The 144,179-nt window shown below is 40.9% G+C and overlaps 1 protein-coding gene and 1 pseudogene across 1 annotated transcript; both read left to right on the forward strand.

Moving 5' to 3' along the window:
• Positions 1 to 7,316: 7,316 nt before the first annotated feature.
• Positions 7,317 to 11,227, forward strand: LOC118902791 (annotated as a pseudogene).
• A 1,549-nt stretch (positions 11,228 to 12,776) lies between these two features.
• TPH2 (tryptophan hydroxylase 2) lies at positions 12,777 to 100,990 on the forward strand. Its single transcript, XM_036866423.1, has 11 exons — positions 12,777 to 12,961; positions 15,324 to 15,476; positions 18,058 to 18,241; positions 18,351 to 18,451; positions 23,227 to 23,294; positions 42,662 to 42,858; positions 48,382 to 48,517; positions 63,994 to 64,120; positions 90,882 to 90,977; positions 99,983 to 100,116; positions 100,246 to 100,990. The coding sequence occupies exons 1-11, from the start codon at positions 12,857 to 12,859 to the stop codon at positions 100,418 to 100,420; spliced, it is 1,476 nt and encodes a 491-aa protein (XP_036722318.1). The 5' UTR covers positions 12,777 to 12,856; the 3' UTR covers positions 100,421 to 100,990.
• The last annotated feature ends 43,189 nt before the right edge of the window (positions 100,991 to 144,179 follow it).

Below are 144,179 nucleotides of genomic sequence, written 5' to 3' on the forward strand. Positions count from 1 at the left end.
CTTATACTTTCCCACTTTCTGACTCTTGGGCTCTGTAACTGCTTGGTCCAAGCCAATTCTGTAGGCTCTTATGACTGTTGGCTGCCTGGTTATCGTGGACTCTAAGGACAGTCACTTCATCAAAACCTAGGTATATGTATCTCCTTAATTTCTGCTAAAGATTCCAAACCATTCCCCTATTTATATCACTCTGGCTTCAGAATCAGTGAAGGATAGGGAGATAACTAACACTTTGAGCATTTAGTATCTGCCAGACACTGTGATAAGCACTTTATACACATCCAATTTAATCGGCATAATAGCCCTATAAGATGTAGGTATTAAGACTTCCCTGGTGGCACGGTGGTTGAGAATCTGCCTGCCAATGCAGGAGACATGGGTTCGAGCCCTGGTCCGGGAAGATCCTACATGCCGCAGAGCAACTAAGCCCGTGCGCCACAACTACTGAACGTGCGCTCTAGAGCCCACGAGCCACAACTACTGAAGCCTGCGTGCCTAGAGCCCGAGCTCTGCAACAAGAGAAGCCACCGCAATGGGAAGCCCACGCACCGCAATGAAGAGTAGCCCCTGCTCGCTGCAACTGAAGAAAGCCCGCACGCAGCAATGAAGACCCAATGCAGCCAAAATAAATAAATAAAATAAATAAATTTATAAGGAAAAAAATGTAGGTATTATCGCCCTGTATTACAGAAATGAAGGCTGAGAAATGTGACATAACATGTCCTCAAACACAGCTAGGTAAGTGGCAGAGCTAAGATTTAAACTCAGGTTTATCAAAACCAATGCCCTATTTCTCTGCAGTATAGTTTATTTTTAAAAGTTTTAATTTTGTCATCAACATCACACATGCACATGGTTTCCACAAGATTTGTTGTTACGAGAATTTTTTTTCCTTCTCCCTACCCTCCAGTTCCTCCTCCCAGTGGCAAGACTTTCAACTTACAGCTGATTCTTTTGGTGTTTATTTCCATATCTCTCAATGCTGTGATATGCTTGTATTGCTCCTACTTTAATTTCCAGTTTGAAGAATTATCTATTGACTCCCTGTCTTCAAAGATGGAGACTTAACTTTCTTCCCCCTCCCCTCAGTTCCCACAATATACCCTTCTTTATTGTTCCATCTTCCAATATAGTTGATATCATATTGGTTAGGGCAATGCAGTTCTTAGCTGAGACATGTCTTTCTTTGGCCCTTTCATTTTTCTTTGGGGGTTAATTCTTATTAAGGTTTTTTGTTTTTGTTTTTTTGGGTTTTTTTTTTCTTGCTGATTTTATATATAATTGTCACTAATCCAATCTACCAAATGTTTAAATTGGGGCTTGTCAACTACGGGGGCTTTATCATAGGGTAATCTAATTGTTCCATTTTGTTCAGAGCTCTTAATGTATTTTTAGGTTTTTCCTTTTTTCCTGGTCAGAGTCTCCAAGCTTTTCCCATTACCTCTCAGAGTGATACTATTCTCAACCACGTCTAGTGCCCTTCAAACCGGAGGCCCTCTGTTTTACCGTGCCCAGAGAATAAGCTCCATTCATCTACCTGGGAGCAGGAGGGGAAGTGGCTTGGCTATGTAGACTAGAAGGGAATATGGGGTTTTAACTGCCTTTAAAAAAAATAACAGTTTCATTAGGATATAATTTATGTGCCATAAAATTCACTCTTTTAAAGTGTGCAGTTCACTGGTTTTTAATATATTCACAGAGTTGTGCACCTATTCCAATATCTAATTTTAGAATATTTTCATCACCGTCAGAAGAAACTCTGTACGCGGTAGTAGTCATTCCCACCTTCCGACTCCCTCCAGCCCCTGGCAACCACTAATCTACTTTCTGTCTGTCTGTCTGTCTCTCCTCTCCCCCATCTCTTTTCTTGTTTCTTTTTGCCTCTTCTAGACATTTTATATAAATGGAATCATACAATATGTGGTCTTTTGTGACTGGCTTCTTTCACTTAGTATGATGTTTTCAAGGTTCATTTATGTCCTAACACATTTCAGTACTTCCTTCCTTTATATTACCATTTATGGACATACCATGTTTTGTTTTGTCTTCTCAGTAGTTGATATTTGAATTATTAGGAATTTTGTTTTTTTGGTTATTATGAATAATGTTGCTATGAACATTCACGTACAAGTTTTTGTGTGAACATATGTTTTCATTTTAGGTGTATACCTAAGAGTAAAATTGCTGAGTCATGGTAACTCTAGGGTTAACTTTTTGAGGAAATGCCAAACATTTTTCCAAAGTGACCACACTGTTGTAACATACATCTAGGAGTAAGATTGCTGGGTCATGTGGTAACCTGATAGTTAACATTTTGAAGGACTACCAAACAAAGTGGCTGTATCATTTTTCAATCCTGCCAACAATGTATGAAGCTTGCAGTTTTTCCACTTCCTTCCAGTACTTGTCTGTCTGTTTTATCTTAGCCATCCTAGTGGTTTATAAAGTGGTATCTCTTTTTGTGTTTGATTTGCATTTTTCTAATGACTAATGATGTTGAACATCTTTCCATGTGCTTATTGTCTATCTAGTCTTTGGAGAAATGTCTGTTCAAATGCTTCGTCGATTTAAAAATTGGTTTACTTGCTTTTTCATTGTTGAGTTGGTAGAGTTCCTTATATATTCTGGATACTGTCTCCTTTGAGATACATGATTTATAAATATTTTCCCCAGTACTGTGGGTTGTCTTTTAATTTTCTTTATGATGTCCTTTGAGGCACAAAGTTTTTAATTTTGATGAAATCAGACTTATCTTTACATTTGGTTGCTTATGCTTTTATCATATCTAAGAAAAAATTGCCTAATCCAAGGTCATGAAGATACTCCTATGTTTTCTTACGAGTGTTAACAGTTTTAACTCTTAAATTGAGGTCAGTGATCCATTTTGAGTTAATTTTTGTGTATGAAGTAAGGTAGCTTAACCGAAAGTGGGGCCCAGCTGCTTGCTGACTGCTCGCTGCTCAAAAGCCAATAAAGAGGCGATCTTCAGTAAGTGGTGCTGGGAAAACTGGACAGCTACGTGTATAAGAAGGAAATTAGAACACTCCCTAACACCATACACAAAAGTAAACTCAAAATGGATTAAAGACCTAAATGTAAGGCCAGACACTATAAAACTCTTAGAGGAAAACATAGGAAGAACACTCTATGACATAAATCACAGCAAGATCCTTTTTGACCCACCTCCTAGAAAAATGGAAATAAAAACAAAAATAAACAAATGGGACCTAATGAGACTTAAAAGCTTTTGCACAGCAAAGGAAACCATAAACAAGACGAAAAGACAACCCTCAGAATGGGAGAAAATATTTGCAAATGAAGCAGCTGACAAAGGATTAATCTCCAAAATACGCAAGCAGCTCATGCAGCTGAATATCAAAAAAACAAACAACCCAATCCAAAAATGGGCAGAAGACCTAAAGAGACGTTTCTCCAAAGAAGATACACAGATTGCCAACAGACAAATGAAAGGGTGCTCAACATCTCTAATCATTAGAGAAATGCAAATCAAAGCTACAGTGAGGTATCACCTCACACCAGTCAGAATGGCTGTCATCAAAAAATCTACAAACAATAAATGCTGGAGAGGGTGTGGAGAAAAGGGAACCCTCTTGCACTGTTGGTGGGAATGTAAATTGATACAGCCACTATGGAGAACAGTATGGAGGTTCCTTAAAAAACTAAAAATAGAAGTACCGTATGACCCAGCAATCCCACTACTGGGCATATACCCTGAGAAAACCATAATTCAAAAAGAGTCATGTACCCCAATGTTCATTGCAGCACTATTTACAATAGCCAGGACATGGAAGCAACGTAAGTGTCCATCAACAGATGAATGGATAAAGAAGATGTGGCACATATACACAATGGAATATTACTCAGCCATAAAAAGAAAGGAAATTGAGTTATTTTTAGTGAGGTGGATGGACCTAGAGTCTGTCATAGAGAGTGAAGTAAGTCAGAAAGAGAAAAACAAATACTGTATGCAAACACATATATATGGACTCTAAAAACAAAAGGTTCTGAAGAACCTAGGGGCAGGACAGGAATAAAGATGCAGACATAGAGAATGGACTTGAGGACACGGGGAGGGGAAGGGTAAGCTGGGACGAAGTGAGAGAGTGGCATGGACATATACACACTACCACATGTAAAACAGATAGCTAGTGGGAAGCAGCTGCATAGCACAGGGAGATCAGCTCAGTGCTTTGTGTCCGCCTAGAGGGGTGGGATAGGGAGGGTGGGAGGGGGACGCAAGAGGGAGGGGATATGGGGATGTATGTATATGTATAGCTGATTCACTTTGTTATACAGCAGAAATTAACACACCATTGTGAAGCAATTATACTCCAATAAAGATGTTAAAAAAAAAAAAGACAGTAAAAAAATTTAAAAATAAAAGAGGCAAGGTCAGTGGAAAGGAAACTGCTTTATTTTGGATGCTGGCAACTGGTGGGTGGGGGTGGGGTGTGGGACGGACGTCTGTCCACAGGCCGACTCCCCCCCCACTGACAGTCAGTGGGCAAGAGCTGTTATAGACAGAGGGAGGGGCTACATGCAGAAACAGCACAGTCGGCTCTGACTGTCATCTTGAAATTGGTCATTGGTGGTCTGACCAGCGTCATCTTGATTTAAGTACAGTTAATCTTCAGTTCTAGGATCAGTTTGTTTCCATTTCTTTGAAGCCAGTTCTCGGAATTGTGGCAGCTCATGTCATGGCTGCAGCCTGGTCATCATGTAGTTGACTTCTTCCACCTGCTGGGGGTTTCAGTATCTTTAAGACAGCCCTCAGGATATGGCTCAGAATATTATCTACAGCCCTTGAGGAGGAACTAAAGATCCTTGACTGTGCTTAATGACTGAACTATTATTATTTGGTCTCCTTTGACTGTTTTCCTTTGTTTCTGCATTTTCTCACTTCTCTGATTAAACTTATACTTTGGCTAAAGTTTTTCCACAGATAAAAGGCAGCCTGAAGACATGGGGGGCAAGGACCATAGGGTCCTGCTCCGCTTCAGTAGGAGTCTGACTTCATTGTTTTTCATGGGGATATCCAAAGTTATTCTTTCGCTATTGAACTGCCTTAGCACTTTTGTTGAAAATCAATTGACCATAAATGTAAGAGTTTATTTCCGAACTCTAAATTCTATTCCATTTACCTGTATTTCTGTCGTCTTGTAGTACCACACTGTTTTGATTAGTCTAACTATTGTTAAGTCTTGAAATTGTTTCACAGCTTCTTAAACAGTCTTTGAGCCATTCTTTTTCCGTCTCCATTTACCTCCACTTCTAGAGGTATTTGAGCCTTTAGGGGATTCGACAGTGTTAACTGAGTTGCTTCTCAGTCTTCTTCACTGATAGCTTAGGGTTCAGCTTTCTCATGTCTGCAAAGTCTTTGATCATTTGTTCATCTCCTTTTAAGCTTTCAATTTTTTGTTGCTGTTGTTTCTCCAATTTATGCTACTCTTCTGTGCCTTAAAAAGGAAAGGAAATCTTTTACTGTTGCTTTAGTAGGATTTCTGGAGGGAGCAAAAATAGTGAAATCTACACTCAATTAGAAAGAGTCCTTTAAAATCTCATACAAATGATCTAGACCTATTGCCTACACTTCAGCACCCACACCCTTTAACTCCTGTAATCTGGGTTTTATTTCCTCTCTCTTGTTAAAACTGCACTCTTTAAGGTCACCAGTGACAGTTTCATCACCAAATCTAGTGGTCTTTCTGTAGTTCTCATTCTTTTCCTCTTCTCTGTTCTAGTTGAAACCGTTGACCACAAGTTTTATCTTATCTCCTTTCTATGTTTCACCTCCTTTAATCATCTTTTTACTTTGACGACTTCTCTTTTTCATTCTGCCTTTAATTGTGAGCATCTTTCGTGGTTTAGTTCCTGGGTTCTCTATATATTTATTATTTTAAAAGCTTTAGATTGTGGTAAAATGCACATAACATAAAATTTACCTTCTTAACCAATTTTAAGTGCATGGTTCAGTGGTGTTAAGTACATTCATGCTGTTGTGCAACCAACCTCCAGAACTTTTTATCTTGTAAAACAAACTCTGTACCCCATTTTCCACTCCCCCCAGCCCCTGGCAAGCTCCATTTTGCTTGTGAGTTCAACTACTCTAGATACTTCGTATAAAAGGAATCATACAGTATTTGTCTTTTTGTGACTGACTTATTTCACTTAGCATAATGTCCTCAAGGTTCATCCATGTTACAACATTTGTCAGAATGTCCTTCCTTTTTATGGCTGAATAACATTCCATTGTATGTATATACCATGTTTTGTTTATCCCTTCATTCACTGATAGACACTTGTGCTGCTTCAGCCTTTTAGCTCTTGTGAATAGCAATGCTATTAACATGGGTGCAGAAATATCTCTTTGAGTCCCTGCTTTCAATTCTTTCAGAAGTGGGATTGCTAAATTGTACGGTAATTCTGCTTTTACTTTTTTTTTTTAATAGATTTATTTTATTTATTTATTGGCTGCATTGGGTCTTCGTTGCTGTGTGCAGGCTTTCTCTAGTTGTGGTGAACGGGGGCTACTCTTCATTGCCGTGCGAGGGCTTCTCATTGTGGTGGCTTCTCGTTGCAGAGCACAGGCTCTAGGCACACAGGCTTCAGTAGTTGTGGCTGGCAGGGCTCTAGAGTGCAGGCTCAGTAGTTGTAGCACACGGGCATAGTTGCTCTGCGACATGTGGGATCTTCCCAGACCACGGCTTGAACCCGTGTCCCCTGCATTGGCAGGTGGATTCTTAACCACTGTGCCACCAGGGAAGCCCCATGCTTTTACTTTTTTGAGGAGGCACTTTACTGTTTTCCACAGTGGCTATACCATTTTATGTGTCCCTCAATAGTGCAAAAGGGTTCCAATCTCTCTAGAGAGGGTTTTTCTCTCTATGTATTCTTTTATTTGGAGAGTTCATGTCCAACATCAGCTAACATCACTGAATTACTCTCAAATTTCTGTTCCCAGCTCTAATCTATTTCCCAAATTCCAGTCTCACATTTATAATTGCATGCTATTTAAAGTCACTTGATAGTACTGCAGTCAACTCAAATTCACTGTCCCTAAAACTCCTGTTTTTTTCCCAAAACATTCCTTCTTCAGAAATAGTGGAAATACTACTATTTACAACATGAAAGCTTGATAATTTAGTCTTTTTCTTATATTGGAATTCACCTATTTCCGAAGTAATAGGTCCTCGCCCCGCCCCCTCAGGCTCCTCCTCCTCCTCCCCCTCCGCCTCCCGCTCCCCCACCCCCACCCCCGCCTCCTCTGCCTTTGCCCTGCGCTCCCGGGCGGCAAAATGGTGGCGCAGCCACAGGACCGAGAGGGTAGTGTGTTGCTGGCCAGGCTGGGGCCCCTGGCGGAGGCCGAGCCCCTGGGCTGCTTCCAGTGTCCCGTGTGGCTAGAAGCCAGTTCAGGTGCCCCATGGACACGTCCTTTGCTCTGCATGCCTGCAGGAATGTCTGAAACCAAAGAAGTGTGGAGTGTGTCGCAGCACTCTAGCACCTGGCTTCGGAGCCCTGGAGCTCCAGCGACAGATTGACAGCACAAGCACAGAGACTTCTTGCCATGACTGCCCTAAAAACTTCTTCCCATCCAAGATCTGGGCGCACGTGGCTACATGTTCCAAATACCAGAATTACATCATGGAAGGTGTGAAGACCGCCACCAAGGATGCATCCCTTCAGCCAAGGAATGTCCCAAACCGTTATACTTCTCCTTGTCCTTACTGCCCCGAGAAGAATTTTGATCAAAAAGGACTTGTGGAACACTGCAAGTTATCCCATAGCACAGACACCAAATCTGTGGTTTGTCCAATATGTGCCTCGATGCCCTGGGGAGACCCTTTTGTTCCACTACCTTCGGCCATTTTTTTCAGGCAACTTCATAATTCCGTTTCCCCAAAACTTTTTATCTTTTTGAGCAAAGAACTGTTCCAGGTGCCATGTAGTCTTCCAGGGAATTGAACATTTTTCCATTAAGGTAATTTTGTAAAGACCGAAATGAAATCTGAAGGTGCAATGTCTGGTGAATACGGCGGATGAATCAGAACTTCCCAGCCAAGCTGTAACAGTTTTTGCCTGGTCATCAAGGAAACATGCAGTCTTGCGTTATCCTGACAGAAGATTATGTGTTTTCTGTTGACTAATTCTGGATGCTTTTCGTCGAGTACTGCTTTCAGTTGGTCTAACTGGGAGCAGTACTCGTTGAAATTAATTGTTTGGTTCTCCGGAAGGAGCTCATAATACAGGACTCCCTTCCAATCCCACCATATACACAACATCACCTTCTTTGGATGAAGACCGGCCTTTGGTGTGTTTGGTGGTGGTTCATTTCGCTTGCCCCACGATCTCTTCCATTCCATATTATTGTACAGTACCCACTTTTCATCGCCCGTCACAATTTGTTTTAAAAACAGAATGTTTTCATTACATTTATTCGTTTTGGTTTTTTAAAATTTATTTATTTTATTTATTTTTGGCTGCATTGGGTCTTTGTTGCTGTGCACAGGCTTTCTCTAGTTGCAGTGAGCGGGGGCTTCTCATTGCAGTGGCTTCTCGTTGCGGAGCACGGGCTCTAGGCACGCGGGCTTCAGTAATTGTGGCATGCAGGCTCAGTAGTTGTGGCTCGTGGGCTCTAGAGCGCAAGCTCAGTAGCTGTGGCGCACGGGCTTAGTTGCTCCGCGTCATGTGGGCTCTTCCCGGACCAGGGCTTGAACCCGTGTCCCCTGCATTGGCAGGTGGATTCTTAACCACTGTGCCAGCAGGGAAGCCCTCATTACATTTAAGTAGAGAATCACATGCGGAAATAGCGTCAAGGAGGGTTTTTTTTGCTTAACTTATGTGGAACCCAAACATCAAGGCGATTAAAATACCCAAACTGGTGCAAATGATTTTCAGTGCTTGATTTGGATATTTTGAGTATTTTGCAGGCTATCTCCTGCATGGTATAATGTTGATTGTTCTCAGTTAATGTCTCAATTTGATCACTATCAACTTCAGCTGGTCTACCTGACCGTGGAGCATCGTCCAGTGAGAAATCTCCAGCACAAAACTTCGCAAAGCACTTTTGACACATTCAGTCAGTCACAGCACCTTCTCCATACAATGCACAAATCTTTTTTTGCATTTTGGTTGTGTTTTTACCTTTCTTGAAATAATAAAGCATAATATGCCGAATATGTTGCTTTTTTTCTTCCATCTTTAATGTTAAAATGGCTACACAAAAATTCACCAATTTTGATGTCTTTTTTAAAATACATGCTGATATGACAGCTGTCACATACAATCTAACAAAATTGTTTTGAATGAAGTTAAAGACAACTAAGTGCTACTACAGCCACCTTATAGAAAAAATCCGAATGAAACTTTTGGCTAACTCAGTACCTTAGGGGAGTTGAAAGAGGCTTCTAGGAGGTGTTGCCCGAGCTGAATATTTAAAAATAAGTTTGTATTTGTTAACTGGAATGGAATGGGAGATAGTAAGGAGGTGATTCCAGGTAGAGAGAATTAATATAAGACAATATATAGAGAACTGTTGTTGCTCAACAATGATGGAGTGTGGGTTTGGGGCAAGGGTGCCAGTGAAAGATAAGACTGAAGAGGAAAGTGGGATCCCAATCCTGATAAACCTTGAATGGCATTCAGTGGGTTTTTCAGTTTATCACCTTATCCTGTAGGGGAAAGAGATCAATTGGAAGGGCTTTGTGCAAAGCAATAGCATAACCATACTGGTATTTTAGAAAAGTAGCAGCTCAGAGGAGGACTTTAAGACTGAAGGCATAAACCACTTAGGAGTTGAAATATAGCCAGGAGATTTTGACCTGGATTAAGGCAATAGCATTAAACATGCAGTGAGAAGAAAAAGAGATGTTAAGATGTAAAATCCATAGGACAACATGTCTACTTGGATGGGGGAGCAGATAAAAAGGTGCCAGAATAACTCCCAAGTTTCTGACTTAGGGGACTGGGTAAATTATTGTGTCATCCAATGAACCAGACCACACATAAATAATAGCAATTTAAGGAAAAAAACTCTTCAGAGTTAGATCTTATACATATTGCATGTGAATGGCCAAGTGAAGCTGTCCAATAAGCATTTGAATATATGGGTTTAAAACTTGATATGAGACCTAAGCTGGTTATAGAGATTTAGGTATTGTCAAATAACTGAATCTATGTGATATAGCTTCACCCACAATATATTGTTTGAGAAGAGAGTCAAGAATAAAACCCTGGGAAACACCAAATTTAAGAAGCAATTTAAAAGAAAAAGAAAAAACAAAAAAAAGAAAAAAAAATTTCAGAGAGGTAGAAAAAGGAACACCAAGGGAAGATAAGTTTTTGGAAGACAAATATTAAACTTAAAAGACAGATTGAAGGACTGATTATTTGGAAATTTGAATGCCAGGATAAAAAATTTATATTTAAAAAGGAAGCATTTATTATTTTTGTATTGGGACTATAGCCTAATGAAAATGATGCCTTAGTAGGATGTAGTCTAGGCAGGAAAGTCTGTTAGAGGGAAGAAAATTGATAAAAGGCTTCAACTAGAGTGGTGGCAGTTATGACTATAAAAAGGAATGTCAAAATAAGAATCAACAAGGAGTTGGTGACTCACTGAATATTACTTCTTTTTTTGGATAAATCATGAAATGTATTTATAAAATTTTTCCTTTTAAAAGCCAGAATATAACAAATATCACTTTCTGGAAACTCATCTTATTAGAAATATCAATAACATTGAGCACTCTGTCCTCTGTGCTTCTAACGTCTTCTGTAGAGAATTCAATGTATTTTATTTCACTTATTTATTTGCACGTATATTTCTTTCAGCTAGTCTGTGATTTGCTTGAGGGTAGGTACTGTATCTCATTTATCTTTGCATCCCCAGGACGTAGTTTCACTGGCTAACAGAGTGAGTGCTTAGCAAATCTTTACAGCTTCCCAAAATTACACAGCTTCCCAAGTCCTGTTCTAGCTGAAGTAATCCATGTATGGTTTTTTGAGCCTACCTTGAGTGACCTTGTTACCTACTTTCTTGAAAGTACTTTCTTGAAAGTTACCTACTTTCTTGAGTTACCTTGTTTGGAATACTCAAGGGGCTGTGTAATGTAACAGTTGAGAGCATGGATTTTGGAGCCAGACTGCCTGAACTTAAATCCTGCCTCAGCCACTTTTTAATTGTGTAAACCTTTGGCAGGTTACCTAAATTCGTTGTGCCCCAGTTTCTCCGTATATAAAATAGAAATAATAGTTACTGCATTGTAAGTGTTGTTGCGATGATGAATCACATTTTTATCTAAAAAAGTGTTTAGAATAGGAATTGGCAAATACTAAGCACTCAGTAATATTAACTATTATTATTACTTCAATGTATTTATTGATTTAGTATTTATTTATTTTTGGCTGCGTCAGGTTTTCTTAGTTGAGGCATGCGGGATCTTCACTGAGGCGTGCGGGATGTTTCGTTGCAGCGTGAGCTCTTTGTTGTGGTGCGCGGGCTTCTCTCTAGTTGTGGCGTGCCTCTTCTCTAGTTGTGGTGTGCGGGTTCCAGAGCGCGTGGGCTCAGTAGTTGTGGCACGTGGGCTTAGTTGCCCTGTGGCATGTGGGATTTTAGTTCCCTGACCAGGGATCGAACCCACATCCCCTTCATTGTAAGGTGGATTCTTTACCACTGGACCACCAGGGAAGTCCCAATCAACGTATTTAAACTTCACTTTCCTATTAGGTTATCAGAGCTGATTTTTAGAGGAAATTCAAGCCAAATATTTAATATTTCGAAGATTAGATCAAGTAATAATTATGTCCCCTCCAGACTCCAGAAACAATTAAAATCCAGTTAATTTTTGCTCATCCATTCCTGTTTTGAAAAGTTTTCATCCTGTTTTCTATGTAGACAAGTAGTGCCAGTCCTAGGTTTTGTTTAGTTTTACAGTCAAACAAGTCCATTTGGTCAAGAGTCTTCCATCCTTCCGGAGGCTGGTAATATTTTCCATGGTTATTTTATGACTTACTAAAGTTTGAATAGTAAGTACATCAACTGATCTGTGCATTTCAAATTGTTGGACTTGTTCTAGTTTCAAGTCATCAAAGGAATGACTATATGGGCATTTCATTTCCTTTTCCTTCCCACTTAGGAAGATTCTAGGGTTAGTGTCTCAACTATATCTATATGTGGCTAAATCACAGCCTCACATTTCCTTTACAATACAGTTGCCTGAACATCATTGCATAGTGGCATCACATGATTGGAAAGCAGTGCATTTTATGAACGCCATCACACACACAGTCATAACACATCAGATCAGAAAAAGCTTATTAACATAAAGTAAAATGGCTTAGGGATTCTGCAGTGCTGATCTTTCTTGAATGATTTTCCTTGGAAAACTTTGAATTCATAGTTACCTAAAGGCTGAGGTTAACTTGCCAGTAGCAGGTTTGAGAGATGAGAGCTAATGTCAGGGGATAGATGTTTTCTTTTACAAATAACACCGTTAGATATTGTTCTCCACCACCCACGCCCAAACCGCTACTCGACCTATGAAACAAATAGCACCACAAACACAGATAACCCCAGGCTTCAGGTCTGTAATCTGACTGTGGCCATCGGCAGCCAGAAATGAGTTTCTTTCTAATCAGCCTTCCATCAGTCCCCAGTCACTCATATAAAGGAGCCTGGGAAGGGGAAGATTCACATTGCTTTTTCTTCAGCACCAGGGTTCTGGGCAGCGCCCTGAGAGGTCCACTGCTCGCACGCCTCTTCTCTCAATCTCCACCAGCGCTGCCACTGCCCCTCTAGTCCCCCCTGCTGCAGAGAGAGAAAATTACATCGGAATCCATGCAGCCGGCAATGATGATGTTTTCTAGTAAATACTGGGCAAGAAGAGGGCTTTCTCTGGATTCAGCAGTGCCCGAAGAGCATCTGCTGCTTGGCAGCTCAACAGTGAGTACTAAGTAGCTGGCACTCTCTAGAGGAGTGTTTTCTAGGGTAGCGATAGTTATCCTTGCCATTTGGACACCTGCTGTAAACACCTCAATTCTTTCCTCTATCATCTGTCTAACCTGCCTCCACTCTTCCTTCTCTCTCCATAAAGTAAAGCGGGTGTCCTGATGGCTACGTGCTAAACTTCCTTTCCTCAAAGTTTATAAGTTGAAAGTAAAGAAGTTCCCGAACATTATGAATGAGAGGTTGTATAAACCAGTGTCTTATATCAAAACCAAAAAAAAGGGTGCAGAATTTTGAAAGGCCATTTATTATGAGTTGGAACAGGGCGAAGAAATTAAATAGATTTCTATGGTTCCTGCAAGATTATTGTGTCTTCTGTACCCCCTTCCATCTACAAAACCTGGTCTTTAAACACAAAGTAATATTTTCTGTTTTTGTCTGTAGGTGCCGGTTATTGGAATAAGAGAAAGATCAGATTCCTCTCAAAAGTTTTCCTGTGTTCCTTATTACTCCATTATTTTTCGGTTTAACTGATGGAGTAATGAAAGCAATACACCACTTATTTCAATGTTTAAGGCAGTTTCTGTGTTTAAATAATAACAGAATAAAAAAGTAATATTTTGCAGGATTTTAGATCCTGATATGGGGTAATAGTCATAGGATTTAATAAAAAAGATAGTGAAAGAAAAATGTATTCAGATTTCTAGTTACTAAAAATATTAAATGATATTTCATTACTGTCTACCAGAGTTTATCAACCAATTGCAATTTAGTCTGTATCATAGAAGAATCTGTTTTAGTATTGTAGCTCCAAATATGTGCCAGAGGGTTGTATTGTACTGGTATATTATTACACCTAAAAATGTTGAAAAGTAATCAGGGCAAGTTTTGGAGAGCTGTTTAAATCAATTTGCAAAAATGAGTCTAAAAACATACATAGGTTTTCTAACATTTAAATATCATGTATATTTGAATGCGATATTACAATGAGGAATTCTGAAGCCATAATGAACTGCTAGAAGGAAAACAAGGAAAACTCAGAGTTATGGTTAATGTATAATAATCCTTTCATATAAAAAATGCTACTTAAATATATAAGATCTGTGGCAGATGTTGAGAGTACTACAACATTTGAGCTTTTAATGACTAAACATACTGTCAAATGCGAATGCCTATATAAACTTCTCTCCCTCAAGTCATAAATTATAAAATATTTATTTCTATGACATATAAATCTAGTGAGTGAGGCAATAGTAACTGCGTGAAAATAAAGCCAGTAGAGAAATCAGAGGAAGAAAATAGCAAAGCACTATTCACTGGGTTCCATATCAAATGTACATTTTTCAGTTTCATGAGGAAGTAATAGATTGGAATGACTGCATTATATTACTCTCTGCCAGGGAGAAAGTTCTGTTTGCCCAGTTCTTCATTTGCATATGAAGAACACGAAAAAGTACACTCTAATTTGATTTGTCTGTTAAGTAAAAGTTTCCAGCTTTTTAATTGTGTATTTCTGGCAATGTGATCTGAGTTTCTGGAATCTGCCATTTTTGTCTTTAGCCAATAGGACTAACAGTCATTACTTAGTCATGTATTATAGTATTTGACTGGCCAATGAAGTGGTAATCTTTTCCAGTTTCTCAGATTCTCCTCTTGGCTCCTGAGGATGAGCTAGTTTTTCTTTCTTTCTTTTCTTTTCTTTTTTCTTGTGGCTGAATTTTAATAACCACTTTTCAGAGATCATCTGCTGACACAGATGGCCTTAATTGAATACACTCTTTGTGGCGAACTTCTGCAGATAGATTCACATTGACGATGTGGATCTAATTACAGAATGTAAGGTGACCAATTTTAGTGCCTGTCCTGACATATTTCAGAACAAAACGATTATTTTGTTTTTAAGATTTAATCAAAACAAAAATTATTGTGAAAAATATATGTTTAGTCTTAATTTTGTTACGTTTAGTAATTAACATAGCTTCTATATGATTCAGCTAGGCTAACAGATCAAATTTCATGCTGTAAAATAAACCTAGAAAGAAAGACAGGAATTATTCATACATGATACTTTATACTTTATGATGATCAGATTTTTGTTGCTATTAAAGTGAAGTAAGTATGATTCCCCTTTCATTTCAACCACCGGTGATATCTTTGAGCATTGGAAAATAGTGTCCCTGAGTAAATTAGACTTGTACTTCCGACTGAAAGTTATGAGTGACTTGGCAACTTCTCCTCGAGCTTGTGTGATTGCTGGGGCTTCCAGCATATGAATGGAATGTCTGAAAAAGAATCTAGTTATAGAGAACTCTGGAATCCTAACTAATACTTTTATGTGTGTGTTTCTACCTTCTTGAAGCTAAATAAAACTAACGCTGGCAAAAATGATGATAAAAAAGGCAACAAGGGAAGCAGCAAAAGTGACACTGCTACCGAGAGCGGCAAGATGGCAGTTGTCTTCTCCTTGAAAAATGAAGTTGGTGGATTGGTCAAAGCACTGAAACTCTTTCAGGTGAATGTAAAATATCATTATCTAACTTTAAAAGCGTCTGTGTGCCGGGTTACAAACTTGTCATCTGTTACGAAATATTACTGAATCCATTTCTGGATAATGTGTTGAAAGTTTCAAAGAAACCAAGCTTCATGAGGCTTTACAAGAGTTGGTCTGTCAAACAATGAAATAAGCAGATTCGTGGAAACCGTGTTTTATTAATTCAGCGTCAGCCTATTAGTAATTCTGCAGACTGTTGCCAGGTGAGGAAGTCAGTAATTAAAAAGTGTGAGCCTCACACCTGGAAATGCAAACACAAAAGCGGTCAAAGAGGATATCTTTAAACATCAAGAGCCTGCTGCCTGATTTGATTTGTTCATATTTGAATCGTGCACATGTCCTAGAGCACATTTATTGCATAAAATGAGATATATTAGTATAGGTACTCGGTATTCCCCGAAGCTTCATTGTTTCAAGAACTTAATGTGTCTTTTGTAAAGATGAGTCATTCTCCTTATATATGAGCTAGGGCTAGCTCTCTTTTTATCTTGTAGAAACGTAGTAGCCTTTTCCTAAGCCCAGGTGGGTGGTTTGTAACCTCAAGAAAGAGCCCCGTTAAGGGAGAGGTTATAAAAGGCCAGGAAAACTGTTGCCTTTTTGCCAGGGCACACCTGATGGCTCCCCTACCCTTCAGCAAGCGCCTCCTTTGCCAGTGCATTTTGTTTGGGGGCATGGGCTGTGATTAGAGCTGTAGGATAGGGAGCTTAGCTCTGCATGGTGCCTTGGGCTGCTGGTGCAGTGGAAAGAGGGTTGGAATTGCAGTCAGAGGATTCAGACCTGTGTTCTCCTGGCTTGGCTAATCACTAGCTGCTTCCTAGGTTCAATTGCTTCATTTGTAAAATAGCAATAATAATTCCCACCTAACAGGGTTGTTGTGATGAAATAATATGAGTGGAAGTGCTTTGTAAAGCGTACAGATATGAGGCATTATTGTGATGCCTCTTTGAGGACCATAGAGGGGGAATTAGCAGCCTGTTTTTGCAGATATTTCCTTGTTCTCTTTTGACCTTGAAGAAAGGATCAGGCACCATAAAGAGTGGTAATGGAAATCTGGGGAAATATTTTACGCATAATTATATCATCCAGCACTATCTCCATACAGTTCCCAAAGGCAGGGCAATTCAATTAGACAGCTGGGTGCAGTGGAAAAATCCCTGGAGAACGAGTGAGCAGCCATGAGTTTCCACTCGGCCATCAGCTAGTCATGGGGTCTTAGTTACCCCATCTGGTTAGTTAACCCATCTGGACCTCAGTTTCCTTGTCTAAAAATATCCACTTTGCTTCAACCAAAGGACATTAAAAGCCCAAAGTGACACAGTGTGTGAGAAGACTCTTGAACTTTGAACCTAATGTTAGTCTTACCTTTATTATCTGCCGATTTAGAAAATATGGCATTATTGCAAAAGTTATTAAAAACAGAAATAGAGCATTTAGTGTCCTGGTCAAAAGACTAGTTTCTTTATACAGAGAAGGATGTCATCAGATTTTATCTTAGTCTGGTACCGGAAGCTACCTATCTGCTGCTGTGCTGAAAATTCTGAGGTCATCCAGGATTGTATTTGGAATTGTGCTGATAATCAGAGTGTACCATGGAGTGATGGGGAGGGATCTGCTTATTTGGGGGTGGGTTAGGGTGGAGAGGAGAACTTAGTCTTCAGTTAACTCAGGACAAAGGAAGACTATATCACTGGGAAAATTTAAACCTGAGATTTAAGTATTAAATTGCTGCCCTCCTACGAACACCTTATTGTAAGGAGATTTTACCCGTGAAACCCATCATGATAGTTGCAGCAACACATCCTTGGATGAAGGTAGCCTGGAGGTAGCTGAAAGAGACCAGTTACTAAGTGGTTCCATTAGGGATTCTTCTTCTTCTTTTTCTTCTTCTTTTTTTGCCTGCAGAGATCCTTTCTTCGCTACTTTTCTTGCTTCCTTTTTTTTTTTTTCCCCTACAATGGGGCCACACTTTGGCCAGTGTTTCCCAAACTTCAGTCATTTTCATATCACCTTCCCGGTTTCTGCCTCATTTGCCTGCTATTCATACTATTAATTATTTTTTCAAAGATTTTAAGCTTTATTTCAAAAAGAGATGTTATACTACCAGAAAATCAGGAGTTTGAGTTTTAGGGTTTTTTTTGGAAAATATATAAAAATAAATAAATAAATCTGGGGATTATATGACAATAAACTAATTTCCTCCCAAACAATCATGCATACCACCAGTGGGATGTGGACTGATCTGGGAAATGATAAAGTTCATAATTATCACACATTTTATAGGGCCCTTTATATATCTGAATGTCCCCCCCCCCTTGTTAAAAATGAGACAGGAAATCCTACACACAGTTACTATTCTTATTAATAGAGACAATGGTTGGAAAACATTTCCATGTTTTAGTCAAGCAAACGGTGAGAAGGTCGTCTTTTCCTCTTTTGTGGGCACTTGGTACCTTTTTGCTTACGAGTTGAACAAGAGCAGCCCATGGCATCCCTTTTATTGTGCCCTGAAGGTGATTAAGAGATGTTGCTTGTATTTCCACAGGAAAAACATGTCAACATGGTTCATATCGAGTCCAGGAAATCCCGGCGAAGAAGTTCGGAAGTTGAAATCTTTGTGGACTGTGAGTGTGGCAAAACGGAATTCAATGAGCTCATTCAGTCACTGAAATTTCAAACCACGATCGTGACGCTGAATCCGCCAGAGAACATTTGGACAGAGGAAGAAGGCAAGGCCAGTTTTTGCTTGTCGGGTGATTTTGCAATCTGACAAATGTTGCAAAGGGGAAAATACAATCTGTGAGCTAATATTTTGAACCTGCACTGTGTTTCCAGCAGAGCTAGAGGATGTGCCCTGGTTTCCCCGGAAGATCTCTGAGTTAGACAAATGTTCTCACAGAGTTCTCATGTATGGTTCTGAGCTGGATGCCGATCACCCAGTAAGTGTGCAGTCAAATCCATTCCACGTGTGCTCTTCCAGCTCCGCCCGTCTGCCAGGCAGTGTGCCATATTCTGTGCTGTAATGCTGTATTATAGAGCAATTTATTATTTATTCCCCATAACTGAGAGCAGACTTTTAAATGATAGTTTCCCTGTACATATGCGTTGGCTGGAAGCAGGTTAGAAGGATGGCATTTCCACCTAGCATTTATTTTTAAAAGGGTTGGAGAGAGGAGGAGGGTATAAACCTTGGAGAATATTTCCGTAGAATTAGACAGCCTGAAATATACTTGCAGATGGTGACCCTTGGAAAAACAGTGAACTGAAATTGATCACCTCGTTGGGAAACTGGGGAGGACTAGGCATTATGGGGCTCAGTGAGAAAGTAAAATTCTCCTTGTTCTTTTCCTTGATTGGAGGTAGTAAGGGGTAGAGTAATGTGGTGGACTTTAGTCTCAGTGGAAAGGCAGAGGGTGATAGAATAAGACCATAATGGAAAATGCCTCTCTTTCCCCATCTACACTGAATCTATTTATCGCCATCTCTCCTCTACTCCAATAAAAATGACCACCTTTAAAGAAATATGATATGTAGTAAGCATTTCCCATTATTCCCTCTCTCCCCCTTTACATCAGTTTTTATTTAATACAAGAGGCCTGGAGCCTCTTTATGGTCGGAATGAAGTACAGTTAATAGTCTGGGAGAAGCAATCAATATACTCATTTGTTACAAGCAACTTTTTCCCCCGGTGCCCCTTCTCTAAAAATGAGCATATTAAAGGGTGAAACCCAAGCAGATTGGTCATGCTTATAGGAGACTTTGTGGTCTGAGGGTAATGGTTTTCAGATATTCATTTTATTTAAATGGAGGATATCTGGAAATCTGATAGTGAGACTGTATGCAGTGGTTCTCTAAGTGTGGTCCTGGGACCAGCCACATCAGTATCACCTGGGAGCTGGTTTTGATAAGCCCACACTTCAGTTTGAGAACCATTGCTTTAAAGGAAACTATGACAACTTCAGCAAGAGGGAATTTTTCAGTCAAACCAGTCTTCTGGCATAAAATACAAATTCAAACCAATTCATAGCATACCATTCAAACGAATGGTCAAAAAAACCTAATTCAATTCCATGATTTTCAAAAAGCTGAATTTGCTCAAAGGCACTGTGTGTTATATTTGCCAGCATAATTCCCAGCAGTTCACATGTAAGGCTCCTGAACTTTAGAAAAATACTCAAAAGTGTCTTTAATAATCATCCATTTGTTTATCTTCCCCTTCCCCACTTCAGAGGAGTCAGAATTAGCACAGAAGCCTGATTTAAGAGCTTAGCAGTAACAGGACTGCCCAGACACCAGCTGTTAATTTGCAGGATGACCTTGGGCAAGTTCCTTTACTTCTGCAACTCAAATTCTTTATGCAAAAAGTGGAAATAAAATGCTTATTGAGCTCAAAGGGGGTGTTCGAAAAGCCTAGTTAATAAAACAACTGGAAAGCATTTTGGCAAGAGTGAATGCTTAATTCCAGGAAAGGAAATGCTGTATTAAATCATCCTGATCAATGCCTGGACAGTAAAGGATTTTTTGCTAACCTCTTATTTCCAAATGCTCCCCTTAGTCTAGTTTGGAAATTACTCAACCTGGAGAAGGGGGTCAAAACAACCACAGGAACCACTGACCTTGCTGTGAAAAAATTTATTCTAATACCCAGCATACATTTTCCTGGGCTTAATTTTGTTCCATTACTCCTAATTACACCCACCTTATGATACCTTCTCTTATTTTCTGTGCAGCCATTTGAAATAATTGCAAGTACTTAGCAATCTCCTACCTCACTCATCATTTTTTTTTTACACCGTATTTCTTTTATAAGCACATCAAATATTCATTATGCAAAATTTGATATTGGTAAGTTGGTGGTTTTTTATAAGTTATTATTTGATGAAGATAGAAAAAAGTTTCTAAGGAATTTTTGTGCTTGGGAATAATTCCAGTCCTAAGGCAGGGATTATTACGTTAGGATGGCACTCTTGTGCGGAGATGGCTCAGAAGGGGCTTGGAATGTGTCAGGCTGCTGTGGCTCCCTAGAAAGGGTTAAATATGTAGGTCCGTCCATCTTAAACTTTAATGGACAAACAGATCATGTGAAGGATCTTTGCAAAATGCAGATGGGTGCACCTGAGATTCTGCATTTCTAGTGAGCTCCCAGTTGAGGCTTACAGTGGAGGTCTGCGGACCACACTTTGAGTAGCAAGGCTCTACACTGAGAGGGTCTTTCAAAGTGTGATTCAACGTCCCCGCACAAGGTGCTTATTAAAAATGCAATATGTTGAGGCTCATCTGAAGCCTACTGAATCAGAACTTCCAGGGACGGACCCTGGAATCTGCATTTAAACAGATTTGCCGGAGATTCTGATGAACTCTAAAGTTTGAGAACTAATGTCCTAACTCAGTGATTCTCGGCCCTAGCTTTCCATTCAAATAATCTCTGGGGAACTAAAAAATTTCCTATGCCAGGGTGTCACCTCAGAGTGCTTAAATCAGAACCTCTGGGAATGTGTCCAGGTTTGGAGTGTTATTTAAAGCTCCGCAAATGATTCCAGTATTCCCCCAGGTTGACTTTTTGGGAGAGCCAACGTACATTCAGCTGAGCACTTTTGGGTACCAGCTGGGTCTTGATTTAAATCAAGTTCCTCTTGATTTAAATTGAGAGAGGAAGGGTGGTGTGCAGCAGATACTCTCTGAGTGCTAGTGTTGCCAGATTTAGCAAATAAAACTATAGGATGCCTAGTTAAATTTGCATTTCACATAAACAACAAATTTTTTTTAGTATAAGTATGCCCCAAATATTGCATGGGTCTTCTCTATTTTATCTGGTAACCTTATCCCTGGCATCAATTTAGAATGGCTGGCCAAGGAATGCTGTGTCTCTGTAATCGCTAGCGTAGGCTAGCATTGTTTTGCCAGTCCACGGTTCAATGCTGGAAGCTCTGGTTCACCCATAACACTTGTGTAATCACCGCCACACTAGGCTGATGAGGCATGATGAGTAAATCACTCTCTTTCATGCCTGGAAAAAGTGCAGGTGTTTGCCGAGGAGAGCTACTCGAGATTCTTTGGGAAGCCCAGCAGATTACGGTGCTGTTACCATGGTGTCCGGTTTGGCAGGAACCAGGGAACGGATGCTGAGCTTTTCACATAACTCTTTTCCTTTTGTCACGGGCTGCTTTCTTTTTCAGTAATCAAGGTGCTTGGAATTCTTGTTTACCACCACCAGGTTGCTTGGTGTGACTAGTGAGTGTTGAAATTCATACTTTCTAGCGACCATGTCTACCCTCTATGGCATAAGACCTTTTCTTAGCTCACATACCCATTTGTAAAGGTGGTCACACATTTTGTAACTATGGTCACAGATTTTGCATATACACATTTGAAGGCTCCACAAGCCTGCCTATGAACTCCAGTTTAAAAACTCCCAATTTGTAGCAGAAGAAAGAAAGTTCTAGCTTTAAGGGCAGGGGTACTTCACTTCTGCAGGGCCTTTGGGTGACCTCAGGGCACTCGCTCTCTGCCTCTGTTAGTGACCTTTTGTCATTCCTGAGAGAAAGGCTGTTGGCAATGGACGTTCTTTGTTTCTGTTCAGCATACAGTCCTGTGACGATTTCTGACCTCAAGGCCAGTTCTCCTTCAGCTGGAAGAGAGAACAGAACGAGCTTCTCTGAGTTGAGGTTCCTCTTGAGCAGCCCCCTTGCGTAAGGGTCTGAGTGGACACTGGGTGAGCAGAGGTAGTCCAGGCCTTTGTGGGCCTGTCCCAGTTCTCCTCCCAGAGCCCACGACCCCTGCGGCCTGTCTCCTTGCCTGGCCTCCCTTCTCAGACTGGTCAGCATGTCCTGGTTTCCCTTCGGGTTTTCAGGGGTTGCGCAGGTAAGAAGTTAAATTGAAACAACTCCTGCTGGGCTTCCAGCTGTCTGAAGAAACAACCCTGGAAAGAACTGATTGTCTGAAAGTACCTGAAGGAAAGGAAAATGGAAAGTCTGTTGACAAGAGGAGATTCTTGAGTAAACCAGGAAGTCCTCTCAGGAGGATTCCACTTGATGGGAGAATGGCAGACAGGAAGTTTAATTTCCCAAGTGCATGATGATGGGTAAAATCTTGAACTTGGCTGAAGACTAGTCAGAGCCATAGGAACTCAGAGGGGAATGGAGCTAGCCTGCTATCTCGCGTGGATCCCTTGTAATCGATTTTGCATTGTGTGGCTGCGCTCATAACATACAGCAAAACCTCTTTATTCATCCTAATTTGGGGTGTTGATGATTATTCTGAATGATAGAATTTTAATACATGTACACTTATTGGTAATTTACGCAAAGCAATTAAATTTAGGTTCTTAGTGAAAAATCCGTGTTAAAGGGACCTATTTTAATGAACAGATAAGATTAATTTGTAATTAAGATCAATTACATGTAAATGATACTTGAAAACCAAAGGATATTTTTCACAATATCAATTTGCTTAACTAAGCCGTTCTGCCTACTTCATGGAAAGGTTAACTTTAGTCTGAATTCCCACACATCCCAAATTAAGACAGCCCAAATTTAATGAGGTTTTACTGTAAGTACAATTCGCTTCTGCCTGTGTCATCAAGGTGGTTATCCAAGGGAAAAAATTTACATTTGAATTGGACACTCAATAAACATCACAATGATTTTTTTTTAGGTCTTCTGCAGCTAATTTTTTTGGCAGTCCGTTAAATAACTTAATCTCTTTTCTGTTGAAGGGATTTAAAGACAATGTCTATCGACAGAGAAGGAAGTATTTTGTGGATGTAGCCATGGGTTATAAATAGTAAGTACCTGTGTAACTCTTTTCCTGTGACTTGTTGCTGGCGAGTTAGGAAAAACACATGCTGTGTTAAACAGACCCGTCTTCTACTTCACTTTAACTTTTGCAGAAAGTAGACATGAAGCATTTTAAACACTCACCAGCTCTGTAGGCTTTAAATGCCAGCACGGACACTTGACATCCGGGATATAATTGTCAAATAATGAGAGCTGCGGGCCACCTACCAAGTGCTACGTTTTCACCGTTGTACTCATAGCTCAGCTAAGGCAAGGAGCCATTTTTGTACACTCTGCAGGGCCTGGAAAATGTGTTTTAATTTTACTTTTGACTTGACTTTTTAGCAACCCCCTTCCATGTCTGGCTTCCCCAGTGAAAGTAGAGGATTCAGCAAGAATGGTGAAAAGACTCATGTAAGCAGCCATCATAGAAATGTGTTTGCTTTACAGGAAAAGGGAAGCTTCCTATAAGCTGGAGGGTTTATGGAAGAGTTTCATATCCAGTCTGGGATCAGTGTTGGGATGGAACTGGAGAGCCTCAGGACCGGGCTGAGGATGTGCAGAGTGCGTGGTGCTAAGTGGCAGTGACAGGTTTGTGATCGGCAACAATGCAGTGGTCGTGACCGCAGGCCACATCTAGAAAGCTGGAATGGATGTTAGGCCTCTGTTTATTCTGCTCACACTAATAAAACTTACAGACCATTGTAGCTCAGTCGCTGTCTTTCCTTTGGTATGTGATCAGCTACATGAATCTTCTGATCAGAACAAAATGTAAATCCATACCTGGTAGGGAAGTGTCTTTCTTATCCTAGTTGAGACTAGTGAGAATCTTGACTGTCCTGTAGGGCAAGTTTGTCTTTGGTGAGAATTTAGGACATTACGTGTGTTACAGCGGGTACCAGTGTTTGCTTTTTTTTTTTTTTTTTTTAAAGGAATCTGACATATAGGTGCTTAAAGCAAAGTGAGAGGATTCCCAGCCACACCTTTGACTGACAGTCATTTGCTCATTTCTAACCTCCTTTGTTGCTTTGTTGCTCTTCTCTTCCTCCTCCCAAGCCCCAGGCATCCTTCATTCTTTCTCCACCATGCTTATTAGCATGAAAACCAAGATTCTTTGGCACACGCTTTTCCACGTGTGTCTACTCCAGTCCTGTCTCCTCTGTTCCAAGCAGGTTCTCGACCCTCTTTAGACAACTGTGACTTTTTTTTTTTTTTTTTTTTAAATTTTTTTTTAATTTTTATTTTATTATTTATTTATTTATTTATGGCTGTGTTGGGTCTTCGTTTCTGTGCCAGGGCCTTCTCCAGTTGCGGCAAGCGGGGGCCACTCTTCATCGCGGTGCGCGGGCCTCTCACTATCGCGGCCTCTCTTGTTGCGGAGCACAGGCTCCAGACGCGCAGGCTCAGTAATTGTGGCTCACGGGCCCAGTTGCTCCGCGGCATGTGGGATCTTCCCAGACCAGGGCTCGAACCCGTGTCCCCTGCATTGGCAGGCAGATTCTCAACCACTGCGCCACCAGGGAAGCCCGACAACTGTGACTTTCTGCCCCCTCACAGCGTCAGCATGCTCACGGCTTGTCCTGGCCCGAGCCCAGCCTCATGCCCCCTTTTTACCCTCAGCGCCATCACTCACTAGCTCCATCTCCCAGTGTTTCCCAGGCAGATGCCAAGAGAGGACTCTGATAGGCCACATTCACTTTTTCACATCAGGCCCTGATAAATGGTTGTGAGCTTTAATACTGGTACCCCTTGGTTCACAGATCCTCCCTGTGGAATCAGGTCATATCTGCATAGATGGGTGTAGGCAGGACAGGCCTTTGGGGCGTGACCTGCCTAGGACTTGGTAAAAGCTCAGTTCTTGGCAGAGACTTTCTCTTTAGATAAAACAGATAGATAAAAATGTATTTTGTACATAGATGCTGTATGTGATGTATTATATATATAAGAACAAAATACGTATGTATGTACATAAAAGATTTTGTTAGCATGGTGATCAAGGGACTACCTCAAATATTAGTTATTTCTTCTTACTAGAGCCAAGAAACTGGACAAAGGCAAGCTGATAATGTGGTGGCACTAATAAAACTGGTATGTATGAGTCAACCAGTTTCAAGGAACATTGATAATGGGGGGGTCTTATGGTTTTAAAGAAAACATATTTATGTGGAGAGGAGAGGAAAAGAGCATATAGTTAAAACGATGGAGGGTGAAGCCCTCAAAGTGTTAACAAGAGTTTGCATTTGACATTTTTCCCTTAGCTAAAGAGTGAAATTGAGGTGTGGTGTCTATGGAAGGCCAAAGTAAAAACTGGAGGTTGGACGTGGTGGAGGTTTTCTACGAAGGAGGGCTGCATGCAGGTAGAGCATTCCAGGATCTGGTCCCGGTTTGGAGGGGCCTGACTCTTAGTTCAGGAGGCTGAGGTAGGCAGGGCACCACCAATTCACCATTACACAGGGAGAAACCACTCTCACAGGACTCACAAAACTCCCCCTGTCATGACGCCGGAGAGGCCAAATTACGCTATTCGGTGGATACAGAGTCAAAGCAAAGGGCGTTTAGCTGAGAGAGTCTGGAATCCAGGGACATTAACCCTCTCCCCTGGGCAATGCTGACTACGTAGAATAACAAAGTGATTAAAACCTAGGGTTTTGGAGTCAGACAACGTGGGGTTCGAGTTGTAGCTCCACTACTTCCTAGCTGGGTGAGCCCCCTCACTCTGCCTCTCAGGTCCTCCGTCTGGGACGTATGTCAGGATTACGAAAGAGAATGCATGTGCTGAGTTGAGCACGGAGATGGCACATGATTTGTGATCATAAGTGCCTGTTACTGCTATTACATCCTCCCTCTCCCTTTCCTCAGGCTGTCTTCAGTTTCCCATTGATCTGCTGGTTTATTCTTTAGCTATGTTAACGCCATTGTTTATGCTCCAGCTTAGCAAATACTATAGCTCAAACGTCCCTAGAAGTAATCCTTGAAAGGAAACTCCTCCAGTTTCTCACTTAAAGGCTGTTCATGTACTGATACTTTTCGTGCTGACCAACCTCGCTCTTTATGGAGAGATTTCATAGAAAGCGATCGTATTCCCATTTGGGTGTGCGGGAAGCTGCCAAGATACTGAGAACAGATCGCCAGTTGCCTTAGGTGCTTCTTGTACGTGGGCAGTGTGAGGAAAGTGCCTGCCAGGAGTGGTTAACCCTGGAAAACCCAAACCTAAGACTTGAGGAGAGTAGAGAGAAAAGGATCGCTCCTTAATGCCCCTCATGCCATCATTGCTGTGGCTTCTCTGAGTATGACCTTGAGAATGGATAAGGGCTAGCCATTGTGTGTATGTGTGTGTGTGTGTGTGTGTGTCCACATGCGTGTGCAAGCTCATGCAATAGTGCTGGTGGGGTGGGGCACAGGTGCTCACAAATCCCAAGTGGGTCTGAGCCACGGTCTCCATTGTGCCATGCAGTAAGGAAGGTTTCCTTTTGGTTTAAAAGAAAATAAAGATGCAATTTCTAATTGCAATACGTATTTTTCTAGTGCTGATGGCTTTCCAAGTGAGCAAAGGAAAAAGACGTCAATACAATAATTACTTAAAATAAGCTCATTTGTGTGGCTTCTGGCAGCCTGCTGCGATCTGATTTTCCAAACCAAAGCTTGGAACCACTGGCTTGAAGAGAAGATTATCTGAAATTGGGGTGGTCCTGAAAAATCCAGCATGTGCCATCTCTGCAAATATAGTTTGGTAATACTAAAATTAGGGACTATTTGGACATGGGGAGAATAACTCAATTCCCTGTTGGTAATTCGTTCAGGTTTATGGGCACTGAGAAGAAGTCAAATATATGGTGGTGTGTTTGGTGGTGGTGTTGTAGCAATTGGCAGGATGGAGTCTGAGGTGTCAAAAGATAAAGAGAAGGAAAAGAAGAGAAATACAGAATAATGTATATTGAAACCACAGCCAAGAAGTCCTCTGGGGAATTTGTGTTGAATACTGTATTTTCTCTGATAGTCTTGAAAGGATAAAGCAGGGGGAAAGAATCAACACAAGCAGAGAAAAATGAAAAAAAATTCCACTCGATGATGGAAAAACAGCAGGCTCAAAGTCTGTGTTACCATGAAACCTAAAGGGGAGAGGGAGTGGGGACGTTCAGCATGCTGGGAACTGTCAATAGGTGCCACTCAGGGGAGTTTCTGATTGACAGCGCTGCCAAGAAACAGGGTTGACGACCCAGAGGCCCGCAGACAGACCTGAGCAGCGGGGCCACGAGGGTCTGGAAGGCCCAACTGCCTGACCAGTAACAGCAGAGGAAACATTCATTAATGCAAATATCATTCTCCATAGCAGACCTGAGAAGGAAGGCTGCGGATGGGGAGGGCACTGTTTCTAAAATAATCGGTGAGGCAACGGGCAGATCACACCCCGTCCTCCTCCACCCAAATAAAAGAAATCCTAGTATAAACAGAAAAAGAAGCCCGTGATTAGACAATGTGAAGGGCCTATAGACGTGCAGTTCAGATGAAATGGAAGTGCTTGGGGGAGGGGGGCAGATGGCATGAGGAGGAAGAGAAAATTATGACTGTGATGGTGTAGCTGTTAGGTTTGTCTGAAACTCTCCAGTTCTCTGCCATTGGCACCTTCATATTTTAAGCCTGGCGTTAGCTTTGCTACGTTTCTGTAGGTTTCACAATTGCTGTATTGTTGGGGAAGAAAACTCAGTAATATATATTTTTTCAACTGACTAGAAATAAACACCTTTTTCTTTGGGAGCTATTGTAATGATTATTCCTCAACAATGGGCATGCATATTTAATTTAATTATATCTTTGGTTGGGGTAGCCGTAGTTATTTCAATCCATCTTACTGTCTTGGAAAGAGGCCCCGAGCTCTGACTTTAATTTTGCCACTCTTGTTTGCTTAAATTGGATATTACTGTGATTGTGTTTTGTTTTGAATGTGTTTTCTTCTGGTTGAAATTGAGGTGGTATATGAATCTCACGTTCTTTTCATGGGGCTGCTTCCTCTTTGATTTATTATTTTGTTAGTCCATGGAATCTGAAATGTAAACAGGTAAATGCAAATATCAATGAGTAAGGTAAACAAGGGCGTTCCAACATATCAGAATTTGCTTGAAGTTGAAAAATTCCCTAATTTGCCAAGAAAACTCATTTGATTTCACATTGAGGGATCCAAGTGATTCCTTAACATCGCTCAGCCTCAGTAAAATAGAGATAATAGTATCTCCTCTGTAAAATGGAGATAATAGTATCTCTTCTGCCTCTCTCCTGGGAGTGTTTTAAGGGTTAAATGAAATCAATGGAACATTGCTCTATGGTGTACTTTATTATTACCTTTATCAAAACAATAGTGAAGGACTCTAGACCAAAAGCTTGGGGTTTACTCAGACCCCTGACCCACTTGGAGGGCTTTTGTTGCTTTCTCCAGTTTCTCTTTTGATCTGAGAGACAGTGTGTGGAGGGGTTAAGAGTACAGAAATTGGAGCTGGACTGCCTGGGGTGAATTCCAGCTTCACCACTTACCAGCTGAGTGACGCCTGCAAATTATTTGTCTTCTGTGCCTCAGTTTCCTTGTCTGTAAAGTGGGGATAACTCTACCACTGCTTTATAGGATTGTTGTAAGGATTAAATGAGCTAATATATCAACAGCGCTTTGAACACTGCTCAGGAACTGCTGTATAAGTATTTGCTACTACTGTTATAATATTTTTCTCACTTCAACCCATCTCTCCTTTTTGTCTACCCTCATGCACCAGATCTTTTTATTACCCTTTGGTGAATACCCTTCTTCACTCCCCTTGGCCAAGGCTTTCTTTAGGCCCTGACTTCCGTCTGATTTTTGTACTGTGTCATTCATTGCTGTGTAACAAATGACCCCCAAATTGGGCAGCTTAAAACAACAAAGTTATTATCTCACAAAGTTTCTGAGGGTCAGGAATTAAAGAGCAGCTTGGCTGGGTGGTTCTGCATCAGGGTTTCTCATGAGGCTGTAGTCAAAGTGTTGACCAGGGAAGCAGTCATCTGAAGGCTGGATGGGGGCTGGAAGATCTGCTTCCAGTATGGTTATTCACATGGCTGTTGGCAGGAGGTCACAGTTTCTTGCCTTAAGATATGGCAGCTGGCTTCCTCCAAATCAAGTGGTCCAAAAGAGAACAGGGCAGAATCTACCATGCGTTTTATAACCTAGCCTCAGAAGTGACTTACCATCACTCCTGATATACTCTGTTGGTTTCATAGCCCAACTCTGATACACTGTGGGAGGGGACTACACACAGGCATTGATACCAGGGGGTAGGGTTCATTGGGGACTGTCTTGGAGGCTGGCTACCAAATACCTTTAACTTGTGTTTAATTTTATTTCTTTAAGACCCTCCCTAACTGCTCTACCACAGTGGGAACTAATGCATTTTCTGCAGAACTAATTCTCATGAAAGCAGAGGGAGCATGGTGTAGTGGAACATGTGGCAGAATGTATAGGCTTTGGAGCTAAACAGAACTGGGTTTGAATTCCTGCTGCATCACTTACAAGCTCTGTGGCTATGAGCACTGACCTAGTCTCTGAGTCTCAGTGCCCTCATCTTAGAATAGGCACAATATCTACCTTGTATGGTTGGGAGGATTATCAGTGATTACAGGGCTGATTGGTAGAAACTGGTGTTGAATCTGTGATAGATATGATTATTATTATCAAGTGTTCAGTAGCTGAAGGTTCCTCGATTCCGTGTCATCATCTGTTAAGCTCACCTAAAATGAGCAAAGTACCTGAAGGAGTGAACGAATTAGGGAATTTCAGGCTCCATGATGGACTGGGTTAAAGGAGCTTTTAAAAAAATATGTGGGGTGTGTGTGTGTGTGTGTGTGTGTGTGTACACTACAGTTTCAGGTAACTCATGCATGCACACAGCTTGCTTCTTCAGTCTGAAAAATTGACTCTCTCCAATGCCTTCGCAGGCCAGTGAGTCTCAGCTAAGGTTAGAGGGAGCGGATGGTGGCTGGGCTGTGTTGGACTCATTTCTGAGTGGCTGATGGTGGTAGAAATGTTCACCAAAGCTGGACTTCTCTGCCGTCAGGCTCAGGTAGTTTTAGCTTCCTTTTGTTAAATTCCTGCCATGTGCTGGACATCGTGTTAAACACGTTGCTTATGGTCTCTCCTTAGCCTCACAATAAGCCTTTGAGATAGGTGCCATTACTGCTCTCATTTTGAAGATAAGGAAACTGAGGTTCAGAGACGTTAAGAAACTTACTAAAGGTGACACAGCAGATTGTGTCACCTGCATAAACACCAGTTGTTGATGCTTTAATTTCTCTGAAATTGAGTAGTAAATTGAAGAGTAGAATGAAAGTAAATATTTTGTAGTTCTAGGTTTATTTCCCAGTGACCAGAACAGTTTCTGAATAAGATCACTTTCACGGGTACCTCTCTTATAGAATCTAAATGTCTTTCTTTGCTCAAGAAGGCACATTTTTTCTTTCCTTCTTCTCCTTTTTGGTCTGGAAGTGGCTGTAGCACTTCCCTTTGACATAGGTGGCATCATACACAGGTTGAATATAACAGTGACAGAACTCAGGGACTTGGCATTTTAAAAAGTCATTCTTCTCTTTACAGAATTCAGCATATTTGAAATGCACATTTCTTGTGTGTACTTAAGACACTTCAGACTCTGTGGAGCCAGGGCTCAAACCAGCCCTGTCTGACTTCAAGGCTGTGCTGTCTCTCCGAGGCGCCCAGGACAGGCGCCCAGGACATCTGCCTGGCCCTGGCACGGCAGGGCCACGTCCTCGCCCTGCACAGCGACTTTGCTCTGCTCTCTCAGGCCCTGTGCTCCTTTCCTCCCGCCCGAAGCCTGACCCTCGTGGGATATATATCGGCTGGAAATAAACACAGCTGGCCTGAGGCTTGAAAAACAATTGCCAGGGATTTGTCCCTCTCTGGCTTTTTCTATGTTGCTAGCCTATTTATTTCTTGATTTTTTGATTTACAAAATTGCACCCTTTGTGATTCATTTGCTTGGAGTATAAGTACACAGCTAAACAGAGACTCTAAAACAAAATAGCCCCAAATGGGGACTAGCATATTTGAAAAGTGCAATCACCCAGCCCAGCAGGCTCATTCAATTTGGGTGAGCTTGTGAATTTTCTACTCAGCGCCATCGGGGAGAGAGAGAGAAAATTCTCTCATTCAACATGGTATAGTGATGATTCTAACCTCCTCTCCCCATCAAAGCAGAGAGGGGCATTTTCTTACCACCTTCCTTCCTCCCACCCACAGCCCCAAATACCCACGTGTAGTCAGATGACACCTTCTGGGGCTAAGATTCAATAATATGCGGTGCATTCTAAGATGTTGAATAGATACATAATTGTGGAATGGATTTGCCTTGGAATAAACATATTGGGCTTCCAAGCCAGCACCTCACTTCTCAGGAGGTCTCCTCAGTTTTCCCTTCACTAGGTGACTCAGCAGGAGTCAGCCATAGGTTTGTACAGAAAAGGAAGGAGATGGATGATCAGAGACAAAGGCTCCGGACAGATATGGGGTAGAGCTGTTTGCTGCCCCTCCTCTTACCTCCGGATGCCCAATGCTTTGCATACTGGGGTTTCCCTGCTCCTAGGTAGCTGTGATGATTTAGCTTACGTGTGAGCTGGAGGATTACTGATGCTGAGTTTTTCCTAGGAGGCATTTGCAATTATTGCAAATTGCAGAAAAATAACTGGGGTGGCTCCACCTCTCCACCTTTCCAGAAATTTCAGTTGACCGTAGCATTTCTCATTTCATGCAAGAAGAGGCATGATTTATGGATCCTGCTTGGTTTTAGAATGTAGCTTAGAGGAATACATTACTAACAGGGCTCGTGAGTGCCACATTACCGATTTTTAGATAGACAAATCTTAATTGGAAACATAAATAGAAGGTAGAGGAAGAATGAAAGGGAAAAGTTATGCTTTCTTAGTGGGAAAAAAACGGGGGTTGCAAGTTTTATCCTTAATAACATTTTCCTTATCAGTTTCATTGGCAGATGGTCACCTTGATGAATTGTAGTCTTTATTGTGATGAGGGTCCAAGTTTTAATTTTTTCCCTTCTCTGCCCTTTTGAGAAGAGGCACCTGAGAAGGCAAATATGTTTTCTTCCCGACTGAGCTAATTTTATCCCGTTCCATTATCCTCCATTGATTTGCTTTCTCAGCTTTTGAATGAAGCTGAGATGTATGCGGCTGTTGAGGTACTTTGTGAGTCCTGCATAAGCACCAGTTGTTGATGCTTTAATTTCTTTGAAATGGAGCAGTAAATTGCAAAGCAGAACAAACCCAAATATTCGTCCTGCTGGGGTCATTTCCCAGATGACTTGAATAGTTTCTGAGGAAGGTCACATGAGGGATTTCAGGAGTCCCTCTCTTGCAGAATCTAAATATTTTTTCTGCCCAAGAGGCAACACTTTTTTCTTTTGGTTTTCTTTAAAAAAAATCTGCATAGCTACTTCCATTTGACATAGGTGGTATTATACACAAGTTGAAAACAAGAGCAACAGAATTAAATGACATGGGTTTCTAGAAAGTTATTCTCTGTATAGAATTCTCTGCATATTTGAAATGCACAGTTCTTGTAAGTATTTAAAAGACGTCAGGCTTTATGGGAGAATCATTTTCATGCCAAATGTTTCTCTCTACCTGGAGTTCAACTCAATGGCTGAAAAGGAAGGGAGCCTGAGAGTCGCAAAGAAAGACAAAAGGGAAAATTGATTTGGAAAAGGTTTCGCCGTTCCATTTTCGGGGCTTGGTGGGTTTTTTAGATGTGCGTCAATGCCTCAGTAGGATGTTGTCTGATTATAGCACGGGTCCCACAGCTGTGGAAAACGTTAACACAATACGGCATACTGACAAGGACAGAAGTTGCACCAAATTGTAATGTCTTTCACGGAGAATGAGGTATGAGTACTTTTACTTTGAAATGATTTCTGCAAACATGAAGGATTAAAATTACTTTCACAAGTAATGTCTGAGAGGTGAATGGATCTATACGGAAGAATGTGGTTTTTTATCTCCAGACCTATTTCCGACCCTGCAGGGAAGTGATGAAATGTTTTTTTTTGGTTTCTATACACCAGGAGGAAGTGAACCAACTATATCGAGTACCTGTTAGGTACTAGGCATTGGCCCTGGCACTTTGCAGATGATGCCTCATCTGATACTCTGTGTTGTGTGGTTGTCTTACTTCCCTCAGTTTCAAATGAGGAAACAGAGGCCAAACTCACTGCTAGGTACTCAAGACCTTGCTCTGAGGTGTGTTGGTTTAGAGTGGGGTCTCTAGGGCTAGGCTTCCTGAATCCAAGTACCTGCTATGCCACTTACTAGCTGTTTGATCTTGGATAGATGACTATGTCTGTAAGCCTTAGTCTCAACCATAAACAGTCATTTAATCGCTGTATAAGGTGAGCATTATATGACAAAATTCATGTCATGTGCTACTATGTTATTGTTATTGCTACAGTTAGATGGATGGATGAATGGATGCTATTATTAGGCCTATGAACTGTAGGATAACTGCATTCCCTCATCTACTACCGAAAGAGGGAGGTCAGGGCCCAGTGGTCAGCAACATTTGGTCCCTGTTGATCAAGATGCAAGATATATGGCATTGAACTTGGAGTTCTTGGAGAGCCTAGCCTGTGTGTCTTCATCCTAGTGGCCTGAGATTGTTGGCTGCTCTTAACTTTTAGTTCTCTTCTGGATTGCATTCTCCGAGTTCCCCTTGTATATGTTGAGCCTGCACATGTTGGTGGATGTTAGACCCACTGTTGCTGCTGTTGATATTTAATTTCATGGTAGTTTTGGCAGAAGAAAATCACTCCTCTAGAATGTGACAAGGGCTTTCTGCAAGGTGAGCAAATGGTGAGAAGCCCTATCCTGGGGTGCACAGGACAAATAAAAACAAATAATTTCCAGGAGTTAAATCTTCCCTCTTCCTAAGGCTCCCTAGGTGCAGTAGTTTATTTTCATTATGTCTCTTGTAAAGGCAGCACCAATATTAACAATGTGAACAAAACAAACTAACGTTTCTGTTTGCTACCATCTGAAAGTTCCTTAGGGCCCATAGACTCATTTACGAAAATTCATGTGCGCGAAACTCATTTGCAAAAGCAAATAAAATATGTGATCACAAATGCTCTTTACCTGACTAGCCTAGGGGACTTGCTGAAAATGAGTTTGTGCCGTTACAGTTATCTTTCTGGTGTAATTTACCTGTCCTAGTCTGCCCAATCTCCTCATCAAATGAACCCCTTATCGAGCCACTTAATGTCCGATGACTTGAATGGTTTCAAATCTTGGTATAACTCAAGATTTGGTTTGTGAGTTTCCTTTTTGAAAAATAGCATTTAATCATCGTGCCTGTGGCTTTGAGAGTTCATTCATTAAGATATCTAGCCAAGGAAACATCTCTGTGTTTATTTATGTCCCTTTGGGTTTGCATAGGCCACTTTCTTTCCAGGTGAAAATTTTGGCTACAAGTGTGACGGGTGACAATGCCTAGAAAACCTGAGTGAGAAAATTAGAAAAGAGAAACCCCTACCTGTAAAGTAAGCAGGACATAAGGTTAATCGGAAGTTACCAGAAAACTTCTTAAAATCTCAGTCTTAGAGTTGCTTTTTCCATAGCAATTAAAATACATGAGGTAGGGATGAGGTAAGACAAACGCCTATCTGGCAGACTTCCTGATAAACAACTGTACTTTTTTCTCAAACTTTAAGTGCGTGGCTTGTTTTGGTCTGATTGGTTGATTTACATATTCAACGAATATTATTTATTGAACACCTATCTGTTCTAGGCTTAATTCTGCGGGGCAGGGATATAAAAATGAACAAAGCAAACAAAAATCCCTGTCTTCAAGGAGTGTACATGGTAATAGGGGGATAGATTTAGCAGAATACTAATTTTGGATATTTTACTTGTTTTTTTCCCCTGAGTATTACTGATAGTATTTTATCATAAAGTTATTGAGTGTCCTCTATGGTCTGAATTCTGAAGTGTAATTTTATCAGATTCGAGAGCCTTAGACTTTTCTCACTGACTCTTAAAAATCAGTAGATGAAAATGGCATTTGCTTTCTGGTTAAACTTTAACGGAATTCATCCACTTTACTGAGGATTTTTTTCTTCTGGCTTGTAGCAACATTTTTTTTCTGGTCTCAAAGGCATAAGCCATCATCTTGTGGAACACTTATTGACTATATGGCTCTACTCTGGCGACACCTGGCTGCAGGTGATACTATTTATGAAGGGGGTACCAGCCAGCATAGTACTAGGTGACATTACGTCACTGGCTATGGGTGAGAGTCAGTACTCAGTACTGATTGAAATTTCTACACATTGGTGTGTCACCTCAGTTGTTAGAAGTATAACAAATGCTGGGTAATAATTAATAATTAAGTTTTGTGAATGATGACTGTTTCCTTTTTAAAATTACATTAGATCAAAATCAAGATTATTCTTAGAATAATGTTGGAATAATGTCAGTCTCACTTTTCCGTATTCTTGTGTGGTTTCTTGAATGAGGAGAGAGGGTGAATTATAGATAGCTCCCTGGAAATGATGCAGAATTCAGGGTATGCCCATTGAGGAGTGCCGCACACACATCTCATAACTCGAGGAAGAACAGAGACCTCCTGCCTTCATGCTCCAATAATCGTTCTCCAAAGGCTTTGTCCAAACCCTTAGAGGAGCCGCTAATTGCTAATGAGTTGCAAAGATGGTGGATTTTTACATATTTCCTGTTCTCATTTCCCTTCGGCACCCCCCAGGTAGAAGTGTCAATCACAAGAGAAATGCCTAAGGTGGGGAAGGAGAGAAGAGATGAGGCGGAGATGAAAGGGACGGTTTATTCCAGGCAGATAAACAGGTCTTGAATAAGTGAGGCATCTCCAGCCGGGAGGAACCTGTAATAAAATAAAATAGAAAATGAGTTCATTCCTAACTGTTTCTATGAGATTCACTGGTCCCCCCTCAACCAATTCTCCGTTTCCCTTCTGCTCTGTTTCGTCCTTGCCACTGAGGAAATCCAACTGTTTCCAAAGAACACAGTCTGCACTGTGATTCAGTCAGTCTCGCCATCTTGATGTAAATACTATCAACTTCAGCCTGTCTCTGTCTTCCTCCACTGAATAGGGGAATTGCTTCCCCGCACTGGAGTTCCTCTAAAGATAACACAAGCAGAGAAACTGCATCTCACGTTAGGAATTCTAGCAGCAAGGACTCCAGGAGGTAGGCAGGCTGTACCAACATAATCAAATGTTTTCCAATTCCCCAAATTAAAAAAATATGTATAAGAAAAGGAGCTTGCTGTTGGACCTGCTGGAGGAGAAGATCAAACAAATAATTAAAACAAAAGCATTATTGCTTATTCATCTGGCTGGAGAGAGAACTCCCATAATTTCAGCCCCAGTGGGGTTTATGTCCCTGGATTTCAGTGTAAAAATGTGTTTGTTAAACAGCATTGTTCTAACAAGCTCAGGACTTAACATAGAGTAACTCTATCGGTACCTGCCCCCAATTAGGTTTGTCTATGCACTTTCTACTTTCTCCTCCCTGCAGGGAATGCGCAGGTTTTTCAGAATCATCGCCCTGCCTCTAGGAAGAGTGGGATTTAACCTTACAGGCAGAAAGATGCCTCCCACAGTCTTCAGTATTTCCAGAGAAAGTTCTTAGTCATCTCTTAGTCACGTATTGCACCAGGAAGCTTTTCCTATTGTCAAGCTAAACCCTGACAGTGAAGGTTTCAGCCCTTTTCCTTGTACTGTCTTCACTGAGCAATGGTTCCCTGTCGTGTTTGTAAAGTCTTAGTTTGCCATTCTTTGGCAAGAGGGCAGAATCTGCACTGAGTGGAAACTGCTGAAAGTCACATCTGTTTTTCTCCAGTAAATTAGGAATCTGTGAATAATAATTTTGGTGGGTGTTAAGGATTCTGGAAGCCCAACTAATTCCATATAAGTGGAAGAGATTCCCTAGAGATCTAAAGATAATATTCACTTGTAATTAGTTTCTTGAGGAGTCTCATCTTGTTGGGGTTTATACCAACGTAAAATGGTTTTATTTTCCCTACTCACTGCTTTCTACTGTATTGTGTTGAATCCTACTTTCCTGCTGGGAAGCAAGTTCCTTAGCAACAACTGATTTCCTTTCATTTTCAATTATTAGTAGAGTCTCATTGGGGTATTTAAGACCTAGTCCCATTCATTTAAAAAAAGATTAATCCTAAATTTGATTCAAAGTGTGTTATCCTCCTCCTCAGTTCTTTGGAGTGTGTGTGTGTGTGTGTGTGTGTGTGTGTGTGTGTGTTTGTGTGTGTGTACGGTTCTGAGATACCTTTCCTTCTCTCTTCTACGACCTAGTTCCTCTGGAGTTGGGAGCTGAGAGGAGGGAGAGAGGAGGCTGAGGGCTTTTTGCAGGATCGTTAGAATGTCAGGGGTGGGCAGGCCTCTAGCCGCTCTCCGCCTGGTTCGGACAGGTTCTTTCTGAGGCGGTGGTCTCTGTTGAAGTGTTCTCTGCACAGTGCTGTGTGTAGTCTTCCTGGGGTTGGACCATTTCCTCCACTTCCACCCCTGCAGATAAGCTTCCTGTCCTCCCTTGGCCTTTCGGTGCTCACAACATCATCCTTTTCTCCAGGTTGGCCACGTCGTAACTTGGGTACCCCTCATGCACCTGGCCTTTAGTGCTTCCTCGTCAGGGATGAGGGGAGCCCCCGGAGCATTCTTCTGTCTCCTGAGAACTGAGCAGACCTGGATGGGGTGGGGCTTCCCCATCTTCCTACCGGGCACACCACATTGGGTCCCATGGGAATCTCTAGATGTCCCTGGGCATCAGGCTCCACGTTCACACAAACCTCAAGTTTCAGAGGACACCTGTCAAGGGTCCCCTCGTCTCCCCCATAGCACGCCATCGTCCTGGGCTTCCAGACACTCTCCCAGGGCCCATCTCCATTGCTCCAGTCTGGTGGCAGCACCGGGGGAGCAGGGCATCCTGCGGCTCAGCAAGTGTCCAGATGGGAAAGCAGAGACCAGAGCCTGCTTCTTCAGGGCGCCTGCAGTCCTTGCAGGTGATTCCTGCGGCACAGCCTGCCCTCCTCCCCTAGGGAAGGAGAAGGAATGGGGCCTTTCCTTCTAACACCAGCCTTCCCCACAATCCTGCATGTCTGATTCCCTGTTAGACCGGTAGGTGAAGTTTGGGGGTGGGGTGGAAAGGGTGGTATGGGGGGGGGTTTGTTGGTGGTAGAGCCATTTCTGCTGCCTCTTCACAAGCCCTGCAGGGAGATGGTTGGCTCCAACTGCTGGGAGCTTTCTCTAGAATGTGGAGTACTTAAGTGACTTTAGTTGTAGGCCAGAGCAGAGTTTTAGGACACTGGGATATGATGCTCATTACATACATGTTATGACATGTACTCAGAGATAGATGCATAATGATATGGGGGTATATGTCCTAGGCCCTAGAAAGATCAGGACACCCCTCTGTCATTCTTCTCATGTATAATTCACAAAAAGCCTACTAACCCATAACAAGTACCGAGAAGTACAACACATTTTGATTTTTTTTTTTTAATTTTTATTTTATTTATTTATGGCTGTGTTGGGTCTTCGTTTCTGTGCGAGGGCTTTCTCTAGTTGTGGCAAGCGGGGGCCACTCTTCATCGCGGTGCGCGGGCCTCTCACTATCGCGGCCTCTCTTCTTGCGGAGCACAGGCTCCAGATGCGCAGGCTCAGTAATTGTGGCTCACGGGCCCAGTTGCTCCGCGGCATGTGGGATCTTCCCAGACCAGGGCTCGAACCCGTGTCCCCTGCATTGGCAGGCAGATTCTCAACCACTGCGCCACCAGGGAAGCCCCACATTTTGATTTTTCTTATGACAATTTTTATTTTTCCAAATGTCAAATTACAAAGTTTTACAAAAATAGGTGTCCCTGCATTCCTGGTGCCCCAAGCACTACCTACCGGTCTTACTGAGAAGGTTAAATGAGTGAATAAATATGAAAGTATTTTATGTGATCTATACAAATACATGCGAGTATCATGATTACATGATTGTATATGAGATTTTCTATATATAAGTACATATACCTATAAGCCTTATTTTAATTTGGTATGTGAAAATAAGCTGGTGCCTGGGATAAATTTTTTATTTCATTGGTGTACACTAATCAGTTAAGACCACAGCCAGTCCTGAGCCTGACAGACTGGGTTTTAAGCTTGGCACCATGAGTTTAGTCAAATGGCTTAGTTTCTCTGAGCCTTAATATCCTTATCTGTAAAATGGGGGGGGGGGTCTACCTCAATGGAGTTGTGAGAATCAAATGGGCTAAGTTATATAAAAACACTTAACTTTAAAAAAGTGCCTGGCCAATAGTAAGTTCTCAAAGATGAGCTATTATTATATACCTTTATTAACTACATGGAAGAGTGGGAAATTTCTTATTTTTTCTGTATTTGGGATATGTTTTAACAGAAATTAAATGGATAAGAGTAGCCTTTACTTTGTGTGAAGTTGATTTTTAAACATTTACCTTAAATAGTTACCCGGGATATGGGGGTCAGAGCGGTGTGAGAAATCTCTTGGCGTGACCAGTCAGACTGACCCGTTCAGGGTAGCTGCAGGGTACTGCACCAGCTATTAACTTAAGGAGAAGGCTCATTAGTTACCCAGGCAGGACAGACAAGTGGAAACAGATGAGGCCGTATGCGTGGTCATTTGTATTCCCAAGGTCGTGATGCTAGGAATTCATTATTAACTAACAGATACGTGCTGACAGGGCCCGACTTAGGATGATTCCACTTCACCGTGGTGTGAAAGTGAAATGCGTTCAGTAGAAACCGTACTTCGAATTTTGAATTTTGATCTTTGTTTTCAGTGCACTATGCAGTGTAATTCTCTCTTGTGATGCTGAACCGTGGCAGGGAACCATGGTCAGCCCCCCCTCGATCGCCAGGGTGAACAAGCGATACACCTACAATCATCCTGTAGCTAGGCAACCATTCTGTTTTTCACTTTCAGTACAGTATTCCATAAAGTACATGAGCTATTCAACACTTTATTATAATAGGCTTTGTGTTAGACGAGTCTGCCCAGCTGTAGGCTAATGTAAGTGTTCTGGGTACGTTTAAGGTAGGCTAGGCTGAGCCATGATGTTTGGTAGGTTAGGTGTATTGAAGGCATTTTCGACTGATGATATTTTCAACTTACATTGGGTTCATCACAAGGTAACCCCATTGTAAGTGGAGGAAGGTCTGTATAACTCCTTCTTCCTACCCAGACCCACACTTGGCTTTCTTCTGCAGCTTCCTGTTGGCTACAGTCAGTTCCCCTTTGAAACGCTGCATGTTTGCAGACTGATATCGAAGGGAAAAGTTTGACCTAATGATTCTTTTCAAATGGCTTCTCGGTATTTCATTTATTGTTTCAGCCTCATCGCTTTCCACCTTCTGATTGTGCACAGCCCTTATCAGCTTTATTGGCTTCCCCGACTCAGATTGATTTTGTTGACTTTTCTGGTACCCGAGGCAGACCGTTCATGTTTTTATTTCCTTACATCCTTTCTATTTTTATCTTTCCATTTCAAGCTTTCTTCTAAATTCATCACAGAGGCTAAGCCTTAGCAGTCTTGATCTTCTCAGTAAATATTTGTCAGGTTGTAATTTTTTATTTGTTATCAACAGTCATATTTAAACAAGGTTAATCTTGTTCTAATTTGGTTTGTCATAAGCCCTAGTCTTGGTACTCAGAGAAAATAAATGTTAATTTCTGTTTTTTTTCTTCAGTGTGTGTTGTTCCCTCATCCCTCATGTACTGCAGTTAACTTTTTTCAGTAAAAATAATTTGAGGCAGTAGGAATCACATTTGGACCTGAACCTTCAACAGAAAAGATTTTGGTAAGAATACTTTGAAGTATGCAGAGAGCTGGGGACAGGGCTCTGCTTATGAGTCTGCTCTTCTTACTGTCCTCCTGCCCTTTTTTCTACCTAAGGGGGCGCTTCTGAATGACCCCAGCTTGCTGAAGGTGCCCGAGGCTGCAGCAGCCCTGAGGGCCAGTTGCTGCTTGTGCAGGCTGGGTTACTGGATTACATAGCTCACAGGGGCAGAATCCCTAGGTTTATGTGTATATATTGGACTTCCATATGTTGTGTGGGTCTTTGCTGACTGCAGGGGCAGAATCTGTGACAAGTGGCCAGGGAAGGCAGTGGGGGACTGCTGCAGGTAACTGTTGAGCAGGTCATGAGAAGTTTTCACTTTCAGGATAGGTTTCTTAATCAGAGGCTAAATTCAGATTCTGGCTCTTCAAGCCACAGTTTGCAAAAAGCACGTGTCCATAATCTCTCCTTTCACCTGACCTCACGTGGCCTCAGGAGCTATGGTCCCTGCTCATGGCTGCTGGCTGCTGTTAGAAGAGCATTTTTAAACTCACCTTTCTTTCTGTCAGGGCACCTGCAGATCCTACCTGGCCAACAAGTCTCGGCTTAAGTTGTGCCTTCTCCAAGGAAGAGCCCTGACCACCCCGGTCCAGGGCTGCCTCTCAATATTCCAAACCAGGCATCGGCTCCCTATGACTTACAGGCTGAATCTGGTCTGTTTTTGTAATGCAAGTTTTATTAGAACATAGGTATGTTCATGTGTTTACATATTATCTGTAGCTGTTTTCAAGATATAGTGGCAGACCTGGGTAGTTTTGATAGAGACTGTATGGCACACAAGCTTAAAATATTTACTTTTTAGACCTTTATGGAAAAAGTTTGCTGACCTCTCTCCTAACTGACAGGGCTTAATGTGTACACCTCTCAGCATGATGTATAATAAATGTTCCTATTTTGCAGTTGGCAAAACTCTCACTTTTAAGTTTGGCATAGGCTTTTAGTATTTCCCAGACATTTCTCTCACTGAACAAATAACCTCAAAATTACACTAGGAGATTGGGGTGAGTTCCCTACAAAGGACAAAGAGGACCCACAGGCAACTTTATTTTCAAAAGACAACGTCCATTTATTACTGTTGTCAGGTGATTGCAGAAAAGGTTCTCAGAGCACAGCTTTGGACCTAAACCAGTTCCTTCCAACCCAGAACTCTTAACTTGTTACTGATCCCAGTGTCAGAGCAAAAATCTTATCAAATGTCCATAAGGATGTGTGAAGACGTAACTTAAATCATTTATATGAAAGTTTAAACACAGACACAAAATTAGAAGGTTAGCATTTTCTTCAAAAAATAATACTTAGTGGGATCCTTTCGGACACTCAGGTGTCCCACTTTACAGGAATCTGACTCACATAGGTATGAAGGTGAGAAAACACTTAGCCCAGTGACCCAGAGCTAGATTCATTCATTTCTCTTCTCTCCTGCCTAGTGGTCAGCCCATCCCCAGAGTGGAGTACACAGAGGAAGAAACTAAAACTTGGGGCGTTGTGTTCCGAGAGCTCTCCAAACTCTATCCTACTCATGCTTGCCGGGAGTATTTGAAAAACTTCCCTCTGCTGACTAAATACTGTGGCTACAGGGAGGACAACGTGCCCCAACTTGAAGACGTCTCGGTTTTCCTGAAAGGTAAGCTTCACACGGGCTCTCTCTTCCTACCCAACATCCTCATGGGCCGTCTAAGGACACACCTGGCAGCAATCACCCTTTTTCCAAATAAGAGCTCCCTTTGATTTAAAAAGAGGAGCGCTGCACCAACAGTTACCTGGGCCACCTGTGGGAAGCAGAGCAGGGCCTCTGGGCGGGGAGACGGACTCAGCTTTTCACCCAGCCCAGGGCCTTGGTGAGGTCTCTCTGGTGGGATGTTTTATACAGCGAACCCCAACCGACATTTGCAAGTTCAGCTTTGAGCTTTTTCTGATCCAGGAACGACTCTGTTGGGCTACATAGGCATGGAATGATCTCAAAGGTAGCTCTGTATTTGCTTTGCTAAGAATGATGTGCTGGATGAAGGAATATCACGGATAATGTTGAGCATAGTGGCTTTCCTCTGGGGAGGAGGTCAGTCAGTTAATCAGATCGCTACTGTAAAGTATAAATCGTGCCCGGAACGGTATTGCTGGCGTGAGAGCAGGGAGCGAGGCGAAGCAGAGTCCCCTAGCGTCCACCTTCTCTGTGTGGTCACTCTCCTCGCTGACCCTCCTGGGACAGCAACTGGGAAAACTTCAGGCTCTTGTGGGGATGGGGGTGGAGGTGAAATTTTCCAGTGGCCGCACTTCCTTCTGTGTCCTTCACTGCAGGGAAGTCCTCGGGTTCTACTCTTTTCTCTCTCGTCCCCATTTCAGGCACAGCAGTTCTAAAAGCTAAAGCCTTGCCACCCACCTCTTTCCCTGGAACCCCCTTCCTCCCCTGTCTTCCCTGTTTCTATCAGCGATGATAGGTTCTCTAGACTCATCAGGCTCTAAGGATTCCTGGTGCCGAAACTCGGCCTCTGTTCACTGGTGCCGAATAGAAATGCGGAGACAGAGTTTGGGGTGAAGTAGAAAAGAATAGCTTTATTGCTTTGCCGGGTAAAGGGGGCCACAGAGGGCTAATGCCCTCAAGACTGTGTGTCCACCCTGGAGGGAGTAGTGAGGAGTCTTACAGTGTTCAAGGAGCAGGGCGTGGTCAGCTCATGGATGTTCTTCTGACTGGCTGGTGGGGAGGTAATTGGGAGCCAGAATCAACAACCTTCTGGCTCCAGCCGGTCTGGGGTCTACGTGCTTGTGGGCAGCATACAGTTAACTTCTTCCACCTGGTGTGGGTTTCAGTATCTGCAAAACAGCTCAAAGGACGTGGCTCAGAATATTATCTATATAGTCCTTGAGGAAGAACTAAAGGTCCTTGACTTTGTTTAATGGCTAAAGTATTATTATTTTGTCTTGCTTGACTGTCTTCCTTTCTTTCTGCATTTTCTCACTTCTGATTAAATTTATTCTTTTTAAAAAATTTAATTAAATTAATTAATTTATTTTTGGCTGTGTTGGGTCTTCGTTGCTGCGCGTGGGCTTTTCTCTAGTTGCCGTGAGCGGGGGCTACTCTTCGTTACGGTGCGCGGGCTTCTCACTGCGGTGGCTTCTCTTGTTGCGGAGCACGGGCTCTAGGTGCACGGGCTTCAGGAGTTGTGGCTCGCGGGCTCTGGAGCGCAGGCTCAGTAGTTGTGGTGCACGGGCTTAGTTGCTCCACGGCATGTGGGATCTTCCCGGTTCCAGGGCTGGAACCCGTGTCCCCTGCATTGGCAGGCAGATTCTTAACCACTGCACCACCAGGGAGGCCCCCTCATAGGGTTCTGCTCGGTTACACTCCTCCTCTGAAGTCCTACCCCGCTCCCCTCACTGCCACAGTTAATCAGCCTTTGTATAAGCTTCTTATTCAGCTGTAACACATTACCGCAAACTTAGTGACTTAACATGAATGTATTATATTACAGTTCTGGAGATTAGAAGTCTAAAATCAAGGAGTTGGCAAGGCTGTGTTCTTTCTGAAGGCTTCTGTTCCCTTGCCTTTTCAGCTTCTAGAGTCTACCCACATGCCTTGCCTCGTGGCCCCTTCCTTACCTCACTCCAGCCTTTGCTTCCATTGTCACATGTCCTCTGACTCTGACCCTCCTGCCTCCCTCTTAAAAGAATGCTTGTGATTATATCGGCCCCACCTAGATAATCTAGGATGATCTCCCCAGCTCAAGATCCTTAACTTAATCACATCTGTAAAGTCCATTTTGCCATCTAAAGGAACATATTCCCAGGTTCAGGGCATTAGGGTAGGGGCTTATTAGGAGGGCCTAATTAGGACTGAACTTACCCCAGTCTCCAGGTATTGCCACTTCTAGCTTTGTGACCCATCGTGAACCTGTCCTTTTCTTTCCATTCCGCTACTACCATCCACATTGAGGTCCCCATCACTGCATCCTTGACACCTGTTTCTTCTCCCCTCTACTCACCTGCCCACTGTTTCCAGATGAAGCTTCCTAAAGCATTTCTTCGTTCCTGACATCTCTGCTCAGAAGCTATCAGTGGCTCCCCTTTGATTTTACTGGGGTTGGCAAACTATTTATTTTTTTGTAAAAGGCCAGATAGATAGTAAATATTTTAGACTTTGTGGGCCAAGAGGCAAAATCGGGGCTATTACATAGGTACTTATTATAACCGTTTAAATGTGACCATTAAAAAATGTAAAGGGAGTTCCCTGGTGACCTAGTAGTTAGGATTCCGGGCTTTCATTGCCACGGCCCTGGATGAAATCCCTGGTCGGGGAACTGAGATCCCACAAGCCGTGCGGCATGGCCAAAAAAAATGTAAAAACTATTCTTAGCTCACAGGTGTACACAAACAGGCGGCAACCCGGATTTGGACTACAGACCATAGTTTGCTGGCCTCTGGTTTGTACGCGCAAGTTCTGAACTGCTCAGCCTCAACTCACGGCCCTGACTGAGCTTTCCAAGTGTGTCTGCTGCTATGACTGCACCGCACAAACCCTCTGTTCTAGCTGTGGGTCTTCATACCACTGCTTAGGCTCTGTGCCTTGCTACAAAAGTCATTCCTTCACCTGCTCAGATTCTACCTGTTCTTCAAGGCTCAGAGCAAGTCCTGCCTTCTATATGAATCCTCATCATAAGAGCCACCACAGTTTCATCCTAGCTCATGTGTGTATCAGGAGAGAGGTAGGCATGGCCTGACAGCTGGTCCACTGAGAACCACACTTAGCGTGATGGGAGGGCCCCATGCGTGGATTTCATCCATGATATTTGTTACCGAGAGAAAGAGATTGAGGACCATTGATCAGTGTCATTTAATTACCGCCTAAATGCATAATGCCTTATGCCGTTGCTTAACTAGATTATATTCTCCCTAACGGCCCTGCCTCTGGCATGTCCCTCTTTGTTTCCCATGGAGTTATGTGCGTATTATATATTTACCATGGTCTTGATTATTCCTATGTGGGGATGCTTTTTACTGCTTTGTTTCTCAAACCCCAGGAATTAGATTACCATCTCATAAGTTTTGCCATATCTGTCACCCAACTTAATATTTTTATGAGGGGCAGTATAGTACAGTACAGATTCTGGATGCAGAATGCCTGGGGTTGAGTCATGGCTCTGCCGGTTCCTGGCTGTGTGACCTTAGATAGATGAATTACCTTAACTTCTCTGTGCCTCAGTTTCCTCTCTGCAAACAGATAATAATTTTATCTACCTTACAAGGTTGGGAGGGGAAACTAATTGATATACCTTAAAGCCCTAAAGTTATTGCTTGACACACATTAAGCATAGCAGAGTTTTAGTTACTATTACTACTATTATTGTTATTGACTTCCACACCTTTGATGAACTGGGTACTGGGCACTCAGTTTGCATCATTCATTGGTACACAGCAAGCACAATGTAAATGTGTGTATTTTTATTTCTTTTAATTGGCTCACTTTTAAAATACCAAATTTATTTTTAAAAGGAAACTTTTTAAGCAATGGTAGTCACAAATTCAAATTTCTTGATGTGATAGATACATATATTTTTAAATTTATAAGAAAATAAAATACATAACTATTAAACTAAAGGATGCTTCCCCTGTACCCCACATGTGGGATACTGACTTAGTTGACATAAAATTCAAAAAGAAAAAAAATACACTTATCTTTTTGATTTTCAGTGGAGAACAATCAATCCACCTGAGAACTTTTGGAATGAACTGAACACTGTTAGAATTACAGGTCTGAGGAGGCCTGAGAACAGGGTTATTTCCTTGTAGGTACCCAGAATCCCAGGGTGGACTTGTTTTATATGCTTAATTGCTTTTTATCTTTCAAAACCATTTCTAACCATTCTGAGATGCTTTTCTAATGAGCTGAGGTTTTCAGAATGGGAGCCTTTACAGTGCTGGCATCAGAAGAAGAACCCCTCCTGTTGAAATTTTCTGGGCCTTCATGAGCAGGAAGTATTAAGCAGTCCTTAACTGGGTTAGCAGTCTAGGCTGATTTCATAGATTTTATTGTATTCTGCTTATTTTGTTTTTTTCCTCTTACCATAAACCAGCAAAGCATGCAGAGCTTTAGCGTACCTTTTCAAACTGCGGTAATTAATATAATTGTTTTCATAATATCAAAGAAATGGGATATTGCAATGTGGAATGAAGGGGTTAGGTGGTTTTGACAATAGAAAGCTGTCGTGTGAACTGATTCCAGGATGCTAGTCAAGGGGGTGAATTAGCTCTGTGTTCACTGACCACGTACACGCAGAAAGAATCCCTATCTAGGTGTGTCTTTAGAAAGATATCAGGTAATCTGTAGTAAGCATCACTTTATTTATTTATTTATTTATTTATTTATTTATTTATTTATTTATTTATTTATTTATTTATTTATTTATTTATATTTTTTAGCAGCTTCATTGAGGTATAGTTTACATAACATAAAATTTACCCACTGTAACTGTACAATTCAGGGATGCTAGTAAATTTATAGAGTTGTGTAACCATCACAGCAATTCAGTTTTACAACATTTCCATCACTGCAAAAAGTTTTCTTTTGCCCCTTTATGGTCAGTCCTTGTTCTTACCCCTATCCCTGGGCAACCACTGATTTGCTTCCTATCTATAGATATTCCTCCTCTGGACATCATATAAATAGAATCACAAAATGTGTAGTCTTTTGCATCTGATGTATTTTAAAAAAATTATTTCTTACTGAGGTCACATTGGTTTAGAATATTATATAAGTTTCACATGTACAATCTTATATTTCTACTTCTATGTACACTACCTTGTGCTCACCACCAAAAATTTAGTTTACATCACTTTAGATTGTAATCTTCTCCTGCGTATTTGAGCTTTCTTATCCTAATTTGGCCTCTGAATTTAAATCCTTAAGGTTTTTTTTGCCTTTCTTTCCATTTTAATGAACGTCTTATTCCCCTGGAAACCATCATTCGTGAGTGTATTTTAGTCATCCGAAGCCACAAACACGATAGCTGTTAACAGTGTATGTCATTCAGTTGTCAAGAGTTTTAGGACCTTGATTACTTTGTTTCTAGAACAGCCTTATAAATAATAGGAAGCCCTGCTTGGACCATCAAGTCCTGTCGGGTTAATATTTAGTTGACTCTTTCTGTTTCCTCTTTAGAAAGGTCTGGCTTCACCGTGAGACCAGTGGCTGGATACCTGAGTCCTCGAGACTTTCTGGCAGGACTGGCCTACAGAGTGTTCCACTGTACTCAATACATCCGCCATGGCTCGGACCCCCTCTACACCCCGGAACCGTGAGTACCCACACTGGAAAGCTGGGCTGGATGGAGACCGCCACATTGGAAAGTGGTCAGGGCTCACTTTACTTGAGAGTAAATTGGGTCCAGGAACCCTAAAGACCACTGTTCCTTAGGCCACCGAGGTTATCACCTTGCTTATGATGCTGTTTTACCTGAATAGTCTTGTGATTAATGGGCTGCCAAGGTCTTCACTGGGGAGCAGAGAGCAGTAAAGTAGCTGATGGTGACAGAAGTGGGCGGGGATTAGAGCTGAGTCTCCAAAGCCCCCTCCCCTTCCTAGGGGACAGAGGTTCACTGACCAGCTGGGTCCCTGCAGGGTCACTACATTGTTTTTTTTCTTTTTTTAGCTCCTTTCAGCATCCCTGAAAGTGTTTTCAGGGTAAACAAAGGTTACTTATAGGACTCCAGACATTTGGGAGAGAAATGCTTCTTAGAGTGGATGAATGCTCAAAGGAGAGCTGTCAGAGCTAAGAAAGGCAATCTCTAAATCTAGCCCAGAGGGTTTACAAATAGCAGGCACTTTGTTAGTTGCCTTTGAATAACTGGTCCTCCTGAGACCCGCGGTAGCTGCCAAAGTGTATGCAGAGAGAGAGGGCAAAGAAATGAGATTTTAGCCACAGAGGTCTATAAAATTGGGGGAATAATGTGTTACATTTTTACCAAAGTACTTTCAACCAATTCATTCAGCAAACATTTATGTGCAATGCTAGCAGGGAGGTGCAGCGGATTCAAAGATGAATAAAATGTAGCAGCTGTTTTTTTAAAGCCTCTCCCATTCTGGCAGGGGAGATAGAAACATAAATAATTACAAAAGAATGTGTTTAGGGCTGTAAGGGTGTGTGTGTGCAGAGTATCAGAGTAGCAAAGGGGAGGGAACAGTCCCGAAAGGCATTTCAGAGAAAGTGAAAAATGAGTGGGGGTCTAGAAGGGTGGGTTGGAATTTCTTTTTTTGGGTAAAGCTGAGTGGGGAGGGAGGGGAAAGCTTTCAAGTCAAGGAAAACAACCAGTACAAAGATGTGGAGGCATAAAAGAGGCATAAATGAGCAAGGCTTGTTACTTTAGAGTGGCCAGAGCATAGGTATGTGTTAGGGATGAAATGACTCTTCTGTCCACAATGAAAACAGTCATTTGTCAAAACAGGACCTTTGGGCTTAATTCTGTAGGCAGCAGGGAGCTGTCCAAGGTCCCTAAGCATGATCAGATAATCGTCTTTGAGAAAGATGATGAGAGTGGGCACTGGGAAGTATGGAGACTGAACTAGCTGGAAAACCAGCAGGAGCTCCCGTTCCAGTGAAGGAATACAGTTTATAAGCCATCAGTGGGATAGGATGAGAGGTCACCTCGGAAAAACATCATCAAGATGGAATTAACAGTATTTGGTGACTATAATGAGGGCCAGGAGATGAGAGGGTCCCTAAGACAATGCTAAGGTTTTTATCAATAGATTGGGAAGCTGAATGGGTAGTTTTTTCTAATAATAATTGAAAATATTGGAGGGGGATTAGGCTTGGAGGCAAGAGGGCATAAAAGAGGGAGAAAAGAGGAGGATTTGTGTTTGGAGCATCCTGTCTTTGAGGGGCCCACGGGTGGGACCTCCAGTTGGAGAAGCCCCTGGTAGTTGGAAATAAGGGTTGAGAGTTCAGAAGTGAATAGAGCTCCTGCTGTCGATCTGAGTGATTTCTTCTTCCATGACTCCTGACCACACAGACAAGAGGAAGCTAAGTCAGAGCATGGAAACTCGGGATTCACTACCTTGGGGTTGTTTTGGCAGGCTCCTTTTTGTGGGTTTTATGTCATTCATTTGTTTCTTAAATTATTCTTATGATTTTATGAGTAGGTAACACATGCACATGATTCAGCATTCAAAGCTTACGAAAGGGCACACTCTGAACAGTGACTTTTTTCCCTCCTCTGCTCCCTTGACACCTGCTGCATCCTCCCCAGGGGCAACCACTGCTACCAGTTTCCACTGCGTCCTTCCAGATATACACTGTGCAGACACAATTCTCTGTAAAGGTCCCTTTAATCCTTATGTATAACAAAGTCCCAAGTCTCTTCCCAGCCACATGCTGTAGTTTGAATCTATGAAACACTAGATCGGGAGTGCTGTTTCCTGCCCAAGCACTTTCGCAGGCATTGTCTTTGAAATGCAGTCCCATTTCCTCAATTGAGAACCAAGAGGGCAGCTTCTCCAATTTGTGAAGTTCAGCTTGGCTCCTGTGTTTGGTGCTTGTACTCTGCTTCCAAGTAACTGCTTCTAATTGCTGAACTGTTGTAGTTGAGGCAGCACTAATGAGACAGAGACGGGCCCTGAAGAGGCAGCTAGAAATGAGAGTGAAAGCAGCGAAAATACAGTATCTGAAAAAAGAACTTTGTTATTTTCCTCTTCAGTCTGGGAAGAATGTATTTTGATAGCCTAGCTCTCAACACATATTGGGTGTTAAACATAGGTTGTTTTACCATTTTACGTTTTAAAACTGGTCAGGTACTGGGGCTTGAATTTAAAAAAGCAGTGGCAGATTGGGTTGCTTCCCTGGGGAGGTTCTGGCCTGGAGGACAGTAGAGAAAGTCCTGGAGAATCAGTGACTCCTGATTTTCTTGGTGGGAAGAGTTGCTTTTCCATGTGTTTCTACCTGGATTGAAAGGTCACCGATTCTGCTAGAAGCGAGGCTCTTTCTCCCTGGAGCACTGCCTGAGGCAGGGATCCTGCACACTGTTGTCGCATAGCTACTTATTTTGATTAGCTGTGATCGCAAGCAACTTTGTCACTAATCGAGTATTGAAGTTTACAAATGATTTCTTTAAAAAAAAATCAATTGGGTCAAATTCAAGGTTATTCCAATAAGAGCATCCCTCTCACTCAGTGGAATGACAGGGAAAGAGACAGAGCTCTAAGTTACGTGGGTGTGCGAGCATCACCTGGCATGCGAATAGTGGCAGAACAAAAATTTGAGAAGCGCCCCCCCCCCCCAATCTCCTGCTCTCCTCTTTGCTTCTCTGGGAAGTCCATTGTGTTCTGTGTCATATTGCACCCTCTGGCCACTTGATCTTTTAGAACAGGGTTTCTCAACCTTGGCGCTATTGATGTTTGGAGCCAAATAATGCTTTGTTGTGGTAGGATGTTTAGCGGCATCCCTGGCCTCCACCTGCTAGATGTCAACAGTACACTCCCACCCGTGCCAGATGTGACAACCAAAGGTGTCTCCAGAAACTGCCAAATGTCCCCAGGGGGCAACATCTTCCCCAGTGAGAACCACTGTTTGAGAAGAAGAAATTTGGCAGGTCATTGTTGCTCTGTCTGACAATTATTTTTCTCTTAGAAGCAATCTGTAGACTTTGTTTCCTTTCTAAAACACCAGTCTGGCTGTAGCATTCCCTTGTTTGACCTCTGTTGGTTCCCTGTTACATACAAGGAAAAAACAAAAAATGTTTGATATCATCAAATCACATCTTCTGTCTCTCTTTCTACCCCCCTCCAAAACCTTATGCTCCAGCCGTACTGGACTTCTCACCGTCCCCGTGAGCCTGTTGGTTCATGCCTTTGTACAGGCATGAGCCAACGCAGGTGGTTCATTTGGCCTGGAATGACTCTTGTGAAATCATTTTAATTCTCAGGATTAAAGCTCAGTAGCAACCTTTTCTGTGAAGACTTTCCCAGGCAGAGCTAGATATTCCTGTAATACTTTTCCTTCCTTCTATTTTAACACAACACTGCATGGTAATTATTTGTTCATGTGTCAGTCTCGTTCATCAGACTGTAATTAACTCAAGGCCAGCTGACAAAGGCAATACGGGAACAAGAAGATCCAGACTGAGGTTGGAGTGGATCCCCAAACCTGGCATATAAAGTAAAAACTGAGTCCACAGTGGGCTGAAGCCGTGAATGCCACTGCCACCAGAAGGTGCCAGGTTTGAGACATGCGCAGAGTCCCAGGCTCAGTCTGAGATCTGTGGAGTGAAGGGAACAGGGGAAGTCCCGGCTGCACCCTGTGTGGTGTAGCACCTCCATCTGCAGGGTTGCGGCCCCTCCACTCCTTCCTGCAGCTTTACTTTGATTTCAAGAGCTGCTGCTGGACACCCCTCCATCAATAAGGCATTTTAATATATTCAGTGTCTTCAGGCAAAGTCATGAACCATTAATGGTGGAATTTTAGACACCAGTTGAGGCTGGGAGGATAGGTCACTTGGACCAGAATAGTCTTCTCTCCACATCACACCCAGGAGGGCCAACCTATTTTGCTCATCTGTTTTGCTTTGGGAATGAAGATCATTTCAAAAGAAAAAAGTGGTTGTTCACTGTGAAGCTGAAGGAGAGGAGGGAAAAGAAATGTGAAGCTTGTCCCCACCTCCCCCTTATGAAAATAAGAGAGAGAGAGAGAGAGACGGAAGGAAAGAAAAAGAGAGAGACCCAACTGCACTTCACATGGTGCTAAGAAGACATTTTCCCCCTTTGGGTAACAAACCCTGAATATAGTCTCACCTTAAAGGTAGGAAAGCTCATTGCCCTCTCTTAAAAAACAGTGTCAGTCTGTGATGTGTTCTGAGTTTTATTTGAACTTCTTAAATGTGACATCAAGAAGATATTGAAAAATTGGCAAGTAGTGGTGCAGGTCCCTGCAGGACTGTCCTGCGTGTGGGCGAGCTGTGCATGTCTGAAGTCAGGGGGAGGACAGCGGACCAGAACAGTGGTAGGAACATCTCTGGACTTGCCTCTAGAAGATTCTTGCTGGAGAGGGGCGGTGGAGATCCAGTGCGTTTCCTAAACTGGTCTTGGGCACACTGCAGGGAGAAGAGAGTTGGAGGGAGGTATCTTTCCCTCACTCCTTGGTCTTGTCTGGTCTGGTCTCGTCTCTGATGTCAGCCTTCTGGTGTTCAGAGGGCGCTTTGGATTTTCAGCTGTCGTAGCATCCTACCCGCCCACCCCCAGTTCCTCTTTAGTTCGTTTGGCTTTTCTTCCCCGGACACTTCCTTCTAGGGGATCTGTGGTCTCTATGCTTCGTAGTTTCAACAGACTTCTTGAACGTGTTTTGTGCAAGGTGGAGGTTAAATGCTTGCTCACTGAATTTGCATGTGCACATGTACTTGTGTATACGATTTCCAATTTTATCTGTAGTCCTGACGGCCAGTGGTATCTTAGAAATGCAGAGCTCTTTAATAAGAAATAAGGTTTAATAAAACCATATTTTCCTGGGGCCAAATCTCATGCTTTTCTTCAGAAGCTGTGTGGACTGACAGAGGTCTTGGAAATGAAGGAGGGTAAGGCAAGAAGGTCCTATTTTCTAAGGTAGTATAATCCAGTCTTGTTCTCTCCAATATAGGCCAAACCCATCCATCCCATCTAGATTTCTGGATGAACACCAGAGACGGCCAAATGCCTCAAGGTTCTGTACCCTTGGAACATAAAACATTGCGCAGAGCAGTGTTGAAACACACATCCACAGCACAACCCTGTCACCCCTTGTCCTCTGCTCAGGGGGAAGCAACCGGGCATTTTCAATATAAACACACATTCTTCAGCATCAGTTCTTGGAGGTCAAGCCAGTACAATATCTGTCTTTCCAGTAGAGCTATTGCCAAAGTAATAGTGCAGTTTTGCACCAGAAATCCCTTTAAAAAAATGTTTCAATGAAAACATTTAAAAATATGCCTTCTGTTTTGTTTTTCAGATGTTGTGCTTAATATACTAGTAACAGAAATATCCTTTGCACAGCATAGCATAAGCTTATTCAGTCAGGGAGTTTCGGATTCAGGGCTGCATTGGGATGATTGAGGATTCAGTACAGACTGATGCGGGTCTGTCTTCTTCTGCTGTTTCCCGCTGTGTCACTTTTCAAATCAGAGAGCAAACTTTCACCACTCGGAAAAAAGTCATGGCACCATTAACTCATATTGCAGTGTTTACTGCCATAATGCAAGTAAATGCATCTGCGTTAAGGAAAATCTTTCTTGTCATAGTTGGACACTTCAGGGGCAATTAATGTTATTTTTAAATATAACTGTTTTAAAGTTTAAAAAAGGTTTTGCAGTCAGGTGATTTTTCTTCTCATTGCTGCTGTGTTCCACTTTTACAAGAAAAATAAAAGTGAATTATTTCTAACTTTAGTTTTCATCTATTTCTAAGCTAAGCAAGTGAATTTTATGCTTAGCCCTTGCTTATTAGAACAGAACCCTCTCTAAAACTGGCAGATGTCATTCATTTCCTTTTCCTGTGGCTCAGTCATTAATCCTGACATTATTTGTTAAATAACAATACCAGCAGGTGAAGATACAGGCTTTGAAATTTATAAGAAACATTGACTGCCCCTCTCTTGATCAAAGAGATGCCTTTCACTAGGTCTGTAATGAGAGGGAAGATAGGACCTTTCCTTCTGCGACTTTCCCTCCTTGCTGCCGTCTGAGGGATTCTGGGTCTGTGAACTTGTCTGATTTAAGCCCTGACCGTGATGGGTGTTTTTAATATTGGGCCTTGCTGAAGTCACATCTGGGCAAGGTCTTACTGAAGAGGCAGGAAGATAAGCCAGAGCTTTATAGAGTTTAACCTTCATTCCTATGAGCTCTGGTTTAGCTTAAACTTGCTCTTTCCCACAGATCACCCTCATCCCTGCCAAGCGCAGTGCCAAGCTTCCTGCCCAGCCAACTGGCTTCCTCCATGGTTCTGTCATCATTTTGCTGTTCAGGAGAGCAGAGCAACATCGTACCAGCGATTCTCAGAAAATGGCATGTTCTCAGAAAGCTGATCCCATCTGGCCTCCCTTTCCTGAGTTTTATCCCGGAGCTCACACTCCAAGCTTAGCAGCCATTGTCTCCCTCGGGAGAAACTTGGTTTGGGCTACACCCAGGGTCAGTTAAGACGTTAGAGGCCCTAAGCCGAGAATATTTTCACCCCTTCCATTCTCCAACATAGATAAGTTCAACAACAACAACAGCAGCAGAAGCAATAATAATATATTTTTTACTACTAATAGCCAACATGTATATATCAATATGTGCAGGCACTATTGTAAGTGTTGTATGTGGATGAACTCAATAATCACAACAGCCCTCTGAGTTGTGAGTTACTATTATTATTGTGAATTTATGGTTGAGGAAATTGAGACACAGAAAGGTTAATTAACTTGCTCAGGGTCACACAGCTGGTAAATAGGGGAGTCAGGATTTGAACTCAGAGAGTAGTGCCAGCATCTGTTGGATTAACCACTATTCTATATTAAAAAGTAACACTATAGAGGAAAACTCAAAACTTGTATATGTGCTGAAGTTGAATAGCTTCTTTCTTGATTTTCCAATTATAAATTTTATGTAAGATAATTGAGAGTGACACTTTCTTTCTTTAATTTGGTGGCCCTGCTTTGCCAGAACCCTAAGTACTGGATGTGCTTATTGGATGGTCTAGTGCTGTGCTGTCCCATCCAGTGTTCGGTCCAACTACCAGGCTTTGTTAGAAGCCCGCTGTCTCCTTTGATCTTCACAGGGCCACCGTTAGTCTGCCCCTTTATCAAGAGGAGGCATCTTTTATTTCACTGAGAAAAAGAAGGGGAAAGTGCCTCACTACAGAGCAGTGATGCCTCCTTCTGTCTGCATCCTCAGGCAGAAGGCCCTATGGACCGCATGCCCAAACTCCAGGCCCCACCATCAGCTCTCAGTGTGACTGTTGGTAAGCCACTTAACCTCCCTGTGTGAGGGCTGATGAAATAATGCTTTGACCTTTGCAGAGAAAAAGGCTTTATATAAATACCAAATAGGTCTACTCTTCCTTGCCACCTCTTAAATTCACGTGGAGGCTGAGGTGCCTTGTAACATTCCAGAGCAGCCTTAGTTACAAGGCCCGCGTCCCTAGACCTGGACTCCCAAGTTTTCAATCCTAATACTGTGTCTAGTTTTGTGAGGTGCCTCAAAGCAAAAATAACCCCTAGGACTTTTTATGGGAGCCTTTTGTCTCCAAAGCTCCAAGCACTCTAACAATAGACATTCTATAAAAACCCCCGCACACAACCCTATACATTATTTGAAACCTGTGCATTTTGAAACCAAATTTGTACCTAAGTGCCTGCTACAGCCCTGTTGTTCTCTTAGGCTGTTCATGGTAGTGACTTGGGATACAGCTTTCAGCTTGTGTATGTATATATTTTAGCAGATTCAAAGCAGGATTCCTTTTTTTCCCACCGCTCCACCCTCGCCAAGGTTTGCCTTCCTTGTGTGGTGCCTGTAACCTACAATTAGCACTCATAAGCACCCACACCTGAGTCACAATTCATAGTCCCTCAGTGCCATGTCGTCGGGGAGAAGCTCATTTATGTACCTTCAGGTGTGGAAGACGGAGGTGACCTGGGAAAAAAATTATTTTAGGAATATTTGCTTTTTAAAATTGCAAGTTCAGAAGAAATTCAAAGTGACAGAATTTTAGGCAAGGAAGAGGTAACCACTGGTTGTACCTCTTCACCACCGTGTCGAGAATTATATCTATTGACAGGTAGAGAAGCCACCACAGGAGAGAAGGAGAAATGTCCTTTCTGACATTTCCCACATGTGCTCTGTTCGGCTGACGTCATTCCACTCATGGCTACGAGGTAGGCAGGATTGTCACCATTTTACAGATGGCAATTCCAAAGATCAGTGAAGTCAGGTCATTTCCCTATGGACACACAACTAGAAAATACCAAAACCAAGATCTAGTCCAAGCCCTTATGCTACACTGGAAATTAGGAAAACTATGCTTGGGATTCATTTAGATTTACCTCTATATGGTACAGTAGAACCCCACCATCTCTGTTTTATTCTGTTGAGTTCAGAAAGCAGTTACTGAACATCTATTATGTGCCAGGCTTTTCTAAGCACCAGGAACCCAGAGATGAACATGGCATGACCTGTGTCCTGGAGAAACTTACTGCCGCTTATTTAAGTGATAAAATATCTTCCAAAAGGGCAAAACCTACTGAAGTACAATAGACTTAGGTGTAAGTATAATTTAATGTGCAATAATACCTAACTTGTTGGGAATTTATGTTTCTAATGCATTATCTTACGACATTGTTTAAGAACTCCATGAGATAAGGACCCTTATAATCTCCAGTTTACAGATGAAAAAACAATACATCCGTGCTGTCCAATATGGTAGACATGTGACTATTTAAATTTATTAAGTAAAATGAAATAAAACCATAAATTTAGTTCCTCAGTAGTGCTGGTCACATTTAAGATGTTCAATAATCACCTGAACCAAGTGGCTTACCATATTGGACGATGCAGATACAGAATATTTCCATCATTGCAGGAAGCCCTATTGCACATCACTGCTCTAAGTAACTTGCCTACACAGGAATGTGCAACATGGACTTAGGGCTGACTCCTGACTATATACAGTTCTTATAACCCTTATGTTATATTACCTCCTTAATATCTAGTGAAAATTTGGGGAGGAGGAGCACACAGGGAAAGAGTTTAAAAATCTCTTATTTATTCAAGAGATGAGAAATACCTGAGATGATGGGGAACTGGAGACCTATGGACAGTTTCCCTTGAAGCCTTTTTGTGGTACTTGTAAGAACTGGAAACTATTTCTTTCACTAGATCAGGAAAGTTAGTACTTGCTGTTTGCTCTTTTATGGAACCATGAGGTAACTTTTGCTCAGGGTTATTCTAGGATTATGTCTTATTTACTTTTTTTTTTTTTTAAATTTATTTATTTATTATTTTTGGCTGTGTTGGGTCTTCGTTTCTGTGCGAGGGCTTTCTCCAGCTGCGGCAAGCGGGGGCCACTCTTCATCGCGGTGCGCGGGCCTCTCACTATCACGGCCCCTCCCGCTGCGGAGCACAAGCTCCAGACGCGCAGGCTCAGCAGTTGTGGCTCACGGGCCCAGTTGCTCCGCGGCATGTGGGATCCTCCCAGACCAGGGCTCGAACCCGTGTCCCCTGCATTGGCAGGCAGATTCTCAACCACTGCGCCACCAGGGAAGCCCTGTCTTATTTACTTTTAAGTCTCAGTTCCTAACATAGCACTTGGTATATAATAGGTACACAAAAATGCTTCTTGAACTAAATTCCAAAAAAAATAAGTGTAATATCTTCTGCTGGTCTTAATAGAGTTGTACTGAAGAAGAGTAACATTGATGGCCTTCCTTATGATTCCTAGGGGGAAAAAAGGAAAGAAGATTTCCACCAGGGCAATATCCAAGTGCTTGGCTTCATAAAAAGAGGGCCACGTATGTATTTATCTATAACCTGACAGGGACATAAGGCGGAGTGATCATCAGAACGGCCTAAAATCTTATCTTATCGGCCAGATTTTACAGTATGCTATTTTAAATCTAAAGAAACTCTGTATATGGCTCTGAAACAAGCACTGAAAACAATTGCCTCAATACCAAATTAATTCCTGTTATTATCTCCTCAGTGAAGTGAAAACAAACCAAGTCACCCCCTTTTCAATGTGTCCCGGTGTGTTATTCCAGATTACTTGCACTTACTCATCGAAGGTGGTGTGAAAGTTGAAAAAATACCCTGTTTTGGCTTCCAGCTCCTCCTCCTGTTTCTTTTCATCACTGCAACCTCCACCCCCCCATCCCCCAACCCCATCCTCCTTTTCTTCTCTTCATGATTTAGCTAAAGTGTTGGCTTCTGTGTTATTTAGAACAAACAAAACCTATAGAAATAGGGTTTCAAAGACAGATGTGCTGACTTGGGATGGGAAGCAAATGCTGCATGCCCACTCACTGCTTCTTAAAAGCTTTAATTTACAGCAAAAATAAAAAGTTGTTCAACACGAAGCAGGACGAGTCAGCTTTGAAAACTGATAAGAGGAGAAGAATGCCAGACCCATTTTGAATTTGAGTTTAACAACTAGGACCCTTCTTTTCCCAGCAGCAAAGTGATTGCAGTTTCCTTAGAATGATTTAAGAATTCCCTGGAGGCATTTTGCCCAGGTCCCTTTGTAAGCTTTAGAATCCTCCTAACAGGGCTTATCAGAGAAGATTCCAATTTAGAGCAGCAAAAAGTTTAGTGTCTGATATCATCTCTAGCTTTTCTTTTTCTTTCTTTCTGTTTTTTTTTTTTTTTTCAAAAGGAGACATGATGTTTTACAGTGTTAACAGTTTTGAAAGGTCCTACATTTCCAGTGAACAGAGTGCTTCTGTGAAAAGGGCTCTGAGAAGCATTATTCAGGCGAAAATGCATCAAAGGGATGTGAGTTAAAAAGAGAAAAGTTTGCCGATGTGGATGGAGATTGGAGGCAGCGTGTGCTGACAGGTGCAATTATAGACAAATAATTGAATCTTTTAAGAGAGATCTGGTGAGATACGGCAGTAGTTGTGGACTCACATGGGAAACCTGTTCATAATTAGATATTCAGGGTTCCAGCTGTGGATGAAACATCAGCAAAGGCATCGTGAACTACTTTACAGGCAGGACATAATAACTATTGCACTTTGTGAAGCGGTGTGAGACAGCATGACTTCAGTCCCAGGGAAATTAATTGATACAAAGTTTGGAGAGGAGGCTCAGTCTTCTCCTGCAGATTCGCAACAGTCTGGAACCTCTTTCAGCCCCTGAAAGCTAGTCAACCCAGCTTCCAAGTCCTTTGGTCTCAAAGAAACTAAAAAAAATGTCAACTTTTCAAAGTTAATTAATTGCTTTAGTTAGCAACATTAAACATCTTTCTTTGTTGTTTGAAGAGTTTCCAGGCACTTCAGTTTCCTTTGTCTATACCACGTGTCTTAGCCAAAGACACTGGGATGAGAACAATCCAGTGTTTATTTCTGAGAATGTTCCACCAAAGTCATAAAAGATAATAACCTTATTTATGGTCTTGCAATATAGGTGCTTGAGCCTTGACTCAATGAGAAGTGGGGTTACTGTACGAACTGCATCTCTACTTGCTCAGAGATCTGAACAGCAGTTCCTTCTTAGGGTCTCTACGAGGAGACAGAGCGGCGAAGAAGGTACAAACCAGCGCAATCATTTCTACTTAGAACAGGGCAAAGGCATCCCGAGCATTCCATTAGTAATTCTGTTAGACTTCTTGCTTCAGGCTTTCATTCTTAATGAAACAATATAACTTATTCTGCTGTGCTGTATGATTTTTTTCTTTCAAATTTATAATTTCTCTTCTATGTATGGTTGGATTACCTTGTAATGCTATTAAAGGTTCTTAAGTTGGCTGTGAGTTATAGGTTTCTGATAATTACACCTTAACTTAAATCTCAGGTGATAGCTCCTTTTCTACCACAAAGAATTGACTCCTTAAAGCCTTTGGATCTCTCGTATTTTCCTTCTTCTTTCCTTTTTTAACTGCCAACTTTTCACTTTCCCTTCTACCTATAAGCCTTTGGACTCCGTTGGTACTTAGGCAGGTAGAAGACTGTCTTCTTCAAGTATTTAACAAGCTCAAAAGTAAACCCAGTTTTGCAACAAGAATCCACCACTGTAACCATGACCTATCCCATTCTCACATTAGGAAGCACCCAGCACTCTGCCTGACCCATAGGAAGCATTCAATACATGTTGGCCACAATAGTTGTTCTTTTAGCTACTGTTTAATTTATTTATTCATACCATGAGCTAATACTCACCATCTTTAGTATTTCCCTGGAGTTTGACATCTGGTCTAATTTTGAAATTATTGTTGTCTTATTTTCTGCCTGGTTCAGTAGGGGTCTTTTAGTATTTACATCATAAGCTACAATGGGGGTACTCAGATTTATCCATGGTGGGCCTCTCAATTCCAACATTGGTGCAGACTGCGTGACCTTTAAAAAACTGATCACAGGAGTGAGTCTACAGGGTCCACTCTCAGCGTAGAAGTATGCTGAATCAAACACCTTTAACTGATCTCTAACTGAGTCAAGTGCATGTGGAGGAGTAACTTGCTACCTAGTGAACTTTCCTTACCACCTTTCATTGTTCCTCAGTATGTATGTATGTTTGTATGATGTAATTTTAGTGGCATTAAATTTGGGCAGCTCAAAATTACATAATCACATTTAGCTTTAGTTTTAAGTACTAGTTGCTTGGAGCCTGTTCAGGGTGTTCCAAGCATCACCTGTTATGACAGGGCGTCTCCACCCTGCCCGTGTCTTATGATCACCCTGCGAGCTTTTAAAACAATGTAGCTGCTCAGGTCTGTCCCAGAGAGTCTGACTGCATTGCTCTTATGTAGCGCCCAGTGATTGGTATTTTTAAAAAGGCTCCTCGGGTAATCTGGAGGGTTGAGGACTGAGTGGCAGGAAAAGAGACTTAGGACACACTGGCTACATTTTTACCTGTGCTAACCAGCTTGGTTAAACGTTCCCCACAACTGAAGCTGTGCCCCGCCCAGCCCTTCTCGTTTACTCCACCTTGTAAGTTAATAGAACAGAAGGAGCATAGCTTTGAGTCAGAGGAATTTGATTTCAAATCTTGTCTCTGTCTCTCATTAACAGTGTGTCCTTGGGAAAAAAAATGCTTAAATTTACTGAATGTTAGTTTCCCCATTTATCAAATGGGAATAATAAGACTTCTTTGTAAGTGAAGATGAAATTACTAATGGGATATGAAAACATTTAGCCCAGTACCCAGCACATAGTAGGAGCTCAGTATATGTTAGCTTTCTTTTTTTTTTTTTTAATAAATTTATTTATTTATTTTTGGCTGCGTTGGATCTTTGTTGCTGTGCATAGGTTTTCTCTAGTTGCAGAGAGCGGTGGCTTCTCTTGTTGCAGAGCACGGGCTCTATGCACGCAGGCTTCAGTAGCTGTGGCTCGAAGGCTCTAGAGCGCAGGCTCAGTAGTTGTGGCGCACGGGTTTAGTTGCTCCGTGGCATGTGGGATCTTCCTGGACCAGGGCTTGAACCCATGTCCCCTGCATTGGCAGGCGGATTCTTAACCACTGTGCCACCAGGGAAGGCACTATGTTAGCTTTCTTTTTTTCCTCCATCTGTCTTTAATTTCTTCATAGGTAAAATGAGGGGCTCTGATAACATTTAAATTCTCCTTATTCCCTAAAATCCAATGAGTCTGATTCACCACCTTAAGGAGTGTGACTGGAGAGTAACCACCACATATGCTTTTCCACAAATTCAGTTTCTGTACAAAAAGGAGGCTGTTGGCACCCAGTTGATAGAGAATGAATTTGGAGTTTCCTTCAGTATCATGTCCACGTATTCTCAGTTGGCTGCTTTTTCAACCTGATGTGTCTGGGAAGTGGCTGGCCAGGGTTGGGCATGTGGTTTGAGCTGTGGGATCAGAACTTTTTGACCAAGTAATGCCATATGTCTTATGTTGGCACCCATCATCTGCCCTTGACCACCATTCCCCTGCTTCAGCCTCATGACCATCCAACTTACTTTATAGTTGTGATATTGGTGGTAGTACCTGGCATTTATGTTATAGCATCTATTTGAAGTGATACACTTACGAGGAGCCCAGGTGAAATTAGGAAACATCTTTCAATTACTACCTGGCTCATTAGTTTTTGTCAAGAAAATAAAATATTGTTGCCTTTTGATTCATTTCCAGAGAGTCATATATTCCAGGATAGCTTGGTATCAGGAAACGGTTTGTGATTCATGGCAATGACTCAGGAAGGCATCCGCCTTGCTTCATTGTGACACATACCTGCCTTTGCCTGGTCTCTGGCTCCAAGTGGAAGCACAGGCAAATGAGAGAGGGTGTAAACTTCTATTATTACCTAGTTCAGGCTAGGCAAAGCAGGGGACTGGGAGGGTCTTCCAGTGTGAAGGCTCAAAAGAGTTGCTTGTGTTATAGACAGATAAATTGTCCATGGGAAGAGACATCTGTTGATGACAATAGGATCTTCTGCTGTTTCCCAGTGCCCTGCAAAGTGTAACATGGGATGCAGTGTAACTTAATGGTTGACAGCAAGAGTTTAAAAATCATGATAAGCTGGATTCAGGTTTTGGTTTTATCACTATCTGTAGCAAGAATCGGCAAAGTTTTTCAGTAAAGGTCCAGCTAGTAAATGTTTTAGGTTTTGTGGGCCATATGGTCTCAGTCACAACTACTCAACTCCGCCGTTTTAGGCAAAAGGAGCCATAGACAATACATTAATGAATGGGCATGGCTGTGTTCCAATAAAACTTTATTTACAGAAACAGGCAGTAGGCCAGATTTGACCTGCAGCTGTAGTTTGCACACCCCTGGTCTATAGAACGTTGCACCAATAAGTTACTTTAATTCAAGTTTCTCTTGAGTATTCAAAGAGACAGTGCATATAATAAAACACTTAACACATGTTTGGCATATGATACGCTCTTGAAAATAGTAGTCACTATTATTTTGTTAACATATCGTATATCATATAATTTAAGATGCCATGGTTGTAAGATGTATCTGGATTTCAGAGTTGATAAAAAACCTTAGGATTGGTGAAATTTGGTAACATTAATTACGGTAACAAGGTTATAATTAGAATTTTAGGTCTTGTTCTGCCAGTGATAGCTTAACTTGTCTAACATTTCTCTGTGATGTTTTTCTTTTCAGAGACACATGTCACGAACTCCTGGGACATGTCCCTCTACTTGCGGATCCTAAGTTTGCTCAGTTTTCACAAGAAATAGGCCTGGCATCTCTGGGAGCATCAGATGAAGACGTTCAGAAACTAGCCACAGTGAGTTCATTTTCAACCTAAAAACCCATTCTGTTTATGTCCATTCGTAAGGTAAAGAAAGTTTTAGAGTTACTGACTATGAGTGATAAGGCAAACATTCTGGAGAGGGCATGGCGTCTTTACTTTTCCCCATGTGTGTTCCTTTGAAGCACAATGTGTTCTTGGCCTATTAACTGTCAAAATCTTTGTATTTTATCCTTCTCATTCAGGGATTGGCTAGATTGTAGATATTTGAGGCTTGCAGGTCATGAGGCCTCTGTCATAACTACTTAGCTCAGCCAGTGTGGTGTAAAAGCAGCCACAGACAGTACATAAATGAATGTGTGGCTATGTTCCGATAAAACTTTATTTATAAAAGCTGGCGGTGGGCCAGATTTGGCCTGTGTGCTGCAATTTGCCAACTCTTGTTCTAGTTCAATGTTTATTTCCTAGAAACATTTGTAATAATGAAAATTATGCATTTATGGTAAAGTAGAGGTTGTACTCGGGATTATTTCTGATTAGTCAGTATGGGTTTGGTCAGACACAATTTGAACCAGCAATAAGCAGCTCATGCTAAACAATTATTTTAAGTACAAAACCAGAAAAAGATTTAATAGATACTATGGTCTCAGTAAGGTTCTTCTCAAAACAAGCAGTATGAGAGGAAAGGTGTAATGTTGGCGGCTACCTTTAAGCTGCTGAAGAGCCAGATCTAGCAAGCTCATATGCCTCATTCTAGCCCCATTTCAAGGAGCCCCGAGTAAGAAAGAGCAGGTTTAGCAAACTCACCTACCTACAGGGTCCATTGTGTTATCCTCAATGAGCAAAGGTACTGGAGGAAGAAAATATAGGATTCTAAATTGTGTGTATTTGACACAGACACACATTGATGGTGTATTAGGCATGTAGGAATATTCTTCACTCCCACCAAGAAACAAGTGTTCTCCTAGACTTCTTAAGATGCAAAGCCCTTTCAGTATACCTTTTGTTTCCTAATTTTGATAGAGATACAGGAACTGAGATATATTTTTCTACTAAAAGAGCAATAGCAGTGCAAAAGCCATGCTGTTGTTGTCAGTGTGGGGATGAGTAGGGTTGAGTGGGGACTGCGGTGAACTCAGGAGAGCATGCCTCTTCTACAGCAGAAGCCTGCCAGGTGGGAATGTGGGCCTTTGTGTGGCTGGATCTCCAAAATTTTGGGAGAGGCTGGAAATCTAGATTTCTAAGCGAAATTTAATGATTTTAACATGTTGGCTCTTAAAAAGAAATCTACCATTACAAGCTGAGGAAAATATATTTGTAGACTGAATTAGGAGCTAAGCTTCCAATTTGTAACCTCTACTCTAGGGATTGTATCTCACGTATATTGGCTATCTATTACTGCGTAACAAGTAATTCCAAAATTTAGTGGCTTAAAACAATAAACATTTATTATCTCATAGTTTCTGTGTTCGGAGATTTGGGAGCAGCTTAGGTGAGTGGTTTTGGCTTAGGGACTTTCCTGTGGTTGGCGTTAAGATGTGGGCTGGGCCCGTAGGTGTCTTCAGGTTTGGGAAAGTTCTCCCAAGCTGGCTCAGTCATGTGGCTGTTGGCAACAGGCTTCCTTCAGAAGAGAGAGAGAGAGAGACAGAGAGAAAGAAAGAAAGAGAGAAAGAGAAGGGAAGAGACAGAGATAGTTACTGAGGGAGGAAGTTGTAATGCCTTTTGTGGCTTGATCATATGCTGATCACATCAGCCACATTTTATTCATTAGAAGGGACTCACTCCAGCCCATACGCAAGGGGAGGAGAATTCGTCTCCACTGTTTGGAGAAAGGAGCATCAAAGTATTTGTAGATGTATTTTAAAACCTCCACAACATAAGTCCTGTTATTTAATTCTCAAACCTAAGCTCCAGCTTTAGACTCCACATTTTGGAACTTTTCTGTGCCTTTCAAATTTCTCTTGAAATGTTTTGGTTTCAGCCTTTGATCCCTACAGTTTATACTCTTGATCAGAGAGGAATGTTTTGCTTACTAGTCTTATTCTGAACAGCTACAAACTGGGATTCAACCTTGCCAGGCTGTGTGAGTGTGTGTGTGTGTGTGTGTGTGCGTGTGCGCGCGCGCCCGTGTGTCCAAAGAGAGGAGGAGAAGGAATGAGGTAGGACTTCATGGATGTGAATGTAGGTAGATCCTAGTGGGTGATCTAATTTCTTTCTTAAAAGTAGTGACAAGAAAGCAGTTTTATTGCCCCTTCCATTAAATGATGATTGATTAATTCCATCATTCAAACTAACATTTACAAGGAATATGACAGGGTCCTCACTTTTCAGAAATTCATAGTCTATATAGATAAAACTAAGATTTGTCAGAGGAGAGAAACTTTGTGCTGAGTCTTGAAAGTTGAGAAAAAGCCAGCCAAGTGGTGAAGGGGGAAAGGAAGAGTAGAGGGACAGTTTCATTTAGAATAAGAAATCTTTCTGGTTTGGGGGCTAGACAGGGAATGCCAGGGAATGCTGAAGCCAAGGATTGCCTTTTGTGTTCATTTTCTATCATTACAATTAACAAATTACTCCTGACTTAAAACAATATAAATCTGTTATCTTACAGTTTCACAAAGTTACAAGGCTGACACACTTCTCACTGGGCTAAGATTAGGGTGTCAGCAGGGCTGTGTTCCTCTCTGGAAGCTCTGGGGGAGAATCTATTTCCTTGCTTTTTCCAGCTGCTAAAGGCTGCCTGCATTCCTTGGCTTGTGGCCCCCTTCCTCCATCTTCAGAACAGTAATGTTGCATCTCTCTGACCTTCCTATCATCGTCACATCTCTCTCTCTCTCTCACTGACCTTTGCTTTTAAGGACTGTTGTGGGGTCTACCTGGATAATTCAAAGGTATCCATTCAAAGTCCATGTCTACAAAGGTGACATATTCACAAGTTCTGGAGATTAAGACATGGATATCTTTGGGGGGCCATTACTGTTTCTATTTTTACACTTGCAAGATAAAACTAATAACTGAACCTTGAAACCTGTTTTACTAGGGCCAGTGAATTTGGAGGATGAGTAAGTTTTCTTTTGGAATTTACATTCTTTAGCATGGTTCCAACACCCTTGGCCATGGATTGCCCTAGCCCCAGTAGCCAAAAACACTTCCATCTATTAGAGATCATTAGATCATTAATCTTGTTTCTCTCACTTTCTTTTGCCCTCTTTTTCAATTGTTCTTTGCCTAGAATGTACCTGCTTTTCTGTAGAAGCCAATTCGAGTCAACAGATGTTCTTTAAGTGGCTAAAGAATCCTAGGTACCATGAGGTAGGAATAGGGAAAAGACAAAGAAGTTGTACTTACTTCAAAGAACTCATGATCTAGTACACAAAAATACAGAAAACCCAGAGTCAGTGTTAACTTTTATTTACGTACATAAGCAGATGTGTAGGAGAAGTGGATTTAAGGTCAGTCTTCTAAGTGTGTGTGAATTCTGAGTTCATTGTCGGAGACCGGGGCTCAGAATCGGGCAGGGACCAGCAGAGAGGTTCTTCTCTGTATAGAAATAATTGGTGACAGGTTAGGGAGGATCAAGAGTCTCCCAAGGGAGCCAACATGTCTGGAACCTCATGGTGGCTTTGACTTTAAGTCTTTTGAAAGTTTACACCAAAGAGAGTATAAACTTTCAAAAGACTGAAATGCTTTTGAAAGACTTGTAAATGCAGTGGAGAAGTTCGGGCTGGGGGTGGTGCCTCACCAAGGTCTTGCCTGATCTACTCATTTCTCTTTTCCTGATGTTGCATGTTGCCCCTACCTCAGCTCTCTTTGATTTTCTGTCTCTCACAAGCCTTGCAGGTCCAATATTTTCCAATTTTATAGACTGCCCATTTACTTTGGAAAGCGTTTTGCAGACCAAGGAGACATTTGGAAAGCTTTTTCCATGTGATGGGAAGAATACGGAGGAAGATGGGCTCACAGTGTGAGGAAGCTACGGAGGCTTTTTTCTGAAATGATGCTGTACCTGCCTTTGACTTCTAGAACCACATCCCAGCCCTCAGTTAAAAACAAAGTGAATAGAAAACTGCTGGAAGTTGGTTTTGAAAGAAAACACAGATTCCAGCCAGGCAGTTTCACAGTAAACCCAGGAATAAATAACCTACCGGATGGCATGCATATTAAGGACTGTCAAGCCATATACTGAAGCTAGAAGACCAATTTAATGACCCCATTGCAAGGACTAAGAGATTAAGAGATAAGCCCTCACTGGGAGGGGTAAAAAGTCCAATGGTAGGGGAAGAGTGGTGGTTAGCGAGGCCTCTTGGCTGTCCAGATGAGAAATGGAGGTATTATTAGCTGATTTCCTCCAAGTCGTGTTCATTAAGTCTCCTGAAAAAGTACTAGAATAAAATGAGAGATGAGATGCACCACAGGAGAAAAATCCATAGAGAGGACAAATGGAAAACCACAGAAATCACTATTTATGCAGAACAATGAGACAGCCCATATTATTCTTTTACTCTAGGTGAGATTTATATTATTAATGACTCTGTTTGTAGAGTGCCTGCTTTTCCTTGTTTAGTGAACTCAAGCACTTATGAAAAAGAGAGTCATGCCTGGTGAAAGTAGACACTTAATAACTTTCTGTGATGTGCTGTCAACCAATCCATCTAAGGCAGAATACAGCCTCCCCCAAGCCTAAGGGGCGCCGCCAAACTCTTGTTTTGTTCAAAGCTGCTTCTGAACTTCTGGGTCTGATTTCAGAGGGACTAGGTGATTGCCTATACCTACTGCCTCTTCTTGCTATATTTCTGCATGATATTTATTTTGACATTTTAATAATGCTCATTTTTGAGAATGAAGCTATCTCTGCTGTTTTATGTGGGCAATGGTGTCTACTCCCTGAGAACCGTTTAAATGAAACTCTTTTGTATCTGAAGAAGTTGATGATGATGCTTGGTGACTGTATGTGAAATGCATTGTTATACACGTAAATAATTTGCCCTCTGGTGGATAATGAATAAGGCCGCTGAATTTGGCAGCTGCACCCTTTTCATACTCATCGTAGCTGTCCAGGGTCTGTGCGTGACAGATATGCAAAAATAGGCCCCAAAAGGGTTGCATAGCGTGTGCTGTAATTTTCAGACCAGCCATTTCCCACTGTAGTACTGGCTTACATGGATTTAATAGATTAGTGTCTTCTTTAAGGACGGTAATCGTAAGTGCCTTCAGGGGCCAGACAGGTAGCCAGTATGTGTGAAATAGCCTGATAGAAGATAACAAGGAGTACTGGAGCCTGTGGAGAACGAGAGAAGACACATTACATTGCACCTAAAGGCCTTCGAATTCAAAAATGAAAATAAAACAAAATGTTCTTTGGCTGCAAATCATGTTTGCAAGCTGAACCGGAACTCTAGGCTCTCAGTTGCCAGCCCTTGTATTTAAAGTTAGATTATACGTTATACTATACCATGCTGAGTGACCAGCCCATGCTAGATTCATCTGTATATCATATTGGACGTTCTCAATTACTGCTTACTGGACAACTGACTATTTTTCCCACGAAAGGACGGCTATTACCATCTTCACTAGAAATAAGTATCTTACTGCTATTGAGAGGTGACTGGTTTTGAATTACAACTTTAAACAGTCACAAGCATGACTGTCATACATATATGCTGAGCATGTGGCAAAGATTTATTTAACTCGGTCATGAGGGAAAAGCAAGGTGGTAAATGTAGCTCAAAGAAGAATTTGAGAGACAGACTATCTAGTCACTGAAAGAAAGAAGCCTGGAACAAGGTGCGAAATGTTTTATGTTCTACAGGGCAAAGAACTGTAACCTTGAAGTTATCTTTTCTACCAGGCAGAAGTCATTTGCATGTCTAGCGGACAAAAATAACTTGCAGTTTATCAATCTTCATAAAATTAACAGCATCTGGGCCTCAGTCAATATAAATAGGGAGTCAGACAAAGGGTATATTCCCTAGACCAGCGTTTTTCCAATGGTAATGTGTATAAAATAACCTAGGGATCTTGTTACGAGTCAGATTCTGGCCAAGTAGGTCTGGAATGGGGCCTGAGATCTGGCATTTCTGATAAGATCCCAGGTAATGCTGATGCTCCTCGTTCAAGAGAAGCGGGTGACCGTTACACAGGTGCACCTGTTAGACAATGCTTGAGAATGTCTTTCAAAAGGCATGTGGTAAGCTTTTAGCTTTATTTCCATATTCAATACTTTTGCTAAAAACTAAGCTTAATAGGGTATTGCCAGGTAAATATTGTGCGGTGTGACATGAGTTTATTTAGGACTTATTCTGGGCCCAAAAATGCACCTTTGTATCTCTGAGTGCCATGTCACTGCTTCCATTTTGTATGTCTGCTCTCACACTCTCCTGCCGCCTGCTATTTTGCCATATGACTTATATCATTCAATTTTACAGGAGTGCACAAACAGGAACTTGCTGATCAGGTAAATTTAGGAACTAGTCCTAGAAAATTATTGATTTCTCTTTCCCCAAATGTTAGGAAATGTAAAGGGACGCCTTTCACCAAACACTGTGTCCCATCCTATGATGCAGATGGCTTCAATTCAGTCTATTCACTTCTCACATCATAAAGGCATTTGAAACAGACAAAGCTGTGCATCATTTGTTGGAGAAAGCAATCAGTAGGAATACACCACAGATGTTTCCCAAGCAGAATAAATCGGCCTCTGGCCCATTTGGAATTTTCCCTCTACAGAGAGTTTTAGGTTATCCACTCAGTTCTGTCAATCCCAAAACATGTTTACCTTCACTTCCTGATGAAGGGCTTCTGTCACTGGGTCTTGGTAAAGCTGATGAGCAAAGTGTCTTGGCCAAGGGTAATGAAGGAGTAACCAGAATGTGTCCCCAGAACATTAGTCTCATGAAATGTTACTATGAGTTCTATGCCAGAAGGGATCAATGGGCAAATATATTTGGGAAAAACTGGGTTAAGTGAAGTAAACAGCTTTGTTTTCAAAGTATAGGATTTTCAGGGCCTTTAATAAGATAATGTGCAGAGCGAATCGTATAAGTGATAAAAATTTTATTTCTACAAACTGACCATGTTCCCTCCATTTTAAGATGCCATTAAATTAATTTAATAGTTTTTTTTTTAAAGGGGAAAAAGATTCAACTAGCAAAATTTTTTGACATTGTTTGTAAGAAGCTCCATTTTAGAAATGTTGAAATGTGAACTTGAAAATTAAGAAAGTACGTTATATGGTCGCCGAAGTCTCTTTTTATGGAAGACATATTAGCATCCCAAGCTATTAATATTCCAAGGAGCACAGTTTAAGAGATATGAGTCTAGAATATTTTTTAAAAGGGTGAAAGTCACTGTGAGCAGAGACCTGATCACCAGCTAATTTTTTTATAGGAAAGGGCTGTCAAAAAATTAGTAATATAGGGTTCTGTTTGTACTTTATCAAAGCAAATAATTTATTAGTTCCAAGTAAAAAGTTTGCGTTGTTTGGGGTTTTTGATGGCCATGAATCAAGTGTGTTTGAATTTCCAGGTATAAACAGGACTTTTTTCATGCTGAGAGCAGTTATGAAATATACAGTCAGCCTTAAACTAACAATTGACTATAATTCACATTAGAAGTATAATTGTAAAGGTAACCTTAGTTTATGAATTCCTAATTAATGTTTTCCTGTCTGTGGAGGACCTTAGCTTGTTTCCCGGTCTCTCATGACCTTGCCTACCTGGCTGGAGGTGGGGAACTTTCGGCTTTTAAAAGACTTATGCCCAACTCTACTTCTTTCTGAAGATGGATGACATTAAAAATGACCATTTTAGTATCTCTACAGAAAGCTCAAAATAAGCCCCAGGCTTATTTATTCCATGTAGAGTCTTTGAACTAGTTCAGCTATTTGGATCATTTGATACAAAGCTGACAAAAAGCTGGAAGGACTGCACTTTTATACATTCTTAATTGAGATGTTTGGGTGGATGATGAGTTTGTGTGTTATTTCCAAGAGTAACTTAATTAAAAGTTAATAATATCTATTCCAACTCATTACTTTCACTTTTATGTCTTCTGTGCATATAGAAAAGTGGTCTTGCCTTGCAAGGAGCACTGTATTTCTTTAACTAGCCCCTTAGAACTTCACTTCTGTCCTTTGTCATTGTTTTCACTACCCCCTCCCTTGGTCTTTTTCTACCTGAGTGCTCCAAGGCCACACTTCCTTCTGTCTATACTCTCTTTTGAGATCTTTGATATTGGAGCTAAAGGTATTTTGCTCTAGCTGTATATGTTTCACTTACAATATTCATTGTTGACATTACAGGTGTTTGTCATCTATTTATATTATGATGAGAATACCACCATTATTTGGAATTAAAAAGTGAGCTCTACATTGCTCACTATGTTTAGAAACAAATCTATTTTCAATCCGGAATAGTTGTACATTTTTTGCAACTCAAATCTTTCTTCATCATTTGTAACTGTATCCTAGGGGCCTCAGAGAGATATCATAAAACTGCAGATGAGGAAAAAAAACCCCAACAACCTATTTTAGATATTTGGAAACTCATAAAAATAGAGCTGCTTTGGTAACTGTTCATTCTCTGTGTGCTAAGCTCTGTGCCCACTTGATTTTATCCTTACAGTAGCATTGCAAGTCAGCAGTTGGAGTCTCAGAACTTGATGAAGATGCTAGTAGGATGTTCTGATGGGGAGTATGGGGTGTGGTGTGGTGGAATGTGGTAGGAAGGGTCTGAACCTGAAGTGATCCCAGCGGGGTTTGAGTGCCAGCTTTGTTTTTTTCTAGCTTTATTGAGAAATAACTGACTTAACGACATTATTTAAGTTTAAGGTGTACAATATGTTGATTTGATATACTTATCTATTTTAGAATGATTACCATGACAGCGTTAGCTAACACCTGCATCACCTCATATAATTACCATTTCTTTTTTGGGGTGAGAACATTTAAGATCTACTCTTTCAGCAACTTTCAAGTATATAATACAGTGTTATTAACTATTGTCAGCATACTGTACATTAGATCCCCAGAACTTATTTATCTTATAACTGGAGGTTTCTATCCTTTGACCAATATCTCCCCTTTCCCCCCAACCCCCATCTTCTGGTAACCACCATTCTACTTTGTGTTTCTATGAGTTCAGCTTTTTTTATAAATTTATCTATTTATTTGTTTGTTTATTTATGGCTGTGTTGGGTCTTTGTTGCTGCACACGGGCTTTCTCTAGTTGCAGCGAGCGGGGGCTATTCTTCGTTGCGGTGCGCGGGCTTCTCACTGCAGTGGCTTCTCTTGTTGTGGAGCACGGGCTCTAGGCACGCGGGCTTCAATAGTTGCAGCACTCAGGCTCAGTAGTTGTGGCTTGTGGGTTCTAGAGCACAGGCTCAGTAGTTGTGGCGCACGGGCTTAGTTGCTCTGTGGCATGTGGGATCTTCCCGGACCAGGGCTCGAACCCCTGTCCCCTGCATTGGCAGGTGGATTCTTAACGACTGCGCCACCAGGGAAGTCCGAGTTCAGCTTTTTTAGATTCCACATATAAGTGATATCAAACAGTATTTGTCTTTCTCTGTCTGACTTATTTTACTTAGTGTAATACCTTCAAGGTCTATCCGTGTTGTCACAAATGGCAGGATTTCCTTCTTTCTCATGGCTGAATAATACTCCATTATATATATATATACCAGGTTTTTATCTGTTCATCCACTGATGGACACATAGGTTGTTTTCATATTTTGGCTATTTTGAATAATGCTGCAATAAACATGGGAGTGCAGATAGCTCTTAGAAATATTGTTTTCATTTCCTTTGGTTATATACCCAGAAGTAGAATTGTTGGATCATATGCTAGTTCTGTTTTCAAGTTTTTGAGGAACCTCCATACTGTTTTCCTGAGTGGCTGCAATAATTTACATTCCCACCAATAGTGCACAAGTGTTCTCTTTTCTCTGCATCCTTGCCAACACTTGTTGTCTCTTGTATTTTGATGATCTGAGTGCCAGCTTTGTTACTTCTTGATCTTGTACTCAGGGACAAATTACATTCCCTGTTCGTGCTTCAAATGTCTTCTTTAAAATGGAGATGTTCTTCTACCACTTGATGCTGAATGAGGAGCAAATGAGATGAAATACTTTTGTGATGTATGCTGTGCCATTATCATTCCCACGTATGAGACTACTCGATCTCACCATCACCCCTCAAATCCTAACTGCACTAAAGGAGTTATATTGTTGATTAAATAATTTCAAAGTCATGTCAAGTCCCTAAATCCTCTGGATCCTCATCCAGAGCTAACTTCCTCCTGTGATTCAAAAGCCCTGACATTGAATCCTCCTTACTTTCTCTTCTCAGAGTAAGATGGAACGCATTCTTCAAGCACAGAAGATTTGTGCAGTCATTTTAATTTCCATAAAGATGTACAAAAGAAGGAATTTTCTGATTTAACTACAGTAAATTAGGTTTTCAAAATCTTAGACTTGTATTAACAGAAATATCTGTGGTGTAATTCCATTTCTAGCAGAAGCAGAGAGAGATGGTTGAAATTTTCTTTATGAAGAAGAATAGCCGAGGTAATGTTATATCGAACTATAGGAATTTAATTACCCCATTCCACAAATGTAGTTTTCAAATAAAGGAGTCAAAAGGATTTCCAAAGCTATTCTTCTGAACTGTGATATAAAAACCCAGAACACATTTAGTAGATGTAAAATGTATTACTGTACATTATGAGCCACAATGAATGAAAGAATTATAAGAAAAGCGACGTGAGATTGAACACACAGTGATTAAAAATCTCTTTGCTCCCTTTGTAGGAATATTGTAATTTGCTTAGAATTTTATGTATTTGTCACTGTAAGGATGGGCATTTCTGGAATATTTCTGATGGGTGGATATCATACTGGGGAAAGATCTCCCAGAAAATGGAAATGCTCTCATTTGAGGGCTTCGGTACAGACTAGGTGTAAGTAAGAAATGCTGGGAGGGTGGGGAGGAATACATCACCTCAGGCCCTCATCATTCTTTTCAGAGTCTGAAAGTCTGTCCTTTATAGTGTCCATATAAAATCATGAAAGTTTTCAATCCTAAGAATCCTAAGAATTCTCACCACAAGGAAACACATTTTTTTTTTGCTTTTTCTTTTTTACTGTATCTATATGAGATGATAGATGCTAACTAAACTTCTTGCGCTTATCATTTCACAGTATATGTAAGTCAAACCATTATGCTGTACACCTTAAATTTATACAGTGAAGTATGTCGATTATACCTCAATAAAACTGGAAAAAAACCTATTCCCTTAGCAATGAAGAGACGGCAGGGTGAATTAGGGACTCCTTTACTGAGAAGTCTTTACAGATCTTTACAAAAACCTTCGTTTCTCTTCCTTATTACAAAAATGACACATATTCATTGTAGAAAATTTTTAAAAATGGATAAGCAAGGAAAAGAGTATAAAGATCATTTGTAACATCACAGCAGCAATAACCAGTGTTAACATTTTGGTATATAGCCTCCTAGTTTTTCTGAAAAGTCATTTTGCCACGTCAAATAAGAACTTAGTAAAGGGGAGTCTTGGCTTTGGAAAAAGAAGCAGCAAGATGTTCATCCATTTATCAAACACTTGTGCTGTCAGGAGAGACTTTATCTTTTACACCAACAGAAGAAAGAATAAATTGGAAGTACTCTAGAAATATGGGGTTTATGACTTCTCACTCAGGTAAGTTGCAATGTGTTTTAGTGAACATCAGATGTAGCTAATGTGTTTTGTTTGCTTTTCCTTTTATTTTTTTGAGAAAAAAGTTAGCACATAGCACTTTTTAAAATTAAAATTTGGTTTTCATATATATTTTAATCTTCAGTCTTCAAATTTTGCATTTTTCTTGTCCCCATTAGTGAGTGCTACTTTTGTCTAATGAATATTCACCCCTCTTACTGTTCTTTTTTTGGGTAAGATCATGAACATCCTTCCCCATAGCACATGATCTCAGATAATCATACAGGTAGGGAGGAAAAGGGAAAGCTGGAATGAAATAGAGTGAACCCTCCTATATACGACACTAGGTGGTTTTCCTTGAGCCTGTGCGCTTTAGGGACTGGCTAGCGAGGCAGTATAGTGTAGCAGGTATTCAGAGTGCAGGCTTTAGGGTCAAATTACGTGGCTTCACATCCAGCTCTATCACTTCCTGGCTGGGTAACCTTGGCTAAGTTAGTTAACCTCTCTGTGCCTTAGTTTCTTCATCTTTAAAACGAGAATAATAAGATATCAAGTCTTGTAGCTCTATTGGGGATTAATGAAATAATGCATTGTAAAGCTGCTTAGCACAGAGATGTGTTCAATAAATGTGAGCTAGTGTATTTGACATGATTGCACTCATAGGCATCTAGGTGGCCACATCAGTAAGACTCAAGTGCAGGAAAGGTCCCTGGAGAGTATTTCTACTCTTCGGGGTGACACTGGTTAATTCTCTAACTTTCAATAGCTCGGGTTTTCCCTTCTGAAATGCAGACTCTGCAGTTTATATTACAAAGGGGTTTTAGGTGGAGCCAGCGTGCTGCTTTGCAATGTAAAATGTTTTAACCATAAATAATAAAGGTAAGGCCTCATCTGAATGATGTCAAGCTTCTGCCTAGAGATGGAGGAGGCCTCCCCTGAGTTAATAGCATACCTCCCCTGAGCGAACACAGAGAAAGGCAAGTTGCAGGAAACCGCCGGGGAAAACAAATGAATAAATATTGTTTGTGCCAGTGACCGCACGTGAAATAGGAATTCCTGACTGAACTTTTCAAGCAGATTAGGAGTGGTGCTGTTCATTGGTACATGCAGCACTCCCTGAATGACTCAAGAAAGCCGTAAATTTGGGGTTTCAAATCTTGGCTGCTCACTCCTTATGAGTTCAAGTTCCTGAGAATTTAAGCCAGGTGTTCGCAGTTTGGCGGTAAGATGGCTGCATTAACACAAAAGTATGTAAGGAAGTTATTGGAAGAGTTCCAAAAGATGTTGTTTGCTCTAGTTTTGAATGTGTCTCCATATTTATGCACAGAGGTCCTAGGTTGGTGTCTAACTAGCAAGGATTGAAAGTTCTCTGTAATAAACCAAGGGGAGATACCTTAAAATAACATACTTCAGAAACGTTTAGCTCTCATAAACACTGTTATTGCGCTGTTCACCTTTTCTTCTCTCAAATCTAATTAAGAAGAGTTCTTCCAAGATAAAAGTCATGGCTATAACTGGCTAGAAAGGGCCACTGGACTCTGCTTCTTTGCACAGATGTTTAGCAAAGGCATGACCTTGCTGGATTTCTACTGCATATCTTTTCCATAGCTCTGATAGAATCAATTATGGTGTGTTCATTTATTCATTCAGTGAATGAGCATCTACTATGTGTCAGGCATCAGGAATTCAACTGTAAAACAGGTAGGTGTGGTCCTGCTTCTTGGGGACTTGCAGTTTAGTGAGAGATACAGATAAGGATTTATTTATTTATTAAGATTTTTCTTTTTTTTTTTGATGTGGACCATTTTTAAAGTCTTTACTGAATTTGTTACAATATTGCTTCTGTTTCATGTTTTGTTTTTTTGGCCCTGAGGCATGTGGGATCTTGGTTCCCCTACCAGGGATGGAACCCACACCCCCTGCATTAGAAGGCGAAGTCTCAACCATTGGACCACCAGGGAAGTCCCACAGATAAGGATTTAAATATAACTTAAGTGCAAAGACAGAGAAAGGAGGGCGCTTGGGTCAGGTTCAGGGAGAGGAATGGATGATCAAAAGTAGTTTCCTGGGGGAAGACTTTCTCAGCAGTCAAGTTATTATTTTTCAATTTGCTGTTATATATGCTTACTGAGAGACTAGATGTTAATACTTCAGGGAACATTTGCATCTTAACAGACTTTCTTCATATTGCAAAGTGCCTTCAGTTGGGTTTCAGGAACTGTTGACCTGTAATTAAGCCTGCCGTCGCCTATCCAGAAGGGGTCTCTCTGTAGAATCAGAGTCCTGAGACAGGGGACGAGTCAGCCATGAACATGACCATGGTCTTAATCACCTCAGAGCAGGGAACCTTCACCTAAATTTCAGCTCTTACATTGATTTAGCATTTGACATGTGTTTATTCATTTGAGTCTCACAGTGGCACTTCAAGATAGGCAGGACTCATATTATTATCCCGTAGCACACTCCTTGGTATCCACATGGTGCTATACACAAAATTGGTGCCCAGTAAAAATTTGGCAAGGAAAGGAATCTCCATTTTATAAATGAATAAAGGGAGACTTAGACAAGTGAAATGACTTGTCCCAAATCATACAGTACAGTAATGGCAGAGACTGAGCTACTAGATTTTCTGCATCCTGACCTGGTGCACCAACCCACTTCTCAGGAGTTTAGGATGTCAAGGCAAGGTGTGATCAGCTGAGGCAGCAGAGACGTGTGCTTCGTGTCCTGGAGGCAAGTTATTGTGACAGAAGTGGGATTCGGGCTCTTTAAATCATGCTACCCTCTAAAGGGATTACAAATTAGAGTCCTCTGCTCTGGTTAATGTCTGTGAGAAAAATAAATAGAGTCTACACCTTGATTAAACTTAAAAAATGGCCTGCATTTCCACTTCAGAGGCCATCACATGACCATCTAGATTCCTAGCTTCTCTTGAAAAGACCAGCACCTCTGGCAGTCAGACTGCCTTTACCCAAGGACACACCTGGCAAGCGCTGAGTTGCTGCCCCCATTAGATGGGATACATGATACTGAGTTGGGAAGTGAAATTTCATCTCCAATCACCTGCCCTTTACTGATCAGGGGACTCTATTGATCAGGGGACGGTAGAAAGAACAGAGGGAATGGCGTTCTAGGCAGCAGCAAACATACCAGTTCTCTTGGTAGCCAGAGCCAGAGGGTAAGTTTGGTTAAAAAGCGTCTCATGAGACACCAAAATATTTCAAGTTTACTGTCTCATGAATTCTCACTATCCTTTTCCAAATCTTTTTTGTGCCCATCAAATAATGCATCTGTATCCAATGTAAGTAGATTGCTGTAGTTTAAAGCAATACTAGGTAGTATTTGGTTTTGTGCTGTGTAATATGTCCTTTTAGCATAAACATGATGTATTTAATTTTCAGCCCAGCCTCGTTTACTGTAGTCTCAGCTCTCCTGAGCTGGGTTAGTTGCGGTGCTGTTGCCCACTGGCAAGGCTCAGAAGACTGGGCTTCCTGTTATGGCTGGTTTCTAGTGTGTGTTCCTCACTGGCCCCGGGTAGGTCTCTGATGTGCTGCTTGACTGATCTAGGGTCCACACCCTAGACTGAAGGCACCTAACCAGTGCAAGCCAGGCAAGGATGACTGTAGGCAAGCTAGACAGGCCCCTATCTTTCCTGGCACACACCAAGCTCAGCTGTCACAAAGGTGACATAAACATCAATTCTAGGGCCTGCAGTCACCGAGAGCAGAGGCAAACAGTATGGTACAGTACAAGCAACATGGCCATTGGGGGTCAGGCACAACTGATTCCAGCCCAGCTCTGTTGCCCCCAAACTTGCCCAAGTAGCTCAACCTAAGCCTCAGTCTTCCCATTGGTAAAATGGGGGGGGGGTGGGATTTAGCGCTGGTACATAGTAAGAATTCAATGAATGTTAGTTATTCATTTATTTTTCTCCATTTTACAGACAAGGAACCTAAGACTCAGAAAGGCTAAGTAACTTTCCTAAGGTCAAGGAAATGGCAGAGCCTGCCTTTGAACCTTGGTCTTTCGCTCCAAAGTCAAGCTCTCAAACCACCATATTATGTTACCTTCACATTGCCTGCCTCTGGGGGTGGTGATGAGCATGATGTAAGGTGTTTAGCTTGGTGGTAGAGTGTAGGTTTCAGTAATTGGCAGTGATTATTAGAGGTAGGGGAGCTCAACTGAGCTGAAATTCTGTCTAGAGGTTCAATTACCTATAGACCCTTGTTGTCACAGGGACCCCAGTTCATAGGTAAGTCTTTCCAACCCCATTTGCACATATAGATGGTTAGTGTTGACTCTGAGTGTGAGAGATGATGATGGTAGTGGTGTTGGTTAGTGAAGGGAAAAGAAACATGACTTCATTAATAAAAGCTTAATATAGAGGACAGCTTAGTGCAATGGGGTGGTAAAAATGGCTCTCCCTGTTAAACGTACTTTTCTCTCCAGTTTTCAGACATATAATCATTTTGCAAGACTCTGGGTCTTGCCTGGAAATAAATAGGTGAGAAAATGCCAGCTTTTTAGTCCTAAAGTCTGGGAGGGCGTTGCTTTTCCTAACACAGGGATAAAAATAAAACGACCCTCTAAAAGTGGTGGTGACTACCCTCAGCTTACTAGGGAGTCAGTAAGAACCTCCTTTTTCATACAGGCATTCGAGAGCTGACCTTTCAAATCACCACATCTGGGGAGAATGTGTGATTTGATGCAGAACATTTTAAGGCGTGCCAAAGGATGAATGCATGAGAATGTGCTCATCAGTTTTCTTCTCCTTCAAGGAGCTCAGAGTTGCTTAGGTTATAAAAGTCAGTTCTTGGGCACTTCCAAACCTATAGCATTTGCTTCAGTAGGTCTTCTGTGCAAAGTAGATTAAAGCACACACATACACGGACCGCTGATCCATGCACCCGGTACGAAAATGAAGGGTGTGTGTGTGTCTGTGTCCTCAGAGTGAAGTTGAGCCATTTCAAGGTAGCTAGTTACACAGTAAGTTCAACAAAGGGTCGTTTGGAAAAAAGATGGAATTTCTCTAAAAGAAGAGCCAAACTCTGTGAATCGCTTTGTTATGGAGGCTCACGTACTACATCTAGGGTCCAAGCAGTAATTCTGAATATAAGACCAGCTTTTGATTTGTGAACCCAAATACCAGCAGGTTCACAAGACATTCAAAAGAAGCTTATTTGTATTCCTAATGCCCTTTTTTAAAGAGCCACAGACTTTTGTGGAAAACGGAATTGGACGGATGGTCATCTCCCAAATTCATCTCCAGGAGAAAATAGCATCTGTCTGATCTCATGTGTCATCATGTGCTAAATGAAGGTCCAGGCAGGGATGCTGATAGAAATTCCTCGTGGGTGCTAATTCTGAGCAGTCTGGGCAGTGAGGCGCTTCAAGGGCGGGATTGATCACAAACTCACCCGTACCCCGACCAAGCATAGTTAGCGTTTTTCTTGACTCGTTTCCAGTCTTAGAAACAGCAAACTGAAAAACTTTCCCCCCTATGTTTTTGGATGAGGATCCAGATGTCAGAACTGGCGAATTTTCAGAGTTGTTCCTTGTCACGAAGCCACTTAACCACAAGATTGCTGAGCTTCCGCAGGAGATACCTGCCAATCAGACGTCATCCTGGCTCCTGAAGGCCTGCGAGAAGGCCGGTTCCTCCCTTCCTCACTGGCTCAGAGGCCCATTGGCTTTTGTCGAATGGGGCATAGAGAGAGGTCAAGGGACTGATCTATTTCTGAAGCAATAAGTAAAAAGTGATTTGATGGCTACAGTAGATGGGTTTTCATCTTTTCGAAATGTCTGTAATGTTGGAAAATGTGCTGAGGGTAGTAGTTACTGATCTGGAAGATTGGCATGGACCCTGTTGGCTTAGCCTGCTAGGAAATTCTTCTTGCTTCACTATTTCCTCCCTTCCTTCAATATTTGCTAAGCACCTGCTACATGTCAGGCAGGGGGCTAGAGACTAGCCATGAAACAACAACGAAAACAAGTCAGACCCTGTCCCTGACCTCAGAGTCTGGTGGAGGGAGAGGCAAGAAGACTGGAGATTTCTTTCTGGATCCAGAAGTACAACACTGATGGTAGAAGAAGGGCACCTCATCTGGCAGACCAGCAGGAATTCGGCAAAGGGGCTGAGCAATGACAAGAACATCGCAGGCAGAGCGAGGGTGGTGTGCGAAGGGCTAGATGGGAAGCTGAAAAGAGCGTGTCCATCTGCACAATTGCAAATTGTGCAGTTCCCTGGGCGGGAGGGGCTGGGGGGTGGGCAATAGGGAGGGAGGGGGCTGGAGGGGGCTGGAGGAGGCCGGGGCCCTAAGGTCCTTGAGGGTCTTTTCTGCCATATGAACTATGGACCTGTACTCTAGGCTGGTGGCGACAGCGCAAGTTTGTAATTGGGCCACCATATGGCCATCGTGACCTGACATTGCGCCCTGGGGGTGGAGTGTCTTAGAGTGGATCCTGTCGGAGTTTTAGGGGTGGACCAGCGGCTCAGGTGGCCCTGATAGGAAGTGAAAGCTTGTCATTCTGTTAGTCCTTGAGCAGGACGCCAGGGGTGAGAGATGTTTCTTTTTTCTCTGTCTTGTTTTTAATTAAAAAATACCATTAAAGCCTGATGTAAAAACTAGTAAGTGTTAAATGATACTAAGTCACATGGTCTCCTTTGAAGTTGAAAATGCTCTCAGATAAGCTGAAGAAGGGGCAATAAAACTGAAATGGCCAGAGGGCACTTAAACAAATCATCCATTTGTTCCTGAAAGCAACCAAAAAGTTATAGGAAAGGGTAGTTAAGAAACACACAGAAAAGTCCTAACTAAAACAGTGCTGCTGAAAATCGCCTATGTCAATGTATTCTTCACTAAAAGTTGTCTTCTGCTGACGCTTCTTTTTCCTCCCTACGGATGTGCCTTTTGTATATGATGATCAATTTTCCACAAGGTTTGCCGTAATGTTTCCTCAGAGCTTAGGTTTTTACATTTTAATTCATTCCATGGCTGTTCTTAATTGCTCTTTTCACAATTCAGGGTCATTGTTTTCTAGCAGACAGAACATACTCAAATCCCAACCCTCTTCTTTTTCTCAGCTTGTTTTTGTCTGTCTTGGCTTGAGGAGAACCACTGATGAAGGAGACAGTCTCTACCGTTCAAGTGGAGCCTGTGATCTGGTCCATTCTATACTTTGATTTACCTTTAACTTCCTACGATTTGCATTTTGGGTTCCCAGAAATCACTCCCCTCCCCCAGCCCCTCGATATTACTCTTTCCAACAACTTCCTCTCTTCCTGAAATCCCTCTGAGATCCCACTTATCCTTCAAAAAGTCCAACATAAACTTCATATTCCTCGTCTTCTGAGACAGATAAGCACACTGCAATTTGACAGAAGTTTATGGTAGGATTAAAACAACAGGACATTATTATTACTGTTGTTGCTGTTATTTTTATATTAGTCTTGTCTACTCGTTTGTATGGTACCTTTCTTTTTATTTTTTTTTGTATTGTACCTTTCTTGAGCATAGAGACCATATCTTTAGCTATTTTTGTAATCTCAAGTAGAGCTCGGCACAGTAGAATTGAACAAGTATAAATTTAAAAAATGTATTGATTAAGTTGTGATCTGCCAAGAGCTATAGTGGTTTTCATTTAGAGGCTCGTGGAAAATATGAGTGTGGAGACAATCCTGCAAGGCATCTGAACAATAATCCCTAGGATGTAGACAGTGACTGACCCTCGAATCTGTGAACACATAGTGGGTGGCTTCCTTTGGCCAAGGGGAGGCTTCGAGATGGGGTGCGAGGGCCCAGTGGTTACAGAGCGGCTATAGCCCAGGACTGCAAAAAACCAATGTCTTCCAGCTCTAAGTTTCTAGCATTTCTTATACTTTTGTTTCACACAGGAGTAGCCCAGAGTAAACTAATGAGGCCTGCAAAATCCCCCTTTCTGCTATCTTTTGAAGCCCAGTTCCAGAGAATGTCTCTAGCCAGTAACCCTTGCTCTGCAAACAAAGCCCGGGGTGGGGGCGGTAATCATTGCACCCTAGTGTGATTTGGCTTTATGTGTGACTCCTGGCAGTTTAAATGGTCAAAGAAACAACAACAAAAATTGATGCCTGGTGAGAAGTTTTCTATCTTGTGACATTTGCGTGGTGACTTCCATGGCTTAAGCAGGGCAGCCTCCATTTTCACTTTCGTTTCCCGGTGTGGATTTGTACAGTATTGCCTTAGCAGTTCTGTTTCAAAGTTTCCCCCTTAGCTATCAAGCCTCATTTCTGTTCCAATCCTATTATTATTTGCAGTTTAATCAAGATTAAGGGAATTGTGGCCAAAGGTGAGAAGGTACTTGCTGCTTGTAAGCTGAAATTTGATGTGGCTAAAATCCAGACTCTAGTAGCTGGGGATTCATGGTAGAGGAGTGAGTGGGTTGGGATCTTGGACCCTCTTCACTGGTTCAACAGTTTTTCAAGTGTATTCTTTGACATGCTGGTTGTTTGATGGAAAGATGTGAGAGAAAAGAAGGCTGTGAGACACGTGGCTCTTTTTCTGTGTTTTTATCTGCACTTACTGAGGTGCAGATCCCTGGTGTAAGAACATCTTTGCATAGCATTCTTCCTTTCTGGGACTGATCCTCTTGTTATGACATGGGTACCAAATAGAACGATGCTCGTCACACTTGTGTGGGAGCCGGGTCCTCTAGGCCCCAGCTTCATGGGTGTTGAGACCTTATTTTCTCGATCATGAAGAAGTGGTGGTGCTGGGGAGGGTAGGGGGAACAGAACCCAGGAGAGGGCTGGGGCAGCGTGGCTGGCTGGGGGCACTTGGGGAGTGTGGAGTCATAGCTATTTATACCCATTCTGGAGGTAGTTCAGTATTTCAGCAACAGGGACTGTTGTGCTAGTTTGACGGGCTGGTAGTGGCTCTGCACCTGTAAGTGCACTTGCTGATGAGGAAACAAGGTGGGATCTGAAGTTAGGAAACTGGTGTTTGACTCCTAGCTCTGCCAACCATGGGTCGAGGAATCTGGGCAGATCCCTTGATCATTGAGACTCAGCTTTCCCATCAGTACAATGGAAAAAATAGTAACTACTCTATCAAGTTAGTAGGAAGGGAGCAGATTTGCAGTAAGATGACATAGTGCAAACACTTTGTTAAACTGCAGCTCTACTGGCTAAGTTTTCCTATTATTTTGATGTCTTACTGTCGTGATTGAATTCGGTTGTTTAGTGAAAACTTCAAGTATGGAAGTGTTTAGGGTTGTTTAGTCAAACACCAAATATTGTATTTCTGTCCTTTTTGAGTTGTTGGATCTGCTTTTGGTATATTTTTCTTGTTCCCCTCTCATGTTAGGGTGTGGGCTTAGAAGCTACATAACTGAAGTTTATTTGAACTGTGTACTAGATAAGGATAAATGGGGTCTGGGTGAGGGCCTGAGGGATTCTTTTACGTGTAAAGCAAATCAAATTTAGCACATAACCTTTTGTTATGTTTAGCACATCTCAGTTAGGGCCGTTTCCGACATTCTTTGCTAACTTCTTGGTTCCTGTCTGTCCTGCATATGTGGATGATGGAATTCTAGATGTGGAATGATGTATGCAATTACTTAGAAGTATATATTATCAGTTTGAAAAGATCATATTTTTAGTGAAGGTAGTAGAGAATATACATCACTCGCTGACTCACTGACTCACTCACTCAGGCATTTATTAAATGATGTGTATAGACCACTTTCCCGGACAAAGTAAAAGAAGTAGGATACCTGGCTGTCTTCCTAGGACTTTGCGTACCATTTTAATCCAATTTAAGAATACAGACTGACTCTCAGGAAGAGGTTATATAATTATTTCAAAGGATGCAGAGAGTTGGGGAACTGGGAGGCAACAGGACCCTTCCAGAGGAAAATTGGAACAATAAATTCTTTTTCACCAAGAATTTGAGAAAGGTGTACATCTCTTTAATTGGAGTATGGTATGTGCCTTAGCAAGAGCTTCAGGTACCTAACACCAAACGTAAGAAGGATGTTGCATCGTGTCCTTTTGTAAATCACTGTGTGGGACCAGGTGGATTTTGTTGGTGTGTTCAGTGTCTCTGGACGATGTTCCTTCCCGCTCTCACAATGCCCATTTGGCTAGGCCAGAACTGTTGCGAGAGTGGTGCACTACCAGTAGTGATCGGAAGATGGCAGCATTGGGCGACCTATCTCATTTTCTTTAAGCACACTCCCTGCTAGCTGATCCCGTGGCTGTGTTCCACAGCCGTGTTTGGATCTCGGATCGTCACTCAGACCTTCTGCTTAATGACTATGTGTATGTAAATGACTCTGCTTTTCTTCTAGGGAAGAGGTCCGATATATCATTCCTGTTTTGGTTTTCAGTTAATGATTATATGTAATTATATTCGAATAAAATATTTATAAATAATCACTTATAATTAGTGGTATGTAGAACTTGGAATTCATGAACATCAGCTTTGATGAAAGGTACCCTTCAATTTGGGAGGTGTTAGTCTTAGTATTATTGTTTGTTTCTGTTTAAAAGACATTAGTGGCCAAGACTCTGCAATCCTCTTTTACAGGAATTCTTATAGGGCTCAGGTTTTTAATTTTTTGTGGGTTTTTTTTTTTTTTTTTGATAATAGGTAGGATATTTATTTGGTAAATCTCTTGGGAATATATTACAGATCCACATATGGCAAGTGCTCTGAGGAAAACAAATTATATTTTCTTAAAATTTCAAGAAGCAATTAGCTACCCTTGGATTTTGAAGGGTCTCCAGGGGTCATCCAGTCCAACTCTAAGCAGGCTTTGCACTTAAAACCAGGCAGAAGACACGTGCAATTGCCCCCTCCTCCCCATTAGTGATCGTGCCCAGGGTCTTCTGCATTTTGAGATCTATACCTTATGCATTTTGAGGCATTAGAAACAGAAAGGGAAAAATGATCCTGAGCAAGTCCATAATTCAAATTTTGCCAACACCCGAGCTTCAGGTACATTTTATCATCCCTCTTTATCTGTTAGCCACACATGGAGCTGCAAATGGAAAGCTATCTCAAGGTGAAAGGTCTAATTCTCTGGTGAGAGGAGGCTGTAGAAGGAGCATCTAGGCTCATTCCTTGGTCGAGGACAGCAGGAAACCAGAGGGAAAGGCAGCTAGGGGATGAGCAGATGGAACTGTGTAAGGTCAGAGTTTCTGGAAGGATTCCCAGATGAGGGATGGGGCCAGAGAGCATTCTAAGCAACGGGAAAGAAGACACCCAGTGGCTCTTGCCTCTGAGGTTACCCTGATTCTAGAAGCACAAGGATCGAAGACACACTGATAGATTTAGCTTGGAATTTTTAGCCGAGTTGATGCAGACCTTGTAATCCCTGCCTCACACTAGGACGGGATGCCAGATCTAGGTGAGGACCATGAGAATGGTGCACCAGATTTTCTCAGGGGCTCTCTCAGCCTGCTTTGATTTGGATCATAACCATGACCGCGCATTATGTATGCATTGATACAGCGTAAGGAAAATTAAAAATGCACATAATAGGCTGACCTAAATGCTCCTGTAGCTGGCTCCATATGTGTACTATTCTGGAGGCTTTTGAACTTGAGAGCACATTTTTTCACAAACTCTTCTGTATTCAACGTTAAGGCTCCAAGGATTTCACATCATGTGCTATAAATGCAATACAAATTAGAGAAATCAGCCAAAGACATACTAAGAAGATGTCATGAGATTCTAGTTTTCCTGATTTAGCCTTTCATTTCCCCATTTTTTTGGTTGTAAGGAAAAAATCATGCATCTATTAATCTTTTACCTGGAAACTTTAAAATGTGACAGATGTTGAGCTCATAAAACACTGAGCTCTAGATCTCTTAAATATCACCATCTAGACTGGTCCTGGGTAAATCACTTCATCTCCTTAAACCTGAGTTTTCCTTTTGGTAAAGTAAGAGGCTGAACGTCCAGGCTTCCTGTTCTATGACTGTATGATCGCTTCTCCACTGTGCCCAGGACTGTGCAAAATTTTTTGGAGGACAGACTTGAGGGCTGTATTTTAACATTTCTTTATTTTTTGTAATTGAAGTATATTTGACTTACAATATTATGTTAGTTTCATGTGTACAATGTAATGATTCATTGTTTCTATACATTACAAAATGATCACCAGATAAGTCTAGTTACCATCTGTCACCATACAAAGTTATTACAATATTATTGACTGTATTCCCTATGCTGTACATTTCATCCTCTGTATTTTAACTTTTCAACACATTTTCACATCTCTTATTTTGGTTCTTCTCATGAGGCCTCTGTGATACTGAGTTCTCCCAACCCCCTGCTATCCCTGGCCCAAGTCATCCTCTAAGTCGCTCACCACCCTTGTCTTGACTGCCACTGCCTTCCAACTGGTCTCTCTGCTTCCACTCTTGCCCCTACAATCTATTCTTTACCCAGCACCAGCGTGATCTTTTGGAAATGAAATCAGAACACATCTCTCTCCAGCCTAAAACCTTCCAATATCTTCCCGACACCCTTGGAAATACACATCTATCCGTGCCTCAGGGCCTTTGCATTTGCTATTTCCTTTGCTGGGAACACTTTTTCCCCTAGGTCTTTGTACAGCTGGCTTGTTCATTTTCTTAAAGAAAGGGCCATTTTCAAGCAGATTGCAGCTTAAAGATCACTCCGGCAGAGAGGCTTTCCCTGATTCCTCCATCTAAAACAGCCATATCCTCTGCTTGCTCTCTGACAGTTACATGATATTATTATTTATACAGCAGATTTATATAGCAGATTTCACCTGACATGCATCCTGTATGTTGATTTTTGTTGTTATTGTTGTTACTTGTCTCATCCCAGGAGCATACCTGCTTCATGGGTCGGGGAACTTTGTCCCCTTGTTCTCTGCTAGAGCGGAGTCTGGCATTTAACAGGTTTGTAGGAGTGTCTGTAGAATAAGTAGACGAATGAATAGACGTCATAGGCAGGAAAACTACAACCCAGAGAGGTTGTGGTCACAGAGCTAATTAGAAGCAGGGGTAAGACTAGGACTCAGGCCTCCTTGTGTGTGTCTTTCCTCCAGGTCCTGCTGTCACACAAAAAGCCTAATTTAGAAATACTTCATTCACTGTTTGTTTATTTATTCACCGGATATTTACTGAGCTCTTATTATGTTTCTGGCACTGGTCTGTGTCAGTTGTTCTCAGCCAGGAGCGATGTTGCCCCTCTGGGAACATTTTTCAATGTCTGGAGACGTTATTGGTCGTTGCAAATGGGGTGGGGGGGGTGCTACTGGCATCTAGGGGACAGAACCAGGGTGCTGCTAAATATCCTCCAGTGTGCAGAGTAGCCCCCTGCAGCAAAGAGTTATCCAGCGCAACGTGTCAGAGCACTGCTGAGACTGGGAAACTCTGCTCTAGATGAACAGACGGTGATACTGTTCTCATGGAGCGGATGGTTTAGTGGGGGGAGACAGACGGCAAATAGTATATTTCATACATCAAGACCACGTCAAAAAAGTGATGTGACAGAGAAGAAAGACAAGTCAGAACAGAGTAAGAGGTGGTGCCGCTGGGTGCTGTGGGTGGTGACAGGGTAGGAAGGGCTGTAATTTTCGCCTCTTCGGGAGATGAATCAAGAAAGGAAATTTTGCCTCTGGAGGCTCAGCTCCATGACCTGGGATGACCAGGCCTTCGGGTCCAGCCCAGGGCTGCAGAGCATTGACCACTCAACTTCAGAGATCGTCCACACATAATAAAAATATAAAACCCTCCAGAACCAAGGGACATCTTAATCTCCAGATAAAAATAGGGCAAATAGCCATGGGCTAGAAATAATTAGTATTTTCTGCTCCTTTTCAGGGGTGTCTACATTCTCTTTCTCAGCCCCTTCATTGCTCCATCATCACTAATGCAGGACAGTGTTAATTTGATGAAATTTTTTATTGCTCATTGTCAGCTTCTCACTTTCCTCTCGGAGCACAAATTGTGTAATTTCAGCCCCTCTCAAGAGTCGTGAGTTTTTTGGTTGTATGGAGATTTCTGCCTGTCTAGGTTGATTTCCTAGGAACTCAACAGAAGCAAGAGTAGATTTTAATATCTTGGGGAAGCTGTAGTAGTTGATGATGGTAAAACTCGGGCCAATGAAATGGTTCTTACTATATGTATTTAATGTATATGTATACATGTAAGTGCATACATAGGTATCCATTTAAGAGTTCGCTAAGAAAATGGTAATTTGGTAGGTATATACTTGTTTTCTTGCTCTTTCCTGGTTTCTTCACCACAATTCTTTACCAAGCATTGGCACATAGTAGGTACTCAACAAATGTTTGTTGAATGAATAAACAAACTGCAAAAATCAGTTTAGGATTACTGAACTCCAAGTTATTTTTCCACATTTACACGGTGCTACTGAACCGCAACTTATTAAATATAGTAGCATAGGGCTTCCCTGGTGGCGCAGTGGTTGAGAGTCTGCCTGCCAGTGCAGGGGACACGGGTTCGAGCCCTGGTCTGGGAAGATCCCACATGCCACGGAGCAACTGGGCCCGTGAGCCACAACTACTGAGCCTGCGCGTCTGGAGCCTGTGCTCCGCAACAAGAGAGGCCGCGATGGTGAGAGGCCCGCGCACCGCGATGAAGAGTGGTCCCCACTTGCCGCAATTAGAGAAAGCCCTAGCACAGAAACGAAGACCCAACACAGTCATAAATAAATAAATAAATAAATAAAAGAACGTGAATTTCTAAAAAAAAAAAAAAAAAAAAAAAATATAGTAGCATATTCTTCTGGCATTATCACTGTGACATATTCATTCTTTCTAGATCTGTGGTTTTTTAAATTTTAGAGTCATTGCAAGGACTATGATTTGACTCATAGGGTTTCTGAATCCAGGAGGCATAAGGCTCTTAGTAGTTAATACTTTTTCCATTTACCTTTAAACTAGGGAGGGATTATTAGGCAATAAATGTCAATAAATCTTCTTGACTTAAATGCGTTTTAATTGACAGTGCTGAAGAAATTATGCAGAGTGTACCATTTTATTTTGGGTGCCATTTTATTTTACAGAAGAACTTATTGCCCAGTTCACTGGATGTGTTTCCACTTCTTTTTCAGTGCTATTTCTTCACTATTGAGTTTGGCCTTTGCAAGCAAGAAGGGCAACTGCGAGCTTATGGAGCTGGACTGCTTTCCTCCATCGGAGAATTAAAGGTATGAAGCTGTAAACGAAAGTATCCTTCCCAAGCAAACTGGTTCAAGGTCATGGAAAATATTGATTTGTCTGTCTGAGTCTCTCTACTCGCAGATACCCCATAAATATTTAGTACAGGGGATTTGGTACCTCATATGTGGGTGCTGACCTAACTTTTTGCACTTCTGAAAATGGGTCATGCCTTTCTGGGTTTGTGGTGTGACTCAAATGGATGAGCAGCCATGTGCACGAATCAACAGGAATGACAAATGTATGCTCAAATGTTGGGTAACAGATGACTGGCCTAAATTTACTGCTGAAAAGTGGGCACTGAGCTAGCAGTGATCCTACTAATTGAAATTCCCTTGGAAGGGTGGCTTGGCCTCTCTCATTTCTGTCATCCCCACGGCTCCCATGGATTCCCCAGCATCTGCTTCCCAAAGGGGAATCAGAGGTTATTTTAGCTTCTTCAGAATTAATGTAAATTCAAACATTTATGGGCATATACAATAAAAAAAAAAACCACCTAAATAAATATGTGGTCCAAGAGGTATCTAATATGTGTAGTGATGCCTAAGGGATGCTTTTTTTTTTTTTTTTTGCCTTAAAATACAGTAAAATAATCATTTATTCAGAAATGTTGGAGTCTGGGGCATTCTGATCATTTAAATATTCTGGTTACTTAAGAATTGCTCTCTGTATACCACTGGGGGATAGCAAGTTTTGATGAATTTAGAATGCATTGTGATATGTAATCTGGAAATGGTACTGAAAATAATTTAATCTTTCTTTGATTATTCAGACTAAGGTCAGGATTATGGACGATCCTAGGGTTTTTATTTTGAGTATTTATTATCCTTACATAATGTAACTGGGATATATATGATTACTGGAACTTTTTAGATGTTTGTACTTTTGAAAGATGCAATTTAACTGTAGTTTCATTGAGTCCATTCACTTTATGACTTCATTCATTCATTCATTCCACAAATATTTGGTTGAGCATCTACTATGCGCCATGTACCATGCCAGGCACTGAGGCTACAAGGACAAATAATGATGATGAAGAATAAGAATATGAAGAAGATAACAACTGCCTCAAAAGACACTTAAATAGACTTTAGTATTTTAGGTGCTTTAAACATATTAACCCACTTAATTCTCATAACAACCCAATGGGATAAGTAACACCATTATCACAGATGAGAAAACTGAGGTATAAAGACATTAAGGAGCTTGTTCAAGGTCACACAGCTAATAAGTGTTGGAGGTGGTCCCGAGTCCAGGCAGTCTAGGCTCCAGGATCCAAGCCCTTGACCATTAGGCCCTATTGCCTGGGATCCCTGTTATCAAGGAGGTTACATTCTAGTGCAGGAGATAAACGACCAAGATAATACAGACAGTGTGACAAATGTGCCTGGCACATTTTAGCCCATGCCTGGGAAGGCTTCCTGATGAGGGTCCTACTGCCCACGCTGATTCTGGAGGAGTGGGAAGGATGAATAAGGGGCGGATGAGATGCTGAATCAATCAGCAGATAGCAGTGTGTGTGCTCTACTCAAAGCCTGGCCCATTAAGGGAGCTGCCTGAGGCCCTGCCTGGCTGGAATAGATGATAATATTTAATGTAACAAAAGCCTGATGTAATGTGTTAAATTTTTTTTTTTTTTTTTTTTTTAACTAAATTCTCAACAACAAAAAAATCCATTTGGGGTTAATCTCAAAGCCCACAGCAATAGCATGATGTCATATATCTGTAAGACCCATGTCTTCTATAGATGTTTTCTTGATTTCCCTGAGAAAAGAATTAGTCAGAAAATTATGTGGCTCTTGAGCTACATCTATTTACATTCTCTTCAGAGGGCTTATAAATGATACCAGCAGCAAAAGAAGCAAATCTCTCTTATTGCCCCAACTTTCAGCAGGGTCCTCTGGTCTGGTTAATGAGGCATGTGGAGGCAGCACTGGGGTGAATCTGTTGTTTTTGTTCCTGTTGGTATGGACCGAATCGTCTGGAAATGGAAATTAGCCAGAAACATGTGAAGGGCATTGTCTGCTGTGAATCTTCTTGTTCTGGTCCATCACCTCTGGTCATTAGCATTCTTCCATTCCCAAATTTCAACACTCCCAACATCCCTATGATTGCTACTTTAGACCATTTTTACAACTCAGAAATTCCTTCTATATGAAATGTCTTCTGACTGTTCACAGAGAATACGTAACATGAGACCTTTCCTTAGAGTCTTAGCTTTACCCTCACCCCATCCCTGCCCCGCTCGGTGTCAGCGTCCAGAGCCTTCCCCCAGCGTTTGTGAATACATCTGTCCAACTTTTATTTGGAAGAACAAATGACAGTTCTGAGCCCAGGTGGGGATAACTTTATTAATAGCATTATAATAATTCCTGTGCAAACCCACTTACAGTTTCTAATGCAGTTACCTCTTGTGGTAAAATGTGTTTTTGCTGTTCCAATTATAGCCCATATGTAGGTCTCGGGTAAGTTGTTGGAGGTTTTGGTGTAGTCCTTATAATTTTTACATAACTATGCACAGTTCATCTTCTTTCCTTGAACTGAACACATTTTTAAATGTGTGCTTTAAGAGGCTAAGTTTTCAGAGTGTAAATGTTGCACGTCAGAGCTGGCCAAGCACTTCCAAGTAGTATATCTATAGTTTGAAGGATAGCTTTCATTTTTCCCTCTTATTTATTTATTTTTTAAAATAAATTTATTTATTTATTTATTTTTGGCTGTGTTGGGTCTTCGTTTCTGTGTGGGGGCTTTCTCTAGTTGTGGCAAGCGGGGGCCACTCTTCATCGCGGTGCGCGGGCCTCTCACTGTCGCGGCCTCTCCCGTTACGGAGCACAGGCTCCAGACGCGCAGGCTCAGTAGTTGTGGCTCACGGAACCAGCCGCTCCGCGGCATGTGGGATCTTCCCAGACCAGGGCTCGAACCCGTGTCCCCTGCATTGGCAGGCAGATTCTTAACCACTGTGCCACCAGGGAAGCCCTCCCTCTTATTTTTTGACAGTGCTTATTTTTTATCTTTGAAGAGAGAAAAAAATAAATATGGAAATGCTTATAAAAGCTAACATAAATCTGATAACTGTAAAGACAATTTTTTAAAAATCTCAGCAATGATTGCTCTCTCTCTTGTTCTAATTATTTTTTCTGTGATGTACTTTTATGAATTCCAAAAATGTATTTGGGAAGGGCCTTTCCATACCTTCATCACTGTGGGGAACAGTTACTAATGAGCTAGATCATCTGGAAAACTGACTTTAAAAAAAGGTTGAAAATAGAATAATTGCTTGCTGTTCACCCACAGTCTAGTATGTGTCTTTCCTTTAATGTTCTTTTTCTCTCTATCTCAGAGTTGACCTAACTATTTAAGTCTCTCATTAAAAAATTTTTATTCACTCATTTATTCATTTATTTTATTCAACAAACTCAAAATTGAAAGTTCAGATTTCAAGAAACTTGGAGTCTCTAGAAGGGAAGGTCTAAGAAAGTGATGAATGTGGGTCTTTGCTGAATCCAGTTCCCTTGGAGAAGCAACAGTGAGGAGATCTTGTTCACACGAGGTGGTAAGCAACTGATTGCTAATCGATGAGTTGGCTGAGTCTTATCTCAAAAAGTTAATCCATCTCAAAGCAAAAGGCAATCTCTCCTTCTTTTTCATGGGTAAGGGTAAAGTCTAGTTCTTTGTTTCCTTAAGGGCAGAGATTAGATTTTTTTTGGTAAATAGCCTTTAGCACCTACCCCATAGGAGTTGCTGGAATATCACATACAAATACATCTGTTCTGCTTTTCAGGTTTGGACAAAGCTGGTGGTTCTTAAAATTTTAATTATTATTATATTTTGGCTTTAGTTTTAGGATATCCTTGCATGGTGAATTTATTGCACTGCTTCTATAGAGCTTTTCATCAGCCTTCACAGAACAGCCTTATATTTATTACAATCATTTGTATTTACAGCCACTTGCAGCAACTCGGTGAGGTGGTCAGAATTACTGCCAGGCTGTAGAGAAGAGACCCAAGGCCCCCGTGGGTTCCCTGAGGTCATCCAGTATGTCAGCGGGGTGGCTGGAGTTGGGACTCTGAGAGTGTCTGAGCTCTCACACCTTTCCCGCGTTCCGATGGCTCACAGCTCCCTTCCTCTTGCCTCTTCCTTTCCTGCAGGAGCACTGTTAGTAATAACAGAGCAAATGCCGGACATTGGGAGCCGGAGAAGGGTCTTTGGCTTTTACACAGGGATTTCTTGAAGAGGGAGTTTGTTCCCTCCCCACTGCAGCTTATTCAAACTGCTGAAACTTTCAACATCACTGATGACAAGAAATGTGATGCCCTCATCACCCAGTTTGGCAATAGGGATGTTGCTACCACACTGTGCTCGGTTAGCAGGAAGAACATTTGAGGAAGGTTCAAAAATTTAATAGACACACATACGTACATACATATACAAATGTATATATTTGTTGTTCTGACGTGGGAAAAGATGATTATAGTGTGAGTGTAGGGGTGTTTGCAAATTTTTATTCAGGATCTAGGGCCCAAACTACCTAGACTTCACACTTGAGTTTTTTCCTGACTTTAACCAGTCCTAATATAGAGGGTGAGGATCACAGGTCTACATCTGGAAGAGGTGAGATAATAACTCTGTGTCATTGCAAAGGCAGGTGGCTGGAAGGAAGGAAGATTTTGAGCTGATGAACTCAGCACAGGCACTGTTGCGGCCTAGGACCTGGCAGCCTCATAGCTAGGGCCATGCTTCTTTTCTCGATGGGTTCCAGAGGAGCTGTACCAATGGTGGAAGGTGTGGCTGGCTGCATTTGTACGCCAAGCATCATCTGGAGACGGAAGTAGCAAGGATAACATAACTTGCTGAACACTTCCCATGTGCCAGGCTCTTTGCATGTATAGCCTCCTTTAATTCTCACCATATTCCTGGATTATAGATAACTGTAAGTATTTCCATTTTCCAGATTAACACTGGAATAGGCTGACAGAGGTGAAATCATTTGCCCCAGATCATGTAGGAGCTAATTGGGTTCTGGGAAATTTTTGATGTTGAAAGAGATTTTTTATTTAAAAGACTGGAACTGGCAAATAAGTCTGAATTTGTACACTAAAGCCAATTAATTGGTAACGGCCATCTCTGTTGGGAAGGGTGGGAAGGCCATGCCCAGGCCCAGTGGGAAAGGCTGCTATGGTGAATTTATGCTGGTTGGGGTGGAGGGAGGGGATGGTGGTATGAGAGCTGTGTTCTTGCAGGCCCTGTTCAAATCATATTGCAAGAAGAGCTTTAGAATTCATGTAGATATAATCTTTTCAGTTTATCGAAGAGGAAACTGCATCTTAACCTGTGGAATTTTCACTCATTTGATAAACCTGTGGGACAGCTATGTTTAGAATCTAGGTCTCCCGGCTCCAAGTCCTGGGTTGTTGTCTTTGGCCCTATGGGTAAATGCAAAACAGTCCTTTTAGAGAGCATGTAGACGAGAGGTGATTCTCAAGTGTTCCTGCACTTTAAAAATGGCTTGAGAGTAAAATTCTGTCAGCCAGATTCTCTCAGCATTATAAAGCCTCTCTCTGCAGGAAGTTGGATTAATTCTTGCAGACTTCAGGATATCAGACTGTTAACACTCTGGAAAGGATTCACCGTGGAGCTCTCTGGGGACATCAAGCAGTTTGGCTCTATGTTTACAGAGAAGCTACGCTGGACACAGAGGAGAGGGCATGATAGCTGCTCCCCAAAACCAAGGTCGCTTAGAGAGAGAAGTGGATAGGAGCTGAGAAGCAAACTCAGTAGGGCTTTGCTCCATTGGACAGTGGAATCAGGAAAGACATGAATGCTATTTTATGGCCCTTGAGCTATGCTTTAGTGTTCAGAAACAGGGGCCCTCATGGGCTGCGCGGATGTTCCTGGCAGTCATCAGACAAGAGAGCTCCCCATCAGTAAATGGGACCACTTACAGGTGCGATCACCACCTCATTTGTTGGCCTTACTCGTGGCTGCTCCCCCAACTCTGGGCTCTTTTCATTCTCCAGGCTAATCCTTGGGTGCCATTGTCATTTCCGTATTTGTAACAGCCAAGGGATAGAACTGGTCCCGTACTCCATGGATGGAGAGGTCCCCAGCACGTAACCAGGTATTGGACGCAGCAGGATCTTGAGGATAGACTGCATTGTTGAGAGCTTAGAACAGTGAGCTTCCAGTTTTCCTTTTGATTAGTACATTAGGCAAGTGTGAGATGTATTATGTGACATGACGCTCTTTGCTTCAAATCATATGCTGTGAATCCACTGACTTTTCTTAAAGTCTGGGGCAGAGCACCCTGCCCTCTGGGCTTTTTCTTGATCCACTCTCATCCCATTTCCCTGTTAAGAAGATGAAATGAGCTCATTTGAGTATCCAGTAGAATCATAACACGATACATTTTTCTAAAAGTACACTGATTTCAGTCTCTGTTATTACATACACATCTTCTGGAGGTGTCCTCTACACAGGGTGACTGCTGAGGGTGCTAATGTCCTATCACAGCATTCCAGACCTAAGCAGACAAGTTTCACCCTCTTCCTGTGCTTGTCCTTGACCTGGTGAAAAGTCTGGCTCAGCAGGAAAGCCCTGAGGGAGCCATGGCTTAAACGTTCATATAGCCCATATGGCTACCACTCTGCCATGCCCCTGAGTGCGGGGGTGAGAACGTGGAAACATCTAGGACACTGAGTCAGTCACTGTCCTCCTTTTCATATGTACTGATGGATAAATGGACAATTAGAGCAACATACTAAATAAAATGCACCCAGAGTGTATGGCTGCGAAGAAAGGAACTTCTAGTTCTGAAAGCCCTGGTGAGCCAATAGGGGGCCTATTCTTTGCAGAGGAGCAACAGCTCTCATCAAGGCACATTTTGCTTCTTGAAACTGTGCAATTGTTTAAAAATGTGGACAGAATTATTAGTCATGTGGAACCCCAAATCCCTTGATGTTCACTGCGCTGCATTGAACCTATAGCACAAATGCATTTGCTGGTGTAGTGACCTTCCGCTTACAGTGAAGTTCTTCTGTGGGCCAGAAAATATGAGTCCACTCCCAAGAGGCCCTCTGCATTCCCTGATTCACATATGCACTGATCTGGACAACGGAACTTCGTGAGAAAGCAAATCAAACACAGGGTAGGACCATGTGCCCTTTCTCTTGCCTGTCAGTCCTTGGGTTCACAATTACATTTTCAAACTTAGGGAACTATAGCCTTCTTCATGGAAGGCTGTAAATCATTCCATGCATTTTGAAATTGTTGGGGGAATGTACCAAGAATACTGAACAGGAAAGGTTTTTCAGCGTTTCTCCAGGAAATCTTAGCAGTTAGAGATTGAAAAGTGCTTTGGGTGGAATCCAGAGACTGGAATAGAGTGTCTTCAGAAATCACCCAGCCCGAACCTCTCACTTACACTTGAGGAAATGGAGGCCTAGAGAGGTGGAATCATTTGCCAAGGTTATCCAGTTAGTAGCAACGCCTGGACTAGAGCCCGAGGTTTCTAATTCTCAGTTCAAGGCTGTTTCTGCTACCCCTCTCTCTCTTTGCCTCTCTCTCCCAACTAATTTACCCTTTAAATTAAGAAAGAGAGAATCTAGAGGGGTATTTCTCAAAATATAGTTCATGACCATCTGTGTGTGAATCACTTTGGATGCCTTTAAAATGCAGACTTCTGGGATTTATCCAGACCTACCAAATAATATTGAGGCCTGGGTATCTGCATTTTCTTTCTTTCTTTCTTTCTTTTTTTTTTGGCTGCATTGGGTCTTCGTTGCTGCGTGCAGGCTTTCTCTAGTTGTGGTGAACAGGGGCTACTCTTTGTTGTGGTGCTTGGGCTTTTCATTGCGGTGGCTTCTCTTGTTGTGGAGCATGGGCTCTAGGCACGCGGGCTTCAGTAGTTGTGGCACGTGGGTTCAGTAGTTGTGGCTCGCGGGCTTTAGAGCGCAAGCTCGGTAGTTGTGGCACACGGGATTAGTTGCTCTGCGGCATGTGGGATCTTCCCGGACCAGGGCTCGAACCCACGTCCCCTGCGTTGGCAGGCAGATTCTTAACCACTGCGCCACCAGGGAAGTCCCATATCTGCATTTTCTACAAACTCCTCAGTGATTCTTAGGCATATTCTGTGTGAGAACCGTCAATCCAGGGGCTATAAATAGGCAGGTGGCATGTGGCAGGAAATGAGCGCTAACTTTTAGCATCCCTGAATTTATCCTGAGAATACAATCATTCATTGTTCCTTGCTCTTCTTAGTGCCAGTCATGTAGTGAGCTGAATGGGGCTAATGATGGTTCGAAGAGTAATTACATTGGCTTTCCTGTTTCCCTAATGCCTGCTCTGGGCATAACTATAACTATTAATATTAGCTCTGTTGTTTTTTCCCACCTGGCAATATTTATTTGCTGTATATTTCTCTGCTGTACTTGGGGGAAGGTAAACGAATGCTTCGCACGTATCCTTGAATATACAGGCCCACTGCAGCCTCTGCTGGTACACAGTACCTGGCCTCAAAATGTCTCACAGTGAGTCCACAAATAGTTCATTCAGAGTCCCCATCACCTCTCCATGCAGGTAATTATTACTTTTGCCATTTAAGGGAAATTTCAGTACATTGCTTATAGCAGTAAATTTAGGACCATATTTGTGCTCTCCTGCTTCTAATTCATAGCATAGATTTAAAATTCCATTTCTGTGGGGTTACAGCTCTGAACTGTCCTTCAGTATGAATTTTGTTGATAATAAATAAAATAATACCATGTCTCATTTTTTTCCCTCAGCAACTAACAGACTTACAAACAAACAAACAAACAAACAAACAAAAAACCCCTCACCACTCAATTTCCCCTGCATATGGGAGAGTTCCATATTTCATGGTAGATGAGTAGCTGAATAGTTCTGTAAAATGTTTGAGCTGTGCTGTAGGAATGTGACATGGTGGCACTTTGGAAAGTCTCATTCTGGAGTTTAATGGGTTTTGCGATATGTTTTGCAGCATGCTCTTTCTGACAAGGCATGTGTGAAAGCCTTTGACCCAAAGACAACTTGCTTACAGGAATGCCTTATCACCACCTTCCAGGAAGCCTACTTTGTTTCAGAAAGTTTTGAAGAAGCCAAAGAAAAGATGAGGTAAATTTATTTTTCTTCCATCTAGAGAAAATAACTTTTTATTTTTCTGGCTCTGTTCTTTCCTTCTGTCTGTCTCTTGAACCAGTGAGGATTGATCCCATATCCTTCTCTTTGCTGTTTATTTTGCAGGGACTTTGCAAAGTCAATTACCCGTCCCTTCTCCGTCTACTTCAATCCCTACACACAGAGTATTGAAATTCTGAAAGACACCAGGAGCATTGAAAACGTGGTGCAGGACCTCCGCAGCGATTTGAACACCGTGTGTGATGCCTTGAACAAAATGAACCAATATCTGGGAATTTGATGTCTGGGACCTGTGTCATTGCCAGCCTGATCTTTTTGGGGCTTAGCAGCAATTCAGTCAATGTCATATAACACCAATAGCTTTCTGTGTCATGGCTTGGCTAGTAAGCATACAATTCTGTATATTTCTACCTACTTGCAACTACTGTGATAATGTATGAAACACCATAAAGAACCCAATGACAGATAACCACTCATTGTATGAAAGATCGTAATACATTTCAATGTCTTAAATAGATTTGACGTTCCAGCTTAGTGTCCTTAACCAAACTGCAGCTATTGAAAATTGGTAACAAATAGCCCTCTTATGATTCTAGCTCGTGACCTTTTCTTTCTCAGATCTGAGCCTTTCCTCTGTGTTCATTAGATAAAATGAAAATAGCAGTGAAACTGTTTCTGTTTTCTCTAGTATCAGTGTTTTCGCAGCACTATTTGAGATAAACCCAGAATTGTATGAAACTTCCCATCACATTAACAAAAGATTCAGTATTCTGTTTCAAAAATTGAAAGTAGTGAACACACTAGTTGGAATGGTTTTTAGGTTGATTATTTATAAAATGTAAGAAAAGAGAAATTTCCACAAATAGAAAATATCTGTTGCATTGACCTTGTAGAAACTGAGTTGTGACATGCTTCCCAAAGTATTTTGGAAGAAAACACTTCCAGAAAGGACATTAGGAAAGACTAAACAATGGGGAAGAATCTTGGGACTATGAATTTTATGCTGGAATAAAGTGATTATCATTCTCAGCTGGTTAACGCATTTTTCTTGGAGAATAATAATATCATAGAGCTATGATTTCAATGACATAGAAATTGAGTCTCAGAGAGGTTAAGTGATTTGCTCAAAGTAGCACAGTTAGTTGTGCACCAGCATTTACAGCCCATCACATCTCACTTTTGGATTGCTAAGACATTCAACTTGGTGTATGTATGTATTTATGATGTGTAGTCATAGAAGGGAAACTAATGCTTATCAAAACTAATGTTTATCACTAAATAGGACTTGGTTTGTGATCAAGGGTTGACAGCAGGACAGAAATTTCCTCTCACAGCCCCCAACCAAGCTAGGTCTCTGGGAGTCTGTCCACTTGCCTAAAGTTTGGGCAAATTTGGGTAAACAATAGTGATACACCACAAATTTCAGTCATCTTTGCTATAAGAGGTATAATCAGGTGATTAGGTGAACGAATAAAAAATTGCTGAATGAGCGAATGAATTTTAGCTTCTGATTCCCTTAACAAATGCAATCACTGTTCCTCTAATTCTGCTTTAGTAGCGCAGAATACTGGGTGGAGGTAAGAGGGGACGAGAAAAAGTAAAGAAGAGTAAGATGACGAGATAACTTGTAAGTTAGCAATTCCAAAATATTTACTTTAGCAATTTCTAAGGATGTTCTTTAAATAGGAAACTACATGTGATTTCAAACTAATTTATACAGTTGTATGGCCCGTTATGAGTCAGAAATTTTTGGACTAAATGTATTCAGGAACAATATGAGAAAGAGTTAAAATATATATCAGAGAGAGGTAAAATTACAATGAAAAATCAGAGGCTTGACTATCGGTTATCTTAATGATTGAGGCTCTTTCATTTCTGAAGGGTTCTCAGAACAATGGACTTTTTGAGAAAGGATCTGGTGCATAGAATGTGAGAGTCATGCAGTTTAAATGCTACTTTAGGTGAATGAGACTGCCTTGAAGAATTATCAGTGGTAGAGAAATGATGAGCAAGCTGAACCCAGATAAAAGGATCTAGAATGATCAAGTAGTTGTAAAATCCAATCATTTAATAAATCCATAAATACATAGTTTCTTACATCTTGCTTTGCTAGATCTAGATGACCCTGAGTAATTAGCTATTTATAAATATTAACCTAGAAAAATAACCCAGAACAATGAATCCAGAAATTTCCAATGAACAATAACGAGAGACTAAGAACAATAATTTAGAAATTTCCAGAACTAGTTGCTGAATTTTCTCAAAGGAGAAAATGGGCTGAGAAACTCTTCATGTCTGCTTTTTCTGTTGTTCCCATAATTTGGTGTTGCTTTAGATAACATTTTGTCTTTTGTAACAACATGGACGGACTTGGAGGGCTTTATGCTAAGTGAAATAAGCCAGACAGAGAAAGACAAATACTGTATGATATCGCTTATATGTGGAATAAAAAAATACATCAGACTAGTAAATATAACAAAAAAGAAGCAGACTCACATAGAGAACAAACTAGTGATTACCAGTGGAGAGAGGGAAGAGGGGGACGGGCAAGATAGGGGTAGGGGATTAAGAAGTACAAACTATTAGGTATAAAATAAGCTACAGGATACAGGGACAACATGGGGAATATAGCCAATATTTTATAATACCTATAAATGGAGTATAACCTTTAAAAATTATGAATAAGTATACTGTACACCTGTAACATATAATATTACAGCCACTATAATTCAATAAAAAAGAAAAAACCCCATAAGTAGTCATCAAGCTTCCTCCTTCTAGCCCCAATGAAAGGGGAGCTTCTTAGTTAAATGTACTGAAGGAGAATTATATTTAATTGTAGACGAATTCCCTCAACAAAAGATAACATTTGAGCTATCTTCTGATTGACTATAGAGGCATCTTTAGTGTTCTTACATGTGCAAAATCTATGTTGTTTCAAAAATAGAAGCACTGCAAAGTAAATAGGCTTTCCCGCAGAGCTTATATAGGTATCATACAAGGAGGAGGAATTATTTGATTCTTTTTAGATTTGTTCTCCATTTGGAATAGCGTGGTTTTCGCCATATGAAACAATGGAATCATGGTTTTCATTTGTTGTGAGCATTTAACACGCAAATGCCATTACAACTAATAGTGGGAAAAGTCCTATAAAATTTAACAGCCATCATAGGAAAAGTGTTGGCAGAAAAAGTCCCCAAATGGAAGTAGTACAACAAAATAATCACAGCCAGCTTCTTGTCATATCTGATACCTGCTCAGTGTAACCATTTGTCTCACTTATGCCTCCTGACTTAAAGCTAAATTAAATAGATCCAAGGGCAATTATAAATTTAAAGACACTTGCTCACTGTCATCTCACTGTGAATCGCTACTTTATTTTGGCTTTGCTGCTGTCTTCTGTAATCAGCTAATCAGAAATCAACCCAAGGTTCTTAGCAAGGCCAGGTTTCTTATGTATCACACCTAGCAAAAAACAGCTGGAATCTGATTAGTCCAGTTTTTTTCTTAAAGCATTCTTGTCTGTTATGAGTTGGGGTCAGGCAACCAGTATGTTCTTGGATGATCAGTTTATTTGGCGTAGCAGATTGTTCATAAATTGCATGTTTTAAGAGTAGGGAACTCTGACCCAGAGTGGTTAAAAAAACATTTTTTTTTTTTACATTAGTGTCAAGGGTTGTGAAACTTCGGTGTCTGGCTTAGTCTCATGTATTTACTGTGTAATTTAGAAATGATGCTTTATGGGGATGATATATCTGTGCTTGTCTTGCTTGCATAGTAAATGGGCCTGAGCCTAATGAATGTAATGTATTGCAACATTTACCAACATGAAAAGTTCTCAAAGGAAAAACAGTAGGCTTTAACATGAAAGCAAATAGAAATACAAAGTTTCATTTTCCAACGGAGTCATGGCTCACATCATTTTCTTCATTTGAGGAGGAAAACATTAACACAAGATATAGTTGTCCTCCAATTCATTTGATCTAATTTTCAACTTCTAAAGAATCCAGTGCTGATGCTGACTCCCATGAACCTTGTCTTACTTATAATGAAAAAGAAAGCAGCCCAGAGTTTTCCAGTGTGTCTGAGTTTTTTTTGTTTTTGTTTTTCTTCTTCAATTTCCAAAGACATTCTCTTATTTGGGGAAATGATTCTTATGCAGATTGACTTTTTCTGGGAAGAGGCAAGGGAATTAATAGTGACATATTCCTTCTTCTCATATTAGATTTGCATGTGTTCAAAATAAACCAGTTCTGAAACATTGAATGGTGAGTCTTTATAATGTGACTCGAGGTCTCAAAACATTCATTCAGTGGCTTAGACCATATCAGGGACTGTATCAGGCACTGTTCTAAAAACTAAGGCTATAGTGGTGAATAAGGCAGAGGAAGCTTATGCCCACTTTGAACTTACATTCTAGTAGACAGATAGCAGCAAAAAAAAAACCAGATTATTTGAGATTGTGGCAATTTTATGAAGAGAATAGTTGGGGTAATGTGATAAAGAGCAGTGGAGAGGGGAGGGATTAAGGTGGCCAGGGGAAACCTTCCTGAGCAGATGGGTTTTGACGAAGAACCATGGGATGAGCAGAAGCCAGGCATGAAGAGAGCCATGGAAAGAGTGTTTCTGGAAGAAGGGACAGCAAGATCAAAGTCTCTAAGGCAGAAGATTGATGTGTTCAGGGAAGACAGATTGATTGCCAGTGGGCTGGAGAGGAAGGCTAAGATGGGAGCATGGGAGGCAAGGATGAGATAATACAGGGTTCCAGAGGGGGTCAGGTGGACCCTAAATGCAGTGGAGTCACTGGAGGGCTGGAAACCAGATCTGATTTACATTTTCAAAGGTTACTCAGGCTGCTGTGTGGAAATGAATCGTAGGGGGATTGGAGAGTGCTGTAAAACCAATTAGGAGACCATTGCAATATTGAGACTCTATAAAGTCAATATCTCACTGGATCATGGTGGACATCACTAAAAACAGTTGTAATTAAATAAGTTACAGAGTTAAGTAGGTGGCTCGGAACTGTCAAATGAAACACCAGGGGAAACTGGAATAACCAGTACCTGGGTTGATTATCATTGAGCTGGAGAAGCAGACATCCAATGATATCCTGTGTCTTTTGCAAATACGTAAAGCTTCCTTTGACAAAACAACATCATGTGAAACTTTTCCTGGACAGCTTTTAAGGATAAAAAGCCAGACTGGAAAGCAAATGCAATTTTTTTTTTTTTTTCTAGAGACGCACAGATATTCACTGCATAAGCAAAAATGAAATAGAGAATGGGGCATTATTGGTGAACATTGGTAGTGCTGACAAGGTGATTCAGGACAAAAAAGCTCCCTCACCTTCAGGCAAACTGAATAGTTGTGTTCACTGGCTCTCTGGCCATTTCTATAGGAATAGGTCATATAAATGTAAGTGAATTAGTTAAGTCTATTTCCACTCTTCTCGCTGCTGTCATCTCCCCAAATGTATATTTGAGATACACCAGCAAGTTTCACTTGCTGTGATTTCTTCCTCTCTCTAAGAAGGATGGGTCTGGTGCAGCAGCTGGAAGTCTATTTCCTTCTTTGGGAGGATCGTAGTGCGCCTGATGTTCAACCCAAGGGCATCTGTGGTTATGATGCCTGCACAGCATTCTCATAATCCAGTCTGGATACAGTTTTTATAATTGAACAACAAAAACATCTGACAGATGTGGGCAGGGTAATTTGAAAGCTAGTGACACAAAGAAATCAAGTTCATTTTCTGTCAAAATCAAATCTTTAAAAACACTGCAGGGCTTCCCTGGTAGCCCAGTGGTTAAGACTCCGCCTGCCAATGCAGGGGACACGGGTTCGAGCCCTGGTCTGGGAAGATCCCACATGCCGCGGAGCAACTAGGCCCGTGAGCCACAACTACTGAGCCTGCGCGTCTGGAGCCTGTGCTCCGCAACAAGAGAGGCCGCGATAGTGAAAGTGGCCCCCGCTTGCCGCAACTGGAGAAAGCCCTCACACAGAAACGAAGACCCAACACAGCCAAAAATAAAAATAAATACAAACAAACAAACAAACAAACAAAAAAACACTGCAAAGCTAACCCTCATTTTATAGGTTGAGAAAGGTAATATTAATTATGAGAAGGTGGTAGGACTTTCCTGGCGTCTCCTTCACTCCTTCCAGATCCTTTGCAGTCTCCTTACTTTTTAGCTTGTTAATTTTCATGGAACTCACAAGATGCTGATTCAGTAGGTCTAATATTCCCAGAGGTTTGCAAACCACTGAACACATCTAATGTACAGCTCGCTCGATTTTAGTGAACAGCTAACTCCACAGACGTTAATGAGGCCAATTATTGGCAAGTGAATTTGAAGTGAAGGGCACGTGAGGTTTGCAACTATAGTTATTTGTTTATCGGGATTGATTGAGGCAAACTTCCTTTTGATCATTACATCTGATTGATCACTGCACGGTGGCATTATGAAAGAATGAGGTTCCCAAATCAGATAACTTGGAAGAAACATCTCTGCCTTGCCAGGGCAGAACATGTCCCCCTGTCCATTTCAGTGTGAAAGCCTAGCCATTAAGTTGGAATAGATCCTAATTAGCCTCCTTACAAATCTCTCAAACTTTTTGGCCTTTCCTGTTGAGCAGAACTTAAAAGAAGCCTAAATTCCTCCCTTGCCCACGTATAGTCAGTATCAAAGAAAATAACTTGCAGGGTTATACTTACTGCTGAAAACAAGTGCAGACATAGCAATCCTGATTTGAAGTGGCATTGGAAAGTATAATTTGGTTCACCCAGCCAAGTGATTACTGCAAGTACAGATCATCAGCACAGCCCACTCCAGCACATTTGAATTGGTGATCAGCTGACAGCTAATTGCCAGACTGAGTCTGCCTCTTGAGCTTCTGCCTGGGAACAGAGGGGAAAAAATCACCATGACTCCTACCTAGCCTGGATGGAGGTATTTTTCCCATGTTGGAAATATGCCCTGGAGGGTGGTTGTCACTCTGCTTATACTACCAGCTGTTGCTTGCCCAGCATCCGTACCTTTTTTTGTCCAATAACTGCACCCTCTTTTTTCTTTTGTGAACACTCTCCTACTTTTAATCCATACCTGGGATGAGGCTGACTCCCCCTCCCAGTTCCAAGGGCTGGGCTTCTGACCAAGGCTTCGATGAGATATAGATATGTTCCCCTGCCCTAAATGATTGGTGCAGGGCTGGGTCATGCCCTGAGGTGGGCCAATTAAGGTCAACCCCTGGACTTTTCTGGAACCATTGAGAAAGAGGTGTGCTTTCTTCTGTGGTTGGAAAGTGTAGCATGTGAGTCTGGAACTTCTGGGGGGCCTCTGGGTAGGGAATGCAGGACCAAGAGTAAGAGATGGGACAGAGTCTTAATGTCATTGTCAAACTCATGGATTTAGCTGTGCTGAAGCAACGTGTATCTTTGGACTTTCCAGGTCTGGGAGCTAATAAATGGCCCCTCCTCCCTTGCTGTCATTTTCCTTTACTGTCCCTGGCACCAAAAAAGTGCTAATACGCAGGATAAAACACAAGAGGAGAGGCAGGAGATTTTACGTTTGCTTTTTTCACATTTTTCCTCTTGGTTTTAGAAATCACGGCCTCCTAAAGTAGTACTATTTATGTCCTTCTGGCTTAGCCCGTGCCATAGAAATTTGGGATGCCTGACCTCTTTATCCTCCTCTAATTCTGATAATGGTATGACTTCTTCCAGTGAGATGTAGCCAGCAAAACTGCTCAATAGAAGGTTTTAATTGGGTTCTAGGTGACCATCTGAAATTCAATCTCTAAGCCACTGATTTCGTCCGTGGGAAAAGGATATCAAAGCAAATTAAACTTAAGATAACTGGATAAAACTTTTTCTGTTCCAGCTTTTTAAAAAAATTTTTATTATTTATTTATTATTTATTTATGGCTGTGTTGGGTCTTCGTTTCTGTCCGAGGGCTCTCTCCAGTTGCGGTGAGCGGGGGCCACTCTTCATTGCGGTGGGCGGGTCTCTCACTATCGCGGCCTCTCTTGTTGCAGAGCACAGGCTCCAGACGCGCAGGCTCAGTAGCTGTGGCTCACGGGCCTAGTTGCTCCGCGGCATGTGGGATCTTCCCAGACGAGGGCTCGAACCCGTGTCCCCTGCATTGGCAGGCAGATTCTCAACCACTGCGTCACCAGGGAAGCCCGGTTCCAGCTTTTTACTGTAACTAGCATTAGGAGGATCTGATTTTCATTAGAATTGGGCACTTTTAAACAAAAATTCTCAGAGTATAGCAAAGAGAACATGGGCTTTGAAATCAGGTAAACAGAGGTACAAATTCTCATTTTTCTGCTTACAAAGCTGGGTGCTTTTTACAGACTTACTGACATTTTCTGAGTTTTAGTTTTGTTTTCTGTAAAATGGGAATGAAAATACTTCATTTACATAATTGTCATGAAAATTAAACACTATACGTGCCTAATCATAAAAATTACTTAACAAATGTTAATTTCCTTCTCTTTTTGTTTTTAAATCTAAATGCTCTTAACCATCTCCAGCTTTTCCCACACTTTTAAATGATAAAATCATTGTACCTTAATGGCCCAAAGAAGTATTATACCATGTTACGGGCCATTGTTTTTATTTCTATGACTTTTCATACTTTTATTTGACCAGATTTTAGTAGAACTGACTGAATCTCATTGAGCTGTGAATCTGTAGGACTGTGGTCATTTGCACTATGGCCTTAAATCATTACCTGGAAATTCAAAAGCAGGGGATACTAACTGATTCAGTGACCTCAGAGATGGTTTGCATTTCTATCTGGACATCAAAATTTATATCTATGAAATGGGAATAAAAATATAAAAACCTGTTCAAATTAATGAAACAATATAAAGGTTGGAACTTTCTAGGAGAATGACACTAAGCAAATAGAACTATTATTATTCATAGTTCATTGGATTGTGGCAAGTTGACTCTGAGCCATTCCCCAACTGTCCATCTCAGAAAAGCTGAAATAGAAGGCAGAGTGGTTGGTCGGTATATGTTCCAGTCACCGGTCCAGGTACTGAAAGGCAGGCCCAGCCAAGCCCCTCTAGGACAGGGGTACTGCACTCCCAAGCTCCCTTTCAGAGAGCAATTGAGCTTAGGGTTGTCTCTGATGAAAATAAAGTCCTGGTCAGAGGGAACAAATTACATCCAGAATATAAATGCATTTTATTTGCAGAGCAGGAAAGGACAGTGCTAAGTGAAAATAGGAAATTGGAATATTATGTGTTGGGAGAGCAATTCCTTTCATCCCTGCAGCTAATGGACTGAACAAAAAGTGAACAATTTGTTTCATGTGATAATTCACTAACTAACTGACAAGGTTTCCATTTCTGAGTCCCTTTCCACATTCAGCTGCTTGTTTTGTAGCGCAGTATTACAATTATCTGCCTATCTATTGCATTGCATAAACGGGATGGCTGAAATATATGTGAGGAATAACCATAACTGCTTAAGCTCTTCCTGTTAAAGAAGGAGCGAAGGAAAGGCAAGATGGAGCGTCTTCCCCTTGCCTTAAAATAGCCATCTGTTTCCTTTGTGATGTTCTCTTCTCTGGAGAGAAGACTTTTAGAGAAATACTGTATTCTAAAATGGGAAGGGGAACGGTAGCTGGGTTTAATTTCACTTTGCCTCCTTTTCATCTTTGTCGTAAATTGACCAACCATGAATGGAGAGCTGGTTCTAACCACCAGCCTAGACACCGAGCAGTTACCCTCTTGTCGTGCCTTTATGTGGGGACCTGGGTTAGGCATGAGGAGAACTCACGTGATAGCCCACCCTCACTTCAGTAAAGATTATCATCAAAGATCGATCAACTATTAGCTTTATTTTCTATTCCTAAACATTACTTTGTTGACTTTTATTTGTGTATCTTTCGTATCTTTTGGGTTTGCTTGGGAGCTTCATTACTTAGGACTCATGAACCAACAGGCAGTGATGTAGAGGGCTTTCAAAAGAGACTGGAGCTGATAACCAGAAGGACTTCAGTTTCTGCTGTCACTTCTGCTTCTCTGCACATCTGTTCATTCTACTCTCTGGAACTCTGTTTTATTCTTCCTTTTTCTCTGCAGATGGGATTTTTCTACTTACGCATCTGCATGGTGGAATATGGTTGGCTCTAAAACTCTGGAGTTTTATGTGTTATAGTTTTAGCCAAAGACAGACTCACTGTCTCTGAATTCAAATTTCAAATTCTTGGGAAAGAGAATCTGATTGATCCAGTGTGGGTCAGCTGTTCATTCCTGGTCTGGTTGACTGAGGTCAGAGTGGAAGGGTGAGGTGGTTTAAATATGGCTGCAGACACCCTGTCCTGTGGGTGGGGAGGCAGTTCTGGGAGAAGATGGGCTGGGCAGAAATCCAAATTATAGTCCAGGGACTTCCCTGGTGGTCCGGTGGCTAAGACTCCACACTCCCAATGCAGGGGGCCCGGGTTCCATCCCCGGTCAGGGAACTAGATCCCGCATGCATGTCACAACTAAAATCCTGCGTGCCCCAATGAAGATCCTGCGTGCTGCAACTAAGACCCCACGCAATCAAATAAATAAACATTAAAACAAACAAACAAAAACCAAATTACAGTCCAGACTACAACTCTTGTCCTATTTAAAGAAATCATGCTTAACCGATGATCCTATGCTTGTCCTTGGATCCTAAATGGGCAGACTTGGGGTGGGCCTCTACCCTCTATGTTTCGTTTTTATCACTCTTTTTTGGACTTGTTGGCTTCTCATCCAAATGTCCCGGTTGGCGGAGTGCATGAAGTGAACTCATGTTAGTGGTGAACACCACCTTTGGTAAAGTCCATTCTCCCCCAGCTCTGCTCCCTAACAGCTTTGTACCTGATGTCATCTCACATGCAGGCTGGAAGGCCCCTTGGGAGGCTCTTACAGAGAAGTTGTGGGCAGAGAGGAGAGACCGTGAAACAGAGGAGGAGCATCAAGAGAGACAGGAGAGTCAGGAAAGTGTGGTTTCAGAGCCAAAGGAGAAGAGCTTTAAGGGTTAAGGAGCTGCGGACTCCAAAGGGCCGAGCCTCGATCTCCCCCAGCCCTCCCTCCCTCCCTCCCTCCTTCCCTCCCTCCCTCCCGGCCCAGACCTCAAGTATGGATGGAGCACCTGTGCACTGAAGAAAATCACTGGCAAAGCCAGAGAAGTTCTACGCACGTGGACTGTATGTTCCTCCTGTGACCCCTGCCTCATTCTGAGAGTGGTATTTTTCTTTCTTCGGGAAGCGAGGGGAATGTTACTGTGGCCTAGTTTCTATACAGTATCAAGATACTACCTGAAAGGCAGGCTGACATAGCAGATCAAATCCCATTTGACAACTGAGATGCCACATATGTGAGAGGTTGTGGTATCCACTATGGGAAAATTTGGTCCTGCTTCCTTTTTTCTGTCTCAAACTTTCCCAGGATTTTTTTTTAAATTTGTATACTGTGACCTGTGATGCTTTGGAGTATATAACCTAGAAAAATAAGGGCAGAGGGTCAAGCCTAACAGGTCTATAAGTGTCAAGTGCCTCCTTTAACCATAGAAAGAAGTTGACTATTAGCTTCACTCATGCTTCAGAGTGGCAGACTTTACCTTTACTTAAAATGTTGCCTTTGAATGACCACACTCGATTTTTAACAATATTTATAGCTTCCCTCTCTTTCTTTTGAGATATATAATATATTTAAAAAATGAGTCCATGTTTCACTAGCTAATCATAGTTTATCATTTAGAATTACCTGTCTCAATCCAGGGAAAATTAGATAACTGTGCACTATTATTAATCAGCGCTTTTTGTCAGGATTAGTTTAATAGCCATTATTTTTAGTATAATTGTTGTACATAAAATGAAATCAAAGAGAACATAATGGTGGATTTGTCTGAACATGACATCACATCGCCCTATTTTTAGAGGCACACATGTGAAAAATTTAAAAGGTCTCTCTTTTATTTTATAGACTCATTTTCCTGGTTCTTCTTCCTGAATCAAGTTGAAAGCTTGTAAGACAGTCAGTATTCTTCAAATGTGGATGAGGAAACCGGTTTGCTTAGGCCTAGCAGCTATGTAGATTTACTTTCCTCTGTGTAGTGGTTCAGAGTGTAGAGGCTGTGGTCAGATAATCCAATTGTGTACCCAGTTTTGCTACTAATGAGGATAATTGACTTAATCACACTAGTGTACCTGTGATATGGGAAATAATAATAGTGCTGATCTCATAGCATGACTGTGGACATTACATGAGATGATACATTTAAAGGCCACAGAACAGTATCTATCACCCATCTCACAGAGTTCTTCCAAATCGAAAAAGGTATGAAAAGCATTTGGCTCAATGACTGCCACATGACATTTGTAAACACCCAATAAACGTGAACTATTATTATTTTACACATTGTTCTTTTTAAACCATCTGGTTCTATCTTCATAACCTTTATTATACAATAAATATAATACATCAGTACATTAAAACAATTGGTTAAGAGTCTAGAATACAAAGGAGTGAAGAACAAAATATAAACATTCTGCTTTGCTCACCACCCCCCATACCTGCCCTCCACAAACTCAATTGTCAAGCTTTCGTTTAGGGAGATTTTGGTCCTCTCATAATCTTGGTCAATCCTCCACACCACACTTTGATAGTGACACTTTCTATTTTTTCAGTTTATGCAAAGCTCCAAGCAAACAAAACTTGGAGCTCAATAATACTTTTTGATGGAAGGTCAGGATAATGCAGGTTTGGAAACTAGTGTCACAGGAGCAGTTCCTGAAGGAACAGGGAGATTTACCCAAAAGAACATCTACTGGTGGGTAGAACTGTCTTCAGCCATCTGTAACACCCACTGAGGGAACAAGATTAGTTCCAGGGTCTCAGAGAGGCTCTCCTTCCTTCCCCAAAGGTAGGCAGATGAAGGGACTTCATTTGGGAATATGACTTGGTGTTTTCTTGGTGCTTAGCTACCAAGATTCTGAAATAGTTGCTTTTCTCCCAAGGGTGTGGTGCTTTTCATTCTTAGAGTGTCTCCTTCTCGACCAATATTAATATCCCATTTTGGCTGGGATTTAGAGTACTTTAAGTTTTCTCAGTATCCAGAGACAACTATTTTGCTCCTATAGTTTACTTTTAGAGCTTATCAAGGAATAGAATAACTATGGAGTTGTAGCCAGATCCTATACTTTTTAGGCAAATCTGCTGATTTGGAGGGCTGTGTTCTTGGATTGGCTGTGGCATTAACTACTTTGGGCAAAGCCATTTCATCTCACTGAGCCTCAGTTTCTTTCTAAGTATAAAAAGAGGATTGAAAGGGTTGGCGAGGATGTGGAGAAATTGGACCCCCTGTACACTGTTGGTGGGACTGTAAAGTGATGCAGCCACTATGGACCATTTCTTTAAGATTCAAGGGTGAAGTTTGTTGAACTCATTCATTTAACATATTTATTGAAATATTTCCATACATACAGAAAACAGAGTTTCTCAGAAAATTAAAAATAGAACTACCATATGATCTAGCAATCCTACTTCTGGGTATATATTCAAAAGAATTGGGATCAGGATATCTAAGAGAGATTTGCACTCCTATGTTCATTGCAGCATTATTCACAATAGCCAAGGTATGGAAATAACCTAAGTGTCCACTGATGGATGAATGGATAAAGAAAATGTGGCGTATACATACAATGGAATATTATTCAGCATTAAAAAAGAAGGAAATCTTGCGATAGGCAACAACAGTGTTGAACCTGGAGGACTTATGTTAAGTGAAATAAGCCAGTTGCAGAAAGACAAATATTACACGCTTCTACTTATATGAGGTATCTAAAATAATCGAATTCATAGATGCAGAGAGTAGAACGGTGGTTGCCAGGGGCTGGGGGGAGGGGAAAATAGGAAGTTGTTCAATGGGTATAAGGTTTCAGTTATGCAAGGTGAATAACTTCCAAAAATCTGCATATACCGTACTGCCTATATTTAACAATACTCTATTATGCACTTAAAAAAATTTGTCAAGAGGGTCAATCTCACGTTAAGTGTTATTACCAGAAAACAAAAACAAAGGGGCATAAGGGAACTTTTGGAGGTGACGGATATCTTTATTACCTTGGTGGTGATGGTTTGTTTCACAGGTGTTTGCCTATGTACAACCTCATAAAATTATATATATTAAATATGTGCAGTGTTTTGTATATTAATTATACCTCAATAAAATTGTTAAAAAATAAAAAATGAATAGGAAAAAAGGAGGATTGGATTATATAATTTCTAAAGCAACTTCCATTTCCAACATTCATTTAACATATGATTCTGTGATTCTGTTTCTGGGCCGATGACTATAGGGCAGACTTTCCCCAGATTCCACAAATCTTCTCTACCTCTCTGTCACATGGCTATAAAGCTTTTCAGAGCTGATTAATCTTCCAGAAAGTGTACTGAACACTTCTCAGTATCCTGCCACCATATTATATCAATCCTTTCCCTTGCATATCTCAATCTGAACACTTCTCAGTATCCTGCCACCATATTATATCAATCCTTTCCCTTGTATATCTCAATCCCTCATTGCAACTTCCTCCCTCTAATCACCTTCAGGAAACTCTTCCAGAGGCCAGTTTGAGCCACAGAGGCAGAGAGATTTTCTTTCACCTCAGTCTCTTTTAAATTTTTGCTTTCTCATCTACCCATGTCCACAAGCAGCTCTCTCACATTGATAGTACATTCTTTTTCTATTGCTGCTGTAACATATCATCACAAATTTAGTGGCTAAAACAACCCAATTGTATTATCTTAAGTCTCTAGGCTAGAAGTCTGACACCATTCTCCCTGAGCTAAAATCAAGGTGCCACTAGGGCTGTGTCCTTACTGGAGGCTCTAGGGGAGAATTTGCTTCCTTGCCTATTCCAGCTTCTAGAGACTGTGGCATTTTTAGCTCATGGCCCCTTCCTCTATCTTCAAAGCCAACAATGGCAGGCTGACTCCTACCTTGCATCACTCTGACCACGCTTCTTTGATCTCATCTGCTTCTCTGACCTGTCTGCTTTCATTTTCCCCTTTTAAGGACTCCTGTGAACACACTGGGTCCACCTGGATAATCCAGGATACTCTCCATAATTTGAGGCCAGCTGATTAGCAACCTTCATTCCATCTGCAGACTTAGTTCTTTTTTGTTATGTAACCAAAAAATACTCACAGATTCCACAGATTAAAATAAGGACATATTTTGGGGGGCATTATTTTGCTTACCACAAGAAAACATCTTCTCAAACTATAGTGCCACCATCCAGACTTTCTACACAGCTTCATCCACAACTTGCCCTTCCTTACAAGATCGAATAGTGAAGAGGTTTGAAGGAATCAACAGCGGCACTGGCTGAGTTGCTAACAATTCCAGGTGGGTGGTGTTAGGTTTAGATATAGGGGAAAGCCTTCCCAATATTTCCTATAACTTACAAGATGAACACATTTCCAGTAAGAATCCCTTGCTTTACGATCACCTACTCCCTCCCTCCTAGAATACAAAGTCTATTTGAGCAACGTTTCTCTTTTTTAATGGCCTTAGAGATTGCAGAGTCCTCATTAGTTAATTTAAAAAACCTTTATTTGAGTATCTTTGGGCTTATTCAGGTTGGTGTTCAGTTTCCTCCTCACTAATGCTGACTAAAGGAGTACTAAATATGCATGCCCTCACATTATTAACTACAGCACTAAGCATGGATAATGAAAAAGTATCACCACATCACCTCCTAAAGTCATTCCTTCTTGGCCAGGTGCGTTCTACAGGCCTGACGTTCAGAGAAAGATCAGACAACTCTCCACTTTCCAGGTGCCCTATGCTAATGGGAGGACTCTAGGCAAGTAATGTCTTTAGTCCCCTTGTCAATCACAAGGCTTCCAGCAGGAGCAAAGTAAATTGGGTAGGCTCCTAGCATGTAATTTTCTTCCCTTCTTTAAAATATTGTTTATTTATTGCCTAGTGACAAGAGATGGGCTTTGGAGTTAGACAAACCTAAGTCTGAATTTTATCTCTATGAATCATCTTGGAACCTTGGGAAAGTTACTTAATCTCTCAGAGCCTCAATTTCTTTATCCTTAAAATGGGGATAATATTATTTTTCTTATATTTTGGTACAAAGATTCAATGAAATAACATTGAATCCAATTACAATGCCTTGCACATGATAGATGTTTGATAAAGAGTATTATTATTAATGTAATATCTGGCACACCCAGACAAGAAATATGGCTAATAGAGAATTCTATTGGATTATTTTTCTTATTTGCTCTATCTTGCACTAGAAACTTTTTTCAGTATAAACTTTTAGAAAGTTTAGAAAACTTTCTATTAGAAAAGTAATGTCCTTTCATTATATGAAGTTTGGAAAATTAAAACAAAGTAAATAAAATGGCATGTATACCTACCTCATGGACATAGACACTTAACGACATTTTGGTGTACTTCTTCCTTTTACTAGTGCTGTCTTACAGTCTTAGTTGGAGGTTTACAGCTGTAAGCAACAGAAACTCAAACTAGCTCAAGCAAAAATGGACATTTATTGAAAGGACATCCGTGAAATGGAAGAATATTAAGAAAGAATGGTACTAGTGACTGAAAAGACAGCAATAGCATTTAGTCTCTTCATTTCTCTAAGGCACAAGGTTTTCTTATTTTTGCTTCCTTTTGGTGTTTTTTGAGGACCAGCTTTCTCAGCTTTGGATGTACACGTGGCTACTCCAGTTCACAGCCTTTGTAAATTTTCACTAATGGCTGAGCTGCTGTGTCGAAGACCCTCAAATACAGTGGCTTAAAAGAAGTTATTTATGTCTCACGCCAGTTAATGGGTCAGGTCTTCTCCATGCAGTGACTGTGGAATCCAGGTTTCTTCTCTCTTTTTGCTCTGCCATTCCCTAGAGCATTGTCTTTGTCTGCCTGGCTGAAGCTGGTTCATGGGCATATCTAAGTTCCAATTCTTGGGAGGAAGCGTGGGGGGCACTAGTACAGGAGAAAGAACTTATCTTTCAGGTAGGAGACAATCTAGAAGTTGCGTGCCTTTCTGCCATTCATATAAGCAAAGTATAAACATATATGACAAACTAAATGATGATAACGAGACTAGAATTTCAGTTCATCCTCACTAAGGAATGAGGACAAACCTCAGCTAAATATAGCTGAGAGGAACAGTTTTGGCTCCAGTTTTCTCTCCTGTACCATCCAAATTTCGGGATCCTTTTCTGTGTATCTCATGATGTTCTTGTTCCACATCAGAGGGCTACTTCCTTTGAACAGGACATTTCTTATGATGTGGAGCAAATTTTCAGTTTCCTTCTGCTTCTTAAAACACAGAGTCGGGCTTCCCTGGTGGTGCAGTGGTTGAGAATCTGCCTGCCAATGCAGGAGACGCGGGTTCGAGCCCCGGTCTGGGAAGATCCCACATGCTGCGGAGCAACTAGGCCCGTGAGCCACAATTGCTGAGCCTGCGCGTCTGGAGCCTGTGCTCCGCAACAAGAGAGGCCGCGATAATGGGAGCCCTGCGCACCATGATGAGGAGTGGCCCCCACTTGCCGCAACTAGAGAAAGCCCTCGCACAGAAACGAAGACCCAACACAGCCATAAATAAATAAATTAAAAAAAAAAAATTAAAAAAAAAAAAACAAAAAAACCCCACAGAGTCCATCCATCTTTGCCTTCAAAAGAGATTGCTTTCAAAGATCATGTCCTTGGCATTGACATCCTAACTAGTTAAGGTTATGGGACTTACCTTTAGTTTTTGCTACTCACCAGCTTCACTACTAAGAGTTCCTGAAGAGGCTATTCTTGTGGCAAAACTAACTATAATTGCATCCTTGAAAAATGACTTTTTCCTGATTTTTTTTTTATGTGTGTAAGTAGGAAAGGAAAAATATAGTTCAAATTTAGCTAACATTCCTCTAAATTCTCATTGAACCAAATTCTCATTGCATCCAAGTAATTCCCACAGTAAAAAGCAGGAACTTCTGAGAGAGTATATTGTTTATTTTCCAGCTTTATTGAGATAAATTACAAATAGAATGGTAAGATATTTAAAAAATAATATATATTAAAAATACATTTAATATATTTAATAATATATTAAATATTATATTTAAATTTAATATATTTAATTAATATATTAAATTTAATATATTTAATAATATTTTTAAAATAACATATATACATATATGTATGTATATGTGTGTGTGTGTATGTGTGTATATATATATATGAGACTGCTTTCCCCTTCTACCATGCTGATACGGCCCATCTGTTCCTGACCACCCTAGCAACGGTTGCCCTGTTTTTAGAGTCCTCGGCAGAGGCTCTCTATGTTTGGTGGATTGCCTGGTCATGGTGATTTCATCTAATGTTCTGGATTTGGGCAGAAATACTGGGTCAAATTGTACAGCAGCATAACCACTGTTTTTTTTCCTCTGTCACACTGTTATATATCCTTTTGAACTAGAGCAGGTCAGTTTAATTATTTATCTTGCTGCTTCATAACCACATGCATGCAGCCTACACTAGTGAATGATGAATGTAAAGTTATAACATAATTTATTACATCACAACTCTTATTCAGATATAAAAGGAATCAAAGGGAAACTTCAAGGCAGAGATGCTCATTTATTTAGGAATTCAGGGGCAGCCTGCCTTAAAAGCAAGAGGGTGGCCTGGATACTTTTGTAACATTGTTCCCATTCCAGTAATAAGACTACAAAAATAACAATGAAAAATCAAAGTCACTGCCCAGTTCGACCAGGTAATTTTTTTTCCTATGTGTATAAACGACTTACTTAAGGAATGAATCATTTGATCTCTATGGTTTGCTTGTCTAAATTCTGGTCTAGTTTAAAATAACATCCGAAGCCCTTTAGTCTAATGAAATCAGGGCGGTAGTTAAAATGGTTAATTGAAGAAGTTGGTTAAAGCAGGGCATTATTTTGAAAAGGCACCTTAAAGATTTTACTTATCTCAAGAACATATAAACTTATACTCATTCATCGATATTTTCGTGTAGACCCCCGTCTGCATTTTGAGCACGGGTGCCCTCGTTGGAGTTCTGCATCTTCTTTCTTGCTCCAGCCACACCTGTAATTCATTGTGAGTTCTGGTTCGACTTTTCCAAGTGGAGCAATAACCTGAAGACATGGTCACAGCCACCTGAGGGCTGACACCCTCTACGTTTTTATGATTCTTTAAAAGTATTTTACAGACCAGAGCCTCCCATCAAGCCTCTTAGATAGCCTCAACCACCAGAGGGCAGACAACAAAAGCAAGAAAAACTACAATCCTGCAGCCTGTGGACCAAAAACCACAGTTACAGAAAGATAGAGAAGATGAAAAGGCAGAGGGCTATGTACCAGATGAAGGAACAAGAAAAAACCCCAGAAAAACAACTAAATGAAGTGGAGATAGGCAACCTTCCAGAAAAAGAATTCAGAATAATGATAGTGAAGATGATCCAGGACCTCGGAATAAGAATGGAGGCAAAGATCGAGAAGATGCAAGAAATGATTAACAAAGACCTAGAAGAATTAAAGAACAAACAAACAGAGATGACCAATACAATAACTGAAATGAAAACTACACTAGAAGGAATCAATAGCAGAATAACTGAGGCAGAAGAACGGATAAGTGACCTGGAAGACAGAATGGTGGAATTCACTGCTGCGGAACAGACTAAAGAAAAAAGAATGAAAAGAAATGAAGACAGCCTAAGAGACCTCTGGGACAACATTAAACGCAACAACATTCGCATTATAGGGGTGCCAGAAGGAGAAGAGAGAGAGAAAGGACCAGAGAAAATATTTGAAGAGATTATAGTTGAAAACTTCCCTAACATGGGAAAGGAAATAGCCACCCAAGTCCAGGAAGCGCAGAGAGTCCCATACAGAATAAACCCAAGGAGAAACACGCCGAGACACATAGTAATCAAAGTGGCAAAAATTAAAGACAAAGAAAAATTATTGAAAGCAGCAAGGGAAAACGACAAATAACATACAAGGGAACTCCCATAAGGTTAACAGCTGATTTCTCAGCAGAAACTCTGCAAGCCAGAAGGGAGTGGCATGATATACTTAAAGTGATGAAAGGGAAGAACCTACAACCAAGATTACTCTACCCGGCAAGGATCTCATTTAGATTTGATGGAGAAATCAAAAGCTTTACAGACAAGCAAAAGCTAAGAGAATTCAGCACCACCAAACAAGCTCTACAACAAATGCTAAAGGAACTTCTCTAAGTGGGAAACACAAGAGAAGAAAAGGACCTACAAAAACAAACCCAAAACAATTAAGAAAATGGTCATAGGAACATACATATCGATAATTACCTTAAACGTGAATGGATTAAATGCCCCAACCAAAAGACATAGACTGGCTGAATGGATACAACAACAAGACCCATATATATGCTGTCTACAAGAGACCCACTTTAGACCTAGGGACACATACAGACTGAAAGTGAGGGGATGGAAAAAGATATTCCATGCAAATGGAAACCAAAAGAAAGCTGGAGTAGCTATACTCATATCAGATAAAATAGACTTTAAAATAAAGAATGTTACAAGAGACAAGGAAGGACACTACATAATGATCCAGGGATCAATCCAAGAAGAAGATATAACAATTATAAATATATATGCACGCAACATAGGAGCACGTCAATACATAAGGCAACTGCTAACAGCTATAAAAGAGGAAATCGGCAGTAACACAATAATAGTGGGGGACTTTAACACTTCACTTACACCAATGGACAGATCATCCAAAATGAAAATAAATAAGGAAACAGAAGCTTTAAATGACACAATAGACCAGATAGATTTAATTGATATTTATAGGACATTCCATCCAAAAACAGCAGGTTACACGTTCTTCTCAAGTGCGCACGGAACATTCTCCAGGATACATCACATCTTGGGTCACAAATCAAGCCTCAGTAAATTTAAGAAAATTGAAATCATATCAAGCATCTTTTCTGACCACAATGCTATGAGATTAGAAATGAATTACAGGGAAAAAAACGTAAAAAAGACAAACACATGGAGGCTAAACAATACGTTACTAAATAACCAAGAGATCACTGAAGAAATCAAACACGAAATAAAAAAATACCTAGAGACAAATGACAATGAAAACACGACGGCCCAAAACCTATGGGATGCAGCAAAAGCGGTTCTAATAGGGAAGTTTATAGCTATACAAGCCTACCTAAAGAAACAAGACAAAGCTCAAGTAAACAATCTAACCTTACACCTAAAGAAACTAGAGAAAGAAGAACAAACAAAACCCAAAGTTAGCAGAAGGAAAGAAATCATAAAGATCAGAGCAGAAATAAATGAAATAGAAACAAAGAAAACAATAGCAAAGATCAATAAAACTAAAAGTTGGTTCTTTGAGAAGATAAACAAAATTGATAAGCCATTAGCCAGACTCATCAAGAAAAAGAGGGAGAGGACTCAAATCAATAAAATCAGAAATGAAAAAGGAGAAGTTACAACAGACACCGCAGAAATACAAAGCATCCTAAGAGACTACTACAAGCAACTCTATGCCAATAAAATGGACAACCTGGAAGAAATGGACAAATTCTTAGAAAGGTATAAACTTCCAAGACTGAATCAGGAAGAAACAGAAAATATGAACAGACCAATCACAAGTAATGAAATTGAAACTGTGATTAAAAATCTTCCAACAACAGAGTCCAGGACCAGGTGGCTTCACAGGTGAATTCTATCAAACATTTAGAGAAGAGCTAACACCCATCCTTCTCAAACTCTTCCAAAAAATTGCAGAGGAAGGAACACTCCCAAACTCATTCTATGAGGCCACCATCACCCTGATACCAAAACCAGACAAAGATACTACAAAAAAAGAAAATTACAGACCAATATCACTGATGAATATAGATGCAAAAATCCTCAACAAAATACTAGCAAACAGAATCCAACAACACATTAAAAGGATCATACACCACGATCAAGTGGGGTTTATCCCAGGGATGCAAGGATTCTTCAATATACGCAAATCAATCAATGTGATATACCATATTAACAAATTGAAGAATAAAAACCATATGATCATCTCAATAGATGCAGGAAAAGCTTTTGACAAAATTCAACACCCATTTATGATAAAAACTCTCCAGAAAGTGGGCATAGAGGGAACCTACCTCAACATAATAAAGACCACATACCACAAACACACAGCAAACATCATTCTCAAAAAAAAAAAAAAAAAAAAAGTATTTTACAATTGTCTCACTCACATCTAATCTGATAGTATATGTTTTAGTGACTTACCTTTATAAACTCTTTCTCTAGCGTTCCTTATGTTTCTCGAAAAAGCCACGACTCTTTTCGCAATCACATATCACTGTCTGACATGATATGTCATTAAATCACACAATTATGCAATTACAAAAACAAGTTTAAGGAGCATAAACAGGGTTGGGAACAAACAACTGAGTCTTGGCAAGCACCCAACTCAACTGATAGGAGGAGAACTGAGTAAGCAGACTGGACAGCGGTCTCTGCTCTGGGCTTCAACAGAAAAAGATTTATAGGGAGATGAGGGAGCATCGGGTAATCTGGTAAGTTAGTTCCGTAGAGGTGGCTTAAGAGAGTTCTACTGTACTTCTAAGATCCCTATGAAATGTTTTACAGTAAAATTTAAATGCTACTTACTATGATTTCAGTTAAGGTGTGAAATAAATATTTTGCAGAAACCAAAAACCTTTTCATTTGAGTTTCTGGAAGATTTTACCTTTTAGTTCACTGGCACTCTTACACTCATCTTGATGTCATTCTTAGCAATTTTGGAGCCCAGATGAATCCTCCAATACACCGACTTCTTTCCTTTGCCTCCCCTTCCTCAATACCTTGTCCTCACCCTCCTGCAGCTCTCTCTTCTCAAAGTCACATCCCAACTTTGTTGTTGTCGATAACTTTAACCTCTCCATAAGCTTGGTTTCAAACAGCTACTTCCTGTCACCACCACCCCTACTTTGAAGCTTCCTTCAGTAACCTCACTTCTTGATGATTCTTGAAAATCAACCGCACTCCTGCCTCAGGGCCTTTGCACTTGCTCTTCCCTCTGACCGAAATGCTTTTGCTCCAGATATCAACATGAATTGCACTCTTACTTCCTTCAGGTCTTTGCACAAATTCTACCTTTTCAGGGAAGCCTTAGTTATTTAATTTTCTACCCCCCAACCTCTCTCCAAATCTTGCCACCCCCAATACTCTCTCATCATCCTTTCCTGCTTTATTTCTCCATAGTACTTATCACCATCAAACATACATATATTTATTTTTATTTTATTTCCAGTCTTTACTGGAATGAAAGCTCTTTTCTTATACCCTACTAGCTGAGATTTTTTCCCCCCTCTTGTTCACTGTTGTACCTTCAGTGTCTAGAAGAATGCTTGGCACATAGTAAACCTTCAATAAATATTTTTTGAGTGAAGGAATAATTGAATGAATTTTACTGTTTCATCAGTATTCAATTCATAACAGGTAGAAAGATCATTTCTTTGCTTAATTGTGAATAATTACCAGTAAATATCTTAAGGATGTTTAACTTTCAAAATATTGTTGATTATTTATAGTCTCCTGACAACAGCTATGGATTTAGAAATTATTTTGTTAGAAAAATTTGTAATTTGGATGTTGATTAATTATTATTAAAGTACATAGTAGAAAATATGTTAATTGAAATTACTTCTTTTCAAGTGAGCGTCATTTTTATCTTTCCTCCTTCTTCTTTAATCCATAGTGTTTACTCTGGACAGCACAAAATCTTTATTATTTGTTCCTTTTCTTTTGCAAAATAACTGGTTTTGCAATTTTAGCAAAAATGGCCTCAGTTGGGGAAATAAAGAAGTTTAATTCTCCTTTAGGTTTTGAGATGATTAAAATTGAAAATAGGTGGGCTGTTTCTTTCATATGTTATTTCTTCAGCTTTATAATTTTATGTTCAAGGTAGTTTATTTTTCTAAGTCCTCCCTTTTCTTTTTCCTCCTCTGAGGGCAAAGTAAATTGCTTTACCGGCAGAAATGTGCCAGCAGCATCCTGAAAAATCTTAGAGGAAGCTTATCCATTGTCATTAATTTTGGAAGATTCATGGATCCCTATAAAAGGTATAAAAAGTCAGTGCTTGGAAGCTGATGATGATGATTTTTTACTTTTCTTCCCTTTCATATGCAAGGGGTGGGTGGGCACATTTCCTTAGTTTTAATGATAGTGATACAACAGCAGAGGTAGTCATTCTTCCCTAATGGGAGGGAATGACTGCTCATCTAAAAAATAGAGCCCAGTCTGCAGTAAGAATTATGTGTCTGGATGAAAGGAATTGGTTTGGGTCTCCTGGCATATATCAATAAGTTCAGTTTCCTTTGTATATCCTACAAAGTTCCTTTCATTTCTTTTACTTTATGAAAGGTGATTGAAGCAGAGGTTTAAGGGAACTAAATATATTGCTGCAATTCCCTGCAACTATTATGTTTCCTTCCATATGTCAGGCTGAAGACAATTATCAATAAAATGTATAGAATTATTATTTGGCACTGACACCACTTATCAAACACATTTATAAAGGCACAGGGGATATGTTGGGTTAGGTTTTCCAAGTCTTTACAAATAGCTCTTTTGATCTTTGATTGTTTTAATTCATTTAAAATGGTGTTTAACTCATATTTTTTAATGTTCAATTTTGTTTAGGAAAAATAATCCTCCTTATCCTATTTCTTTATGTTCCACATTCCTGAGGAGGTATTTTTTGTTGTTGTTGTTTTGTTTTTTGGTTTTTTTGTAGGGATGCATAATCTTATTTCCTCCCCCCTGAAATAATCAAATGACAGCTTTACTTTACATGGAATAATTGAACTTAAATGGTTCAGTTTAATGGCTGAACCATTTTTAACTGCTGGCATGTATTATGAAAAATACTTCACATTCATTATTTGGTCTATTTCCCAAAACCAAAAGCATTAGGTCAGTGAGTTAGTGAGAAAGACTCATCACTTTAGCATTCTCCTATGAAAGCCTTTTCCATTGGTCACTAGTATCTTGTGATATTTTCTCTGGGGCCCGAGGGATCCTTTACCCCCATGTCTCTTTCAGATAGGAAATAGGAGACTCTATTTTAAAGAAGCAAATAGGAAGAAAAATAAACGGTTGTATCACCCTGGACATACTTGGCAGATATTTCCAAAGTTAATTTCTCCTGGAGGAAGGGCAGTAATCAGGCACTCACTTTGGAAGGTCAAAGTCTTATTTTTAGTCATTTAAAATGGGAATGTTAATAAGAGCACAATTAGAGTAAACAGTCTACAGGCCATGTGAGAATCATCCAAGTTATGAGCAAGAGGGGGCATTTAAATGATAAACATAATTGCTAAAATCGTGCTGGAAAGAAAAAAAAAGAGATTAGACTGAGAATATGCTGTGGGGTTTTAATCAGATCTTTGCTCTTTTTTATACACCCCCCTGAACAGGCTTCCCCCCAAGTATCAGGCAAGCTGTGGTCTTCCTCTTGGGTCTAGAGTGGAGGAAGGGTGCCACTTCAGAGACAAGGTCGGGAACACACTTTCCCCTCCCATTTCCTATCACATGACAGTCTCCTGGCCCAGTTTACTTCCTGCTGGAGCCACACCCACATACACTGGGAGGGAATGGCATTTCCCTCCTGTGAAGGCACATGGGGCTTTGAGGAGAGGTGTGCTGATAAGGCTTTCTCTGTTTCTCTGGAAATCTAAAAAAAGGAATTGGTTGGACTTCAGGACCCTAGACACTAGAATTGGCACTATTGTTGAAAACGGCTTTGTTTCTGCTTTTGGAGATTGTCGAGGAAAACATTTAGTTCAACGGCTATTCATTGAAGCTTAGTTTAATGTTCAAAGTCTTCACACCTGCTATCATATGGCTATGCCAGGACGCTGAGGGCACATGGAACTTCTTGCTCTGCATGATTTTAACTGAGGCGTGGTGGGGGCACCCAGCCTGAAGGGCCCGAATAGCACCCGACTGGTGGAAACCGTGGCCTCTGTAGTCAGACTGCCTGCCTTTGAGTCCCAGTTCTCTTGCTCACAAGCTGTGGGACCTCTGTACCTTATCCAACCTCTCTGTGCCTCAGTTTCCTCATCTGTGATATGGGGGCAATCATGGTATCTCCCTTATTGAGTTGCAGTGAAGTGTTGAGAACAGCGTCTGACACATTGTAGCTCATGAGCCAGGAGCGGAGGAGGCTGAGAATAAGAATGAGACTCCTTTGCATTTAATGTGAGATGTGACTGAACTGTACAAAATTGAAGTGACTCATTAAAAAGTGCTACAACAGCAATGAATTTTATTCTACCCCAAAATTTAGGTGTAAGAAATTTCTTTTTCGTCTCTAAATCAAATTTAATCTGATCTGAGCCTGTATCTCATTATGTTGGATGGAAATAATGGCTCACTAGTTACTGGAGTTTTCTCTTTCTCCAGATTGGGCAAAGGTGCTGGTGAGGCTGGAATGGGTGGGAGGTGAATCCTATGGTGAGAATGTTTGGGGATGAGTCTCATGTCTTTGGTTCAAATAGATCTCTGCCCAAGATCACCTCTCACCTTGAGAGGGAGAAGCTCTCCTGCTTCCCCCCGCCGCCCCCAACCAGATTTATTGAATATAATTGACAAATAAAATTGTATATATTTAAAATGTACAATATGATTTTATATATATGTATATAGTAAAATTATTACCATATCAAATAAATTAACACAGCCATCACCTCACATAGTTACTTTTTTTTTTTTTTTTTTGGTGGTAAGAAGCCTTAAGATCCACACTCAGTAAATTTCAGGTATACATTGCAGTATTTTTTTTTAAATAAGATGTAATTGATATATATATTGATAACATTATATTAGTTTCAGTGTACATCATAATGAGTCAATACTTTGTATACATTGTGAAATGATCACCACAATAATTCTAGTTGATGTCCATCACTACATATAGTTACAATTTTTTTTTTCTTGTGATGAGAGCTTTTAAGATCTGCTGTCTTAGCAACTTTCAAGTATACATTGCAGCCTTATTAACTATAGTCACCATGCTGTCTGTTAGATTTTCAGAACTCACTCATCTTGTAACTGGAAGTTTGTACCCTCTGATCAACATCTCCCCATTTCCCCCACTCCCAGCCCCTGGCAACCACCATTCTGTTCTCTCTTTCTCTGAGTTCAATCTTTTTTTTTTTTTAGAGTTTATATATAAGTGATACCACACAGTGTCTTTTGTGACAAGCTGGAGCCTGGGTCTTTGTGAGGCTGGGTACCTACTGTCCAGTCTCCCTGCATACACCAAGCCATCATTCCTTTTAGGGGTCCTGCCATCTCCTCACTTTGAGGAAGCATTTTTGTTGTAGAATCCACAGCTCTCAGTTCCTTTCCTAGTCTTGGGAGAAGCTCTCCCTTCAAGCATTCACCTTATTTCTTCTTTCCTTCCCCTGCAGACCTAGCCTAACTCCCTAAATGAGTTTAGACTTTTAGGGGAAAAAAAAACCCAGAAAGATGCATAATCTTTAGGCAACTTCTGCTTGGGCCTTACAACGTGAACTCCCCTGAGAAGAAAACACAAAGATCTAATGGCCATCTTGTAACAGGGAGGGAAAATTACAGGAAAAAGAAAACACGTGTGAATCTCACCATTTTAGTTTCAGCAGTGGTTTCAGAGTGTGGATCAAGGGAGTTAAGTTTCTCTAGAATTCCTTACACTCCTTTCACACTTGTAAGAACCAACTTCTCAGTCCTCCTTGAAATCAACAAGTCACGTTAAAGGCAGTCAATGCAGTTTTAGTCATTTCTGACCTATTTTACAGCCCCTGTATTTTTTTCACTGGCAAATGCAGCATGATTCTTCTCACAACAGAGATTTCAGACGGTGGAAGTGCAATGTATACCAGTGCAGATTCCAGGGAAGCAAACACACCAAGGTAACACTGAAGCAATTATATTTGACCTGAGTTTTAAAATAGACGTTTGTTTCATGATATTGGAGAAGGTCATCCAGAGGTGGTGACTGCAGTCTGACCCGTGATCTGGCCCCGGGCAATTGGAGGCTCCTCCCCCTCCCCCTCTCCTTGGAATTTACATTCCGCCCACCATTCCACAGCCGGGGCTGTTTCAAGGATGCAGCCTTGAGAGAGTCAGGTGGTGTTGAGACCATCCGAACTGAATATAGGACTGAACCCCTATATGAACTTTTAAGATTCTGGTGGCCCGGTGTGGCGCTCTACTCATCTTGCCTCCGCCCAAGACAAGCCTCGTAAGTTCCCTTGTTTATTAAACCTCATAAGTAAGTTCTCTTGCTTATAAAACCTGCCACTTACCAATCCGGAGTGGCCGGCCTCTTTCCTCGGTCTCTCCTTGCCCTCCGTGTGTGTGGGGGCTGGAATTTGGGGTGGGAGTGGGGAAGGGGAACAATTTGCAAGCCAACACGTAGAATTGAGATAAGCCAATTACCTTAACTTATGTAAAGTACTATGTACCAGATCAAACAAAACAAAACAAAACTGTGAACTTTGGTTGTCCGTGACCTTGGCATATTTACGTGACCTCCAAGGAATCCCTGACAACCTGCCACTTCCCATGGCAGGCTCGTTGGTCTCTTTTTTTTCCTTACTATTTCCCCCCTTCCTAGTCTATTCTCTTCCTCATTATTTACTCTATCTCTCCATGTTCTCTGTCTCCTTTCTCTGTACTTTCCTTAATTTTCTATTCTAGAATAGTTATTTTCCAGCTCCATTGGGGACAATCAGGACTAAAGAGGTTGTTAATTTCAACATGGAGATGTTTCCTTTCATCTGAAGAACTGCTTTTTTTTTTCTCATTAAGAGAATGTCGCAGGTGTATAATACGGTATCCTTTTTTTTCTAGCCCAGGTATCTAAACTATAATTTTTTTTTTGGGGGGGGGCTTTTAAAATTTATTTATTTTTATTTATTTATTTATTTTTGCTGTGTTGGGTCTTCGTTTCGTGCGAGGGCTTTCTCTAGTTGTGGCAAGTGGGGGCCAATCTTCATCGCGGTGCGCGGGCCTCTCACTATCGCGGCCTCTCTTGTTGTGGAGCACAAGCTCCAGACGCGCAGGCTCAGTAGTTGTGGCTCACGGGCCCAGTTGCTCCGCGGCATGTGGGATCTTCCCAGACCAGGGCTCGAACCCGTGTTCCCTGCATTGGCAGGCAGATTCTCAACCACTGCGCCACCAGGGAAGCCCTAAACTATAATTTAGGGAACCAATATAATCTCAGTGAATACCATTCCTCGAGTTCTCATCAGAGAAAATAAGGTAATAAGGCCAATTTTCTTTACACCAGCACAAGTAGTTAGGTTTCTAAGTTGATACTCCCTTGGATCTTTTTAAGACCAAGCATTTGTATTGAGGTCAGGACTTTAATTGTGAAAGTCCAAATATTTTTATTTCCATTAGGAAGCCACACAGAAAAAATGCTGTTACTATTTCTGCAGCAGCATTTTTCTGGAGGTGGTTATTGTCAGACCACCTGACAATACACTTACATTGAAGCACTTGAAGCACTTACATTGCTTCAAGTAAATAAAAAATATGTATCAGCAGAGATCAGAGTCCGAATACTTCAATTCAGCAAACAACAAAGATGATAAAAATAATTTCTGTCCCGTGGGCCAAATTTAGCTCACTGCCTATAAATAAAGTTTTATTGGGACACAGCCATAGTCATTTTTTTCTGTATTGGCTATGGCTGCTTTTGTGCTCCAGCAGCAGGTTAGAATAGTTGTGATAGAGGCAGCATGGTTCGAAAAGCCTAAAATATTTACTGTCTGGCCCTTTGCAGAAGATGTTTCCGACCCTGCTATGGACGCTAACATTTAGGGTGGGGAGTGGTGTGGAGAGTGGGCAAGGAGACACAGACTCCTATTTGCTCACTTTTATTATATGTTATGCTGGATGAAGAGGCAAAGTCCGCTGTGTTTCCATTGTATCTAGTATATGCTTCTTTTGTAGTACTTGTCACTGCGTAATTGCAGTTATCATTTTTATTTTTATTTTTTTAAAACTTGATGCCAGTTCCCTTTTTTTTTTTTTTAAATTTTATTTATTTATTTATTTATTTATTTATGGCTGTGTTGGGTCTTCGTTTCTGTGCGAGGGCTTTCTCTAGTTGTGGCAAGTGGGGGCCACTCTTCATCGTGGTTGCGCGGGCCTCTCATTATTGTGGCCTCTCTCGTTGCGGAGCACAGGGTCCAGACGCGCAGGCTTAGTAATTGTGGCTCACGGGCCTAGTTGCTCCGCGGCATGTGGGATCTTCCCAGACCAGGGCTTGAACCCGTGTCCCCTGCATTGGCAGGCAGATTCTCCACCACTGCGCCACCAGGGAAGCCCACAGTTATCATTTTTAAATAGCCATCTCTTTTACTGTTTGATTGTGTTTATTCAACAAACACTTATTGAGGATCTACTTTGTGCCAGGCATTGTTCTATGCATGGAAGATATGGCAGTAAGTAAAGACAACAACAACAAAATGTTGGTTCTCTCTTTCTCTCTCTCACCATGGAGTTCACAGTCTAGATCTGGGGTTGCAAATCCAAAGGACTCCAGAGACCAGGATGGTGATGTAAATGAGTGAAGCAGCCCAGGTGTCTTAGTCTGTTTGAGATGCAATGACAAAATACCATAGACTAGGTGGCTTATAAACAACAAATATTTCTTTCTCATGGTTCTGAAGGCTGGGAAGTCCAAGATCAGGGAACCAGCAAATTCGGTGTCTGATGAGAGCCAGCTTCTCATTGACAGCCATATTCTCACTGCAACCTCACATGGCTCAAGGAGCAAGCAAGCTCTCTGGGGCACTACTCCCATTCATGAGAGATACACCCTCATGAGCTAACCACCTCCCCAAAGTCCCAACTCCTAATATTATCCCCCTTGTGGGCTAGGATTTCAACAGATGAATTTTGGTGGGGACACGGACATTCAGACCATAGCACCAGGTGTAAGACGGATTCACTTGTTTGACTAGCAAATGTTTACAAATAGTTTTTACTTCCACAGAGTTTGTGCTGTTTCATGGTTTTCCTGAAACATGAGTTACTCTTGGATTATCCTCGAGATATATTTCTCTCCTATGAGAAAAACAACAGTGTATGACGATAAACGCTTGGCTTCAGTGTCAAGGAGACAAAAGGGACTGGTGGGGACTATGGCACACTGGAGATGAATTCCTTCCTCAAAGGAGATAGCAGCTTCTCAACTCCAGGGCGTTACTGTTCAGTCTCCTCCTCTTCATCCTCCTCCTCCTCCTCCTCCTTTTCTTCTTTTTAGGAGAGTAATATAAGCTGGATAGCTGATCTGGATTTTATGTGAACTCCTAATCTTTAAATGTTGGCTCAACTAAAAAAGTACCACGCAGGCCAAACTCAATATATGCCAGTCAAATTTTGTTTATAGTTCATCAGTTTGTGTTCCTGTGTGAGAACTGTGTAAGGTCCTTGGGAATAAGTACCTTGTTTAAGAATCATAACAATATTCTCAATGATTCTTAATTATGTTATTATCCTTCCTATTTTACAGATGAAAATGAGATTCAGATAGAAATACTTGTCTGAGAGTGAAGATCTCTTCCTCTTTCCCCAAGAAATAGTACTGAAATCACAGGGCTTCTGTAAAAATTTAGAGGTAATATTGCAAAAGTTTTTTTGCAAACCATAACATATTGGTATTGATGTTTATTTATAAAGTGACAAAGGAGAGCTTCCATAATCTCTGGGAGAGTGTGGGGAAAGAGACAATCACTCTTGCTTTTCTTGGCAGAGATGGACTTTGATGTGGCCCTTCCCAGAAGACTGGAACTTTAGAGATGTGGACAAAGAGGGCATTTCAGGCAGAGGAAACTGCCTGGGCCAAGGCCAGGGTGTTATTCCTGAACTGCTTCTGGGAAGCCCATTGGAGCACAGGGTTTGAGAAATGCTGGCCTAGTTGTATGTAGCTCAAGAGTCCATTTAGGGAACTGAGTGTAAGTATGGGAGTGGGTGTCCTGGACACATGTTTGAAGAGGTAGGAAATTGCCAAATTGGAGAGGGTCTGAAGGGCCAGGCTGGAGAATTTGAGCTTTATTCTGTAGGAAATAGGCATCATCAGAGGTTTGGGGCAGGCAAGAGATATGCTTATATTTGAGTTTAAGGAGGAATAATCTTCTTTAACAGTGACAGGCATGATGGAGAGCTATGGGGAACTGACCAGAAGCTGGGAAGCCAGTTTGTCCATCTAGGAAGTCACTCAACAAGGACAAATGAAGCGTGAGATTGGGAAAACTTTTCATAATCTTCTCTTGTCTTCAATAAGGGTGGATTTTTTACGTTGCTTGTACATAATAAGGAGGTATTTGGATCTAGACCGTAGATTTCTTCAGGAGAACCTGAAGGACTTTTGCATTATTGCATTTCATCCTTCGATCACCAGCTGTTTAAAGGAGAAAAGTGAAAGCTCTGGACAGAGTCGTAAACATAAGTTTTTGTTTGGAAAAATTTAACTGTGTGAAGAAAAATCCATATTGGTGGTATTACTCGATGTTCTGATGTTCTTGAAATCAGGTGCATTAGATTTGTGTGCTGGCTGTACAATGGTATGCTAGTTTAGGCTGTCAGTGGGAAGCTCTCAAACTCTACACCCCACCCCTAACCTTTTTTTAGTGGCAGTAATTACTCTCTGCTTTATTCACTTGCTTCAGAATATTATCCAATTTAGCAATTTATATGAACTTATTTTCTTACCATCATTTCGGAGTTATTTAGGATGTTTTAGTTGTGGATGTTTTTAATGTTTCCTCTTCCCTGTAGGATTCTTTAATCTAACAGATCATAACTCATCTGCTTCTGTTGAAAGTTGGTTTTCCACGTCTGCTACACACAGGCTCTTGGAAAAGACACAGTCAAAAGACTATCTTTGTGATCTGTTATTCCCATGTTTAGGTCAGCATTCCGCATCCATAGATGTTTAAATGTAGATGTCTGATAACTCTTTGTAAGTCTCTAATTTCTACTTTAGTTTGTAAATAGTCATCTCAAGAGAAAACCAGGAAAAAATATCCCGAGTGGAAGGAGTTTCTGCAGATGGATTCAGATTAGCATTATTCATTAACCTCGGCAGTCTGTGCTGGTTAATAATCGCTAACACACTGCACTTTGGGAGATTACTTATTAGGTGGTATAAATGTCCCTTCAAAGACATTCTTGCTATTTCATTTAAAAGGTAATGAATTAGCTCTGGACATCTTCCATCTATAATTTCTATCTAGTGGAACTGCGCTTCTACATAACATATTAGATTTTAGTGCTGGGAAGATTTCACCATCAAGTAGCATCTTGTTTCTCTAGCGAGGGAAAGAATTGAAGACAAGGACAGTGTCAGGAGTGATGATAAAATTTACATATTATTTTTTGACACAAATTGTTCTAAATTTATTTTTAAAGTATCAAGTAAGTACATATTTAGAACAGGAAATAAATACAATTTGACACGTTATTTGAAAACAACTCAAATTTTATGGTATGGTGTGTAATAGTTTAAATTCTAAAGACATTCAGACCTGTGTCCGTCTGATCTCAGTCACCTGTTAGATGTGACTTGGGTAAATTACTCAACCTCTATGAGCCTCAATTTCCTCAGTGCAAAAGGAGGATAATATCAGTGATGCTATACGATGTTTTTGAAGGTTAAATATACAGTGTTCGAAAAACCCTTAGCACAGTACATGGCACAGGGTAGGCCCTTAATAAATGGTGGTTATAATTATTATTCAATCAAATTCTTCTAGGAATTAATCTATTCCTTGTTTTTAGGTTTGATGTATAATTTTGGAATAAATTCTTTTAGACATTACTTTGTAGAGTTTGAAATGAGAATGACTAGTTTAGAATTCAGGTTCTATCATTTATTTAGTTGTGTGGTCATGGACAAGTCATTCGTTCATTCCTGCATTCATCTACTTGTGCATTTATTCAGTGTAATTTGTTGCCATTCTATGCCAGGTTTGAGATATTGGGGATAAAGAGATGAAGAAGAAAGACAAGGCTTTTATCCACATAATGCTTACTTTTTTTTTTTTAAATTTATCTATTTATTTATTTTTGGCTGTGCTGGGTCTTCGTTTCTGTGTGAGGGCTTTCTCTAGTTGTGGCGAGTGGGTGCCACTCTTCATCGCGATGCGCGGGCCTCTCACTATCGCGGCCTCTCTTGTTGCGGAGCACAGGCTCCAGACGCGCAGGCTCAGCAATTGTGGCTCATGGGCCCAGTTGCTCCGCGGCATGTGGGATCTTCCTAGACCAGGGCTCGAACCCGTGTCCCTTGCATTGGCAGGCAGATTCTCAACCACTGCGCCACCAGGGAAGCCCAATGCTTACATTTTAATAAGACACGTGAAACAAACAAAAATATAACAAAATAAACACAAAATAATAAAATACTTTGAAATGATGTTATAAAGAAAATAAAAACAGGCCATTGTGTTGGCAGGTAATTGGGAGGGGTAGCACTAGATAGAGTTGCAAGGTCTGAGAAGATGTATTTCACTTAAGACTTGATTCACAAAACAGCCAAACATGCAGGGATCTGTGAGAAGAATATTCTAGAGAGAACTATTGGGGAAGGCCATGTACACCATGGACGAGTTTGGATACAATTTTAAGAATAATAGGAAGTCACTGGAAAATTTTAATCAGGAGAAAGGCATGTTCTGAGTTTTATTATTTAATCTTTTGGGGGATCTTTTTCTTACATGTAAAAAGTGGACCATAATGGTAGTTACCAGATAGGATACCAGAGGATTATAAGAATAGTGCAAATAAAGCACTTGGCACTGGCATATATAACCACAAAGTAAAGGTTGATCACTGTTATTTTTGCGTAAGTGATGTTGTTTTTAGTACAGCTGCTTTGGACTGAATTGTGCCCCCCCCCCCCAATTCATAAGTTGAAGTGCTAACCCCCCATTGTGACTGTATTTGAGATAGAGCCTTTAGGAGGTAACTGAGGTTAAATGAGGTCATAAGGGTAGGGCCCTTATCCAATGGGCTGGTGCTCTTTTTTTTTTTTTTGATTTGAATTTTATTTATTTATTTATTTTTATACAGCAGGTTCTTATTAGTTATCTATTTTATACATTAGTGTATATATGTCAATCCCAATCTCTCAATTCATCCCACCACCACCTCCTCCCCACGCCGCCCCAGCTTTCCCCCATGGAGTCCATATGTTTGTTCTCTGCATCTGTGTCTCTATTTCTGCCTTGCAAACCAGTTCATCTGTACCATTTTTCTCGATTCCACATATATACGTTAATAAACGATATTTGTTTTTCTCTTTCTGATGTACTTCACTCTGTATGACAGTCTCTTGGTCCATGCATGTCTCTACAAATGACCCAATTTCGTTCCTTTTTATGACTGAGTAATATTCCATTGTATACATGTGCCTTATCTTCTTTATCCATTTGTCTGTCGATGGGCATTTAGGTTGCTTCCATGACCTGACTATTGTAAATAGTGCTGCAGTGAACATTGGGGTGCATGTGTCCTTTTGAATTATGGTTTTATCTGGGTATATGCCCAGTAGTGGGATTGCTGGTTCGTATGGTAATTTATTTTTAGGTTTTTAAGGAACATCCATACTGTTCTCCATAGTGGCTTTATCAATTTACATTCTCACCAACAGTGCAAGAGGGTTCCCATTTCTCCACACCCTCTCCAGCAGTTGTTGTTTGTAGATTTTCTCATGATGCCCATTCTAGCTGGTGTGAGGTGATACCTCATTGTAGTTTTGATTTGCATTCCTCTAATAATTAGTGATGTTGAGAAGATTTTCATGTGCTTCTTGGCCATCTGTACGTCTTCTTTGGAGAAATGTCTATTTACGTCTTCTGCCCATTTTCTGACTGGGTTGTTTGGTTTTTTGATATTGAGCTGCACGAGCTGTTTATATATTTTGGAGATTAATCCTTTGTCCGTTGATTCATTTGCAAATATTTTCTCCCATTCTGAGGGCTGTCTTTTCATCTTGTTTATAGTTTCCTTTGCTGTGCAAAAGCTTTGAAGTTTCATTAGGTCCCATTTGTTTATTTTTGTTTTTATTTCCATTACTCTAAGAGGTGGGTCAAAAAAGATCTTGCTGTGATTTATGTCAAAGAGTGTTCTTCCTATGTTTTCCTCTAAGAGTTTTCTAGTGCCTGGTCTTACATTTAGGTCTTTAATCCATTTGAGTTTATTTTTGTGTATGGTGTTAGGGAATGTTCTAATTTCATTCTTTTACATGTAACTGTCCAGTTTTCCCAGCACCACTTATTGAAGAGACTGTATTTTTTCCATTGTATATTCTTGCCTCCTTTGTCATAGATTAGTTGACCATAGGTGCATAGGTTTATCTCTGGTCTTTCTATCCTGTTCCATTGATCTATATTTCTGTTTTTGTGCCAGTACCATATTGTGTAGATTACTGTAGCTTTGTAGTATAGTCTGAAGTCAGGGAATCTGATTCCTCCAGCTCTGTTTTTTTCCATCAACATTGCTTTGGCTGTTAGGGGTCTTTTGTGTCTCCATACAAATTTTAAGATTTTTTTTTCTAGTTCTGTAAAAAAATGCCATTGGTAATTTGACAGGGATTGCACTGAATCTGTAGATTTCTTTGGATAGTCATTTTCACAATATTGATTCTTCCAATCCAAGAACATGGTATATCTCTCCATCTGTTTGTGTCATCTTTGATTTCTATCATCAGTGTCTTATAGTTTTCTGAGTACAGGTCTTTTACCTCCTTAGGTAAGTTTATTCCTAGGTATTTTGTTCTTTTTGTTGCAGTGGTGAATGGGATTGTTGCCTTAATTTCTCATTTTGATCTTTCGTTGTTAGTGTATAGGAACGTAAGAGATTTCTGTGCATTAATTTTGTATCTTGCAACTTTACCAAATTCATTGATTAGCTCTAGTAGTTTTTTAGTGGCATCTTTAGGATTCTCTATGTATAGTATCATGTCATCTGCAAACAGTGACAGTTTTACTTCTTCTTTTCCAATTTGTATTCCTTTTATTTCTTTTTCTTCTCTGATTGCTGTGGCCAGGACTTCCAAAACTATGTTGAATAACAGTGGTGAGAGTGGACATTCTTGTTTTGTTCCTGATCTTAGAGGAAATGCTTTCAGTTTTTCACCATTGAGAATGATGTTTGCTGTGGGTTTGTCATATATGGCCTTTATTATGTTGAGATAGGTTCCCTCTATGGCCACTTTCTGGAGAGTTTTTATCATAAATGGGTGTTGAATTTTGTCAAAAGCTTTTTCCTCATCTATTGAGATGATCATATAGTTTTTCTTCTTCAATTTGTTAATATGGCGTATCACATTGATTGATTTGTGTATATTGAAGAATCCTGACATCCCTGGGATAAATCCCACTTGATCATGGTGTATGAGCCTTTTAATGTGTTGTTGGATTTTGTTTGCTAGTATTTTGTTGAGGATTTTTGCATCTATATTCATCAGTGATATTGGTCTGTAATTTTCTTGTTTTGTAGTATCTTTGTCTGGTTTTGGTATCAGGGTGATGGTGGCCTCATAGAATGAGTTTGGGAGTGTTCCTTCCTCTGCAATTTTTTGGAAGAGTTTGAGAAGGAAGGGTGTTATCTCTTCTCTAAATGTTTGATAGAATTCACCTGTGAAGTCATCTGGTCCTGGACTTTTGTTTGTTGGAAGATTTTTAACCACAGTTTCAATTTCATTGCTTGTGATTGGTCTGTTCATATTTTCTGTTTCTTCCTGGTTCAGTCTTGGAAGGTTATACCTTTCTAAGAATTTGTCCATTTCTTCCAGATTGTCCATTTTATTGGCATAGAGTTGCTTGTAGTAGTCTCTTAGGATGCTTTGTATTTCTGCGGTGTCTGTTGTAACTTCTCCTTTTTCATCTCTAATTTTATTGATTTGAGTCCTCTCCCTCTTTTTCTTGATGAGTCTGGCTAATGACTTATCAATTTTGTTTATCTTCTCAAAGAACTAGCTTTTAGTTTTATTGATCTTTGCTATTGTTTTCTTTGTTTTTATTTCATTTATTTCCACTCTGATCTTTATGATTTCTTTCCTTCTGCTCACTTTGGGGTTTGTTTGTTCTTCTTTTTCTAGTTCCTTTAGGTGTAAGCTTAGATTGTTTACTTGAGATTTTTCTTGTTTCTTTTGGTAGGCTTGTGTAGCTATAAACTTCCCTCTTAGAACTGCTTTTGCTGCATCCCATAGGTTTTGGGTCGTCGTGTTTTCGTTGTCATTTGTCTCTAGGTATTTTTTGATTTTCTCTTTGATTTCTTCAGTGATCTCTTGGTTATTTAGTAACGTATTGTTTAGCCTCCATGTGTTTGTGCTTTTCACATTTTTTTCCCTGTAATTCATTTCTAATCTCAGAGTGTTGTGGTCAGAAAAGGTGCTTGATATGATTTCAATTTTCTTAAATTTACTGAGGCTTGATTTGTGACCCAAGATGTGATCTATCCTGGAGAATGTTCCATGCGCACTTGAGAAGAAAGTGTAATCTGCTGTTTTTGGATGGAATGTCCTATAAATATCAATTAAATCTTTCTTGTCTATTGTGTCATTTAAAGCTTCTGTTTCCTTATTTATTTTCATTTTGGATGATCTGTCCATTGGTGTAAGTGAGGTGTTAAAGTCCCCCGCTATTATTGTGTTACTGTCGATTTCCTTTTTTATAGCTGTTAGCATTTGCCTTATGTATTGAGGTGCTCCTATGTTGGGTGCATATATATTTGTAATTGTTATATCTTCTTCTTGGATTGATCCCTTGATCATTATGTAGTGTCCTTCCTTGTCTCTAGTAATATTCTTTATTTTAAAGTCTATTTTATCTGATATGAGTATTGCTACTCCAGATTTCTTTTGATTTCCATTTGCATGGAATATCTTTTTCCATCCCCTCACTTTCAGTCTGTATGTGTCCCTAGGTCTGAAGTGGGTCTCTTGTAGACAGCATATAGATGGGTTTTGTTTTTGTATCTATTCAGCGAGCTTGTGTCTTTTGGTTGGAGCATTTAATCCATTCACATTTAAGGTGTTATTGATATGTATGTTCTATTACCATTTTCTTAATTGTTTTGGGTTTGTTTTTGTCGGTCCTTTTCTTCTCTTGTGTTTCCCACTTAGAGAAGTTCCTTTAGCATTTGTTGTAGAGCTGGTTTGGTGGTGCTGAATTCTCAAAAGCTGTAAAGCTTTTGATTTCTCCATCGAAAGTGAATGAGATCCTTGCTGGGTAGAGTAATCTTGGTTGTATGTTCTTCCCTTTCATCACTTTAAATATATCGTGCCATTCCCTTCTGACTTGTAGAGTTTCTGCTGAGAAATCAGCTGTTAACCTTATGGGAGTTCTCTTGTATGTTATTTGTTGTTTTTCCCTTGTTGCTTTTAATAATTTTTCTTTGTCTTATTTTTTGTCGATTTGATTACTCTGTGTCTCGGCATGTTTCTGCTTGGGTTTATCCTGCCTGGGACTCTCTTCACTTCCTGGACTTGGGTGGCTATTTCCTTTCCCATGTTAGGGAAGTTTTCGACTATAATCTCTTCAAATATTTTCTTGTGTCCTTTCTCTCTCTCTTCTCCTTCTGGCACCCCTATAATGCGAATGTTGTTGCATTTAATGTTGTCCCAGAGGTCTCTTAGGCTGTCTTCATTTCTTTTCATTCTTTTTTCTTTATTCTATTCCGCAGCAGTGAATTCCACCATTCTGTCTTCCAGGTCACTTATCCATTCTTCTGCCTCAGTTATTCTGCTACTGATTCCTTCTAGTGTATTTTTCATTCCAGTTATTGTATTGTTCATCTCTGTTTGTTTGTTCTTTAATTTTTCTTGGTCTTTGTTACACATTTCTTGCATCTTCTCGATCTTTGCCTCCATTCTTTTTCCGAGGTCCACTATCATTATTCTGAATTTTTTTTTGGAAGGTTGCCTATCTCCACTTCATTTAGTTATTTTTCTGGGGTTTAATCTTGTTCCTTCATCTGGTACATAGTCCTCTGCCTTTTCATTTTGTCTGTCTTTCTGTGAATGTGGTTTTTGTTCCACAGGCTGCAGGATTGTAGTTCTTCTTGCTTCTGCTGTCTGTCCTCTGGTGGATGAGGCTATCTTAGAGGCCTGTGCAAGCTTCCTGATTGGAGGGACTGGTGGTGGGTAGAGCTGGGTGTTGCTCTGGTGGGCAGAGCTTAGTAAAACTTTAATCTGCTTGTCTGCTGATGGGTGGGGCTAAGTTCCCTCCCTGTTGGTTGTTTGGCCTGAGGCAACCCAGCACTGTAGCCTACAGGCTCTTTGGTGGGGCTAATGGTGGACTCAGGGAAGGTTCATGAAAAGAGTACTTCCCAGAACTTCTGCTGCCAGTGTCCTTGTCCTCAAGGTGAGACACAACCACCCCCCGCCTCTGCAGGAGCCCCTTCAACACTAGCAGGTAGGTCTGGTTCAGTCTCCCATGGGGTCACTTCTCCTTCCCCTGGGTCCCGATGCACACACTACTTTTTGTGTGCCTTCCAAGAGTGGAGTCTCTTTTCCCCCAGTACTGTCAAAGTCCTGCAATCAAATCCTGCTAGCCTTCAAAGTCTGATTCTCTGGGAATTCCTCCTCCCGTTGCCGGACCCCCAGGTTGGGAAGCCTGACGTGGGGCTAAGAACCTTCACTCCAGTGGGTGGACTTCTGTGGTGTAATTGTTTTCTAGTTTATGAGTCACCCACCCAGTGGTTATGAATTTTGATTTTATCGTGACTGCACCCCTCCTACCATCTCATTGTGGCTTCTCCTTTGTCTTTGGGTGTGGGGTATCTTTTTTGGTAAGTTCCAGTGTTTTCCTGTTGATGATTGTTCAGCAGTTAGTTGTGATTTTGGTGCTCTTCTGGGCTGGTGCTGTTATAAGTCTAGGAAGAGACACAGACCTTTATTGGCAATGAGTTTGGAGGGAGTGATCTCTAGCCTTACTTGGTTTTCTATGTGAGGAGCAGCAAGCATCTGGGGAGACACACTGACCAGGGATAGAGGCATTGTCCAAGGTTGTGAACCAGGAACAAGATTTATTTTAGCTAATACTCTGAGCACATGAACTTATCAGTCATGACTTCTAGGTTCATTAGCTCTGAAGCAATGCTTTACAAGTCTGGCTGCATATATAATAACTGGGAGAATTTTCAAAATCACAGATTCCTGGATTCTGCCTACAGAGATTTTGATTTAGTAGTTCAGTGATGGAGCCCTGTAATACATATTTTTGACACAATATCTCAAACTCTCCGCTAAGTTTGGAATGTACTGGTTTTAGAATATTTCTCAGTAACCTAAAATGATGTCATAATGTGTGTTCAAACACATCAGACTTGTATCTAGAGAACACCAGTCCCTAGGAAATTCTGATTATTTAAACTTAGAGTTTATGAGGTTTTTTTTAATGAAGTTCTGCTATATAAAACATGCTTTTAAGAGGTTTATATAATGGCTTTGTACATGTCCTCTGGACATAGAATTTATAGCCTGAAATCCCAGTGACACTACTTACTAGCCATGCAATGTTGGGCAAATTATTTGACTCATTTTATTCATCTATAAATGGGATGATGATGATAATGCCCCAAGTCCTAGAACAAATCTGATTAACACCAACATAAAAAGAAATATAAAATCTGAATAGTCCCATAACTATTAAATTAATTGAATCCATAATTAAAAACTTTCCCACAGATTAAACTCCAGCTCAGGTGACTTCACTAGTTTATTCCAGAAAATAATAAGAAATAATGTCAATCTTACACAAACTCTTTCAGATTAAGGAAAAGGAGAGAATACTTTCCATTTTTTTTAATGAAGTTTGCAAAACAGTTATAAACCCTGAGAAGCATATTACAAAAAAAGAGTTATTATTGGTCACTCTCAATCATTGTACAAAATAGTTAACATTAGCAGGCCTGAGATGCTATCCTTAGAAAGGCCTGCTTGCAAGGTTGGTGTTTGGCTAGCAGCTGGAAACTTGGATTTCAGGAGTAGTCCCACCATTCCCTGGCTGACAAGAGTGAATGGTGGACCTAAACTGTTTGTACAGACAACATGGTTAGTCTGGAAATCTGGAATTTTAGTACGTGCTAGGCAGAGTACCTATGGGACCAGTCCGGGATAAAAACCCTGGGCACTGAGGCTCTAATGAGCTTCCCTGGTGGACGACACTTCTTTTGTGTTGTGACAATGAAATGCTGGAGGAATTAACCATGTCCTGTTTGACTCAACTGGGAGAAGACTCTTGGAACTTGTTCCTGGTTTAGTCCATTCTTCACCCCTTGTGCTTTTTCCCTTTGTTGAATTTGCTTTGTATCCTTTTGCTTGTATAACTAAATACTGAATCCTGTGAGTCCTTCTAGGAAGTCATAAAACCTGCAGGTACCCTTGGAGACCCCCAACAGATTCATGCCCTATAGCTTTAACTGAGTCAATAAGTCATGAAAAAGCAATAAAAAAATATAAGAATTATTTGCATATGATCATGTGTGTAGAATTAAAAAAAATAAGTTTAGCAAGGTTGCTAGGGACATCATCAAAATTTTTCAAATTGACAATGTTTCTGTATAACAGTAAAAGATTATAGGATAATCCAGTAGCATCAAATAGTATTAAGGATCCTAGAGTAAATCTAATAGATGTGTAAAACTCTTCACAGAAACATATAAAATATTACTGAGAGATATTAAAGAAGGCCTAAATATTTCAATGGATGTGCCATATTCATGGATTAGAAGATTCAATATAATAAATATGAAAACTCTTTCCAAATTGATTTATACATTCAATGAAATGTCAATTAAAATTCAAATTATTTTTTAGTGGAAGGTGTCAAGCTGATTTTAAAATTTATATGGAAATGCCAAGGACCAAAATTAGCTAAGATTCCTTCGAAGAACAAGATAGGATGACTCATTTTATTCCATAGTGTCATAAATAAAAATATATGTATATGTATATATACAGATTGCATATATGTCTATGTGTATATATATATATATACACACATATATTTTTATTTGTGACAATGATTTCATTATAGTGCAGCAGGGAAAGAATCGTCTTCTCAATTAATGTGCTGAGTCAATTGTTTATCCATATGGAAAACAATATCCTAGATCCCACAGAAATCATCCCAGATGAGTTATAGGCATAAATATGAAAAAGTAAAACAATAAATAATAAAGCTTCTAGAAGAGGACTATTCAGTAGAACTTTCTGTGATGACAGAAATATTCTATAACCGTGCTGGCCTTTACAGTAGCCACTAGACCTGTGTGCCTGTTGAACCCTTGAAATGTTGCTAGTGTGAATGAGAAACTGAATTTTTATTCCTTAAAAATTTTAGTTGATGTAAATTTAAATTTAAATAGTCACATGTAGCTAGTGGCTACATTAATGCACAGTGCAGTTATTGAGTATATTATAGGAGACTATCTTTATAACGTTGAAATGAGGAAAGATTTCTTAAAGAGGACAGCAAATGAGCAATTAAAAAGGGAAATATAATAAATTAGACTACATTAAAATTAATAATTTTTGTTCATGAAAATTAGACCATGAGATAATAGTACTGTCTTATCAGAATATTAAAATTCAAAACACTTAAAAAATACCAAGGGTTAGTGATGATGCAACAGGAATCTTCACACCCTGCTGGTAGGCATATAAGTTAGTTCAGCCACTTTGGGAAACAATTTGGTATTTGTGTCCTAAAGTTGAAGATATGTGTACCCTATAACTCAATCAAATTCTCCCAACAGCAACATAAGCACATGTGCTCTAAATGACATGTCTAAGGATAGTCGAAGCAGTAATATTAGTTATAGCCCAAACCAAGAAAAAACCCAAATAACCATCATGAGTAAAACATATGTATAAATTATGGTAGGTTCATACAATGGAATTTTTTATAGTAATAAAAATGAATGAACTACAA

The sequence above is a fragment of the Balaenoptera musculus genome, chromosome 10 (genome assembly GCF_009873245.2).
Source record: "Balaenoptera musculus isolate JJ_BM4_2016_0621 chromosome 10, mBalMus1.pri.v3, whole genome shotgun sequence".
NCBI lineage: Eukaryota > Metazoa > Chordata > Mammalia > Artiodactyla > Balaenopteridae > Balaenoptera > Balaenoptera musculus.

What these genes read in the sequence shown, in the direction of transcription:
- TPH2 (XM_036866423.1), top strand. Translation starts at nt 12,857, where the DNA reads ATGCAGCCGGCAATGATGATGTTTTCTAGTAAATACTGGGCAAGAAGA. An exon ending in ACGTTCAGAAACTAGCCACA is followed by an intron (nt 64,121 to 90,881) that starts GTGAGTTCATTT and finishes CTTCTTTTTCAG; the next exon opens with TGCTATTTCTTCACTATTGA. An exon ending in CCTCCATCGGAGAATTAAAG is followed by an intron (nt 90,978 to 99,982) that starts GTATGAAGCTGT and finishes TATGTTTTGCAG; the next exon opens with CATGCTCTTTCTGACAAGGC.